The sequence below is a fragment of the Podarcis vaucheri genome (genome assembly GCF_965113315.1).
Source record: "Podarcis vaucheri genome assembly, chromosome: 1".
Taxonomy (NCBI): Eukaryota; Metazoa; Chordata; class Lepidosauria; order Squamata; family Lacertidae; genus Podarcis; species Podarcis vaucheri.
In genome coordinates this window covers 58,987,041-59,126,457 of record NC_138759.1, presented here as the reverse complement: position 1 = coordinate 59,126,457, position 139,417 = coordinate 58,987,041, and the positions used below count along the sequence as shown (strand labels likewise).

General features: G+C 41.5%; 2 protein-coding genes across 3 annotated transcripts; one reads left to right on the top strand and one right to left on the bottom strand.

The window, feature by feature from the left end:
• Nucleotides 1-41,279: 41,279 nt before the first annotated feature.
• On the bottom strand, nucleotides 41,280-71,376 carry APIP (APAF1 interacting protein). Of its 2 annotated transcripts, XR_014220823.1 has the most exons (8): nucleotides 71,234-71,376; nucleotides 63,004-63,104; nucleotides 54,444-54,492; nucleotides 49,682-49,799; nucleotides 46,473-46,608; nucleotides 43,004-43,171; nucleotides 41,463-42,500; nucleotides 41,280-41,366 (listed from the first exon to the last, which is right to left on the bottom strand). XR_014220823.1 is itself a non-coding variant. In XM_082226956.1 (7 exons), the coding sequence occupies exons 1-7, from the start codon at nucleotides 71,300-71,302 to the stop codon at nucleotides 42,401-42,403; spliced, it is 741 nt and encodes a 246-aa protein (XP_082083082.1). In that variant the 5' UTR covers nucleotides 71,303-71,376; the 3' UTR covers nucleotides 41,460-42,400. The 2 variants fall into 2 exon arrangements, 1 of the variants encoding a protein (XP_082083082.1); XM_082226956.1 differs by lacking the exon at nucleotides 41,280-41,366 and having other exon boundaries at nucleotides 41,460-42,500.
• A 1,258-nt stretch (nucleotides 71,377-72,634) lies between these two features.
• Nucleotides 72,635-117,933, top strand: PDHX (pyruvate dehydrogenase complex component X). Its single transcript, XM_082225607.1, has 11 exons — nucleotides 72,635-72,838; nucleotides 79,256-79,339; nucleotides 83,135-83,235; nucleotides 86,134-86,321; nucleotides 87,902-88,000; nucleotides 96,963-97,134; nucleotides 98,198-98,345; nucleotides 106,013-106,071; nucleotides 110,214-110,372; nucleotides 113,721-113,785; nucleotides 116,981-117,933. The coding sequence occupies exons 1-11, from the start codon at nucleotides 72,697-72,699 to the stop codon at nucleotides 117,243-117,245; spliced, it is 1,482 nt and encodes a 493-aa protein (XP_082081733.1). The 5' UTR covers nucleotides 72,635-72,696; the 3' UTR covers nucleotides 117,246-117,933.
• Nucleotides 117,934-139,417: the final 21,484 nt, after the last annotated feature.

The window sequence follows — 139,417 nt, the reverse complement described above, 5'->3', positions numbered from 1 at the left end:
TACAGCCATCCTTCAAAATTCACACATTTCTGAATTTTGCAAGGCAGTTTGCCAGTCAAGGAACTCAAGGTGATCTACATGGTTCTCTCTCCATATCATTTAAGCTCCACAACAATCCTGTGTGGTAGGTTAAACTGAAAGGCAGTGACTGGACCAAGGACAGCCAGCGATTTTCATGGCCAAGAAGGGATTTTAATCCTGGTCTCCCAGGTCCTAATCCAACACTAAACACCACACCACACCGGCCATTGTCAGATACTCTCTTTGTGATTCCAGTTTTCTCAGCTCCCCCATTTGATGTCCTCCTCCTTTCTTTCCTGATGTTTGTCTATGAATTAATACCTTGGAAAGATAACTAGCTTTATTAAAACAAAACAGAATGGCACCCCAGGAGATTTCAGTATAACCAATTCTCAGATGCCAATTTAAATGCTAAATGCAGAGTGTCTCAAGAAGATAGCCTTTTCTGCTGAAGAAGCATTTGTTTTCGAATTTTCAATTATGCTGTGGGAAGAGGGAAAGTAGTGTAGTTCAGCACTGCTCACAAGCACCAGAGCAAGGTGTTATGAAAGCTATTTTGCTACCACCAAAAGCCTCACCTTGTGTGTTTTCCCCTGCCCACACAGCTTCATGGGATGCTACTTGTAGGGGAGGACGAAACCACTGCATGGTGGCATCATGGCACACTGTACATTTTTGAGTAACAGTTGTAGGACATGCTTTTATACCATAAAATTTATTTTGCCAGCTTGATGCCTTCCAGATGTTTTTGAGTACAACTCCCATCTGCCCCAGCCAGTTTGGAGGCACATCTGGAGAGTACAAGGTTGGCAAAGGCTATCATAGAACATGGAATAAGTTGCCTCATAACATGCCAGACTATGTATGGTTCATTTAGCCCAGTACTTACACTGGCAGAGGATCTCCAGCAACTCAGGCAGAGCAGTCTTTCCCACTTGCTGTTTCCTGGCCCTTTTAACAGGAGACATGAGGGATTGGACTTGGGACCTTCTGCCTAGAAAGCATGAGCTCTACCACTGAACTATAGTCCGGGGGAAAGGATAGAGGGTGATCGGTGGCTCCCATAACACCTACTTTTGTCCTCAAATGTTTCTAGACATATTTGATTCAACAATCATTTCCCAAATGTCTCTCATTTGATAGAATCTTGCTTCCTTCAAAGTCAATCCCTGTTCAATGGCAGTAAGCAAAGTACAGGGGTGTGGGTGTGTATGCATTCTGTGATAAACTTCCCAACCCTTGGAAGTCTCAGAATTCAATGTGTTTGTCAGGGTCATCGTGGAAGGAGTTTTTCCACACACACAAGTCATGTTGATGAGAACAAAGCAGCAAAAATACAGTTTTATGAATCTGCCAATTGAAATAACCTAGAGGCCACACAATCAGAATTATATGAGTTAGACCCTCAAATCATGAGACTCATTTGAAGTGGTGAGCAGAATTAAATTGAATTAATGTCACAGATTCAATAAACAAACATCTGCATTGTGCATGTAATATTTATAATTTATTCTGGGGTTTCTTTTACTTGCTTTATGGTAGAGTACATACTGGTTCTTTTGTTTATCTCATAATATTATTTATATTTGATTTCTGCTCAGGTAAGGGTGATGCTGAACTTCACTGAAAGCAGAAACCATAAACAAAAGATTAGATGGTTCAAGGTTAATGAGCTCAGAAGCCATTTACCTCTAGGTCATTTGTTTTAGTCTGGAACAGCTTGATAATGATTTTTTTTTGTGTTGCAACTTATATGGCCTCAACTCTTAGTTGTTCATTGCAGTGAAGGGGGGGGAAGCATCAATCTTACCCATAGAAAACAAGTAGCCTATTGAGTTCTATCAAAGTTCTACCTAGATTTACTGCTGATTTGAAGGATCCTGATTAAATAAAAAGGCAAGTTCATAGTATTCTGCTAGGAATAGTAAACATTTTCAGAGGTCTCTCACAAACAGGTCAACAACAGGTCAGGTATAAAACATGTGATTTTTATTTTTATTATAACGTGAAATTACAATCACAAATTTATGTCATACTTTTTATCTTAATAACAGATTGTATAAGTTTTATTTTTTTATTTTTTCTTCCCATCTTAAGTTGTATCCTTTTTCAGTATTGTTTTGTGTATTATTTTTCTTGGTTATGTAACAAGCAGGAAAATAAAATTAAAAAAAAAAGAATTCAGCAGGACTTACTTCTAAATAGACATGATTAGAAATGTACTGTAAGCTAAAGAGATAAATAAATCAGCTTATTTCAGTTCCCAAATGTCATGTGGTTCTATTCCCTTCTTAGTTCATCATTCCTTGATTTATAGTTTCTGCATGCTAAAATGTGAATTGGGTATGCCATGCTGATATATATTTAATTTTTTAAAACTGAACTTAATAATCCTTCTGACAGTAAATTAGCAGTGCAATCCTATGTGTGTCTTCTCAAGTGCTTTTGGAATTGCTGCTGAAACTTCGAGAAAACTGTTGGGATAGAGTTCAAAGGTCTAGTTCACTGAGCAGATAATGATGGGATTATAGTCTTTTATCTGACGAGTTTCATTCTGCATTTGCAATGGTTGTATGTGAATCTACAAGCCACTTTATACACCAACTCCCACCAACCTCAGCCAGCATGGTCAATGGCTAGGGATGATGGGAGTTATAGTCCAACAGCTCCTCCAGAGCCACTGGTTCTTCGCCCCTTTGATACAGGCTAAACTCAAGGTGTTTAATTCATAATTTCCCCCCTCCCCCAAAAGAACACCCAACTGACACACAGTAAATTTCTCGGGCTATAACCTATGCAGAACAAACTTTGCAGTTGTTGTTTGTAAAAAATAAAAAGTCTTTAGAACAACCTTGTTGAAAGAATGAGAAAGAGTAAGGGGGAGGAGCAGGGAAACCCTTTCTTGAAACAGAGCTGAAGTTGCAGTTTATGTGCTAATAGGATTAGTTTTTGCTCTGCCAGAGATTTCAACTGAACTGTCAATTGGTGCAAAAATTCACTGGGAAAAAAGAAATTGGAACCACTCCTGCCCTACCCCCGCCTCAAGTTCTCTTTTTCATCTCACAGGAGTATTGTGCCTGAAATTGACAATGAAAGGCTCTCAATTATTCTTAGGTTTTATCGTAATCTTTTCAATGAACTACGAGGGTGGAGTTAATCACCTCAGCCATTGCAAAGCATTTCAAACTCTAGAGGGGGGGGAAAGAAGTTATGGGAAACAAAGGAGAACCCGGGGAGGGGAATAAACATCTCCTTTGATCATTATGGGATGGTTTACTTTGACATTTTGTTTTACAGTGTTAAATTACAGGTGTACTTACATTATGGGAGTATTGAAAGTACCAGAACCAAGAGTATGTTTCCCCCTAATTCCCCCCCCCCTTTTTTGTGGCACAGACTCTTTAAACCACAGGTCCCTGATCCCTGACATAATGTAAAATTAACTTTCCCCCATAGTGGTGATCAGCATTTCTGACTAGTGGACCAAGAATTTAGCTGAGAGGACAAGTACAATTGCTAAGTGTATTTATTGGGAAAGGAAGACATATTGTACCCTATATTTCTGTTCTGTATTGTCCTTATCAGGTTGAAATCTGAAGGGTCTGATATATTTGCAAGAGCCCTGTGTGCATTGTTATGCTGCTTGGTTTTGATAAAATGTAGTATTGTAGTTGGTGCTCTTTAGCTACGTCAAACCTTGCTTCACAGCTAATACATGGCATTGGTCCATACCACAAGTTGTGCAACTTTCTCCAGCAAAAATATTGCTGCTTTTTGAGGATTAAGATCATTATTTCAATATGAACTTTGTGAAAAAGAGAAGGGCAGAGGTAAAGGGAGTTTTTCTCTCTCACACTGGGGATTCAGAATCACCATGAGCACAATAATATAGAAGAAAAAATCCTCCGTACACCCAAAACATTTTCTTTCTCTTGCTTCTTTGTTTAACCTTTTCTCCTTCAGTCTTTCCTTCCCTTCTATACTGGATGCAAAAAGTAAAGAGAAGCAAAATTATTATCCAATGCAGCTACTTTCAGTCTACTTTAAAACAACGTCATTTCAACGTCATTTGAGGTTTCGGCACTTCAGGTGAACTTAAACCTCTACAATTAGAAATATTAAATGACTGAAAGCATAGGAATATTTTCCAGCTCTTGATAAAAATAATAATCAAGTTTCTTGGCATCCCTGTATAGAGTCAGTTTCACCAGATTTCTTGCCCTGGCAACAAGAATGTGTGAATCTGGCATACTGCACATCCCAAAACTGATTTGGTCATATCCAGCCTATTAGTAACTGCTGCGGCAGACAAAGTCCTAGAAACAACATGCCATCTGTATTGCAGAATCTGGAGCAGGATGTTGAGCCTGTGTGAAAGTCCTGCCAAGTAAAATAATAACTATCCATTTAGAACCTGTGTGGATGGAGCAGCATGAGAGATGAATGGGCCCACCAGCCAATGGCTTAGCATAGGGTTCCCACAACAACTGAACAAAGTACAGTGGTACCTCAGGTTAAGTACTTCATTCGTTCCGGAGGGCCGTACTTAACCTGAAACTGCTCTTAACCTGAAGCACCACTTTAGCTAATGGGGCCTTCTGCTGCGGCCGCGCCGCCGGAGCCCGATTTCTCTTCTCATCCTGAAGCAAAGTTCTTAACCTGATGCACTATTTCTGGGTTAGGGGAGTGTGTAACCTGAAACATATGTAACTTGAAGCGTATGTAACCCAAGGTACCACTGTATTGTGTTTGTGAACCAAATAAATGCACTTAGATCTAACCTGCCTACTGAGAGGGATATTCAGAGCTGCTCTTTTCTCATGTAAGCATATTGGTTAAGACTGCATGGCTTTAATATTCAGGTGACTGCAGTAGCTTCTGGGGGCCAGTATGGAGTTGTCTCTTGCCCTTGCTGCTGAAATTATCAATTAAATTTGCTATCCCACCCATGCCTACCTGGAAGCTAGGTCCATTGCAATCAGTGGGACTAACTGCTGAGTAAATATGCATAGGCACAGGCTGTAAATCTTGATTCATAAAAAAGATTTTAGTTTTGAACCATTGTTTATTCTGCAAAAGTTTGTTTGCTTCAGAATGAAACCAAACCCCAGGCATATTGACTTAATCTGAAAGTTGCAAAGTTTGCATTTGGTGTTTGGGTTTATACAATTCCTGACTCAACCGATCATTATTTGTACAAAGTGTGGCCAATTTTTATGTTACAGAAACTTTGTAAAATAAAATAGTTTTCCCCCTCAAAAAAGAAAAAAAAAGAAAAAGAAAATCCACATGAAAATTAGCAGCTACCAACTAATGGCAGTAAGAGGTGAAAGGTGTTTTTGGGGTGTGGGGCGTGAACTACAGAACTGAAGTACACCTTCATTCTTTCCCATATTGTGGGGAGTGAGTGAAAAATAAAGAGGTGACTGTCACTACCAATTACAAGCTCAAAAGCAGAATTTTCATCTCATCTCACCTCACACAGCACAGTACTTCTCAGGGGAGGCAGTTCACATCTTCAGATAAGACGAGTGATATGGATGCATGTGTGAACCAGTCTTTAGCAACTCTAGTTCTGAAAGGTAATTTGACATCCTAGCAGTCGTTCCTAGGGTATCCTCGGGCAGATTGGGTTTATTCCATTTTCCCATCATAAAACTCAATGGGACAAAAGGGGCTATTGTCAAAGTGCTGGTTTGGGAACATCTGACAAGCCTAACAAAGTGTTTATTTTAGCAGTATGAATAGGGTTGGCTGTCATAGCAAAAATAAAAGAAGTTATCACTCTGCCATGGGGGAAAAAATGACAGAGAAATTGTTCGCTTGGTAACAAACTAGTCCCTTCACAGGAGCTGAGGGCTTGAGTCTTCCCTGCCCCATATGGCAAAGCATCGGACACCCTTTCTGTACAGTTAAACTTGCAAATATGTATTTGCTTTCTGTCTCTGAACTCTGTTCTATGGGTTTTATGATGTTCATTGTAGCTCACACTGGTAATACACATGAATTATTTTGGCCTACTGTTACTCAACTTTCTGGTCAATTTCTTTCCTTGATGTTTCTATCCAGATATTATAAGTGTAAAAATGACAGAAGTTCAGGAAGATCACCCCCTTCCCCAAACACCTTTAATAATAAATAAATAAATAAATAAATAAATAAATAAATAATGCTTCATTCATTCAATATGTGAAGGTATCTAAACAAACAATAGATATCTTCACATATTGAATGAATGAAGCATTATTATTATTATTATTATTATTATTATTATTATTATTATTATTATTATTTCTTACCTAACTTCCATCATAACAATCCTCAGGAGTCAAAGATGTCCATCTTCAGTATATGATGAAAGTGCACCTCTGTGGGGAGAAAATTCCACAGCTTAGGGCCTGTCAAAGAGAAAGAGAGAGAGGGAGGGTGGGAGAGACAGACAGACAGACAGACAGAGACAGACAGACAGACTGAGTGTAGCACCACTGAGGCTGAGAGTTGCCAAGACCTTACTTGTACTAATTATCTGAGTTCACAGATGAGCAGGTATTTGTACCCACATCTGTGCAGGCACCACACTCTGTACATATTCCCTGTATTATGGAGCGAATAGGGAAGACAGTTTAATGTGATACATCACATTGTTTGGGCCCACAATAAGGAGCTCAAAAATTATGTATTCTAACTGCCCTTCCTCTATGAGTATCCCAGGGCTGTGTCCAAAAATATCGATTAAAAACAATTGAATAAAACCAGTTAAAATGTCCACCAGTACTTTAAGCAATAATCCAACCATCCAACCCTAATCTAACAAAAAATAACACCAATATGTATGATAGGATCAATGACTCTTGAACGCCTGAGCAAAGAAATGCATCTAAAACTTTTGCTGGAACCTCAAAAATGATCAGGTGTTGATCAGAGGTGCCTACAACCCCCTTTCTTGGCCCAGTCATGATTTTACATGCCTCCCACACAATGCCATATGTGACATCAGGTGTAGGGCTGGTGGACATGGTCATGGGCCAAACTAGAAGGCCTCGGGGTCTAATTAGGCCCATGAGCCAAAGGTTCCCTGCTGCTACTTTGTGTGCTTCACTGCTGTCCCTCTTTAAAACTTCTATTTGGACTTTAAGTTCTATTGTCTTCAGATTTCATTAGTTTCCCTTTCAATTTCTATACTGATATCTAATAAATATATATATAAATCTGATGATCCAGAGTTTAAAACATATCCTATCGACCCAAAGGTGGTACTACTCACTTATCTCGAGAGTTTCACAGCTTAATGAATAAAGATTTAATCATGCATCTGCTAATTGCTGCAAAGCTAGTAATCGACAGGCACTGGAGATTCCTCAACACAGATCTTTTTTGAAGCCTGGCTCTCAGAGATCTGGGACGTTATAGCCATGGGCAAATTAACTGCCTTAAGATGTGAACTTTGTACTGGAAAGAGGAGTACCACGAAACATGGTTTGATTTTATTCAATATGCGCAATCCCTTCAACACAGCTTTCGCCCACACATGGAACACAGTGGAATGACAATTTCAATTAATTACTTTATTGATGCTTGTGAAAACTTAGAACCGGAAAGAAGCTATGTCTTACTTAGAAGCAAATCCGGATATTTGTTGTTATTGTGTAATTCTGTTTATGATTTAAATCAATAAAATGTATTTTTAAAAACCCAAAACAAAACATATCCTTCATATTCCTTTGAAACAACCCAGCGGCTGCAGTTCAAGCTACAGTGCAACATTAGTTCAGACAAATTCATCCTACTCCAAGTTCTACAAGGCTCTGTGCCTGCACTTGTAATCACTCAGCCCATTCACTTCACTTGCTATTCAAAGTAATGTGAGTTCTGGCAGGGTCTACTTTGCTATGCTTTTCATCATGTACCTCGTGTGCACCAACACTGGGTGTTGTCTCCAAAACAAATAACAGTGCTTCTTTTCTTTTCCTGGCATATTTGAGAAGATCTTTGTTTCCCCTTTAATCCTTTGAGCTAGAATTAACTCATCCTGCATACTTGCAAAGTTTTCCCAGCAAAACGTAATTTGCTTGTCATTCTTGTTTGGTTGTTATTCTGCTTCTGCACAAGAGGTTCTTAAAATCGGTTTTTAGCACCAGGTGCAAACATCTGAGCAGGTCTTCTTTTTGTACCCAGAGAAGATGTCCTGCTCCTGTATTTTAAATATTTGGTGGGATTATTTGTTAAAATGCATGTCATTCAATTGTACTAATAGTGAAAGGTCAAGTCATAGAATCATAGAATTTTAGAGTTGGGATGGACCTTGAGGGTTATTTGTCCAGCTTCCTGCATTGCAGGAATCTCAACTAAAGCATCCATGACAGATGGCCATCCAACCTCTGCTTAAAGACCTCCAATGAATGAGAGTCCACCACCTCCCGAGAGACTCCGTTCCACTGCTGAACAGCTCTTACTGTCAGAAAGTTCTTCCTGATGTTTAGTTGGACTCTCCTTCTTGTAACTTGAATCCACAAGTTTGGGTCCTAGCCTCCAGATAAGGACAATTCATTTTTTTTTATATATAAAATTTTTTATTGGTTTTACAGAATTTTAAAGAACAAAACAAACACTTAAAAAGACATACAAACACGTATAGTTTCATAACATATTTTCATACACCTCTTTTGTGGGACTCCCCCATACCCCTCCCTTTCTGCATCCCAATGTCCATAATTTTTATAGCAACTCCCAATTATAGCTTTCCAACCTCTGTCATCTTAGTCATTTCTGTATTCTGACCTTATATCGCTGAATCCCTTTATTCCTAAAAACCACAACACTCTAACATTCTTCAAGTTTATAATAGTCCTTAAGATAACTTTTAAATTTTCTCCATTCTTCTTCCGCCGTCTCTTTTCTTTGGTCACGGATTCTGCCTGTCATCTCGGCCAGTGTCATATAGTCCATCACTTTCATCTGCCATTCTTCCAGAGTGGGTAGATCTTGTGTCTTCCAATACTTTGCGATGAGTATTCTTGCTGCTGTTGTAGCATACATAAAAAAAGTTCTATCCCTCTTTGGCACCAATTGGCCGACGATGCCCAAGAGGAAGGCCTCTGGTTTTTTAGGAAAAGTACATTTAAGTACCTTTTTCATTTCATTATAGATCATTTCCCAGAAGGCCTTAATCTTCGGGCATGTCCACCAAAGGTGATAGAAGGTACCTTCAGTCTCTTTACATTTCCAACATTTGTTATCGGGCAAATGATAAATTTTTGCCAGCTTGACTGGGGTCATGTACCACCTATAGACCATTTTCATAATGTTTTCCTTTAAGGCATTACATGCCGTAAATTTAATGCCGGTGTTCCATAACCATTCCCAGTCAGCTGACATAATGTTGTGTCCAACATCCTGTGCCCACTTAATCATAACCGATTTAACTGTTTCATCCTGTGTATGCCATTTCAGCAGCAAGTTATACATTCTTGATAAATTCTTAGTATTGGGTTCTAACAGTTCAGTCTCTAGTTTTGATTTTTCCACCTGAAAGCCAATTTTCCTATCCTGTTTGAAACACTCCGTTATTTGGTGATATTGAAGCCAATATTGTATTTTATGTTTCATTTTCTCGTAACTTTGTAATTTCCATTTATCTCCCTCCTGTTCCAAGATTTCCCAATACTTCGGCCATCCGACCTCCATATTGAGTTTCTTCACTGTCTTGGCCTCCACTGGTGACACCCATCTAGGGGTTTTGTTTTCCAATAGATCTTTATATCTTATCCAAACATTAAACAATGCTTTTCTGACAATATGGTTTTTAAAGGCACTATGCAGCTTAATTTTATCATACCATAGGTATGCGTGCCAACCAAATGCGTTATTGAAGCCTTCCAGATCCAAAATGTCTGTATTCTCGAGGAGCATCCATTCTTTCAGCCAGCAAAACGCTGCTGCCTCATAATACACCAGATAAGGACAATTCATTTTCTTTTCTTATTAATTAAAAATACAAAATAATGAAAATCGGTATGCCATAAACAGAAAAGTTATCCATCCCTTCCAATATAGAGTCTTCAACAATCACACTTGATCACAAACATTCTGTGTGGAAAATACTCCAGCGATTTGTACATCCATTTAAATTCCTATACATTAAAGGTAAAGGTAAAGGTACCCCTGCCCGAACGGGCCAGTCTTGCCAGACTCTGGGGTTTGTGCGCCCATCTCACATCTATTGGCCGGGGGCCAGCGCTGTCCGGAGACACTTCCGGGTCACGTGGCCAGCGTGACAACGCTGCTCTGGCGAGCCAGAGCCGCACACGGAACGCCGTTTACCTTCCCGCTGGTAAGCGGTACCAATTTATCTACTTGCCCCCGGGGGTGCTTTCGAACTGCTAGGTTGGCAGGCGCTGGGACCGAGCAGCGGGAGCGCACCCCGCCGCGGGGATTCGAACCGCCGACCTTTCGATCGGCAAGCCCTAGGCGCTGAGGCTTTAGCCCACAGCGCCACCCGCGTCCCCTCCTATACATTAGCCCCAGAAATAAAACTATTGTTATGCCTGCCAAAAGCCAATGGTCCCAATTTAGGTGGATACTAAACACATGACCAAGCATGTTTACATGTATGTATCCTAAAGGATGGGGCATCATAAGCCCCCCAAAAACTGCTGTGTGTGTACAATTTCCCAGATCAACCCAAATGTCAAAGCCCTTTTCAAAAAGCTGAAATCTCACCAATCAGCTGCTCAAGAAAGGGAGCTGCATGTGGGCTTCCCAGAGTCATCTGATTGGTTGGTCACTGTGGGATGCAGGACCAGAGAGGCCTTTTGTTCAACCCAGCAGGCACTTCTTAAACTCCATGTACCATTTGTGGGACTGGCTCCAATATAATTTAGCCTAACTTCCATGGATCAGCTTCAGCATTCTTAACTTTGTCTAAGTTTTACATTTTTCTGCCTGTACAAGTAGGAGCAATTTATTCTTCTGTTACTTTGCCATGACCATATTTTATATATATAAATAAAATGAAATGAAATGAAATGAAATGAAATGAAATAGAAGACCCTTGGTACCAAGGGGACGGAAATTAGTTTTACATGGAAAAACACTTTCCTATGGAACTGTGGGCTGCTCTGTATGTAACAATTTCCTCTAAAGGTATTGATGTTCATGTAGTAAAACATATGTGGATTGTAATGTATCAAGTGTGCTGTGAGCGATTTTCCTGCTACAATATTTGGGTTAAACCCATGCACCATACATATCAGTGCACACAGGCAGACATATCTCAATGTAAAAATAGTGGGGGGAAATGTAAAGTGCTTATTAAAAATACTATAATGAAGGAAGTGGTGGTTAGTGGTGATGGGTTAGAGTTACAGATGCTAGCATAATTACCTGCTAATAGACAAAAAATGAAAAAGGGATTGAAAAAGCAGACTTTGAATTTTCTGTTTGACAAAACACATCTTTCCTTGATGAACAGCTATGTCTGGAAATCCCTTTGTGGTTAGGAGCCACAAAATCAGATTACGTTTCAAGGTGCAACTCACTTTCCATCTGTATTTCAAGCTGATCTTGGAGAAGTCACTGTGTCAGGGAATGATTCTATGCTACCCAACCAAGAAGATAAAGCCACCAAGCTTTCATTGACAGAGTAATCAATGAATGCTTTACAGTGCATTCCTATACAATATTATTCAGAAGAAGACTCCATTAAGTTCAGTGCCCACTTCTCTGGGAGTAAGCCTTAGTGAAATTTTTAGAAGACAAACATTGTGCTGTTAGTTGGGTATTTGGTGGAAGCCAATTTTAATTAATAAAGAGAAGTTTTCATTGGTGGTGGATTTGATTGTCAAGAGCACACTTGAGATTGTTTAGTTTCTGGTGTGTAATTTTAATCCTTTTGTAGCAAATACAATTGCTGAATAAAATGTAAACTATCTCAGCTTTCCGTATTACTATTGAAATTTTTATAATATACTCATGAACTGAACAGCTGAATTGTTTAATCAATTTATAATACTTAAATTAACATGTTTATTACCAAAACCTCGATATAACTGCATTTTTTTTAATGGGAGGAAGTGTGAAATTAACTAGAAATTTCTTAGCTACCATTGATTGGCATAAGAAAAGGGCAAGTGGAGCCATTTTTACAAACTTGGAGAGCAACAATAGCTTCACTTTGCTTGGGCCCTGCTCTGTGGCCCATTTAGCACAATGGTTCATCCAGCTCTGATGGATGAGGAGACTTGGAGGACTTCAGATTCCTAGCGTGACTCATATTGATGCAACTGCTTGGGCAAAAGGTGCTCTTGCTTTTTCCTGGTCATTCCAACCTGTTTACTGTAATATGTCACTCACCAGTACTGCTGTCACTAGGAAGCAACGCCCCTCTGTTCTGTAACAACAAACAACAACATACCTCTGATAACTCAACATGCCTGTTTGCATGCCCAAATACTGACTTTCAAGCAAGATTTGGTGGTTTGTTGGCACATATCATTGGGGTGAGTTGGTGTGTGTTTGTTTGTGCCTTCAACAAAATGTTGCAATAGAGAGGTCCTGTTCAGAATTCTCCCACCCCCCTTGGTAATCACTTTTTTATTATTCTTTGTCCTCAGTCAGCATTTCATGACCAGTGAGCATGCTTAGCCCTCACCGTGCATTTCCCCTAAATATTAATTGTAGTTCAGATAAACTTAGGCAATGAGCGCATGGTGGTGGTTGCAGTTTGGATCAGGAAGGTGTAGGGTTGATTCTTTGGCCCATACCATTTTTCATATGAAAAACCACCACCACACGTATCTTAGAATGGAAAAATTGCATATAATGTAAGCAACCACAGCAATTATATGATAGGCACTGCAGCTCTTCTAAATATCAGTCCCCAAAGGATTCCGTTGTTTTTATTTGTTTGTACTCACACAGGGAAACTGCTAAAACTTTTAAAAAACTGTTTTAATTGTCACGCTTATTAATTGTTTGTTTTAGTCTTTGTAGTTTAGTTAAGGACGTTTTGGTGCCCCAGTAGAATTGTTATTGTGTATTCTAATTATGTATTGTAAACTGCTTAGAAGCCATTTTGGCTTGACAGCGACATATACATTGATATCATTAATAAATAGTTAGCAAAGAGAGCCAGTGAGAGGCAGTGAGAGATTTTACTTTCTTGGGCTCCATTATCACTGCAGATGGTGACAGCAACCACAAAATTAAAAGACGCCTGCTCCTTGGGAGAAAGGTGATGGCAAACCTAGACAGCATCTTAAAAAGCAGAGACATCACCTTGCCAACAAAGGTCCGTATAGTTAAAGCCATGGTTTCCCCAGTAGTGATGTATGAAAGTGAGAGCTGGACCATAAAGAAGGCTGATCGCCAAAGAATTGATGCTTTTGAATTATGGTGCTGGAGGAGACTCTTGAGAGTCCCATGGACTGCAAGAAGATCAAACACATCCATTCTTAAGGAAATCAGCCCTGAGTGCTCACTGGAAGGACAGATCATGAAGCTGAGGCTCCAATACTTTGGCCACCTCATGAGAAGAGAAGAGTCCCTGGAAAAGACCCTGATGTTGGGAAAGATGGAGGGCACAAGGAGAAGGGGACGACAGAGGACGAGATGGTTGGACAGTGTTCTCGAAGCTACAAACATGAGTCTGACCAAACTGCGGGAGGCAGTGGAAGACAGGAGTGCCTGGTGTGCTCTGGCCCATGGGGTCACGAAGAGTCGGACACGACTAAATGACTAAACAACAACAACAAAGAGAGCCTGTGTAATGTGGTGGTTAGGATGCTGGGCTAGGACCTGTGCGACCAGGGTCTAAATCGCCAGTCGGCCATGAAGCTTGCTGGGCGAACTTGGACAAGTCATAGTCTCTCAGCCTAACCTGTAATAAATGTATAATAAATGTGTAATAAATGCAACAAATAAATACTTGGGAGCCCCTCTAGTCCCTGTACTGTAGCCCTGAGCCAGGCAGATAAATGTTCTGACTCTGTACAAGGCTGTTTACTATTGGTATCTGAGATGAGCAACATGCTGGCGAGGCAATGGAGTATGCAAGACAGGTTCACAACTGAATGGAAGGAGGTTAGCAGGCACAGAGGACAAGTGGGAAGAGCTAGGTGAGAAAGCAAGCAAAAGAGATGTCTACTCAGGTACTCTTGATGCTGTGCGATCAAGATGAACACAGTGGTGAGGATGCAAAGGGTAACAACTGCCAAAAGATACAGCCCAAAAGAAGCACTGTGGGTGATGGGAGAAATAAATTAAAGTTTAGGGCTTTCAGCCATGTTATCATTTCTGTCTCCAACAAAAGGATCATACCAAATGGGTGGAGGATTTTCACATAATTGTCAATTAAGATCTGTCAGGCAATTATATCTCCCTTCCCAATCTTTTGTTTGTTTGTCAGCATGTCTGACCTATTTAATTCAAGGAGCAGCTATTGCAACAAAATGAGATAGATAGGAGAACAGCTTGACCGACAGACTGGTGAATATATATATATACAGTATAGCCACAGATTCAGTTATCAACAACAGAAAGACCATGCAGCCATGGTTGTTGTTATTACGGAATTAGAAATGAAGTTTAGAAACAGTCCTTATAAAACTGAAGTCCTTTAAAAATGCAGGTCCAGGAGACCTTCTAGAAACCAGAATTAATGGCTCCAAATGAGACAGATCAGAAGAAGGTGAAAATCAGAAGGAGTTTGATTTTAACTATTAAGAAGTGTCAAATTCTTAGAAGATTTGTTGGGAAAGTGTGCAAAAGAAATAACCTCCCTAGGTTTAAAATGCAATTTGTGATTACTCTGTTATAACACCTTCAGCTGTGTTCCATAATGTCAGAGGTGGGTGGGAAATAATGACTGCTTTTGAAGCATTTGACTTCCAAAATCACACAATTAACATTGCACTCTGTCCCCTGGCTCCACATCCCTTCTGTCCATGCAGTGGGGGGCAGTGGGGCCTGTTCCTGGTCACCTAGAGCCCCTACACACAAGCAGGTGCTAAAATGTTGCATTTTCTCTACAAACAACCATATGCAACATAAGGTTGTTGCAGGAAGAAGCCCCAACAGTGGGGGTGAGGCTAAAGCACAACCCTGCTCTACCGCCAACATGGAAATGTCCTACCTACAAGTAACACATGAATAGGGGTTATGAATTCACAACTTGTATGTGCATCACAACTGCCCAGTCAGACTTTGGGAAAATCAATTTTGGTGGTTCCCCCGTGGCTCGAATGCACAGCTCGTATCAACTGGATGCTATGAGTTCAGTATTGTGGGCCCAATTTTATGCAACTCCCAGTTTAGGCCAGATAAGCCCCCTTCCTACTGAATTTCTAGCACCTACTGGAGACCTCCGTCTGCAGCAGACACTATCAACTTATAAAACCATACAATAATATATTAAATGTATATGGCTGCCCATCAATAAATATTCCCAGAGCACCTCACAAATCAAAACAAAAATAAGAATACAGGACACAGTAATTAAAATTATATAATAATCTAGCTCATCATGAAGCTGCAGCTCTGTGTTCACAGAAGTCCACAGCCCAAATCATAGGTGCCAACTCCCTGAGTTCCTGGGTGCCCGAGCACCCACAAAATTCCCCATGAAGGGGCTGGGCACCCACAAATTTTGCTGCCAGGGCCAAGCACGCTGCATGTTCCTGGTTAGTCACAGGAGTGCCTGAGAGCACTTGTTCTGTCAACACAATGGGATTCCCCCATTTGCTGAGATACAAGGAACTGAAAAACTAGGTATTGATACATAATATTTCCAGTTGCTGGTTTATAATTACAAAAGAAGCAAACAGGAGAATGGTATGTAGACATTTTTAACCTTCAGCTGGTATCAAATGCAGCAGCTTGGATGCTGGTGGGGGCCAACTGATTGCACCATATGACATCTTTAGTGTACCAGTTGTACTGATAAACTAATCAATTCTTGGCTAAAGAAAGCTCAATAGCTTTTGTGTCTGGATTTTTGAAATATGGCAACCCTGTTTAAAAGCCTGCACATGGGAGTTTGGCCTCAGAGGCTGATATTGGGTCCACCATTGAGATCTGAGATCTATTAGATTATGAAAATCACATGTGGGTAGAGTGCTGTTGTACACAGCTCCTGCTTCTGGATTCCTGTGGGTATCTTGTTGGTCACTCTGAGAACAGGCATATGTTCTGGGCCATCATTTTGTTTCTTTTTGCCAGGATTGAACCATCCCAGATACTCTTTAAACAGGTGGCTGGCCTTGAGACTTCCATCAAGGGCTAGAGGTAAATGAGAGGCTCTCAGCATGTACTGTTTTAGACGGATACATACATAGCTGACTCAGGAAAAAGGATAGGAAAAGCAACAGAATAAGTACGGCTGACTACTAAGAGATTCAAGTAAACTGGGTACAGATGGAAGAAGTGAATCACATCACACTTACTCCTTGATACCCCAATGGTCTTCTGAGTATTTGCAGGTTCTAAAAGGCACAGGGCATCTTTATGTGTACACCTTGTGTCAAACTATCTCCCTCCAATTCAAGGATAGCAATGGAAACAGTGAGCTGGGGTTCAAGCAAGCAGCGCTTGTCTCCACAGTCCATCATATATGTTATACTAACCCTAACGTGTCATACCTGAATAAGACTTCTGTTGTCTTTCAGATATGAATTCCTTTTTCATTGTTTACCATTTTTTCTGGTTTTAAATTGCTTTTAGGTGTTGTATTTTACCTTGTCAAGTTGCTTTAAGCCTTTTTATTGTATCAAGTGAGTGACTAATAAATGTCGAAGTAAATGTTAATATTACTAATAATATCAACAGCTACAGTATTAACCATGATGACTGTGGAGAAACTTCAGCTTCAGAGGCAATGCTCTGAATATCAGCTGCATCAGTGATGCCTTCATGCCTTTCTTGTGACTTTGGAAGCATCTGGTTAAACATTGCAAGAATCAGGATGCTGAATGTTTGTTCTTATATAGGAAGCATGTTTATACCCATGCAGGGTTACTAACCAAAACCACCTACTTGAAGGCCAAATGTCCAAAACTTTCATAAACAAGGGCTCTACTAATCGGGCAAAAAGATTGTTGTTGTTTAGTTGTCCGACTCTTCGTGACCCCATAGACCAGAGCACGACAGAGGACGAGATGGTTGGACGGTGTTCTCGAGGGCAAAAAGATATTTCCCTTTAAATTGAAATATAAATGTTCCTACTGTTTTGTTGTTAGATCCTAAATAATTTGATAAATAAACACCTTACAGAGCTCAGGTAGTTTGGCAACATTCAATAGGAGTGTAAGATAACACATACAAGTTTAATGAGATATAAAACAGTGTTTTCTGGATTATACCAGCTATATCTGCTAATCCCTAGCCTAATACTAAATCCAAAATAATATACCATTCAGCACAATCAGATGCATCTTGACTTATTTAATTAGACGTTACTCAATCACTTAGACTTACGGTGTGTGAGATTGAAGTCTTATTGTATCATTTGAAGTGCTTAGCTTCAAAAATCAGATATTTTTGTACAATGGTTTTTATTTAAATAGAAAAGCAGCTTTTAATTCAATCTGAGTCTTAAATTATTATGATTCAGGATTCAGGTAGGTTGCCATGTTGGTCTAACATAGTCGAAATGAATAAAAAACTAAAAAAATTGTCCAGTAGCACCTTAGAGACCAACTAAGTTTGTTCTGGTGTAAGCTTTTGTGTGCATTCTGAAGAAGTGTGAATGTACATGAAAGCTTATAACCAGGACAAACTTAGTTGGTCTCTAAGGTTCTACTGGACAATTTTTAATTGTATTTATTTGTTATGATTCGGTTACAGTATGTGATTAAAAGTGGCATGTGATTAAATGTAAGCCTACATGTACTACCCTACAGGTAGTGTAGTAACAGTGTGAAATTGGGGAAAGAGACAGAATGTTGGTCTTTCTATCAACAGATGGGGAAGATTTCCATTCAGAGCCTCCCTGATTTGCACTTTCTAAAACAATACACAAACCAAAATGCTGCTATTCTTCAAAATTCACACTTTTCTGAATTTTCTTTACAATATAGTTCTTCAATCAAAAACTGTGCAGAAGCATTTAGATTAGGGGGAATTGTGCATAAAAATATTTTTTAAATTAAAATAGCATACAATATGAGGGGTGTTTTTTTTTTTGAAACAACTGATTGCAGAAATATATATACACTGTATTTTTCGCTCCATAAGACACACTTTTTTCCTCCTAAAAAGTAAGGAGAAGTGTCTGTGCGTCTTATGGAGCAAATGCGTGGTCCCTGGAGCCGAATTGCCCAGGGGCAAAAAGCAGGTCGTGCTTTATTTTAGAAAGAGGGAAAGGGGTGTTGAAACAAAGCTGCTGAGCAACTTCATCTCTCACCCCATCATTTTTTAATGTATTGAAGATCCAAATATATAATAGCCCCTGCAGATTAAAAAGTTGTGTGAGCTGGCCGGGACTGATAGGAACTAGAACATTCTTCACAAAAACCTTTGCCCACAGGAACGTCCAAGCAGGCTAATAATAATAATAATAATAATAATAATAATAATAATAATAATATACTATTTATACTCCACCCACTGGTTGGTTTTCCCCAGCCACTCTGGACGGCTTCCCACAAAATATTAAAAATACAATAAAACATCCGACATTAAAAACTTCCCCATACAGGGCTGCCTTCAGATGTCTTCTAAAGTCAGATAGTTATTTATTTCCTTGATATCTGATGGGAGGGTGTTCCACAGGGCAGGCGCCGCCACCACCACCGAGAAGGCCCTCTGCCTGGGGAGTTGCACTGGATGCGGAGGATTCCAGTGTGTTTACCTGTGTGCTCCCTAGCCTAGATCTTGCAATTCTTTCACCGGAACCAAAGTTTGTTGCTCCCTGCTGAATACTGGACTTACCACCAATTTGCTTGCATTGGGTGCAGAGCCTTGGAGGCACTGCAACTATTATGTATAATTGAAGGCAAGAAGCAGGGGTGCCAAATTTAGGTACTGCAGAGGGTGCCGTTGAAATTTGAGACCCCAAGGTCTGCCACTGCTCCCTGTGCAAGGATTTCTGGGAAATATTTTTTTGGTGTTTTAAAATACATTTTACAATTTATAAGGGACTGTCTTGCTATCATTTCATGTACTGTAGTGCAGTTTGGCTCTCAGCTGCTATATACTAGTATTCTAAGTAGTTCCTAATACTTGTTTGCCAGCCGCTTCCAGGATTGTGCATGCATGCATGATGAACCTCTTGGTTTAATGAGTCCTAACAATCAAGCAATTAGAAATTAATGAGCTCTGATACTAAGTTACGCTTTAGAAAGGTACTGTTTAGCCACAACTCAAAGGTCAGACTGACTTCCTGCTGTTTATGTAGCATTGTATGACTAGCCTTTTGCGCAGTAGCTAGTTAAAAGCAAGGCTGGTTTGATATTGCATTGGCAGCGTCTCCTTAATATATATGTGAGCACTTGTTCACTCGTGAACAAAAATTAAAGTATCCTGAAACTGTGCAGTGGTGTATTAATCAGAAGCCCCATTTAGCCCCATAGGATGTGGTCCCAAGTAACCACTTACTGTACAGGATTGCTTCCCTAATGAGATACTTTATGCACAGATTGTGTTTAACTCATAGAAAAAGCTAACATAGCTTCATTATATAGAGACTGTATAATGGGCTGTTCCATGTTGACAGGTAGATTAACTTGAAGGTAGACCAGGGTAAGTCAGAGGTGGCGCTAGCTGCTCCAGCACCTGGAGCGGCACACATGCCTGTGGGGTTAAGCATCCCAGGGGGGTGCCGCCTGCGACAAGCATCCCAGTGGGCAGGGGGGCGATGTTACCCCCTCAGGAATGACTCTCGGGGTGGACCACACCTACCGCGCCCCCCTTTCTCTGCCAGAGGGGTAAATCCACCCCACCCCGCAGGATTGAGCCCTGCCACAACACACATCAGCTGATGTCACCCAGTAATGCTGATTGACAGGTAGGCATGGTTTGCAGGGTAAATTGGGGCCACCTGGCGGATGAAAACTGGCCCCCATACCAGAGGTTCCCACATAACCTAGTTTCTAGGACTTCTTCAGTCCCGCCTGGCAATTCTGGGAAGGACTGTCTGGATTCACAGCATGTTCTCGTCTCCTCCTCCTCCTTTCTAATGGCCAAACCCTTTCATTAGGCTAGCATTCCATTTCAAATGAAACCAGTTCTTTTCTTTCTGTTAGAGGCCAAGCTGGAAAAGCTGTGGCAGCGGATATAACGCTGATCGGTTGCAGACAACACACGTCACCTGTCACAGACCTTAATCAAATCAAATCAAAATTGCAAACAAGCAATGCATTTTTAACAAAACTAAAATCAGTGGCCCATTCATATTTTAAAAAGTACCTCAAAGAACAACTGAGCCAATTAAATCAGATTGCAGAAAGATTTCCTCCTTTGCACATATTGATGGCTGTAATTATGTAAATTTATTCTCAACATTCAGTTATATTTCCTGGATCACAACCTCTGTGAGGCAAGAAGAATTTCAATACAGAAGATACTATTTCATCATATGTCCGCAGACAGGCGACTAAAAGTGTTATCCTGTCGTATGTGCAGATTAACCAGTCCTTTGGTATCGAGATCAGGGTTTTTTTTTAAATGTTTTGTAGCAATTTAAGCTGGTTCTCAATCCTGATTCCCAGGTATTGAAATTTCATCATTCATAAATGGAATATTTACACACAGGAAAAATAGGGAACATGTGTTGACCTCCCCCAGCTGTATAAAACTACATGATCATTGCTGAATTTCTCTAATCAATTCTATTCCTTCCCCCACCCCTCTAATTCAATTTTTCATTATGTCAAAGGTTAGGGGAAAAAACAACAAGTGGATCTACAGTGATTTGATTCCCCAATCCCTTTCAGCAGCACAACTGAATCCCTGGGTAGCTGAAGCTGAACATCATTCAGCTAGAGAAAAGGTTCATCTGTACAGATCGGCAATGAAATCTACCACTGGGAAATCTGTTGACTCACAGTAGAAACAACATGGAAATATAATTTCCTGGATTGCTGCAGGTTTCTAGCCAGTGGAGACTGGTACATGCAAGTCAGAGAGAAAAGTGCCAATTTATGACTGATAGGAGTTTTTGTGAGGGTTTTTTTTTTTTAACATGGGGGGCATTCAGTCATATAACATCTGACTCAATACTATTGAGTCTGCACTGGTTGATCCATGTCTTTCACTGACCATGTCAATCATGTCCTATAATGGAACGGTAATTCGAACAACGTGCCTCAACCATGTGGGATATAACACCAGTCTTCTTTCATTTATCCTTTTATTAAAGCCAATATGTGACATATTATGTCAACCTGCGGCATGGTCAGATATGAAAGTGTGATTCAGCTACCGCTTCTGCAGCTTCCCCTTTCCTCATCCTTACTGACCCCTTTGACAAAACCATAAAAGAAAACATTGTATGGGGTGATGAGAACAGTCTGTCTCTTAGGAGCTGTGTGCAGCTTGTCAACTGGTTGTACCAGTTTTGAGCCGAGTACATTCTGTTAGGAGTATAACAAGAGACAGGCAATGCTCCACCATCTCGTCATAATAAATGACACTTTGAGTTAATTATTACTTTGTAATTCTTTATTTAAACTTTGTACCAAAATTCATTTGCAATATAGCCTTTCATGCACAACATGAAAGGCATTATTGTGTGCGGTCTGGGTGTGGCAGGATCCCAGGTCAAGTACAGAATAATTTTGTTTACATGCTTGAGTGGTGCAGTGCATAGTGTACACGTTGCACAGATAGCCACTTGATTTATAAGACTAATTATTTACATTGGGTTGTTTGCACAAAGAAACTTTTAATATACCTGGATTCCCTAGGCCAACTCTGTTCTCAAGGGATTGTTCTGCCCTGTGCTTAAGTAATTGCAGTTAAGATACCAGATAGAGCCTTCTGGTCAGAAAGCTCTGATCAAAACATTTGCGCTGGTATCTCTAAATTGCTGGAGTAAACTTTCGGTACTGCACAAAAACTTTAAGTCAGTGCTAAGAAATACTCTCCACATTCATAAGGTTCCAGGTTGAGTCTTAAGCATCCAATTGCACCTCCAACAAAAGGGGTGGGTCTTAAGACAAATCAAGTCTAAAATTGCCTGAATGTACCACTGGTAGTCAGATGTCTCTAGGAAGCCTAGGCCCAACCATCATCTGTTATTTTTTCCTCAGCATCTGGTAGTCAGAATATGGAAGTTGGGTTTAGTTATCCTGGCTAATAGCTGTAGGCAGACACATATTTTCATGGATTTTTTCCATGACCTTCTAAAGCTTTCTAAACCAGTACATAAAGTGGCAGTGAATTCATAAGATTCTTTTCATTATGGTTTACATTTACATTATTGTTTACAACTGGAACAAAAATACCTCAAAGCTACCTATCAACTGTTGTAAAACAAGATACATACAAGAAAATAAAATGTTTCTTAAGGAGTCTAGAATAAAAGGGATGAATCCTACTCCATCCCATTAATTTATGAATTATACACTTCTGTGAGTAATGTATTTTCATTTGTCTATTCTAAATCTTCTGCCAATCAAAATAATTGAGAGCCCTCCCTCCTGTTTTTAGTATTATGAAGGTGCAATTCTGGCAGGGTTGTGAGCAAAGTGTCCTCTAGTGGGCCCCATCCTCTGTGGGCCCTGATGAACTCCAGGTGGTGCCAGATTGTTAGGTGTAGCTGTCATTGTAATTTGCCCTCAGTGCCTCAGATGTAGCACCATTCAAAAGCAGTGGTAGCCAACATGGTTTCCCCCGGATACTGTCAAACTCCAAGCCCCATCAACCCCAGCCAAAATGGCCACTGGCCAGGACTTGTAGTTGAACTTCAAAGTTCAACAATATCTGGCTGCTCCTGCTTTAGGGCATTGTGGGAAATTGAAATGGCAGATAGAATAGGACTGGTTTCCCCCCCATTTCGTTTCGTTTTGCATGCTTCCAAGGCAGTCCCAGCCAGGATAGTGGGCTCTGGCTGCAACCCAGTAATGTAAAGTACTGAAGCTGGTCCTGATTTATCTATCATCGATTGATCTATGGATCTATGGATTGTTCTATATCTCCATCTGTCTATCTATTTCTGTTCTAATGTGTATATTTGGAAATTTATATATCTATTCTCTATGCATTTGTTCACCACTTAAAATATCATAAACAGATTTTGCATATGGTTCCTGAAATCCAGGAGCAGATTTTCATCTATGTTTAGATAAAATTGGACACCACTGTGACTCAAGATGATGGACTGCACCTTTGAAAGCTGCACTGATTTCAATGAAATTTTGGGTGATAGGTTCTGAGATCAAGGAGAAGGTTTTCACTGTGTTTGGATACAATTGGACACTATTTCGAATCAAGATGGCAGACTGGACCTTTCAAAACCTCACTGATTTTGTTGGTTTCTTAGAATTTCCAAGCTACACTGAGTAGTAGGCTACTAGTAATTTTATAAATCTCTGTCAGTACTCTCTCCCTGCTCCCACTCCCAAAAAACATTAATGTCAGGCAGGTTTTTTAGACCCCTTCTGAAAATTACAAACATGTAATTTAATTACGTATGCATGTTTTTAAATTTTTGTTGCTTCTATCTGTAGATTTTATTAATTAAGCAGTCCATAGATTTTGTGAAACAAATAAAAAACAACTGCTTAAATATATGATTGCCAGCCTGTCAAAGGTACAGGGTTCATTAATTGGTTGCTTTCATGTTAATGTACAAACCATGAATGGTTGCCTGGAATGTTCATTGTTTTTAAAATGTATTATCTTCAAAGTAACTCATCCCTTATTTTGAAAATAGCAACAAACTCAGTGTCAGCAAAAAAGAGTCAGTGAGCAGGCTCTCCATCATAATTCTCTCATTCAGCTGCAGCCTGCTGAGTTGATCAGGATCAGTGGTGAAAAACAAGAACTGAGTAAGTACAGTGGTACCTCGGGTTACATACGATTCAGGTTACAGATTCTGCTAACCCAGAAATAGTGCTTCAGGTTAAGAACTTTGCTTCAGGATGAGAACAGAAATCGTGCTCCGGCGGCATGGCAGCAGCAGGAGGCCCCATTAGCTAAAGTGTTGCTTCAGGTTAAGAACAGTTTCAGGTTAAGTACGGACCTCCGGAACGAATTAAGTACTTAACCCGAGGTATCACTGTACCTTGTGGTCAACAAGAAGGTACAAATGTTTACTCTGACCCTGCATAGTGGTCCTCATACACTATTTTTTATCCTACTGATTGTACAGAAAATTACTTCTAAATGCCTCAGGGAGGCCTATTTAATATCTGTTCTAGCAGCTTGTAGATAAATGGTAAAGGTAAAGGTAAAGGTACCCCTGCCCTGCGGGCCAGTCTTGACAGACTCTGGGGTTTGTGCGCCCATCTCACATCTATTGGCCGGGGGCCAGCGCTGTCCGAGGACACTTCCGGGTCACGTGGCCGGCGTGACAACGCTGCTCTGGCGAGCCAGAGCCGCACACGGAACGCCGTTTACCTTCCCGCTGGTAAGCGGTACCTATTTATCTACTTGCCCCCGGGGGTGCTTTCGAACTGCTAGGTTGGCAGGCGCTGGGACCGAGCAGCGGGAGCGCACCCCGCCGCGGGGATTCGAACCGCCGACCTTTCGATCGGCAAGCCCTAGGCGTTGAGGCTTTAGCCCACAGCGCCACCCGCGTAGATAAATGGACACCAGCTCATTTGAACTGGTATCTTTGAAATGGAAAATACTACGGGAAGAATGGGGTAAAAAGAAGGTATTAGAGATATCCTTCCCAAAGAATTATTATAGAGGGAAATGTTTTGTGGTTTTGCCCATATCTCTCATAGCTTCCTTTAGAATCCATTTCTTATATAATCCTAATCATTTAAACACACTTCTATTTCCTTTATCAGACCAATGTAATAGGAAAAAAGGTGTGCATTGACAGGCACTGTGTGTTATCTCCCAGACCTAAAATGCTTGATCCATATGCTGTACATTTATGTAGGGAATTTTATATTTTCTGCTAAATTTGTCAAGAACACTGGAAAAAAGTATGTGGAACCTCTAAGCTATTCAGTGGCTCTTCTTTGCATGCAAATTACCACTAGCTGCTGCAGTCAGAAAGTCATGAAGAAATACTGTAAAAAGGGCTTTATAATCTTAAAGTGGAGTAGATGTATGCACTTCTGTAACCCAAGAAAACCTTATTAAAAACATTTTAAATAAAAAAAAAGAAGAAATACATGTGAAGATGGTCATAGTTTTCTCAGGAAATACATTTCCTTACTTCATTTTCATAATGGTACAGTGGTAACTCGGTTCTTGAACGTAATCCGTTCCGGAAGACAGTTCGACTTGGAAAACCAAGGTGCAAAGGGCTGGCTGCAAGTTCAACTGAGAAAACTGAAAAACATGCAGCGGAAGCTAGTTGACTTATGAGGTGCGTTTGAAAACTGAAACACACACTTCCAGGTTTTCGGCATTCAAAAACAGAAAGGTTTGGCTTCCGAGATGCTGGAAAACTGAGGTACTACTGAACCCAGCACAACAATGAATACAGTCAGAAGGTCAGGTCCCATTGAAAGTCCTTCTCTCTCCCTCCCTTATCAAAGCTGCCCACCTCTTTTGCCCAGCTTGTCCATAGGTTGTCTTGCAAGTCTAAGATTCTAAAGGACCCCATTCACACCAACACGTGACACTTATTTTCTCGGTATCTCATGTATTTGTGTATTTGACCAAACCCACACAACTCATGGACCACTAAGACAGACACAGTGCTTTAGACCTGTATTGTGGCCTAGCAGGTTTCTCGTTGCTTTTGTAATCTTAGCAAGCAACGAAAACAGGACAGTCACTGAACCCCTGATGAATCACCAAACACTGCTAATAGACTCCAATTCAGTGCAGACCTGCTTTAGGAAGCTACTTCATAGTAGACTTTGAACATTCTTGTTCCTTTCACTATATCAGACCCTCCAAGTGTCTGTATTTTCCAGGGACATCCCTAATTTAGAGAAGCCATCCTGGTTTCTGTGTTGGGTTTTCTTAATATTGATGTGGTCAATGGTGCTACCCAGAGGTGTGTGTTTGTAATTATAACCTGCATGGCAGCACTCTTGACAATTCAACACACCTGTAGTATCTTAACAATTTAACTAATTAGCAAGGAGGGGAGTTTACCTGCTGCACCAAATGCAGCGATGTGATGGGGTAATTGATTATTTTGAAAACTGTATTTAAGTTGACCAAATGCTTTGTATGGTACTGGATGATGTAGAGTTGCAGCTGTTTGATTATTATTTAAAAATAAAGATAAGCAAATATATTGCAAGCATATTTTTACTCCATCACCCCAGTCGCTGTGCAAACTCAGTTGGCAAAGAAAGTCCAACATTCTGATTTGATTCCAGAATGTCCCACATTTCATTAGGATGTCCCTATTTTCACTGGAGAAATGTTGGAGGGTATGGAGTTATCCAACCCCGGAGCCATCTGAAGACAATCCTGTATAGGGAAGTGTTTTTTTTTTAATATTTAATGTTTTATTGTGTTTTTTATATATGTTGGAAGCTGCCCATAGTGACTGGGGCAACCCAGGAAGACGTGCAGGGTATAAATAGTAAAATTATCATTATGGAATGGAACGTCCCTATTTTCATCAGAGAAATGTTGGAGGGTATGCTGTATTTTTTCCTCATTGAAGCATGGTCTGAAACTGCACATAATCAGTGCTGACTTTTTTATTTAGATAGGTTGCTTCTGTAATGTAACTTTCAAAGTGTTGGATAGGACACTTCTGTTTATTTGCTTAAATTGCTCTGATGTGTTTATCAGAATGTCTGTCTAAAATTCCCATGCAGCACAATGCTATGCTCCTTTCCTTAGAAGCAAGCCCCACTATATCCAATGAGACTGAGTCCTAAGCATGCATCCAGTTCCAGCCCTAAACTTCTCAGGTATTCTGCTTATTAGCTTGTTCTCCCTTTGCTGCTACTTGTGCATGTTTGTTTGCATCATATATCCTCGCCTAACACTTTCGATTTTTCACTGCACCTATAAATTGGGCAGCAATTTATGAGTCCATTCCATCAAATGCATTGTGAATGGTAAAAGCATTTGGGGCATGTCATAAGGAGTTCTGTATGACTGGAGCCTTGCTGGAGACTGTGATCAGCATCAGCTACATATTCAGGGTGTTATCCATTATTACTGTTACGTAGGATAGAACCAATGAAATACCAAAATCAGTTTAAAACAACAACATCACATTTACAGCTACTCTTGAATAGATTAAAATGAATACAATAAAACAACTGTCTGCTTTCCAGACATCTTCTTTTAAAGGTTGTTGGGTTGTTGTTTTTTTGCTAGCTTCTGGAAGGCTGTGCAAGAAGAGGTGTGTGTGCCTCCTTTAGAAGGGATTTTTGGCGCATTTGCATAGCAACAGAACAAACCTTTCTCCTGGTGACAAGCAAGCATATTTCAGAGGACAGAGAGGAGGAGCTTTGAAGATGATCTCAATCAGGGGTTGACTTTGGTAATCTTCCGTAATATGGCGCCCTGTGCGAGGCTAAAATTTGGCGCCCCCAATGGATCTTTTCATTTATTAATCTTCTCCGTTTTGTGCCCCTTTGTCTTTGTACCCTGGGTGGGGGAAGCGCCCACACTGCCCTAAATCTGGAACTGATCTCAGTACATGGGCAGGTTGGGGGGAAGAAGGCACTCCTCTAGATAACCGGGTCCAGAATGATTTGGGGGGTTGAAGATAATCACAACCAATTTGAATTGTGCCTAGAAGCAAATGGAAAGTTAGTGCAGCTGCTATAGTAAGGAATCCCCATGCGCCCTATATGCGGACTCTGTTAACATTCTGGCTGCTGCAGCTTTTGTATCAACGGTAGCTTCCGAGTATTCTTCAAAGGCAGTTCTATACAGAGTACGTGGCAATGATCCAGGTATGATGTAACTAAGGAATGCATCACCATGTCCAGATCTGCATTCGCTGGGAATGGGTGTAGTTGGAGAACCACTCTAAGCTGGGCAAAGAAACTGCTGGCCACAATGGCCATCTGGGCATCTAGGATCAAGGCCAGGTCCAGGAAACGATTAAGTCTCTCTTAGGTACAGGAGAGATGTGATGTTAATTGCATGAATGCAAACTAATGTGCACATTTTCAAAAAATGTAAACAGCAGCTGAAGGGGGGGGGAGTTAGTATTTGTCCGGGAGCACAGGAGATAAGGAGGGAGGAGTTTAACTCTTTACCCCTTACCATAGTCCCAAAGAAAACTGATCCTCTGAAGCTGCTATTTGCATCAGGACCACAGCAAGGGGAGAAGGGTTAAACTTTCCTTCCCCACCAGTTTAAGTTCTGGTGCTGCTTAGGGCCCCAGAGGCTATTTATATTACCATATTTCTTTCGTTAATTTCCTGTATTGCTTTACTTTTCTTTTGGGGTAGGGGGAGATCTCTAAGCAGTGTACAACCTATCTTAAAACAAATAAAGATTGAAAATGAAATACAGAAGACAATAAAGACCCACATTTTAAAAATGCATGTATTTTTTTTTACATTAAAAAGTGTGTTAATTGCATTCACTGAGGCTGAGTCTACACAATCCATTTAAAGCACACCCATTCCCCAAAAGGGGAAAAAATAATCCTGGGAACTAGAGTTTGTTAAGGGTGCTAGGAACTGTAACTCTGTGAGGGATAAATCACAGTTCCTAGTATTCTTGTAGTGGAGGGATATGCCTTATGTGTGCTTTAAACGGATGGCGTGTATGCAGACTCAGTTAAAGTTACATCTAGTTTAGCTCTCATGGTGGCTCTGTGTTAACTTAGAGGAATTGTTGATCATTTGCTCATTAGAAAAGCAGCAACTGAACTGCCTTGCTGTGCGATTCCTCTGCTAGTTAGCAGCTTCCTTGTGCTTTCCAGAAGAAAGGATGCATTTGCTAATGGACAGCTCCTACACACTTGACGTGCTCCAAAATCATGTGTAGATTCTTCGTTCCCCATTTGCCTTTTTTTGTACCAGTAATTTATTTTCTGTGCCAATTATTCTCTTTTGCTGAGACAGCTAAGCTGAGCGTCTCTCTGTCTGCACGAATGTTTGCAATCCTCCTGAGATATACCGTGTCAGATACAGCACTAGCATTATGCAACACAGTGAGGAGTGCAGCACACCCACGCTTTTAAAATACCACAAGGTGAATCTTAATTGCATATTTATTGAGAAATAATACAAAGTGTTGCTGTCTGGTCTTTGACCATAATAAAGATTGATTGACTGAATGAAAATTGTTTTTCAGCAGTCATATTCCATACATTCATGGGAAATTTGTGTAGCATTATTTTGTTGTGTCTCATAACCATTTGAAATATTGGATTGACACATGTGCTTTAAAAAAAAGAATGCACCTTGAAGATATTTATTTATTTAGAAGAAGAAGAAGAAGAAGAAGAGTTTGGATTTGATATCCCGCTTTATCACTACCCTAAGGAGTCTCAAAGCAGCTAACAATCTCCTTTCCCTTCCTCCCCCACAACAAACACTCTGTGAGGTGAGTGGGGCTGAGAGACTTCAGAGAAGTGTGACTGGCCCAAGGCCACCCAGCAGCTGCATGTGGAGGAGCGGGGAAGCGAACCCGGTTCCCCAGATTACGAGTCCACCACTCTTAACCACTACACCACACTGGCTTTCTTACCTGTCCTTTTCCGTAAAAAATTGGGGTTTGCATGCACACACATTCCAATGCTCTAACTCATTGGCATGTTCAGGTAAATGCCTGAACACATCTTTGATGTTACACTCATCAAGTGATGAATATGTGTTGCTTTTTTGTTATTTATTGTTTTCATGCATGAGGATAGCAATAACAGTAAACAGAAACAAAAATCTAAAAGTCTGGAAATGAAATATAAAACCAGTCTATAGACACAAAACCATTATGGGGGTGATTCAAATAATATGGTATCTCTCACACATACTGTACATCTTATCTAGATCTTACATTGTGGTTCATATTGTCCATATCTGAATAAATCACCCAACCACAACTTTTTCACCACTTCTGGTAGTGTCTTGTATTCTCCAGTGCCCATTGTATATTGAATAAAGTCCCACCAAACAGCACAAAAATGCTTGTGGCTGTGCTTTTAGTTGTATCAAATGTGTGGAGAAAGTATTTTTTCTGATATTGCTATATACCATATGTTTCCATACCAAGTCTTCAAAGACACATTATCCAGGTTTTTAGGTGATAAACATGTGTGTGTGTTTGAATTAGTGCTTAGGAGATACCTAATATGGACATAACCGGGACGCGGGTGGCGCTGTGGGTTAAACCACAAAGCCTAGGACTTGCTGATCAGAAGGTCAGCAGTTCGAATCCCCACGATGGGGTGAGCTCCTGTTGCTCGGTCCCAGCTCCTGCCCACATAGCAGTTTGAAAGCATGTCAAAGTGCAAGTAGATAAATAGGTACCGCTCTGGCAGGAAGGTAAAAAACGGTGTTTCCGTGCGCTGCTCTGGTTTGCCAGAAGCGGCTTAGTCATGCTGGCCACATGATCCGGAAGCTGTACGCTGGCTCCCTCGGCTAATAAAGCGAGATGAGCGCACAACCCCAGAGTCGGTCACGAATGGGCCAAATGGTCAGGGGTCCCTTTACCTTTAATATGGACATAACCTGGTTGGTGCAGCCCAAAACCCTCCTTACAGTCATAAAGGCATAGCTAATTTACAGTCAAATCCAGCTGAATAAAATAGAGCTCATGACAAAAGCAAAATGAGGTCTGGCTTTCGGTGTGAGGAAAGAGAAGAGCCCCCTACTAGAAACATTAATAAAATATGTGATGGCATGAATACACCCTTTGCCATAGTTAGTATTTTAGCACTGTGGCTTGCTGGTCATTGCCACGGCACCTACTATATCAATACTATGTAGTAGAAGAGCATCCTTATAGACATGTTTCTGCAGCAACTTTTGTTATTCCAGAAAGGGATTATAAATGCAAATTTTAGGGTGTGTGACTGGGATGAAAAAAATGAGGGATCTGCCAAAGTAAACGACTGAGGAATTCATCTATCAGCGTTCTCAGAAAAGGAGTCAGATGTAGACCACTTCTAAGTATAGCGAAAACGTGTAAATTTGGAAAGCTAAATATTTCTTAAGTTACTTTTCCATCTCCTTTCCAAGGATCCATTCACTGTTTTCACCAAACACACACTTGCAGAATACAGGCAGAAAATAGAATACAGGCAGAATACACTCAGAAAACAGAACTCACATGTTTTTTCCCCATCACACATAAAGCTTTGCCCTCTTAAGGTCCCAATCCTGCAGAATATGCTTCAGCTGTAGCTGGATTGCCACGAAAGCTTCCCATATATTTAGCATATGTTTTGCTGCAAGAGAGTCCATTTTTGTCATGGTGGCAAAAGCTTCACCAGCTGAATTTTCACATGTTGTGCAGTTATTGAAGAGACAGGAGCTATGAAGAGGTGCAGGGAGTGGACAATGCTTTCTCTATTAGCTGTGCACCTCTTACTCTAGGATAAATTGGGTAGGCTTGAATGGAGTTGGCCTTAGGGACAGTGTTAAAAAGGTGCTCTTTACTCCATAATTTCATCAGATCCAGGATTTCTGGGCCAGGAAGTTCTCATCATGGTTTTGGAGGAAATCAGTGTTGAACTGAGTCTGGGGGATCTGGGTTAAAATTTATGTCCTTCGATTTACAGATTGGGTGAGTTTGGGCCAGTCACTGTATTTCACAGTGCAGTTACCTCACAGGGCAGATAAAGAAGGGAGCCATGCAGATTATCCTGACCTCCACAGTAAGAATTGTCTTACTCGGCACCAACAGAACTTTTTTCAGCAACACACAAACATACACACAAAATTCCCTTAACTTTTTCAAATAACCCCCCCCCCCCGTGTTTGGTTCCCCCGCAATTCACATGTGTGAAGTAAGATCAGCAAGAATGCTCATTTAATTGAAAATTTCTCTTTTCTGCTTTGTGTTTCGCTTGACAACATATGAAAGACTCAAGATTAACCTCTGTGAAAATGCCCCATGCCTCCCTGCAATCACTAGCACTCTGTGTGCCAGTAGATAGCGTCTGCTTGCCATCCTGGGGCTCACACCGGACCCAGTGGAAACATCTTCCGCCATGATCAATGCTGAATAGCTGCTTCTTGGACCTTCCATGTCTTCAGACACCAGGAACATAGCAAGCTGCCTTATAACAGGTCAGACTGCTGGTTCATCTTGCCAAGTATTGACATCTTTGTTTGCAGTGGTTCTCCAGAATTCAGTCTTTCACTCACCTACTACCCCATCCTTTTAATTGAAGAAAAATAGTGTTTTTTCTCATGGGTAGATTATGAAGTGGAAGTCATCATGACAGCCCTCCATAGCCTTGCCTCCAAGGAGAGTACAAACATGCAGGCAGCTGTCTTAACTGATTATATCCATAAACTCAGTGGCCCTTACTTCTGACTTCCATAGGTTCAAGTTGCGAAACAAAATCAGCATTAACGAAAGATCTAGAAAGCTGAAGCGCAACCCCTTAGGCTTTAATTAGAAATGTAAACAATTTTGCAAAGATGTGTTATCATTTAAATTGCTCACATGAAATAGGAGTCTGCTTCATTATTGTCTTCATTCTCCAAATTTGTCGCAAATCAACTTGAAAGCCTCATTGCCCCCTCATTCACACGTCAGGGCAGGGAGAATCCATCAGTCGTTGTTCTTGTTCTTAAAAAAAAGTCCTGGAGCTGTGCTCCCCTCACCTATACCATGGGAGAAGCCAAGGATTTTTACCGTGACACCTTCCTCATGTAAAGCTTGTAGACCAGATGTGGAGAATTTCTGGACTGCCAGCTGTTGCTGAGTTATAGCCCTATCAGGCAAAGCATGAGCAACAACTAAGGATGATGGGACATGTAGTGTAGCAACAGCTGGAAGGCCAAATTTTCCACCATACCAGTTGTAGACAATCAAGAAGCTACATTTTTGTCCTCATCCTCTGATGTACACCAACAAAACCAAAACGCTCAGGCCCAAGGTGGCTCTGGGAAGGAACCATCCTCCATATCTGCTCTCGCAGCCAAAGTGTTTCTCCTACAGGCTGGTCTCAGCTTTCATGGATAATTCTTAGTCATAAACTCTTATTTTTGCAAGTGATGTTTCTTGGTTTGAGAAGTTATATTGATTCAAAATGGTCACCGCCACAGCCAGTGCTTCAGTTTTTTAAAAGCAAGGGTTCATGTGCATTTAAGTGAAGTCATTAATTACTAATGTATTTCTCCCCAACGTGCCCCCCCTTTGAGTCGCTCTTTATTATACTCCTACGTCGGCACTCCTCTATTTACAGACAAACTGAGTAAAACACACCTAGTCATGTTGTGAAATTTTATTGTTTCATTTTTTGGCTAGAACTTTTGTAGGTGTAGACAGGCATTTTTATTTTTGTAGCATGAGAGGCATATCCAAAGTCATTGTAACCTGACGGCTGATCCACATAATAGCGCTTTGACCCAAGAAAATATTACAGCACAAATTATGGCATTTGAGATAAGTAACACCCCAAAGGGATTGGAATTTTACTGAATGGCTTAAAATGAACCCATTGTGGAGGCAAATTTATAGTAATCCTTTGGTATTTCTTTGTGGATAGTGACTTATCTAGGAGGAGCGTGACCTGGTTGCTGCAGCATAGTCTTAAATTACTCAGGATTTTGAGATACTGACTAATAAAAAGCTTTCACTCATATAAATTACATTTGGGGCTTGGCAACCAAACAATCCTCCAGATTTTCCCTAGCTCTTCCCAGATCATGATTATGCAAATCTTTTACAGGAAACTAGTCATAGTTATGACAGTGTTCATGCAAACTACCAGATTTCTCCCTCATTATAAAATCTTAAAAAGTTCATTTCTCTGCCCAGCAACTAATTTTAATCAAGATAGAGGAAGAGGGTCTCCTGGTTGTGTCAGACCAGACCTCTGCCCCCATTTTCTCAGAGTAAGTTCTTAGCTACCACTCTGTAGATGCCTCCCTTTTGCCTTAGCTGAATTTGACCATCAGAGCTTTACATGTGGATCCCTAGGTTTCAGCTCTGTGTTCCATATTTCCATAATTCATGATTATGCAAATATTTTACAGATATCTATAGTCAGTCCTCCTGAATGTGTTCGTGCACAAAGTACATGGTGTGCCACCATTGCATAAGGCACTGAAGGTATGGAGCAACAATATACTTTCTAGCGCAATTTATTTTTCTCATCCTCTTCCGGCCAAAGTAACCGAGGTTGACATCCTATTTGCCAGTGGTTGGGAACTTTTTCAGCCTTTGGACCACATCCCTCACTGGGGAAGTTTTTGGGGGTAGTGGTAGGCATGCCCTGTGATGGGTATGGTCAGAGGCAAAGGTGGGCAGATCAACAGAGGCAACAAGTTGGGTCTAGCCCTGAGCCAAGGAGGTAAGTAACTAGGAGAGGTTTTTTTATGTTAAATGATTTATTATATTTTTATACGTGTATGATGGAAACTGCCCAGGGTGGCTGGGGCAACCCAGTCAGATGGGCAGGGTATAAATAATAAAATTGTTGTTGTTGTTGTTGAATAGGACATCCCTACTTTCATCGGAGAAATGCTGGAGGCTATGTAGGTTCCATGCCAGCCTCACAAAGGTTTCTCCTTACACACTCCAGCCCATCTCTGCATCACCCAGCCAGGCAATCAGGAAGCATTTCACAGTTCAACCATACAATCCAGACAGACAGAAGCATTTGAATTGGACACAGAGTAAGCCTGGTGAGGGGTGTGCCCTAGAGAAAGTGGGTGCACCTGGGAATGAGGCATGGCCCAGTGAGAGTGTCAAGGGCCAGAGGCCTGGAGGGCCATGTTCAGCCCTGGGCCTCAGGTTCCCCACCCCTGCTATATACAGTTACCTGAGATTGAGTCCCCTGAACATCTGTGCATTGCATTCAGTGTTGCATGCACAGAAGACAAATTTGGGTAAAGCATCTTTCCCTCCCACCCTCTGTTCATATATTTCAAAAGGGTTCGGGAGTGTCTTCCAGCTGTTGTCATCTGGAAGGTCAAGGTTCTTCTACTCAGTTTCAGGCAAATCTTCTACTGCAGTACTGGTCAACACAGCCAATGATTGGTAGTCCTCCATTACCATCTAGAAAAGTTTTTTTTGGGGGGGGGGTATATGGGCAGTTCGAAAGCACCCCCAGGTGCAAGTAGATAAATAGGTACCGCTTACCAGCGGGAAGGTAAACGGCGTTCCGTGTGCTGCGCTGGGTCGCCAGATGCAGCTTTGTCACGCTGGCCACGTGACCCGGAAGTGTCTCCGGACAGCGCTGGCCCCCGGCCTCTTGAGTGAGATGGGCGCACAAACCCCAGAGTCTGTCAAGACTGGCCCGTTCGGGCAGGGGTACCTTTACCTTTACCTATATGGGGATGAAAAGGCCAAGGGACAGATTAGTTGCGCAAGCTGCCTTCTATTTGTGCAATGTTGGATGCAGCCCAATGGCACTAACATCTGAGTACAGATATGCTGGATTGTCACTATGACTTGCACAATGGAATGCAAGGGTTTGCTAACATCTGCAACTGCAACGTAATGGTGCCTTCTTCCTTCTCCTTCCCTACTATCACAATATCACCCTCAGAGGATCCTGTGCTGGAAAACTACTCATGTAAATCTGAGCATCTCAAGGACTATACTGGCACAGTTGTGTGCATGCCATTCTTTGTTGATCTGCTACCTATAAGAAAGTTAATTGAAAATGTTGATACTATAGACTAGTGCTTAAATACCCCCAGTTTATGATTTGGCGTTATGACTTAATAAATTCAATGAACATAGTGTGCATTCTTGTTTCTGGTGGCCACTTATACAGGGCAAAACAAGTAAATGTTTTTGAAACTGCAAAATGTGTGTGTGTGTGTGTGTGTGTGTGTGTGTGTGAGAGAGAGAGAGAGAGAGAGAGAGAGAGAGAATTCATTAATTTGAAAGGTGTCATTCTGAAGAAGATAGGAAAGGAAGAGTTTGTTACATAAGAACTTGTATAAGACACTAACAGTGCACTTCTGTGTAAGTCTACTCAGAGGTAAGTCTCTTTAAATACAATGAGATTTACTCCCAGATGTGTACAGAAGGGCGACTAACCTGTGACCTATGGGCCTCCTCCTAAGGTTTATAGCAGCTCTCCCGTAGATCACCCCAAAGTATGTGCAGCATTTTAAATTAGTCACTGTGGTGACATGATGCCAAATGATATTTGTGTCTCCCCCCAAAGTGTCAAATGGCTATTTTTTTAAAAAAGGAAAAGATTCTACCTGAGTTTAAGAATGGATAATGAATGCTAAAAATGATTTAAAATATTAAAATGATTTAAAATATATGAAATATATAAAGCTGATGAGAAGACCTTTTGGAAAGTGATATTGAGAACTGCGCTTGTCACCATGCCTGCTTTTACACTTTGGCCAGTCCCACCTTGACATACAGCTCACGGAGTCTTGAGCATGAATCAATGCCCAAAAAAGGTTTGCCAATCCCGATGTACAGGATTGCAACTTAATTCTGCTGTTCTTCAAATACTTGAGACTGCGCGGGGATGCTTTCCCCAATACCACTGGGTGCATGGAGAATTAACTCTGTAAAACTGACGGAACTTGTGTTATTGTTATTCACATCATGTATTTCCCATGAACATTGAGGGGTGGGGACATTTGCCCAGAATCTTGACTATAGTTTGGAGAGTGCGGATCAATGATATCTTTGTGCTGGTTTGTGATAACTTGAGACAGTGAGCTAGTGAGGACTGCATCTTTGGGCAAAAGAGTAGCATCTTATTTCTTCTACGTGACCTCCTACACTTTTTCTTCTTCAGAGTAAGCGTTGCATAACTAAGGCCTTTATGCAGACATTCCTCTTCAAATTGGATGTTAACCTGAGACAGCTCATAAGCTATTATTGGAGGCCTGTCTGACGATGCAGGTTTTATTTGTTTGTTTAAAAACAGATTAACTGCCTTTCAGGTCACACTGCCCTCAGAAGGCAGCATACAAAATTATGCAGCAAAATTAACACTATATAAAAGCATCAAATTAAAATCATATTAAATCTTGAAAATGAATTGTAGCTCAATTAGGGCGTATTCATGTAATTTGAATGTGTCAAATTTTATTTTTCTAAAAATCATCGTTCCCAAGCTGAATTGTTGATTTCACAATCACACCGAAATTATACTAGTCTTGCATCTTGTTAACATCTGTGAAAATAACATTATATGAGGAGGAAATGCTTTGCAAAAAAAAAATATGTGCATATGAGTCACAATTGCAGAGAAACAGGATGCACTCATATGCTGGATTTTCATGAGATGCTTTTTTTTTTAATACAAACTGAAGTGGAAACTGAATTTAGGATTGGGAAAAAGAGGAACTGAAGTTAAAAGATTCAGCCATCCCTAGCTGGGAGACTCCTTTTAGTGATGCTCTGGCAGTTCTCAGCCAAAGGGAAACAGCTGGAGGACCACACACTACTAAGAGATGGCACTCTCTACTTCCCAGGAAGGAAACCACAGCTAGAAGAAAAACAGCATGGCCCTATCAGAAAAGGAATAGCTGCAGGAATCTTGGGATTGTAAGAATCTGCTTTAAAGTGAGCCAGGCCATTGATCAGTCTAGCTGAGTATTGCCTCTATCTCCAGAGTTTTAGACAAGGGGACATTCCCATTCTTACCTGGAGATGCTGGGGATTGAATTTAGGGACCTTCTATGTGCAAAGCAGATGCTCTCCCACTACAGTTGTCCCCTTCCCTGCCAGAAAGAACATTGGAATCTATATATCAGCTGGAACCGCAAAGCTGAAGCGAAGCACTCTCTGGCTTCTGCTCCTGGCCAGAGGGCAAGACTGTGTATGTATACTTAAAGGCAGTTAGTTCCATCTGTCCAGATCAGATAATGTCGTTGAGATTATGTCACTTCAAGAATTAGTATCTGTCTTTGATTCCTTTCCTTTCCTCTCCCCATTCCTTTTTCCTTTTATTATATGTTTATTAGACTGAGTTTTCCAGCATTTTAGAATTTAGAAATTCTTCTAAATTTCTGTACAGGGCTTAGAAAAAAAACTTAGGTGCTTAGTAATTAATAATGGTAATTTCTGCATATTTACATAAGGTGTAACTGCTGCTGTGAGATGGAGATCCAATCATATGGAAGTAGTTTCTCACGGGGAGCCAGGCCACGGTGATAATGTATGAATTGGGCATTAGCCACGCCTGGAGTGCTTATTTTGGCAGAATATGCAGGCATTCCAATGCGCTGGCTCAGCACCCTTCAGCAGTTCAGATGATACGTTTTCGAGGGCACTCTTAGAGCGACGTCCTAAATCAACGTGGGAATAAGATCCTTGAGTTATGTTTACTTTAATCATAAGCCTGCCTCTTCACTTTATAAAGAATATGGTAGATTTATAATTAACAATGTACCACCCTGAATTTTTAAAAGGCCACTAATTCAAGAGTTACACTACCCTTTGCGGTTACCGTTCTCGTTGAGCAGGTTTCTGAAGATTATAAGCTTTGCCATTGTGTTGCTCTAATGCCCGAGACATCTGCTTTTAAGGAGGCATCCGAGCTGCAGAACAACAATCCAATTGTGGTTGGCAAAGTCTCTCCGTTTTTGAAGATTGTTCATTAAAAAGTGATGGTGAATGACAGACAGGCAATCGGGGGGGGGGGTTTCTCATTATAGTCTTTCTGCAGAAGATTTGAGACTAGAACACATGAAAGATTTCATCCAGTTTCTTTTTTTAAAAAATATTTTTTAATCATTTTCCGTTTTACAGCAAATTCCAATACCCCATTTATCCAGTTTCTTGGTTTTGATTTGAAGAAACCCCAAACAGCAAAAAAAGGTTACACAATATATAGGATTGAAGATTAAGAATTTTATCAGCATTCACACATACACACACCCCTTACTATGCTTCACAAGTTAACTTTAACAGTTGAATGGGGTGGAGCTGCGTAGGATTCAAACTCCCATTGGCCCCAGGCCGCGTGCCCAGTTATCAAGAATGAGGGGAGTTACAGTCCAGCAAGAGCTGGAGGCTCACCGGTTCCCTATCTCTGTAATAAAATTACTACCTGTTGACCCTTTTCTTGTCAGTGGTACCTGAGTTTAAGAACAGTCCGGTTTAAGAACAATTCGGTTTACAAACTCTGCAAAACCGGAAATAGTGTCCCGGTTTGCGAACTTTACCTCGGTCTAAGAATGGAAGCCGAACGGTGGAAGGGCACCGGTGGCAGGAGGCCTCATTTGGGAAAGAGCGCCTCGGTTTAAGAACGGTTTCGGTTTAAGAACAGACTTCTGGAACAGTCATATATATTTAAGACAAGTCATTTTGTAATACTGTGATCAGTGAAGGTGTACCTAGGTGGGATGTTTGTTAGAAAATTAATTTTTATGACAAAATGCCCATTTCGTTTTTTAAGACGTGTGCTGGAAATGGGTAGAGCAGCTTTTAAATTCAACACCTGCAATTTATCATAAAACAAGGTATTAAGCTCTACCAAAGCATTCACTGTATGGGGAAAATAATATACCTGATGAGGGCAACAGATTATGCAGCCTGATCCACTCCTATTGTCAGAACTATTGATTAGTTTAACTTGGGACTTTAAAATTCATACTAGTTTGTGAGCGTGGTGGAATCCTGCCTTGTGAGATGTTATAAAGGTAGTCTTGGCCCAGTATACCTGAAGGAGCATCTCCACCCCCATTGTCTGGCCCAGACCCTGAGGTCCATCTCTGAGGGCCTTCTGGCGGTTCCCTCACTACGGGAAGTGAAGATACAGGGAACCAGGCAGAGGGCCTTCTCAGTGGCACCTGCCCTGTGGAACTCCCTCTCTTCAGATGTGAAGGAAATAAACAACTGACTTTTAGAAGACATCTGAAGGGAGCCCTGTTTAGGGAAGTTTTTTTAATGTTTGATGTTGTTTCACCAAACCTGGAAAATTTTCTAGAAGCGCTTCAAGATCTTACTGACTGGTTTTCTGGGACCGTGCTGAGGAGGAATGGTGGGAACTACCCCCTTCCCCTGATCCTGAGTCTTCCCAGGAAAAGGATGACAGTGTAGATTTGGAACAGTGGTTTGCAGAGAGGAATAGTTCAGAAGGCAGAAACTGGGAAATACTGGATGGGGAACAGTCTTTGGACAGCATTCCTCCACTGCCCTTCCCAAGGTTGAGAAGAGCTCAGAAAGTCTCAGAGCAGAAAGAGCAAAGGGTACAAGTTCAGATTTCAAGACGTAGGAGTGACATAGATTAATAGGGATGGATGGGGGGTGAGCCTTAATTGGGAGCACCGCCATTTCTAGGGAGACATTTTCTTTTGTCTCTCACTGTGATTACTAAAGAATCGAACTGGTAAGACGTTCCTTTTGTTTGATCTTCTTTACTGACACAGGGGAAGAAGCTGATTCCCCAAATCCTGACACAGGTAGACCTTTAGCTGGTGGAAATATTCTCTTACTTGTATCTCCATCCTGCATGAAATCTTCAGATGTTACCTGTTTCATGGAAGCTATTTGATAACAATATGTGCCTAATTAAAAAGGGGGTACTGCAGCCATAGGCAAACTCGGCCCTCCAGATGTTTTGGGACTACAACTCCCATAATCCCTGACCACTGGTCCTGTTAGCTAGGGATGATGGGAGTTGTACTCCCAAAACATCTGGAGGGCCGAGTTTGCCTATGCCTGGTGTAGTGCCTTATTTACCACCTCAAGCCCAGTGTTTGATTCAGATTTAAGGGCAGCTCTGTAGAGACGAGGAACCCCCTCGCCTTTTTAAGAAATCATACAGGAGCAGCATAGATTCTAGTCACACAGAAACTGCTCATATAAACCACCCACTTGTAGAATTCAAAGCTTTTGTAATCAAGTCTCTTTAGTAAAATTACACATGGTGTAAGCCATACTGAAAGAAACTTGGCACAAAGTCTACCTTACGAATATTACAGAATTTAATTTTCCTTGAAAACAGAGTTGTTTCTAAAGAGGATTAAATCATTTGGCAATATTATCCAACACAGTTATGTAACTGAAATGGTGAAGAAATTATATGTGCTGTTTTATCCACAACAATATCCTTACTGGAAGAAAAAGAAATAAAGACAATAAACTTTTTAGAAAGGAATGGAAATGTTTTATAGAGTATTTACAAACAAATTGTAAACAAATCAAGACATTGGTAGGATTATTGTAAGAGCCTGCGGCTTCAAAAATGTTTATGAGATAGATATGAGAATAGATGACTAAAATAATAAGTTAATTTGGAGTATGCAGGAAATGGAGTATGTAAGAACCTGCGGCTTCAAAAATGTTTATGAGATAGATATAAGAATAGATGACTAAAATAATAAGTTAATTTGGAGTATGCAGGAAATGATGAAAATAAATGCAAAGAACCACAGAAAGAGGGGGAAGAAGAGTCAAAGTTTGAAATGTTAGAACGATTGTTGAATAATTGTACATTTGTACATAAACGGAAATTATAAATTTAATTATATAAAAAAGAAAGTCACCATGTACTTTCACATATCTGATTCTCATTTCTACTTCAAATAGTATCATTTTTAATGCATACATTTTCTCCTTTGCTTAACTTACAAAGAAGGCATCCATTAAAATTAACCAAGAGAAAATCTATTGTAACCTAGGGGTTGCTGAGGAAAAAGGATAGTGTAAAATATAATTACTACTGCACTTTTCAAAGAGAAAAGGCTAATGTTTCATTTTGGCGTACTTTTATACGTGACACTCTTTCAACACTATCTAGCTTTTCCAGAGACAGACTCTTTGTTGATTTAGTTTAAAGCTGTTTTAAAGAACTTTTCCATTTGGTGCCATGCTAGGCTTTCAAAATGCAACTTGTCTTTTATTCAATAATTTGAAGTTGTAAGACATTTGCATTTTGATCTTGCTATATTATAGAATACGAGCCACAAGGAAAATCCTAAAGAAACATGCCAGTTGTGCTGTGAAAGTAAAGGGAAAGGGAAGTCCCAGATCCTTCAATATGCACAATTGGGAATCCAAATTGCCTTGGGAATCCAGATTGCCTTGGGAATCCTTCAGGATTTTAACAAACAGCATAAAATGGTTTGTATTTAGCAACAATATCTCACTAAAACCAATAAGCACATATTGTGCAAAATGTTAAAAGTTACTTGGGTGTGAACCCTAAAACCTATTGATATTTCCCTGAAATATCAGTGTCATTTTGGTAAGAGATGTCGAGGTATTAAATGATCCCATTTTCTTCCTTTGGAACTGCAGTAGGATCAAGTCCATGTTGCTTCATTTGTACCGCAATATCAAAAAGGTAGTCATAACATTCACACCTAAAAGACAAAACGAAAGAAGTTGGCATCTTGCTATGTGATTTAGCCCTAATTGTAGCAATATGAATTTTGTGTTTTTTCTTATACAACATTATGTTGGTAATGTCTTTCCTCACATTAGAAACATAATCATAAATAGCAACAAGACCTGAATGAGGTTTTTTTAAACCATGCTTAGCTTCCAAGTCTGTGCTACGATCTGCAAAACATGTGAAGGCTTTTGAAAATATTTGCAAAGGGGAATTGTACTCCCAGGGATCTTCCCTTTTGGGAATCTGAGTGTTTGAGGGCTGTTCTCAGTATCTACATATATTAAAGGAAAGACACAGGTGAAGCAGAAGTGGCGATAGCTTCATCTGAAAGCAACATGCATTCTCTAGTACACTCGGGAGTGTAAAATCCAGTGGTATTTGCTTGCAACAGCAGAGGGCTTCTTCATAGTTGTACTCACATAGTTGTACTGGGCTATGAGTGATTTCCAAAGAAGAAGAAGAAGAACTCACATTGTCTTGGCTTTTTCCCAAGTTTCTCCCCAAACATAGACTCCATGACGTCTGACCAGCACAGCACAGGAGTCTGGGTAGTCATCCATTGCCTGAGCCATTCTTTCCTTCAGGTCCTTCTCTTCAGGTGTGTTCTCGACAATAGGAACCACTAAGGTATCATCATACCTGAAAAGATGATGGAATTGGGACACGTGTTCCTTTTCAGGTTAGCATTGTGCTTCTGCTACCTGGAAAGGCTGGTCCAAAGCAATCTGGTTGGCATCCGTCTGTCCCACTTTTCTGCCACAAAGCCACCCAGGTGATTATCAATGAATTAAAATCAGCAATGGCATCCCGTATACCCAGGGAAGAGCAATCCTTTCTACCTGGCTCTCCTGGTTAAGCTGGCCTCCTGCTGGCCAACAGTGGTACATTACCCCTTCCATCAGTTCAAGGTGCATGAAGACAGGAGGACCACTGCAGGGATGCCTAGCAGAAGCATTCGCCAGTGGAAAGCCCCAATGCAGGATGTTTTGGAGATGGGGATTGACTGAGTTGGTCCCAGGTCTGCTGGATCCCAAGCCAGTGTCACTGTTGTCATGCAACAGCATTAAGCCTGAGCTGGGTCATATTACGATTCCCCCACCTTCTGCTCCACCAGCTGTGTGCAGCAGAGCTCTGGATGCTTGGTGGCCCTGTCACTCTGTAAAGACTCCCCAGTGTGTGTGTGTGTGTGTGTGTGTGCTGGATTGCAGCCTAAATCACGTAACACAATGACGACACCAGCACCATGTTACCATAGTATTAGGAAGAGTTTGATCTAAAGCATAGAAGTGAATTAAAGAGGAACTAAATCATCAAAGAGACAGTGAACATAACAGCTTGTTTGTACTAAGGACTTTTTGAAACAAACATTTATCTGAAAACATCTCCCTATCTATGTTTCCATTGGTTCATCATGGCATTGGCACTCAGGAATTGTAGCGTTTGGCTGCACAGCATCCATGGGCACGACCAACCAGGTAACTTAAGGCAACAACCGTGTACCACACGCCTACCTGGGAACAAGTCACACTGACACTTATTTCTGAGGAGAAATGCATAGGATTGCACTGCAAGTGTCAACAATTTCAAAGAAGTTGAAACTCTTCTTAACTTTGGCTAGACTCTATCAATTGTTCTGTATTTTGCATTTATTTGTCTTAAGCATTTACCAGCAACAACGGAACGTCACTCTGCTGTGACAAACAGCACAATATTAATCTCTTGTTATTAATCACCAGCATATGGTAGGTGATGCTACACTGTTGGAACGGGTTATTACTGCAACGGACATAATATCCATGAATTGTAAAAAAAAGTCTGCTTATGCCACTGGTCATCCTAAAACACTAGAGAAGTCAATTCCAGAAGTTAATTGTGCAAAGATCAGACCACTTATCAGTTTCGTTGGGTCCTGAGTTCTTTCATTTTGAAGGGAGTGAGGAGAGGAAAATATCACGTGAATTCCAAGAATTGATGTTTTGTTCCCTAGTGTAATTGTTTGCTTAGAAGTCTTAGCAGATCATTCGTATTGTTCTATCGAATTCTGAGAATCTCAACTGTGAGCAAGATGGAGCCTGTCCCGCCCTGGAATTTGCTCTATGAATACTAAAGTGGGATTAAGATAACCTGGCATTGTTTAAACCAAGTTAATTAAAACTGGCAGGGTACTAGCTATACACTGTTGGAACCATGACAGAAATAATAAATTAAACATGCCACAATTTATATGCTTGAACTTTGTTGTTCTAAAATAAGATATGACTCGTAAGTATATCTTGCTCTTATATGTAAAAATGATTGGGCACCTCTCACTCACACAAGTATCGTGATTCTTAGGATACTTTCACGTGATCTAGAAAGGTTAAATACAGGACATGTAAGTTCAATCCATCTTGATTGCCGGGGCGGAGGGGGGGGGACTCTGGAAAGGGAGTATTTGTTATGTGTCTTCCATAAAATGGGGGGGGGGGGCGTTAGAAGTGAAAACCAGAGCAGCATAGTAGGCCCCTCTGCACTGTACATTTAAAGCAGTATCAAACTACTTTAAACTGTTTGGGCTTCCCCCCAAAGAATCTTGGGAACTATAGTCTGCAACATGGGAGTTATGGTGCTGAGAGTTGTTAGGAGGCCTCTAGTCCCCTCACAGAACTCCAATTTCCAGAGACGTTTAACAATCAATCCCTTTTTTCCCAGGGAACTCTGGGAATTGTATCACTTTCAGGGGAACTGCAGTTCCCAAAATTACTTGGGTGAAGCCATGACTGTTAAAGTGGTTTAATACTGCTTTAAATGTATAGCGCCAATGGGGCCTTACAGTTCAACTGTAACCACGTCCTCTCAGAAGTAATTCCTATTGAATTCAATGGGGCTTACTCCCAGGCAAGTATGATTAAGACTGCAGGTGTACTTATTAATCAGAAAGTCCCAGTTTGAAACTTGCCTCTACCATGTATGCGCTAGATGGCCTTAAAGCAAGCCACCCTCATGCCACTCCCCCCCCATCTGCAATATGTTGTTGTAATGGGCACAACTAAATAATTATAAGAACTAAGATGTTTTCATAAACTAGCTACAAAGCTAGAATCTGGTATACAAAATGACACAAGAAACCCTAGTTACTAGGAAAACATAGGAGATAATTTTCGCTAATGTGCAAGAAATGTGCTAAGTAGTTGAAACTGCAACAACTATAGGAATTTGGATTTGAAACAATAATATCTACCACCCCACTTTATCCAATTCTTCCAAGGATATCTGTAACAGTAACCTGGGATCTCAGAGATTCTGTGGAATTATTAGATAGCTCTACATCAGGGGTCAGCGAAGTTTTTGTGGCTTGGGCCGGTTCACGGTCCCGCAGACGCCGCGGTGGGCCAGAGTGCGTGCACACATGCGCAAACGCTATTTCCGGCTCCTTCCAGTGCGGAGGAGGCGTGTGCAGTTTCCAATTGGCTGCAGGAAGCTCCTGCAGCCAATGGGAAGCTGGCCAGTGTCATGGAAGGCAGTCTCCGCTCTGCTCCGCACTGGTTTAGCATGGCGCACAGGAGCTGACCGAGTGGGCGGTGGGGGTCCATGGTCTGGTTAAACGACCCCCATGGGCCGCTTGTGGCCCATGGGCCTTAGGTTGCCGACCCCTGATCTACATCTACTAACATAGGTTTGTAAAGGCAGGAGAGGTAGTGTATCTTGTACAACAAAAGCCAATTTATGCCAGTTCCGCTCATATGTCCCACTGAGTTCAACAGAATTTGTGCTCAACATAACCATCTATAGGACTGCAGACATATTTTCTGGGAAATTACCAGCAGAAGTTCTTTTTTTAAAGTGAAGTTTTTGCACATTGCACATAAAAACAGATTATCTGAAATATGAACAAGAGAGATTGTTCTGAAATCAGGGTAAACTATGACACGAGCCTGAAAACTTATCAAGGAGAAATTACCTGAAATAGCCTCCTGCTGTGCATTTCTTGATTCCTTTTATCATCTCCTGATGAGTAATTTTAAACTCTCTTCCAGGATAGAGAAGTGTGGCCATTACAGCAGCTTTGGAGTGTGTATGGATTACTGCTCCAGCTCCTACGAAAGCGAAAACTTAATGAAAAATATGACTCATACATCACTCTTCAATCGCAGCTCCTTTTTTTTTTCTTGATATGTTCCTGGTATATAAACTTACGACCTACACTAAATATTTTTTGCTAATACAGACAAGGTAAATTAAAAGACAAAACAACTCACTTCTTTAAATCAACGGAAAGCATGGCAGACTGCACTCAGTAATCCTCAGAGAAAATGTATGGCTTGCTTCAGTTTCACTAGCTCAATGCAGCCAGCTTCTTACGCACCACAAAACAATGAAGGAGGCATTTGTACATTTCCCTATAAGCTTTGTAGTATTTTATCAGAGATCAGCAAAACTTGTTTTTTATTATTTTAATCCCCATTTGTAACCATGAGCGCAAGAGAATGCTCCATATATCCCAACACTGGCACTGAATATTAGGAAAAGGGAAGTGTGTGTGTCAAAATGTTAGCAGTGGCAAATATTCAACAGGGTCCACACCAGCAGAGTCAGTGTGGTGCTCCTGCCAATGTGACCACACTGCTCCAAGCTTGTCATCACCCAATTCTGCCCATCCCCTCCAGTTAAGTTGCAGTGACACTGGAATGGTGGGTTCATCCCACCACAGCCTTTCTTAATAAAACTGTGTCTACATCTATACCAGTTTCCAATTGTTGTTGTTTAGCCATGTCCGACTCTTCGTGACCCCATGGACCAAAGCACAACAGGCACTCCTGTCTTCCACTGCCTCTCGCAGTTTGGTCAAACTCCTGTTAGTAGCTTCGAGAACACTGTCCAACCATCTCGTCCTCTGTCGTCCCCTTCCCCTTGTGCCCTCCATCTTTCCCAATATCAGGGTCTTTTCCAGGGAGTCTTCTCTTCTCATGAGGTGGCCAAAGTATTGGACCCTCAGCTTCAGGATCTGTCCTTCCAGTGAACACTTAGGGCTGATTTCCTTAAGAATGGATAGGTTTGATCTTCTTGCAGCCCATGGGACTCTCAAGAGTCTCCTCCAGCACTCCATGGACAAAAACCAGTTTCCAATACTAATTACTAATACTAGCATGCAGCTACCAGCTAAGTAGCACAGGTGGGAAACAGAGGCAATATTCACAGTTTCTAGTAATTTGTATTCCTTGGGGAACAAACTTAAAAGGAAGCAAATAACAATCTAGAAAATTATCTCTCTCTACTTGGACTTCAGCCACACTCTCCACCTGAGGGTATATTAATTACATTCAACACACACATCCCCAGAAGGCATACATTCTCAGAATGAAAATTCAAACACCCTGTCAAGACTGAAATACCCCAAACTACTTCTCTTTTCTCTCTCTCTAAGATTTGATTTGATTTAATAAAGAACCAGTCCTTTGAGTTTAACCTTTGAACTGGTCCTCCACCCATTCCATTCCAAAGGTGCCAAGCAACAATTTGAACAGATTTTGATTTACTGGATCTCTTGTTAATCATGCTAGACATATTTTTCAGGATTATACAGTCATACCTTGGTTTTCGAACAGCTTAGTTCCCGAACGTTTTGGCTCCTGAATGTCGCAAACCCGGAAGTGACTGTTCTGGCTTGTGAACTATTTTTGGAAGCCGAACGTCCAACGGGTGTTCTGCGGCTTCTGATTGGCTGCAGGAGCTTCCTGCAGCCAATCAGAAGCCGTGATTTGGTTTTCAAATGTTTTGGAAGTCGAACGGACTTCCGGAACAGATTCCGTTCGACTTCCAAGGTATGACTGTAGTCTAGTGCTAAGGATAAGGACTAGAGTCCCATAGTCAAACATTTGTCTTATTTTGAACTGAGATACAAAATTCAGCCTTCATCTCCCTGCACTCATTCCTACCAAGAGCACACAGACCCCTGTCCACAGACACAGTATAAAACTTTTCTCCAAAACCTGCCTGCTTCCTTGTCTCCTGTTTCCCCAGCCTAAGTGGCAGACAGGTTCACTGATTTTGAACATTCTGCTACTCCTTTCCAAGTGCTCCTCCTCCTCGCTTTTAAAGTATTGCCACTGCTAATATGGCAGCAACACGCCTCATTCTGAAGAAGGGAAGGGGTATTTTCTCAGAGCAAGGCATTGCGGGACAGGTGGCCCGGGAGAATGCCTGAGCTGCCACTATTCTGGGGTGGCTGGGAATTATTTAAGAGAGGATGTCTACTAACCCCCCCAAAAAAACACTGGAAAAGCATTCTCTAAAGCCACCTTTCCCAGGATGCCTCTCCGTCTTCCTCAGAATGAGGCAGAGAGGAGGGGAGGATAAGCTGCCAGCGCATGAGCAGCAGCCAAACATTGAAAGTAAGGGGAATGGCCAGGAGGTACTCATTTATTGTCCCACTGCTAGCTGAGGCAACTGGGCACCTCTGATTCTGCCACTTATGATTTCCCCCTCAGAAGACTAGTAAGTCGGCCATACTCTGTGCACATACAGAGAGGCTGAATTATTATTATAATATAATAATAATAATAAATAATTTATACCCCACCCATCTGGCTGGGCTTCCCCAGCCACTCTGGGTGGTTCCCAACAGAATTAAAAGCACAACAAAACATCAGACATTAAAAACATCCCAAAACAGGGCTGCCTTCAGATATCTTCTAAAAGTCAGATAGTTGTTTATTTCCTTGACATCTGATGGGAGGGTATTCCACAGGGTGGGTGCCACCACCGAGAAGGCCCTCTGCCTGGTTCCCTGTAACCTCACTTCTCGCAGGGAGGGAACCGCCAGAAGGCCCATATTAAAAATGTAGTAATTGTTACCAAAAAATAGAGACTCCAGTGGGGTACATATTTGTATTTGCCAAATGAAGCTTCTGTGAATCATTCCTTTTCAAAAAGCCATCAAGAGAGCTTTTTGTTATAAGGAGGCATATATATACTGTAAATGAAATCAACCAATCGGTAAAAGAGAGATGCTTTAGCTGTTATAGCAATTACTGCAAGAATTGCATTGTACTGTTGTAAAGGCATGTTCCAATTCTGCTGCAGTTTCAATTAAGAAATCTCCATTTTATAAGCAGAATACACTCGTGTTTACGAAGTGCTGACTTTTCAATAACACTGCTTGCTGCCTACCTCTCATGGTGTAAGCATTCATGAAGAGAGGCGTGCATTGACTCTTCTTTAGCTTCTTGTGTGGTGGGGGACCACTGATGTCCCGTTCTTCAATATCACACACAAACATATCTTCAGGCTATAATGAAAGTATTTGGAGACACAGAGTTTGAGTATTTATGCACACCTACATTTCGACAAACTAAATTATAAAGGGTTCAAAGATCAGAGAAAGATCCGCTTAAAGCGCATTGTGAGTTGAAAAACCGCTGCAACTTATTTTTGGCTCTGCTTCGGAATTTAATAACTGTTTTCTGTTATGATTCTGTTTGATGCTTGGTTTTGCATTTTAATAAAACAAGAAAGAAAAAACCCACTGGAGAAACTAGTTCTTTATAAAATACATTCAATATAATTAGATTCTGAGGGGGTGCAGAAATGTGAGTGTGCAGTGGGTTGTTAAGGTATGGTGGAAGTGACCAGTTCCCTGTCCAGGATCAAACTCGGGGGGGGGGGGGAGAACCAGTTTATCCACCGCGAAGCAAAAGCTGGTTGATCCTTGTGTCCTTGGAATCCTCCCCCCCCCAATAACCCTGGAGCAGTTTCACAGATGTTTTTAAAGCATCGTCCATTGAAAAAAATAAAGTGAAAGTGCCCTTAATAAAGTTTTGTGCTGCCTAAAGACAACCCAGAGAAAAATGTTGGGGGCGAGGAGAGAGAAAGTAAGGCAGATGACTGAGATCAGCATTTGACTAGCTAATAAATACCGTATTGGCCTGAATACGTCACACTATTTTCCAAATTCCGACCATGAAAAGTTAAAGTGCGGCTTAAATTCGTGACCTTACAAAAATGGCCTTTTAGGATATCGCTGCTGAAACAGACATATGGTAAAACAGAACAAAAAAAAAGTTTTCTTGCTGATTTGCAAGCTTGAGACTGTTGTGCAATTAATTCTACTGTTGTCTACTGGGAGGCAGCGGGGCCAGGCAGTGGAGAAGATGCTTCTGTGAAGCTGCATGAGCAGAACCAAGGCACCATTTCCACCAGTGTGTCCGCACAGCACCTCTCTGTCTCTGCCACATCACCTCTCCCCTTCTTAGCAAACTGCAGTGGTGCTGGTGCCAGGTCAGGCGCATGAAGATGCCTTTCCTGAGAACATCATTTTTTAGTTGTTCCCTTTCTGGTGAACTAATTTATGATAATGTTAAGAAAACTGTATGACCAGTACTATATAGAAATGCACACCCTTATATATCACTGATTCTGTTTTATTTTCAACATTTTGTGTTGCTCGACTTTAAGACGTAAACTCCCCTAGGAAGTGCACTTTGTTCGTAATTACCACCATCTTAGCATGCTCGTTGGTTTTCAAAACTCTTTCTTTCAAAGGATTAGAGACAAACAAATGAAAGCTGAGACCGAGAGCCTCTGGAATCCATCTTTTGATTCTGGCACACGTACAAACAATCGCAGAAAAGACACAGAGCCCTGGTCAAATATTTACAGAGCAATCCTATATGCACATTTGTTCAGAAGTGAATTCCATTGCATTCAATGGGCTTGCACCCAGGTGAGTATAGGATTACAGCCTTCATCTGAAAATATACCTTCGTATTTATTTCTCTAATGTTGCAGCAGAAACAGCCTATGATTTAATCTGTAGTCCTACCTGGGAAGGAACTCCACTGAACTCACTGGGGCCACTGGAGTCGATAAGTATAGAATTGCACTTAAGTTTTATTTTACCGATACATTCTTGGGGCACCTACGAGAATTCAATCTAGTAACTTTTTTAAAAAAACCTGTATTGGTCATGCTTTCTGTTAATCACAACACAATATTCACAGATTGAATTTCTATGCCAATAGGACACAAAGATTTCCTTTAAAATCCAAATTATCAAGTTCTGACATCTGACTCATTTTGTCAGAAGTCTTTTTTTATTTAAGTATTAATTAGGAAGATTAAGTTTTTTATGCATGTAAATCTGCTTTTTCTTTCTTTTTTCTGTATTTTCTTCTTTTCTTTTTTCTTAATTGTTTTTTCTTTAATTTTCTTTTTGTAGTATGAGATTTTAAATTCTTTGTAAATTCTTTGTATATGTGTGTAATTTAAATTAATAAAGATTTTAAAAAAAAAAAATAATCCAAATTTTCATTATGGTATACAACAGGCACGTCCAACATCCAACAGGTTGCGATCCATCATCCAATATCAAAAACTGGCAGTGAGCTACCACACTCTCCCATTGTCATTCTTCAACTTAAACATATTATATTTAGCTGGGGAAACCCAACCAGACAGGTGGGGTATAAATAATAAATAATGACAATGATAATAATAATAAATTATTACCCCCATGCCGGCCCCCTCCCAGGGCCGCTGGTACACACGGGAAGCCAACACGCCCTGAAATGTCCAATTCCCCCCTTTACCGGATGGAAGAGCTCTGTAGGGAAGGGGGCAGTGGCTTACTTTCAAATAAATGCATCTAGGTTGGAGCTGGAAAGGTGGGGAAAGTTCAGCTTCCATGCAGAACTAGGAGCGAGAGGGTTTTCTTTCCACGGGAACCGGCGGGAGGGGGGGAGAGGGAGGAGAAACGTCATGGTCTCTCTCTCTCGCACGCTGCCCTTCCCTCGGCTCCCTTTCCTGACTTGCCAGCTGACTGGGCATCTCCACAGCTGCAGCCCATCCAGAGCCCTGTGTGCCCCATTTTCGCCTCCCTGCCCGGGGAGGAGACTTGCAGGAGGCGGAGGCAGGTGCCTTGTGCCTTTCCGGGCCGGCCAGCTGACTGAGGCGTCGGGCAAAGCCCAGCAGGGTGCTTGAGGCAGCTGTGATCGACCAAAATCCTTGCGTGGTCCCCAAGTCGATCGTGGTCGACGCGTTGGACATACATGGTATGCAATATACAGGCCCAATTGCACAGGGCTATTTTCATCACATTAAACACTGTTGCTACTTTCTTCCCAGCTTTGCAGACTGCTCCAGCATTCTGGGTGGGTAATAATAATAATAATAATAATAATAATAATAATTTTTCTTTATACCCCGCCCTCCCCAGCCAAGGCCGGGCTCAGGGCGGCTAACAAGCAATAATAAAAACAAGTTGAATGAATACAACTTAAAAACAAGATTAAAATACAGCAATTAAAATGTTGAAACATTAAAATATTAAAACGCAGCCTCATCACAGGAGGAGAAAGGAAAAAGCCTCTAAGATCAAGAGAAACAGTGCTGTACAGAGCCAATTTCTTGATTTCTTCTTAGTGGCTATTCCTGCCTGGCCACTGGATGAAAGCAGTGTTCCTAATCAGCCCTGCTATTGTGGGGGTTCTTCTAGCCCAATATGAAGCCAAAGGGTAAGGCAGCCAGCCCACTCTTGTTCCTGACAGTAGCCCGCAGCAGCAATGGCATTAATGGCAAGTAGAACCCTCCAATGCCATTTGTGAAATAAACTTGGCTGCACAAAAGAAAATAAACCATCTCCCTTTACCACTCCCGAGTGTCTGAGGGGTGAGGTGGCAGGAACAAAGGACCAATAAATGGAAAGGAAAAGGTGATAAATAAGTGGACATACATGAATGTAGGGTGGATTTGATTTAAATCAAATCAATTTAAATCACAATTTAAATCACTAGTCAGTAAGACTTGATTTAAATCTTCTTCTTTTTACAGAAAGGCTCGTTCTCACTGGTATAATCTTAATATTTACAACTAGAGAAAGGTTTCATTTTTGGAATAATAAATTTTCAGAGTACTTTTTACAGTTATATCAAAAATTACTGATTTGGTTACACTAGTAGAAATACATAAACAGATAATTATGAAATTATTGTGAGGTTTAATAAGCTAACTGTTTATATTTGGACAACATTTCTGCTGTATTTTTATTGGAAAGAGAAAAATAATCATTTTCTTAATAACAATCAAAACAATTTATTTAACTAAAACAATAACATTATAGCATATGTATCCATGTTTGTTAACTGATGTGGCTAAACGTGGGTTTTTTTTTAAAGAAACAACTTATAGATAAAGTTTTAGCACACATGAAAAACTTAAAACAAATACTTATTTGTTGATGAATAGCCTTTGAATCATAATTTCATAGAAAACTATCTTTAGAAAGATTTTTCCTCCAAAAGGATTTTATTTTAAAAATCCAATTTAAATTTTTAAAAATCTGATTTAAATAAAAAAAAATCTGATTTAAATAAAAAAAAATCTGATTTAAATAAGAAAACACTGGTTTAAATTTTAAAAACCCTGATTTTTTAATTATTATTTTAAAATCATTGCTTTTTATCCACCCTGCATGCATGTCTTAGTTATGTGGCTTCAATAAGTTTCTCTCCAATACTCATTTTGGCTGTCCAATAGGAATTACAACACTTCCATACAGGCAAAAGGGCTTCCCAGAGTGAGAAGATCCAAGCAAAGTATCGCCTCTCTCCTGCAGACGAGGAACACTGCAATCTATCTGGCCCATTCATCCAGGTTGCCTCCTTAGTTTTTTCTTTAGCCCAGGATACCTTAATGCCACCACTCAAGGCTGTTCCAAAATTAGCCTGTTTAGGCCAGAGCCAATTAGAAAATGAAGCTTTTGGACTTTCTTCCTACTAATAAATGTGTGTTTAAATATGTCTGCGGCTGCAATCCTATACATATTTACCAGGGTGTAACTCAGCCAGACTTCCTTCTGAGCAAGCATGGACGGGATAAATCTTCAGATTAGTTTTCAAGGAAGATTATCAGAGGTAGAAATGCTAGCTGTACCTACCTGAATTCTTTCTTTTTGGACACCAGAGGGAGCAATATATATCTCATTGCTAGAGGGGGAAATCAGAAACGTTTAGCTGTAGGCACAAAGTAGCATGAAGCATATGGCTTCATTTATCAACAACAGAACATACAGCAATTCCTCCCATCACAACATGATCTGCATCTGACAGCAGTGCTTAAGCTACTGCCACAGGCTTAGCTAGCCCTAGAACACCCGACATTATTATAGCTTAGAGGTGTTATTGCTTGCCGTTGCCCTTAAAGCTCTTCATAGCTGTGATTACGCAGTGCACGTGTCAGGGAACTGACATCGGAGGAAAGGGAAGTGGTAGGGCTCCCAGAGACTGGGAGAGAGTCAACAGCCAAAGCAGGGACCAGCAGGGGGAGCGCGGGGTCTCTGGAGGAGGATCTCAGTAATGCTGAGAGAGACGCAGCAGCCCAGGCAGGAAGCAGAAGGGGAGAGAAAGGGGTGAGAGACACTTCGAGCGAAAATAGCGGGGAGGTGTCAGAAGCAACTGCAGGGAGACCTATGCTTCGCCGGAAGCTGTCACGTCGTGAGTCCAGGAGACGCGTTTCCGTTAAGGAACTTCTTTGCTGGAAGCGCTTCCGCAGACAGCCACTGTCGGACTCTACAAGTGACTAGAGCAGACATGTCTGAGGAGCTCTGTCACACACAGAGGTTTGTGGGGTCGCACAAACTCTGAAGGGGCACTATTTTAAGCACAAGCAGCTAATCATCCCCTGACAGCAGTCCGACAGTCTCTGTACGCTGCCTGTGCAGGAGAAGGCATCATGAGCGACCCAGCAGGAGCCGGAGCCGCAGGGGGTGGAGCTGGTCCAAGCTTGGAAGACAGATACCGAGCATTGGAGGTCCAACTTGCGCTGCAGACGGCGAGGCTCGAGGAGAGGAGGGCTCAAGATGCAGACAAGAAGGGGAGAACCACTCAGTTCCCCAGAAAGGTACCAGGATTAGTGCAGAAGTTTGGGGGGGACCCCAAGGATTACCATGCCTTTAGGACTGAAATGCAATATGCCCTGAATGTGCAGTTTGATGAGTTCCCTGATGAGGAATCCCGAGTTGCTTTCGTAATTGGGCATCTTGAGAAGGGGGCGCGAGATTGGGTTCGACCCCTGATGGCAACGCACAACGATATCCTGAAGGACACTATGAAATTCTTTCGTGCAATGGATATCATGTTCTCCAGCGATATTGAGGAGGGGGTAGTGCGCAGACAGCTAATGGCTTGCAAGCAGGGAAGCAGATCTGTCCGTGAGTACTGGACTGAATTTACCATGCTGATTCACAGATTGGGGTGGGATTTATCGGCAGCACCCATTCAGATGCTATTTGAAGAAGGTCTTTCTTCAGCTGTGAAAGACGAGCTGGCCAGGAGCCCCAGGGCGGTGTCTATGGATCAGCTGACCAAATCTGCGCTGACCATTGGAGCGCGCCAGGAGGCAAGAGCCTTGGAGAGGCGGGAAGGGAGAGGGGAACGTTGGAAGGAGTTACGCATTCCAGACATTCCTGAGCCAGCTTTCCCGCCGGCAGAGCCGATGGAAATCGGAACAGCCCGCGCGCGCGCAGTTTCAAAGCCCAGTGAGGGGGCGAAGAAGGAGGGAAAGGGACCCCGGAAATGCTATCTCTGCCAACAGCCAGGCCACTTTGCCAGAGTCTGCCCCCAGAGGAAGGAATGGCAAGGGATGGTGGGAACTGTTGAGGGGGAAGAGCAGGGAGAAACGGAGCAGGTAAAAGCCAACGCCTGGTTGCCAGCAGGGCACTGCAGCCAGGCCAAAGAGCAGTGAAAGTGCCCCTTCCCCAAGTGCCAGTGCCAGAAGCTCCTCGACCTGCTCTAGTGATTGAAGTGTCGCTAGAGTTGCAAAATGGACACCCCCTAAAAATAAAGGCGCTGTTGGACTCAGGCAGCTCCTGCAATTTCATGAGCAAGGAGTTTGCTGCTGAACACCAGATACAGACTATCCCCTTAAGCAACCCCCTGCAGGTGACCACGATCGATGGCAGAGAACTGTTGGGAGGAGGCGTCAGCTTGCAGACCATCCCAATGATAATGAGGGTGGCAAGGCACACAGAACTGATAGCGTTTAATGTGGCCACCTTGGGAGGCGCTCCCATTATTTTGGGAATGAGCTGGCTAGCCCTACATGATCCGCTGGTGGGCTGGCATCAAAGAGTGGTTTCCTTCGGTTCCGCACATTGCTTAGAACACTGCAGGGGGGAAAAGGGGTCAGCAGGGGCCCAAGCCACCCTAGCAGGGACGGAAGTGATGGAGAAGGGGAAGGTGCCATCACAGTATGCTGATCTCAGCGACGTGTTCAGCGAGAAGGAGGCTGACCAACTACCCCCGCATAGGCCCTTTGATTGCCAGATCAATTTACTCCCTGGAGCACAGCTTCCTGTAGGCAGGTTGTATGCCATGTCAGACAGGGAGATGCAGGAGTTGCGAGCGTTCATTGACAAGAACCTGAAGAGAGGCTTCATCAGAGAGTCCAAGGCAGCGGGGGGTAGCCCAGTGTTTTTTGTGGATAAAAAGAACACGGACAAGCCGAGACTGGTATGTGACTTTCGGGCCCTAAATGCAGTGACAGAGCCGGTGGCTTTTCCTATGCCCAGGATTGATGATATTTTGACCAGGGTGCGAAAAGGAAAGATTTTTACAAAGCTGGACCTAAGGGGGGCGTACAACCTGATACGTATAAGGAAAGGGGATGAATGGAAGACCACCATGTTCACCCCTTTGGGGGCATTTGAATATCTCGTTATGCCTTTTGGATTACAAGCAGGCTCCGCGTGTTTTCAAGCCTTTATGAACCATGTACTGGGGCCTTTGCTCTACAAGAATTGCGTGGCCTTCTTAGATGACGTGTTGGTGTATTCGGAGAATGAGGAGCAACATGTGAGAGACGTCAGAGAAGTGTTGAGCAGGCTGCAAGCCAACAGACTGTGGGTGAAACTGGAGAAGTGTCAGTTTCATACCAAGGAGGTGGAATTCCTGGGGTACCGCTTGTCAGACAAGGGGTTGGCCATGGACCCCGGCAAGGTTCAAGCGGTGCTGGAATGGAAAACCCCCAAGACTAAGAAGGATGTGCAGAGGTTCCTAGGGTTTGGAAACTTTTATCGTAAGTTCATCCGAAACTTCGCTCACCTGACGGCGCCCATCACGGACTGTCTCAGCAGCAAAAAGAAGTTTGTTTGGACGGGGGAGGCGGAGCGAGCGTTTGAGGAACTGAAAAAGGCCTTCGCCTCTGACGAACAACTTCTACATGTGGATTTACAAAAAAAGCTGAGGGTCGAAACAGACGCTTCTGACAGAGCCATAGGGGCGGTGCTTCTTCTGCAGCCGGGGAAGGAGGGGTCCGAGTGGCGACCGTGTGCCTTCTTTTCGCGAAAGCTGAACAAATCTGAGAGAAACTACACGGTGTACGACCGGGAACTTCTTGCGATTTATGAGGCCTTCCGGAGATGGAGGCACCTACTAATTGGTGCACAACAGAAGGTGCAAGTGCGCACGGACCATAAGAATCTAGAGTATTGGAGAACTGCGCGAGTGCTCAACCAACGGCAGTTGAGATGGGCCCAGGAGTGCTCCAAATTTAACTTTGAGATTTGTTACGTACCAGGCCAGGAGAACGTTAGGGCGGACGCTCTCTCACGCAAACCTGAATATTTGGAGGGAGAGGGTGCACCCGAAGAGACCCATGTCATTCCCGAGGATCGCTGGGTGTGTGGGGCGGCATTGGTGGGGCTAAGGGAACTGATAGAGGGAACGGTGCAGGATGAATATGCCCAGGACAAACTCAGGGGTCTCAGGAGGGAGGGAGACAAACCCGGGGGTTTTGAGGAGAGAAACGGGGCGTTGTACTACAAGGGAGCGTTATACGTACCTGAAGGAGAATTGAGGGAAAAGGTACTCAAGCAACTGCACGATAGCCCCACAGCAGGGCATTTTGGGCAACACAAAACCATGTGGCTGGTTACCAGGGAATTCTGGTGGCCCAAGGTCAGGGAAGATGTGCGGGAGTATGTGAGAGGGTGTGACCGATGTCAACGAGCCAAGGGGGAGAGGCGGGCACCGGCAGGTTTATTAGAACCACTACCCACGCCGGAAAGACCATGGGAGGCAGTGGCAATAGATTTTATGACTGATCTGCCCAGGTCCAAAGGGAAGACAGCCATTATGGTTGTGGTAGACCTGTTAACCAAGATGGCCCACTTTATAGCCTGCTCACATGCGGTCACAGCAGAAGAAACCGCTAAATTGTTTGTGGAAAATGTGTTTAGATTGCATGGTGCCCCCTTGAGGGTGGTTTCGGACCGAGGGAAACAATTTACTTCCAGGTTCTGGAGGAAGCTCATGAGCTTATTGCATGTAGAGGTGAATTTTTCCACTGCCCGCCATCCAGAAACCAACGGGCAGGCGGAAAGAGCTAATGGTGTCCTCCAGCAATATTTGAGGTGTTATGTGAATGACAGAGAGAATGATTGGGTGGAGAAGCTGGCGTTGGCAGAATTTGCCTATAACAATGCGGAGAACGTGTCCACGGGAATGAGCCCTTTTTTGGCCAATCACGGGTGTCATCCCCGAGCCTTCCCAGGGGGGGAGGGGGAGAACTGGAGCGTTCCAGCCGCAGAACAGTTCGTTGAAGAAATGGAAGCGATCCATCGCCAGCTCCAACTTAATTTAAACAGGGCGAAGGAGGAATATAAGAGGCAGGCAGACAAAACCAGAAGGGAAGGAGAAAGCATTAGGGTGGGGGACCAGGTGTGGTTGTCCACCCAAGGGTTACCATTTAAAGGAGGTTGTAAGAAGTTAAGACCCAAAAGGCTGGGCCCATTTGAAGTCACGCAACAGGTCAACCCAGTGGCTTTCAGACTCCGGTTACCTAACCACATGAAGTTACACCCAGTGTTCCACAGATCATTGCTGTCACCGTATATAGGGGACAGAGAGGGGAGGGTCAATAGGGGACCAGCTATGGAGGAAAAAGAACACAGCTACCATGTAGCGGAGATTCTCGATTCCAGGTGGAGGGGAGAGCAAGTAGAGTATTTGGTAATGTGGGAAGGGGAGCCGGAGTCGGAAAACACCTGGGTCAGGGCAGAGGATGTAGATGACGAGGTTTTGATTGAAACTTTTCATCAGAGATTCCCTCGGAAACCCCAGCCAGTGGCGAGGTTCCGGAGGGAATACTTCGCCACCACCGACGAAGAAGAAGAGTTGGAGGGGTTCGCTGATTCCGAGGTGGAGGAGGATTCAGCGAGTCGGAACGAAGACCGATGGAGGGAAATGTTCGAGACGTCGGAAGATGAAGAGGATTCTTTTAGGGGTTTCAGCTCCTCACCGCCCAGAGGAGAGAGTAGGGGCGGGGGAGAGGGGGGCCCTGGAGGGGAGGTGGATGTCAGGGAACTGACATCGGAGGAAAGGGAAGTGGTAGGGCTCCCAGAGACTGGGAGAGAGTCAACAGCCAAAGCAGGGACCAGCAGGGGGAGCGCGGGGTCTCTGGAGGAGGATCTCAGTAATGCTGAGAGAGACGCAGCAGCCCAGGCAGGAAGCAGAAGGGGAGAGAAAGGGGTGAGAGACACTTCGAGCGAAAATAGCGGGGAGGTGTCAGAAGCAACTGCAGGGAGACCTATGCTTCGCCGGAAGCTGTCACGTCGTGAGTCCAGGAGACGCGTTTCCGTTAAGGAACTTCTTTGCTGGAAGCGCTTCCGCAGACAGCCACTGTCGGACTCTACAAGTGACTAGAGCAGACATGTCTGAGGAGCTCTGTCACACACAGAGGTTTGTGGGGTCGCACAAACTCTGAAGGGGCACTATTTTAAGCACAAGCAGCTAATCATCCCCTGACAGCACGTTATGAGACAAAGAAATCCCTTTTGATTTGCAGGGGAATAAACATCTATACTGCTGTAGGTTAACAGAAGCTGCAATTCTAAGGAAGCTGAAGTAGAAGAAAATCCTTCTGAAGCCAAGGGGACTTGATACACAAATAAAGGGGTTTAGGACTAAAGGGTGAAACATAAGCTGTATGCTTTGTTCTTTCTTACTAGTTGTTAATATTTTACTGTGTTTAGCGTATGCCACTATTTAGGGAGGAGGAGCGGGATTGAAAATGATTTCAAATAAATATATATGTTTTTAAAAACTATTGCACAAATCTGTTTGTGGGCAAAAGAGAAAGTGAGGCAACGTCTGCACGAAGAACCGTTGCTTTTAATAATATTGGAGTAATACGGAGCTCTGGAGCTCTTACTTGGAATTTTGCAGAACAGAGACATCTAGTGGTTAATTGGCCAGGTTATGCACAGCTGATATTTGAAGACATTATTCATTGAATGTTAAAGGGAGGTGGATGGGTGCACATTTATGAAGAAGATTCCATTTGGTCACTCAACTGGCAAGGATTTGCAGTCAAACTAAAAAGAACACTATATATCTGTTAGGAATACAGTGGTACCTCCGGTTGCGAACGGGATCCGTTCCGGAGGTCCAGCCAGATCCTGAGGTTTTCGCAACCTGAGGATCACAGTTATACACATGTGCGCAGCGGCAGACCACTTCTGCACATGCGCACATGGTGAAACACTCCCGGGTTTGCCACTTTCGCAACCTGAAGTTTACGTTTCCCAAGGGTAACGTAACTCGGGGTGCTATTGTACAGTGGTGCCTCGGGTTAAGAACTTAATTCGTTCTGGAGGTCCTGAAGCTGTTCTTAACCTGAGGTACTACTATAGCTAGTGGGGCCTCCCGCTGCCGCTGTGCCGCCACCGTGGGATTTCTCATCCTGAAGCAAAGTTCTTAACCCTAGGTACTATTTCTGGGTTAGTGAAGTCTGTAACCTGAAGTGTCTGTAACCCAAGGTACCACTGTACTAAGAATCAACATGGTATCTTGCATAGAATTGTCAGCAATGAAAACACAGTGCTTTTTGAAATATATACAGTGAGTATATAAGGCAGCAGCCTCAAGTCACAGACTAACTTTTGTGACACAGGAGCCATTTTCAGTTTAGATGAAAGATTAAGGATGCAATTGTTACCCCCTGATCAGAAGTGCTGGTGGGAGTTAGGATTAGGTGGCAGAGTCCCTCGCCTGTGCTCTACGTTGGGAATTTCAGTGTAGCCACAGTATGGTCCCAAAATGGGGTGTGGAGTTGAGCAGGAGAGCTGTGCATATGGCAAGCAAAAAAAAACCAAACACATACACACAAACAGCATTTCCTCTACCTTTTGCCACGGTGGACAGGAACCAGCAGGGTTTCAGGTGAGGTAAAGGATATGCCACTCTGCACCTCCCTGGAGCCTCTTAGGATTGCCCTGTATGCCAACCTCTTCCCCAAGGCTTTTAAACATTTGCAATAAATTGAAGCAAGGATAATTTTAAGATGTCAGCATTTGAAACTGATATTACACTCTGTTTATGGGAATGCTATCCTGGCCTTAAGAATAATTTAGCCTTTATTAAGTGGTGAAAATAAAAAAAATTCCTTCCAGTAGCACCTTAAAGACCAACTAAGTTAGTTCTTGGTATGAGCTTTCGTGTGCATGCACACTTCTTCAGATACATGTGCATGCACACTTCTTCAGATATCGTAAGTGTGCATGCACACTTCTTCAGATATCGTAAGTGTGCATGCACACTTCTTCAGATATCGTATCTGAAGAAGTGTGCATGCACACGAAAGCTCATACCAAGAACTAACTTAGTTGGTCTTTAAGGTGCTACTTGAAAGAATTTTTTTATTTTGACTATGGCAGACCAACACGGCTACCTATCTTTAAGTGGTGAAGTTATACTTTATTATTATGTAGAAAAAAATCAATGGGATTTATTTCTCTGTCATGTGCTTTTGTTTTGAGACCTGTTACTTTATGGTTTTCACTACAACAGGCCTTCTGCTTGTCCAATACTGGCTATACAGGGAGAGGGAAATGGCAATTATCATTGGAAAACTCTTTTTTTGGAACAGCTCAAGATCCACCTGCTTGAATCCACATGTGACCCCAAGGCTAGAAATTGGCAGCCCATGTGGCAAAACCCTTCACAGTGTAACTAATATGTCTTTATCCAGGCACACATATATCTTTATGCCAACAGATTGCAAGTTTTTCCTTTTCCCACCACTAAGTGGAGCTAGGTATCCACAAATGCAAATATCCAGAGCAACTCGGAAATAAGCCAAACATTTCATGTACATGTTTCTTTAGAAAATCTATTTAGAGCACTGCACCTGCACAAAATCATTCACTTTATGTTCTGCTGTCAGCTGGAAGAAATTATTTATATTCTGCTCAGAGAGTCTGAGGACTTACTTGCTTAAGATATACAAGAATGACAGCTTTCTTATCCGGGGCCCACAAAGTTCTTAAGCTGCTGTATTGCACGTAAGTAGCCTTCTTTGACAATGGTATAAGGCCACTCTAATGAAGTTCCAATTGGCTACTTCTTTTCAACATCTATCATGTTTTATCTTTCACTTTCACTCCACTTATCTGTGCCTAAGTGGGTATTAGTTTAAAACAACAACCACTAAACACTCACCCGTGCTTCATGCTGATTCCACCACCAGTCCCTGTAACCCATCCTAAGTGATAAAACTGGCGGCAGAGCTCTGGGATCAAATTCCTTGGATGCACATTCTCCTACGGAGGAAACAAAAAGAAAAGGCACATTTTAAAATGGTTTATTTGCTTTTTAAATGAAAGCTGCAATATTTATCTGATTCCTTGATTAAAATGTGATTCCATCTGATCAGCCTTTGAAGTTGTTTTAAATAGAAATACTTAGAAATATTGCTATTTTGAACAGATTTCTGCTCTTCTCTCTCAGTCAAGGGGGATTGCTTCTTCCTGCTGTAACACACAAATCTCTAAAAACAAAAAGTATGCTTTTTCTTCAGCATTATGGTTTGTGTATATGCAAATTTGATGAATCAAAACGCGCACAATAAATTCACTGAGATTTGTTTAAGTGGGTGGCAGCTGTTATATAAAGTCCATATAGCATGGGTGACTAAATTATCTATCTCACATTTAAGATTTTGCTAAGCTAGAACTCCCATCAGATCCAGTGAGCATCCCACGGATGATGGGGGTTGTAGTTCAGCAGCATCAAGAGGATAAAAGGTTCCCACACATGGGCTCTATCCTTTTGGTCAGTGGTAGACAACATGGCTACCTCCAGATGTTGAACTACAATTCCCATCAGCCCAAGGCAGCATGGTCAATAGTCAAGGAAGATAGCACTTGGGAGTTTAGCAATTTCTGGAGGACCACAGATGAGCCATCTCTGCAACCAAGTAAGCCTGCAACGTACGTGGGGGATTTTTTCCAGAACTTTGCCCCCTTTCCATTTTGTTTAACTGCCGTGCACATAGGTTACTGGCTTACTGTATATCATTTTACTTTCTGCAGAAGCGTAACCTACCCTTCCATACTATCCATATACAGTGGTGCCCCGCAAGACGAATGCCTCGCAAGACGAAAAACTCGCTAGACGAAAGGGTTTTGCGGTTTTTGAGCTGCTTCGCAAGACGAAAACGTCTTGTGTTTTTTGCAAGTTTGTTTCCTTTTTCTTAACACCCTTAATACAGTTGCGACTTGACTTCGAGGAGCAACTCATAGAACGCGGTGTGGTAGCCTTTTTTGAGGTTTTTGGCGATTTTTGAAGCTTTTCCAAAACTTTTCCGACACCGTGCTTTGCAAGACGAAAAATTCGCTAGACGAAAAAACTCGCGGAACGAATTCATTTCGTCTTGCGAGGCACCACTGTAAACTGTGCACTAGGACTATGAATGAATCAGGCCACACATAAGCCATAAGCATTGTGGCACAAGCATCCAGGAGTCCATTGTGATTTCTGTGCAGAATGGGGACCCGTTTGACCTGGGATAGTCCTGTCCCATGATTCTAGGAGGGACCTGACCCCAGTTGCTTTTTCTAAATAGAACAATTCTCACCGTTTGCAACTATGGAGGGTGGGGTACATGCTTTTAGACACTTGGCTGTGGTTGACCAACAGACTTTTCAGGTCCAGTCCAATGCAGAATCTGCCCAGCAGTGGAAAGGGCTGCACAAAAAGCATTTGCTCTTGTGCATATGGTGAAGAACAGTGTTCCTTCTGGTTCCCTTGCACAGCATTGCTTGACACCTTTAGATATTATGGGTACCCGTGGGTTCAATACCCATCTCTGCAGTGGTTTCAAGTAAAAACATGAAGGTTTCCTGTACCTGTGATATATTGTGCACAAGGCTATCACAGTAGTGTCCATTGACTTTTATGTACAGCTTTAAAACATCTGCTTCTAATGCAGCTTCCGAAGTTGCACAGTCGACTGTGCTTCTTTTTTTAATATTTCACTCAAACTGAGACTCTATATATTTTCCTAAAGGATGAGCAACTACAAGATTCCCTAAATATTTACATTTAAATTGAAGGGGAAAATAAATTAGATTTCTGCAACTCGTTCAGCTTGATAAACGGTCATCAGTAACAGACATTGAGAGATAACTTTCAAATGGAGTTTCATGAAATTACTATTAACAACTGCAATTTGTCATTCTTCATTTACCACATTTTAGCAGATGCCAAGCAAACACTCCAGGGCACCTTCACAGTTGATGTAAACTGGAGTATCTGTCCTGAATGCAATGCAGCCATGCAGGTTTACACCAGTTAATGCTGCAAATCATTACTAATCCCAAATCTGCTATGAAATCAAAGTCCTTTGAAACCTTTCATATTATTATTATATGCTAGTCTAGCTATTATACACACTATTTGCTGCAAAGAAAAATGATATACATTTGCATAAGCTGGGTGTAAGCTTCATCTCAGTAGAACACCTTCTAGTACGGGCTTCAACTTATGGTATGTATCACCGTAATGACAAACATTTGCAAAAGGATTCATCAAGGATTTACAGAATTACTGTTAAGCCAACATGACTGAAGTATATTGATGGCAGGGTGGGGGAGATTGCTACTTTTCTCTAACATTTCAAATGAAGTGAATCATTTATCCGACATTAACTTGAAATTGTTGTTTTTAAAATACAGATAAATCTGGCATGTACAGTGGTACCTCTGGATGCGAACGGGATCCGTTTCGGAGCCCTGTTCGCATCCTGAGCAGAACGCAACCTGTGTCTGCGTGTCTCGCTGCTTCTGTGCATGCGCGTGACATCATTTTGAGCATCTGCGCATGTGGCGAAACCCAGAAGTAACCCATTCCATTACTTCCAGGTTGCTGCAGAATGCAACCTGAAAACGCTCAGCCTGAAGTGTCTTTAACTCGAGGTATGAAGAATTGATCGCAGAAGAATTGATGCTTTCGAATTATGGTGCTGGAGGAGACTCTTGAGAGTCCCATGGACTGCAAGAAGATCATACCTATCCATTCTGAAGGAAATCAGCCCTAAGTGCTCACTGGAAGGACAGATCGTGAAGCTGTGGCTCCAATACTTTGGCCACCTCATGAGAAGAGAAGACTCCCTGGAAAAGCCCCTGATGCTGGGAAAGATGGAGGGCACAAGGAGAAGGGGACCACAGAGGATGAGATGGTTGGATAGTGTTCTCGAAGCTACCAGCATGAGTTTGACCAAACTGCGGGAGGCAGTGGAAGACAGGAGTGCCTGGCGTGCTCTGTTCCATGGGGTCACGAAGAGTCAGACACGACTAAACGACTAAACAACAACATGACTGTATTCCAAAATAAGCACTAGGTTGTTAGTGAAGGCAGGTCTACGCAGTCATGAGCCAGGCTCACTGTGTGAATAGCAGTTTTAGGCCCCCTCCCCGCTGTGCATCCACAACTGCCTTCATTCACACACCTGTGTGAAGGTATTCTCCATTTTACCATCTGTTGCCTCCAACTCAACCATTTCACCTTCCTGTTCTGGCAATCCTATATTTATATTGTTCTCCAAAATCACTGTGTGCTCTTTAATTCCACTTCCCATTTCCTCCTTCTCTGGTCCACTTTCAACAATCCTACCTCTGATCTCTTTTTAACTGCTCATCAAACAATTGCTAAAGGATGCCAACAGTCCATGGAATGTCCAACAGAGTATTTACCATACTGAATGTTCCTGTTAACAATTCAGTCTCAATCTTAAGATCTTCAATCTCCCGTCTTCACTTTAAGATCTTCACAGTGTTATCTCTTATCAGAACACATTCCTTTCCCACAAAGCAAATATGAAGTAACAAAATTACTTTTGATTTCAAGGCAACACTTTCACGGGGAAAATGGAGAATTAAAAATTCTTAGCACTCAGAACTCACTTTATCATAAAACTTTCTTGGTTCAAACAGTTAGAACATCCCCCCCCCCCGCTTGCTTTCAGCCCTTTAATAATCAACTCTTCTTAAAGCCATAAAGTAGCTCAAACACCAAATGTAAATTTCAACCAGCAGACAGAAACATCTTTCTCATTTGTAAATTTTAACAGTCTCAGAGATATTTAGAAAAAAGGCAGTCTTGCAGCCCCTATGGCCTCCAGGGCTCCTGAGTGGCTTTTGGGCAACATGTTGATTCCTCCATTCTAAGTTGCTCACCCCCACCCAGATTCCCAGGTACTGACAGCTTCTTGGTCTCCCGGTGTAGAAAAAGGCTTTTTCAGAGCATCAGAAGTTATTAACCTGTTCACTCTTATCTCCAGAGTGAATTTTGATAGCCAAGATTTATGTCCTGGCTATCATCAGTCACCATGTAATTATCTCGGTCGGCAACTTGCCAACAGAAGACGTTCAGTCTGCCAGGTTCCTCCCCTGGAAATCCTCCATTTCTCATAAAACTAGAACCCAGAGCCATCCAATTAAGTTGAATGGTGGAAGATTCAGGACAGACAAAAGGAATTCCTTATTACACATTTGCTACTACAAGAGGTATTGATGGCTACTAACTTGGGTGGTTTTAAAAAAAGAATAACATCAACAGTACAGTGGAACCTTGGGCTGCGAATGTGATCCGTGCAGGAGGCGGTGTGCAACCCGAAATCACGTAACCTGAAGCATCTGTACCCCGAGGTACCACTGTATGGCTATTATAGACTACTAGCAATGATGGCAATGTTCTGTCTTAACTTGGAGACAGTCTCTCAGCCCCACTCACCTCACAGAGTGTTTGTTGTGGGGGAGGAAGGGAAAGGAGAATGTTAGCCGCTTTGAGACTCCTTAAAGGAAGTGAAAGGCGGGATATCAAATCCAAACTCTTGGAGACAGTATGCCTCTGCATACCAGTTGCTGGAGGAAACCATTGGAAAGAGCCCTGTTGCACTCAGTTTCTGTTTACGGACTTTCCATAGGTATTTGGCCACTGTAAGAACAGGATGCTCGACTAGATGGGTCTTTGATTTCCAACTTAATAATAGGGAAGTGATCAATACTGACTGGCATAAACCAGCTGAATGCCACGTTTCTGAAAATATGCTCTCATATGGAAGGAGTGTAGCTCAGTGCTTTAAACATGAGAAAAATCACCTATGGAAGTGAACACTGCACGATCTGAAGCAGTCCTTGAACCAACAAATATTATGGAATGTGTTAGCTTAAAAGTTGGCAAGTAATTTTCTTTGTCCATCAGACACCCGCCCCATTTCATTTCTATCACGATTCCCAAACGAGCAAATTTCCATTTAATATAATGGTGTGAAGAACGGTCATATTCCTTTTCTAAAAATATCAACCATAAAACCTTTAATTAGTCAGTTTTGTACAAAATGTATCAAAATAATTCACATGATATATAATTTTGTTGTTTTATTTTTGGAAGGAGATGAATTACATCTTAATTATAGAGACGAACTTATAAACTAATGTAGTCAGAGCTTCTGCAATTTTCAAAATTCCAAAATAGAATTTGAGCTCTTCTCATTTCAGTTCCTTTATTACAAGAATTAGAAGCATTAATAAACTGAGGAAGCAACAATAGATGAGGCAGCTGTGCTGATAACCTTAGCAATTTAAGTGCACAAAATGATACATATGTAAGAAGCAGTGTCAGACAACTCTCCCCCACAACATGGTTTGAAATAATCCTTTAAAACTAGATTAATTAAACAGCTAGTTTTCCAGGGGAATTGACAGTGGCATTATCATGTTTGAAGGGCCCTGGTGATTCCTGGCACCCTGCAGTTATGATTCCCCTCTGCAGAAACCACAGTGTCTCCCCACTGCCACTGCTCCCCTGCTTGCCTGGATACTTCCTGGCTTGCTCTTTAGCCATCCATTCTCTTCTGAGGGTAGAATGTAGACAATAACAGCCTGGATAGCCCACTGCAGATTTGGAACTGGAGACCAAAGGAAGTGGAGCAGTAAGTAGGCTTCTCACTTCCTGTCAATACCATTTGCAAAATGGGCAGTAGGCAGCCTTAAACAGAAGAACGAATGAGCCTTTCTGGCCTTTGGGGTCTAAGAATAAAAGTTGGGGTGGGCACTAATGCTATCAGCTTGGGGACTACCCATAAGGTAGCAGGAATAAGAGAATAGGAATAAATGTTGAGCTATAGTGGAGTCTCCCAAGGATTGATATTGGGACCTGTGCTTCTTAACTTGTTCATAAACATTTTAGAATTAGGAGTGAGCAGTGAGATTGCCAGGTTTGCTGATGAGACTAAACTGTTCAGGACCATTAAAAGAGATTGTGAAGAGCTCCAAAAGGTCCATCTGCAGCCATTTGGGTGGGTACATTGGGGAGTTCTTTGGTGGTTGGGCTCCCAGGCAGAGCTGAACTGAAATGACAGATCTCACATTCTCTCTTGTTGATTTCACCAAACCAACAGGTCCTTTCACTGATTATGAAAGTGGTACAACTTTTATTTCTTTACACATTGAAATTACTCATTCTGTCAAAGTTCTGACTACCTTGGATCTTAAATATAAAGCTAGAAGATTACTGCAGCTCAGTTCTATGCTAACTTCAGCTCAACTCTCTCAAATAGTACTCAGAACGCTATTCAAATTAAAAAGGAACAAGAAAATTAGTAAGTATTAACAAATAAAAGCATTAAAGCTCATAAAGCTGTACACTTACAATTTGTAATACAGCTAGATAAAGGTAAAGGTAAAGGGACCCCTGACCATTAGGCCCAGTCATGGCCGACTCTGGGGTTGCGGTGCTCATCTTGCTTTATTGGCCGAGGGAGCCAGCGTACAGCTTCCGGGTCATGTGGCCAGCATAACTAAGCCACTTCTGGCGAACCAGAGCAGCGCATGGAAATGCCGTTTACCTTCCCTATTTATCTACTTGCACTTTGACGTGCTTTCGAACTGCTAGGTTGGCAGGAGCAGGGACCAAACAACGGGAGCTCACCCCATCGCGGGGATTCGAACCACTGACCTTCTGATCGGCAAGCACAAGGCTCACTGGTTTAACCCACAGCGCCACCCGTGTCCCATTAATACAGCTAGATACATATGTGTAAATATACTTATTAAGTTAACTGAATTTAAGCCTAGTTTCCAGTGGCTACAAAAATGTTGTAATCCAAAAGCCACTCCACCCCAGAATAAGAAGCAATGTAAATAGAAACTGTATGCTGATTGGTAGGCACTTCAAAAATTGATATTAATATAGGTATTGTATTCATCTTTGATGTGGGCACATTTGCCAAGTAAACTCCACCCAATTTTAAAATGCGTTATACAGGCACATATGGAAAACAAGATCTTAAAATAACTTCAGTAATTAAGCAGTGTTTTAAGAAGTACTCCCCAACAGAGCAAGATTAGTGACCTGCTACAGGCCACATAGTAAGCTTCATAGCCAAGAAGAAATTAGATCCTGGGTAAGAGTTGACTCCAGAAGGTGACAATGTCGCTTTTATTTACCCCATAGGGACTCAAGATTGGGAAGAAGTGCCCTGTCCTGCCTGTGCCAGCATTCTCATTTTGCACAGAATCCAGGATGCAGAACTAGGGAATTCTCATTTTCATGCTCTATTCCTCTGGGTCAGGCATAGGCAAACTTGACCCTCCAGATGTTTTGGGACTACAACTCCCATCATCCCTAGCCTACAGGACCAGTGGTCAGGGATGATAGGAGCTGTAGTCCCAAAACATCTGGAGGGCCGAGTTTGCCTATGTCTGCTCTGGGTTATTGGTCTTCATCTGGCGGCTGGGACCCACTATCGAGTCACAGCCTGATCAAAGGTGGGTGCAGGTCCAACAGCAGCATTACTACTATACAAATATATAGGGAATGTGAGAGGATGGGGGAGGTCTTCAAATACATGTTTGGATGAAAGCTGTGTCTAAGTCTGAAAAAGTAGGAGACTGCTGCTCTAGGTGAAAGGGGGTATTGGTGGTGCTTTATCAGTGCTGGCATACATTAAAAAAATCCAGTCTGATTCCCATCACTGGTAAAAACTGAAGGCACAGTTGGATCCTACAGTTCCTTGCATTTACTGGTTATCAGCTACTCCTGATTTCTGCCCCAGACTATGACAACAGCTATGACAGCCAGACGTGGTGAAGCCTCCCTCTCCATTTTCTCCTTTCCTTGCTTATATGGCTTGTGACGATATGCACAGTACTATTAATAATAACAGCAATCGTTGCATCATGCTTCCCAGCCTGTAAATGAAAACTTTTCATCTGCTGAATTTTAGGATTTCCCCTAAAACAGTGTCCTCTCGTTTTACAAACGGAAGTTCCCCTAGGAAAGTGAGCTTAGCCTTGCTCCGGCGGGCGATCTTCCCTGCTCCACCTGGGACCCTCGGCGACTGAACCTGGCCCTTCCCCTCCCACCACGGAGAGGGAAAGCTCTTTACCTCGACTTTCTCCAGGCCCTTCCTGCAAGGACAGCCACAGTCGCCTCGCTGCTGCTGCTTTTCAGCCATCTCGCTGCACGCGAGGAAGAGAAAAGGCCCCTCGCAGGGAGGAGCTTGGCTGAGCCGCCGGCAGAAGGGGCGGCTGCCCTCCAGGTCGGCGGCAGCGAGTCCTTATATCCTGCAACCTTATCACCTCAACCCCGACGAGCCACAACAACAAAAACGCGATGCATTCAGTGGAATGCGTACATTTACTCAAACGTGAAAGCGACCAAGTTCAACGGAGCTTACTCCCAAGAAAAGGGTCGCAGCCATAAGGCTCCAAATTTGGCTATTTAGCAGGCGGGGATGCATGTCTCCGTGCCTAATTTGCCGCTTAGTAGGGAGTGATAATGCCTTTTTATTTTTACGTTTTTGTTATGAATTCGCCCACAAGGCTAGATATGACTGGGGAGCAGCTGGTGACGGGGAACCTGGGAGCAGGTGGTGTTAGGTGTTGCAGGTGTTGTTAGACTCCAACTCCCAGCATCCCCAGCCAGCGCTGCCAATGGTCTTGCACGATGGGGGCTGGAGTCCATTTGCGCCCCAAGTCTCCCGCTTTGGCTATCCCTCCTTTTGCGGGCACAAGTACCAATCCATCACTACCCTCTAATAGCCACCCGTCCAGAGAAGAAATAATTCTGAATCTGCTTTGGGTTCAATTTATTTATTTAAACAAGATACACAATGCTGTACGGCGCCCACCATCTCCTATGCGTTTGCTGCATCCTTTCTCCTGCCTTAGTTCCCATCTCTAATATATGTTAAGATTGTTGGGTCAGAGTGACTGAACGGACAACTCGTGTCTCCGTTTCCTTTGTCTCCCCGGGTCTATTTTATTGCCTGAGCCTCGGGACTGATCAGGTCACCTGTTCTTTGTAAGATGGCACTATATAAGTAATAAATATCTGATGGGCACAGAGGTGAAGCCTCTTTGGGCGAGAGACTGAGCAGGAGTGAGTGGGCTGCCCCGGGTGTCAGATGGGGTTGAACCAGGGAGACCATTTGCTTATTTCCAATCAGCCGACTTCGAAAAGTGCTTTTGCATTTAGACTACGGCTGCTTGTCACATTTATTTCAATGCCTGGAAAAATGAAAAGAAAAATCGACCTAGCGCGGAAACGCGATCTCCAGAAAGCGTCGCTTTTTTATTCGCCCGCCTGCTTTCCGGCTGCTAAATGGGAACCTCTCCTAAGGGGCGGCAAACTTCCTTCACAGCGAGCAAGAGAGAAACCTCATGCATCCACCCGCTCGCGCTGCCCGGGGAGCCTCGACTCCGGAGGAGGAGGAGGAGGAATTCCTCTCGCGCGCATTTTTGTTCAGGCGCTTAAAGGGCACCGCGCCGTCGCGGGAGTATTTCTTTTCAGGCAGCGGCGAGGACAGCCCCGGTGGGCGAAGGGAGGGGGCGGTGAGAAGAGGGCAAGATGGCCGCCTCCTTGCGGCTGAGCTGCAGCGGCCGGGGAGCCGCGAAGCTGCTGCTCGGCAGGAATGTCGCGCTGGGGGCTCCCGCTTGCCGGCCTCCCGCGGCTGCCTGGAGGTTCCTGCGCCTCACCCGGGAGCGGCTGGGTGAGTGTTGGGTTTCATTACAGACAGAAGCCCCGCATTGGCCACCTGCCTCTAAAGGGTCGGGGTTATTTGGCTGCCTGTGGGATCAGGTCGCAGGGTCATTGGTTTTTGGGGCGCTGGTGGGAGAAAGAGGCTTGCTTGTTTGGGTGGTCGGAGGGAGGCAGGTGCCCTTGCTCTGGGATGGAGTTTAGGCTGCATCCCCGGCATGCCTAGCGGCCTTTCACGTAGGTCTGTCTTTTCGGTGTACCTGCAGCTGCTTCTGTTACGTCACAGTTCGTTTCTATGCTGCCTTTGGGGCGAAAAGCGTCCCCGATCCGGTTTTCAAATCCTAAATTCAAACGGTATGATTGAGTGGGGTTTCATGTGTCACTCGCTTAAAAAGAGATTTAAAAGTAAAAACAAAAACAAAAACCAAACAGACATCTTTTTTGTGCCTAAAAGCAAAAAGACCAGCCCTCCAAAAATGTGAAAAAGGAAGTAGGAGTAACTCCTATAAAGTGCAGGTAGCCAGTATATTGTTCACTATAAACTACCCACCAGTCCTACTCAGCATGGTCAGTAGCCAGACATGATGGGATTTGTAGTCTAAAATATTTTAAAGGAGTTAGGTTTTGGAGAAGAAGGAACAGCTGGAAAAAAATTCATCCTTGGTGTGTAACAGTCTCTTCAGCAATGTCTCTGAAGCTGTTCCTCTTAGTACCTTAGCTTTTAGGGATAAAAATCAGTAGTCTGAGAAGATGCCACAATATACACTTCTAGAATCGGGTTATTGGAAGGGACGCAGACGATCATCTAGTCCAGGGGTGTCAAACTCAAATTCATTGGGGGCTGCATCAGCAGTTTGGTCACCCTCAAAGGGCCGGTTGTATCTGTAGGACTATGTGTTCACTCTTTATTATCATAAATTATTGTCACTGCATTCAATTTTTACTGTTTTTTGTAATAATGTAAGTAATAACTAGCTCTGAAAGCAGAAACATAGTCAGAATAATGGCAAGTAGATATTCAAATGTACAATTATTGTACAATTTATTGAAAAATGATTTTTGGTAACAGACAGTAATTTTTTTTAAAAAAAACATACAAATATTGCCAAACACTGTTTATTACACATATGGGTTATTTGATTGTAGTTTATGGTCCCTATACCACTGTAAAGTGACACGGAAGTGGTCAGTATATCCAAAGTTTACCACTCAGACTTTTAAGCAGAATAATAAGCAGACCCCCCCTAATAAGCAGACCCCCCCTCCCCCCCATACATCATATGTACTTACAGTACAGGAGAGAAGGGTTCTGGCAGCCATTGGATCTGTCTGTTGTAATTGCAGAGTCCTGTGCACAGCGGAATGATGAGCAGTACGTGCCACATGCTTAACGTTGCTTTATTTTCAGTTCAATGTTGAGAAATTACAAACATGCATCTTGCCTCTGCGGGAGCAGAGAAGCAACCGTCCTTCTCCTCGGAACGAAGAACACCGAGAGAAAGTGAAAAACAGGAAACCAGTGTACGTCACATCCAGTCTCCCATTCCCGTGGGAAAACCCAACAGTACTCTGACTGTGGAATGTAAACATTGTCTTGTGACAAGCACTTCGCTGCACAGTGAAGAGAGCAGAAACCAACACTGTCACATCACAGGATGGCATGCGCTCAATATAAAAACAAGTGGAGGTTTCCTGAATGCATGTAAAGTGGAGGTTTCCTGTGTAGAACGGCCGGCGCCGCTAGAGGGCAGACGTTCTCTGGCTTGTAGGCTGCTGCGCATGCGCTGAAGAGGCGGCTTTCTTGTGTCAAAAAAAAAAAAGCGAGAATAAAAGGTGAAGGCTGGCGGCGGCTACACGGGCCACATGACGACGTCTGGCGGGCCAGATTCGGCCCACGGGCCTTGTGTTTGACACCTGTGATCTAGTCTAACCCCCTGCAATGCAGGAATCTCAACTAAAGATGACCATCTCAATGGCAGATGACCATCAAACCACTGCTTTAAAACCTCCACAATCTCCCAAGGGCATCTGTTCCACTGTCAGGCAGCTCTTACTTGGCATTCACTCGGGTGTTCTTGTAAAATGAAACATTCATGAATTATTTTTTAAAAGACAGAAAAGTCTTAGAAAAGTCTGTCAATTCCAGGCAATATGTTGAAAAGAAAGAAATGGTTCAGATACTGGTTCTAATTATAAATATGGCCGCATTCATGAACTCTGTCTGAATAAACTTCTGTCAAAGAGGACCCTTAAAATCCCGGTATTGTAGATTATTATCTAGGATATTCCTGTTCTTTATTTCAGAAGGACTCCGTTAGACAGAAGACAAGGGGTAGATGGTTTCTTAGAAGTACAGTGGTGCCCCACAAGACGAATGCCTCGCAAGACGGAAAACTCGCTAGACGAAAGAGTTTTCCGTTTTGGAGGTGCTTCGCAAAACGAATTTCCTATGGGCTTGCTTCGCAAGACGACAATGTCTTGCGAGTTCCTGCTGGTTCCCCCCCTTTTTTCTAAGCTGCTAAGCCGCTTATCAGCTGATCCGATCAGCAGATAAGCCGCTAAAAGCCGCTAATAGCGCTAATCCGCTAATCCATCAATGGGCTTGCTTCGCAAGACGGAAAAACCGCTAGACGAAGAGAATCACAGAACGGATTCTTTTTGTCTTGCGAGGCACCACTGTAAGTCCAACTATGGTAGCTGGTGCTTACTCCCAGGTAGGTTTGCGTAGGACTACAGTGGTATCTTGGGTTACATACGCTTCAGGTTACATACTCTTCAGGTTACAGACTCCACTAACCCAGAAATATTACCCCGGGTTAAGAACTTTGCTTCAGGATGAGAACAGAAATCGTGCTCCGGCGGCGCGGCATCAGCAGGAGGCCCCATTAGCTAAAGTGGTGCTTCAGGTTAAGAACAGTTTCAGGTTAAGAACGGACGTCCGGAACGAATTAAGTACATAACCAGAGGTACCACTGTATAGTCTTCAGCCCTCATCATGTGTTTCTTGCATGAAAAGGTTGTGGGACCACACATTTTAGCCCTGCCCAAAGCTTGTGCATTATGGGATTACTTCTAAAGCAGTGAGTTTCTTTCTGTTTGTTTATCTATTTGTTACCAGTCCTTCATAGTTACAAACAATTCCAGAACGAGATACATAGCAATTTTAAAACACAACACCTCAAATTACAAAATAAATATCTTTGTAGACTCCCTGCACAATTTAAAGTACTGGAAGGTCAGGATTCTCAATAACGGGAAACCTACAGTAATAGAAGAAGCAACACCACCATCAGGCCAGGGCTAAGTGTGCAACGCTGCAGTGCCTTTGATGTGTGCTATCCCTTTGTGTGAGTAATGCTTAAAGAGGGCTTTAATGAACTCACGGCTTATGTAAAAACTGAACTGAGGGCTTTACACTCTGAGCCAATATCTCACACGAGCTCTGAAGCTGGAGGAGGTTGTTAGGCAGCATCATATCTGACCCTGCATTACTTCTTCTGTGACTTTTCTGTACTGCCTAAAAGCTCTGCCTTATCTACTGATGGGGAATATTTGCAGCTTAGTAGCATTGACCCAGTTGAATGTTTGCAGCTTAGTAGCATTGACCCAGTCTGCTCCTATAGGTGGGCTTGCAGTGTCAATACTCTCTTATGACACTGGCCCAGAGAATGTCTGAAGGCATGGTGGTGGCGATGGTGGTGGTGGTAATGGAGTCTGCCCTTGAACTGTTCCTAGGTTGCAGAGCCATATGTAAGTTGTTGTGGAGTTTCTTAGAAGACGAGTGGGACATGACATGTGCAACACTAATGGTAGTAGCAGTTATTGCTTCCTGTTCTGAATATTGCTTTGATGGTGCAAGAAGCCACATAGTTGAGCTGGAAGACTCTTTGAAATCCGCTGTTAGCCAAATTGCTACACTCCTTCAAAAGGGCAGTTACTTTTACAATTGGGAGCAAAGCACACCACTCCAGAAGTGATAATCTAAACGTTAATGTTAACTCATCTTGCCTCTAACCTTTCTGTATTGTTGCCTGTGAAATATTTCTCACCAGCCACATTAATTTTAACCTGCAGGTGGCAGAAGTACATATTCTGGAGCATAACCATACAGTTATCCTAGATGAATATTTGCATAGAAAGGCTGCTTTCTAGCTGATAGATGCATAACTGAAGCAGGAAGAAGGGTAAGGGATGGATCCCTACAATGAAAAATGATTTGACATCTTGTCCTGCCATTGATACGTTGATGAATATTGTAGAAATAGATAAAGTGAGATGATTCATGTTCCTGAGCTCTCTAGAGAAATGGGGACCATAGAAATATGATTAATAAGTATATTGTATGTTGTACATAACTTTTAGTTTGCATTCAGTAGTTTGCATTTTAGTTTGTACAGTATTATGTGTTCAGAGATGCTGGAGCACTATATCCTGGGTTCTAGCAAAGTTAATTAATGTAGCTTTACCACAGGAGTAGGAACCTCCAGCCCACACACATAGTACAGCCCACCAGTTGGGAAGAGCCCCCTGTCACTCACAGCTTTTTCTTCACTCTCTGTCCTCTTCTCCAGCTGCTTTGCCATCCCTTGGTAGGGCTTGCCCTGAATGAATGAATGAATGAATCAATGAATGAATGAATAAATAAATAAATAAATAAATAAATAAATAGTAATGTTAACAACAAAGAAGGAGAGATTTGTTGAGTTGCTTGGTTAGCCGTATTCAAATTCTTTTCAATTGTATGCATTTTGCTTCACTATTATAGCTGATCGCTATACTGTTGTGTTTCATGGCTTATGTATTTTTTTTATTTGTGTACCACTTTTCCACAAAATTGAGTCCAAAGTGGCTCATATCATATCAACAGAGCAATAAGTATTAACAATTTCAAAATACATAAAGGGATAGTTAGAAATAATCATAATATCAATAAATAAATGTAAAACAATCCAAACAACAGTGTAGAAAAAAATACACATAACCAAACCTAATTTAACAATTTAAAACTAAAGAGCGAGAACAATGCCTAACAGAAATAAAAAAGTGAGCATTCACAATATTATCATATTTGTGGAGCTCTTTGGTGTTCTCTGGAAATTCACTACCATGCATGTACAAAATCCTATCTGTTACAATAATGGGAAAATATGTACTTTATCTGGTAGGTAAAACTGTCAGCAGCTGTCTTGGTAATCGAGGTCTGTGATCACACATTTGATACCCGATGTCTTTATTATTATTATTATTATTATTATTATTATTATTATTATTTAAAAATTAGACCACATTTCACACTATAGTCTGATTTTGCAACAGCTTATTTAGTCACCTTTCTTGCTTAATGAATAATGATCCCGTTTTAGAATTTCTCCAATAATGATGTTGTTGACACATTACTCAAAGGCAGGTCACTGTGGTTTCTTTCCTTTCACAGATGGGTATAATTTGAGTTTTTCCACGTGTTGCTCAAGTCCAGTCTGAGATCAATATGAACCTTACCCAATATTATACCAGTGCCTCAAAAAACCTTATGGAATGCATAGTTCTTTGTGATTACATACTGATGACTTTGACAGGCTAGGTTAAATTAGAAAGTCATATCTAAAACCTCTTGAAATTAAGTTAAGGTTGCTTGTAGTCAGGATTTGAGCAATACATGAAATAGTTCTTATAATAATCCAAAAAAGTATGTAATCACAAAATTCAGTTTCTTGGTAATATTGTTTGGCATTATTCTTTGTATATATGCCTTTCATTCCCATGACAGATCTACAGTAGAGTAGCTTGGGAAAGTTGATACTGTGCAAGCAAGCATAATTTAATACTATGCTTGGGCATCCTATGTGCAATGGTGAATCATGTGTTTTGATGGAAATTTTATTTGTAAAATTTAATAAAACATATTTATTAAAAAATACGATGCTTGGGCATGTATTTTTTACACTGCATCAAGTTTATCTCTTTGGTTGCCCCTGTAGGAGTTGTTAAGTTAAAGATATACTGAGATCCAATTATTTAGACTAAAACTGGTGTGGGTAAATTTGTATGTAGACTGAGCTGAGCTTATGACACAACCATGAGGACATCTTTCACCTTGATCCACTTTTACTTAAATTGCCACCACTCAACTCTCTGTTGCAGTGTTGTAGTGCAAATTACAAGTTGTGCTTGTGGCAAACTCTTTACGCATCAACTTCACCATGGGCATAAGTCAGCTCACATTCTGGCTACATGAATTACAGTGCAGCTGCCAGACCCCTCCTGTATGGCTGCTTTGTGGCAATTCTGATGGAGTTCAGTGGGATTTACAAAGGAGTAAGTGTGCATAGGGTTACATAGGATTTATTACTCCTCTTTACACTGATAAAATGAAATCATATCCTTATCGAGAGACTTGATATTCCTTTTTCTTTCTTTCTTTCTTTCCAAGGTACCCCTGCAGTTAAAATCCTCATGCCTGCGCTATCACCTACAATGGAGGAAGGAAACATAGTGAAATGGCTGAAAAAGGAAGGTGAATCTGAGATAATTAAATGCCGTTTTGGAGCACTGAGAACTGTGTCTTTTTTCCACTTCAGCCTAGTCACTTGCCACATCTTAATTCCATCAAAAAGAATTACCACAGTGTAATCACTGCAGTACATTATATTTACACATTGATATCCTGCTTGTCCTCTCAGAAACTTATGGTGGCATATGTGGTCATCTCATCCCAATGCCCCACAACTGTATCGTGGTGTGAGCTTTGTGGCCAAGTGAATATTTGAGCCTAGGTCTTCTCAGACGTAGTTCACAGTAACCACTACACTACAGTGACTCTGCATTACTTCTAAACCATTATTTATTTATTAATGTATTTGTATACCACTGAATCACAAAACATCAGAGTAGTTTGTATCATTTATTTATTTATTTAATTTGTTTACTGCCTTTCATCGATAGATCTCAGGGCAGTTCACTACATAAAAATACATATTTTTAAAAAAAATTGCAAGATTTATCAACTCTCTGGAATGTTTCCAGCAACCTGTCCAGTGACTGCTGTGGTTGCGATACGAATTAAGATGATTAAAAATTATGCAAAAGAGAGACTCATTTAATTCAGTTTTGGACTTCTAAGGCAAAAATGTATGCATCGGTTGATATAACTTTAAAACATGTTGATTTGTAGCTAAACGGAGCTTACTTCGCCTGCAAGCCATAAGCCGCAGAAAGCCTGAAGCCACCAAATTTGCTGCACATTTTGCACTTCTTTCCCTTCAGGCATTTTCTGGCCAAAGGCTCTGGACTTCAGCAGCGCCGTATTTGTTTCACTTGTTCAAAGGTATTTGCAATTTGGAAGGTGGACTGACTGAACCTTGGTCTCCAGCCCACATGCAGGTGACAGAAGCTTGAGATACCATCCTTCCTGCAAATCAAACACTTAACACAATAGGGGGAGAGGTTGTAGTCCAGCCAGCTTTGCTAGGTTGGGTTTGTTGTTGTTTTTCAAACGTGCAGGGCATTTTCTAGATAGAGAATAATTTAAAAATGTGTTTCACCCCCCCCCCCATGTATGTTCTGAGTTGGTTTAGTCCATTCCACCACAGGACTTTACAACTTTAGTTCTTCGTTGTGTGCTCCATATGTAGATCAGGTCTCCATTGGTAGGAAGAGGCACCTCTTAAATGAAGGAAACAATAAAATCTGACTTGGCTTTTGAGAGTTCTGTAGCATGAATTATTTGGGCTCCTACTAGTCTATAAAATATTTCAAGCATATGCTATTAATAAATCTGCCTATCTGTGGTGCTAATGAGTTTTTAAAACATTCTATCAGTTTGCAGGTGCCATCTCTAAATTAGGAAAAGCTTTTTTATTTTTAAGACTAACTTCTTAACAAAATGATATTTCGGGTCATTCATTACCACTGCTCTTCTAGATTCTTGTCACTTAAAATAGCTGCTCTTTATTAAGGCATTTGGAAGGTTTTAAATTAGTACAGTTTAATCACATATTTTAAAGAGGATTTGAGTGGTTGGGGGGGACCCAAATATAGTGTGAACTCTGGGCCTCTGAAAATTTCCATTAATATGTTTGTTTAAAAATAAAGGTAGCTAGCTACCTTTGTTGCTATCTTAAATAAAGCAGCACAGGAGTTTGAATCTCCCATAGCATCAAAAATGACTCATTTTTGGCCCCCGTTTCTGTTCTGAACATGGGATTTTCTTATTCTTCTGTCTAAAATTAAGCACTCCCTCATGCAGATGCTTGCTATCCATCTAAATAGTTCCACATCTATTCCATATGTCAAAAGGACAATCCAAATCAATAACCTTCATTCACGAGGCTAATGTATTGAAATACTGGCAAAATCTCAAGGCATCTTGAGAATTCTTACTAATTCTTCAGGATTTAATAGGTAAACCCATGGAAAGCAAATAATGGGAGAAAAGATCCAATAATTTCTATACAAGTGTTTTATTGGACAGATAATTAGACCATTATTCCTTTTCTTGAAGTGAAATGTTTGAAGAGACCAAATACAGTTTTGAAAGAAGTTTGCATTTGGCAGCTGCTTACTGTTACCAAAGGCACCTGAGTTATAAACATCACACTCTTTCAATATTCTCTCTTTTGTTTTCCATGAATGTAATGGAGGAAGGAAAAGACAAAGACGTGTGTGTCATTTCATTGACACAGCTATTACACATTGCCACCGTAATTGCTCAATGTTTTAAGTGTTTCATAAAGAAAGCAAAGACAAATCCAATTTAGGGCTTAGGCAAGTCACTCCATTTCCTTTAGGCAAGGCTGTTAAAAGCCTTTTTTTCATATTTTGATGAAAACTGTACTGCATGCAAAGTTGGTACATAAGCAAGCCTTTGTTACTTCAGTGCTCTAAAGAGAAGGTGTGTGTTGGATGGCTTTGACCCCAGAACCATTCAGAAGCCTCTCCCGCTTCCCACTGTAATCCAGCTTTAATGGCAGCCATCCAGCAGGTCTTTCAGTAGACAAAGGCATCTGGGTTCACAGGTCTGCTATCACAAGGCAGCAGATGGTGATCTTCTTGAATTGAGAAGAAAATACTGGCTTGAAACGATTCCATTTCATTTAAAAAATGAAAATGCATTTCTAAAAGGACTGTTTCATGTTGAAAGAAACTGAGCTTGCAGAGTTGCTTCCCAATTTTCTTCTCTTTTTGGTAGGGTGGAGAAGGCAGAGGAGCATTGCTTATCTGCAAATGATAGTATGAATTAAAATATCATTTGTTTGAAATCTCTGCTTAGAAGCTCAAAACAATTTATCTTTTAAAGAATATATTGCTTTTCAAGACTGGACTTATTTATCTACAATTTTTGTTGCTGATTCAGATGGTTCCATTGATATTTTTTTAAATAAAAAACCCCCTCTCTGGATTGTCCTAGCTTGGGAGCAGCCCTTGTGACTGATTCTGAATCAGCCATTGGTTCATATCCCTTACAGCTTTTTAATGTTTTTATTTAGATTTTCCAGTGCTGCCTTTCCCTCATTGCCACCCTGATCTCTCCCCCAATTGCCCCAGTTCACACTGCCTTTGCTTTAACAGTTGTTACTGTCCAGCTTGCTGCCATCCATTTCCCATATAGGTTTGCTGCCCCCAACTTGACACCCTTTTCCCTTGGAGGTAGCAAAATGATAGAGCTGGTAAAGACTAAAGCTGCAGTTAGCAGTGGCAAAGAGAGTACAGTCGTACCTTGATTCTCGAACGGAAACCGTTCCGGATGTTCGTTCGACTTCCGAAACATTCAAAAACCAAGGTGTGGCTTCCGATTGGCTGTAGGAGCTTCCTGCACTCAAGCGGAAGCCGTGTCGGACATTCAGCTTCCGAAAAATGTTCGAAACCCGGAACACTTACTTCCAGGTTTTCGGTGTTTGGGAGCAAAAATGTATGAGTACCAAGGCATTCGAGAACCAAGGTATGACTGTACTTGGCTTCTTGATATTTAGTGCACCCACATGACAGGCTATAACCTCCGCCCCCTCCCAATATGCCAAATTATATGATGATGGGATGTAGGGTGGTTTTGATTAAAAAGTGGTAATAAGGTTCTGCAAATGCCTTTATTCCTCACTTTATATTTCTGAGATTCCTTGAACTGTAGAATCATTTCGTAATGCTATTGTGAGTTGCTAAGTGTAGTCCCTCTCTTTTCCAGTATCAGTTTTCACTATTGTGTCTTGACTTTGTTTCTAAACATGCTACACTATATGGTTTTAAAATACTGTTCTTTCTCAGTGCTCTGAAATGAATTGATTTAAAACGTTGAATTATCTTTTGATTTTTACAGGAGAACCAGTGACTGTTGGAGATGCATTGTGTGAAATTGAAACAGATAAAGCAGTGGTTACCTTGGAGTCAAGTGATGATGGCATATTGGCTAAAATAATGGTAGGGAGAACTTTTTTATTCTGTATTACGACCTTTGGTGTATGAGCTCAGCAATCAGTAGACTCTTTGCTAAGACTTTCCTTTATTTTAGGGATGTGGAATTGGATGTTACTGGCAGACAAGATACTCCCTTCTCCCCACCACCCCACAGGCCAACTTTGATATGTGGGCGGAGCCACTCACTTGTCCATCACTTGATATTGTTACGTTGTCAAGCAACAGTGTGAAAGGGGCTCACCTTTAAGTCTGTTTGTAGGAGGTTTAGTTCATTTGCAGGTGGTTTGTAAAGACAATGTTTCTTAGGGTCCATCAGCTGACTGACTCTGAGAGTCAGTATAAGCAAGCATCAAATGATGCATGTTGGCACAGAAAAATCTCAGTTTCACATATGCCTTCATGGGGTTGAAACTGGCAGTGACTAACCGGAAACAAGACCTTGGATTGCAGTGGATAGCTTAATGAATATGTTGACCCAGAGTGCGGCAGCTGGGAAATGGACAAATTCCACACTAGCGATCGTTAGGAAAGGAATTGAAAATAAAACAGTCAGTATCGCAGTGCCATTATACAAATACAAATCTGAGGTGAACCACATTTGGAATATTGCGTACAATTCTGTTCGCTTTCCCTCTAAAAGGATATTGGAAAAGCTTCATAAAAGAGTCACTGAAATGATTAAGGGGACTCCTCTATGGTGAAAAGTTTTAGCTGTACACTTTTATGCAGCTCATAGTTGAACTGTGGATCTCGCTTCCACAGGTGGCATTGGTGGCCACCATCTTGGAAAGGATTGGACAAATTAATGGGGGATAAGGCTATCGGCGACTTCTAGCCATAATGGCTGTTGTCTGCCTCCGCTGTTGGAGGCAGTATGCTTCTGAATACCAGCTGCTGGGAACCACAGGAGGGGAAGAGTGCTCTTGTGCTTTGATCCTACTTGTTGGTTTCCCAAAAGCATCTGTGTGACCATTGCCAGAACAGTATGCTGAGTTAATGGGCTGTTTGCTTGATCCATCAGGCTCTTTTTATGCTCTTATTGTTGAAATGGGTTTACAAATCAATTGAGCCCACAATATGTGTTCAGTGGTATCTCGGGTTACAAACTTAATTTGTTCCGGAGGTCCGTACTTAACCCAAAACTGTTCTTAACCTGAGGCACACTTTTGCTAATGCAGACTCCCTCTGCCATCGTGCCGCTGGCATGTGATTTCTGTTTTTATCCTGGGGCAAAGTTCACAACCTGGAGCACCTACTTCCAAGTTAGCAGAGTTTGTAACCTGAAGGGTTTGTAACTCAAAGCGTGTGTAAACCGAGGCACCACTGTACTCATGCATGTACATGAAATACGCTTATAAGGATAACTTATTTGTATCCAAATGTGCTCATTAGGCCTGTTGGCATCAGAATGTGATTGATTTGCTAGTCCACCAAGCATCTGTTTTTTGAATGCTTTTGTAATGCTTTTTGATGGAAGAATTTTATTTTAACAGAAGCTGCTCTGTGTCTGGTAGTAATACTTTTTTCACACCACATCATTGCAGCTGGTAATGAGGAGGAGACCTTTTGTATTGTCAGTAGGATGGGTTGTTATAATACGGTACAGATTGAACGAGTTGAGAAATGTGTTCATTGAAATGAAGGGTATTTCTTGTTTTTCCATTCTTCTTTCCCGCTATTGGTAAATACATTGGGGGAGAAAAAGGGGTGTAGCAGAGTGGAGAACAGTCTTAACCAAGCAAAGTCATATGCAGAAGCCCTTCTGTCAGCATATCTTACACTGAGGCTGCATTTAAAACACTATTATAAAGTCTACTAATGTTGCACATTAAAATCCCATTAAGGCAGTGTTATGATGTGCAGTCCCTTGTGTAAATTCATATCACATCATTGGTCCTGATACTGAACTTGTGGTGAGCTGAAATAGTTTGCTTAAGCGTGTTTTGCAAATGAGGTTCAAAGATAGCCCAATGTGTGAAAAGGATATGAAATAGCAGCGAGGCTAGTTAAGGAAGAAACCAAGCAAGAAAATGCCTGCTTGAAGCATGACGTAAGATGTGCTCTTTTTAGTTGCTTCTTATGCAAACAGTACAGTGTTTGTTTGTGATAACCAAATATGTGGACTTCTGTTCACAAAAAAATTCCCTGCGCATCCCCTATCACCTGGTTAGAAAGCAAATCCTATTAAATGAGAAAGTATGGAACATCCTGGCATCTGTTCCCTCCCCTTTTCCATTTCCTCCTATTCTTTTTGTGGTTTAATTAATACAGCTTATAATTACAGTCATTCTGAACACTAAGAATTCTGAGCATTCACTCATGTGAATCTCCATCATCATTTTGAAATGGTATAGCCCAGACACAGGTTTGTCACCTTATCTGTTTCTGGGGACAATGTCAGTGAGCATATTTACTATTTACTGAGCATATTTACCTCAGTACAGCATGTTTCTGACCGTGCAATCCTATTGGGAACAAGTCTCACTGTAATCAGTAGGAGACTTGAGATAAGTTTGATTGGATACATATGCTTAGAATTGCAGTGTGAAATAGTTTGCTTTGTGTCTATGCTACAGCTTCTGCAACTAACTTCAGGAGCGTGGCATAGTTATACTAACTACAATATGAGACTCTGTTGCAGGGTCCAGGTTGGCTGTTAAAAAATACTCTGGTTCTTTCATGGGCTTGTATTTAACTTTCAGCATTAAACCTTCTGCTATATATCCTGCAGGACTAGGCAGTCCTAGCTCCTTAGAATAAGTGGTTGGGCTGGTAAAGCTGCTGAGTGGGTGCAGGGGAGCATATTTCTCTTTCCCAACTATAAAACATTTACATTAGGTACAGGTGTGTGTATGTAGACATCAACCTGATTTCTCTACCACCACCCCCATCCATTTTCAGAAGGAAGAAGGAAGCAGAAATGTGCGTTTGGGTCAACTAATTGCCTTGCTAGTGGACGAAGGACAAGACTGGAAGCAAGTTGAAATACCAACTGAAACGAGCATTGCTGTGCCAGCAGCAGCAGCCCCTCCTCCCACTCCTTCAGTAACATTGGCCCATAAAGTGGAACACCATCCTGGAAAACTACAGTGAGTTTCTGCACACGTTTTGAGCCAAGGCTTTCACTTTTTGATCATGCCCCACAGAAAGTTAGCGTTTGATGACAACCAAATTCAGTGCCCTTAATACTGCTGCAAAGCTATGGCAAAAAGAGGGATTATGCCTGTAGATTTGCATGCTGTACAAAAGAGAAAAATTGTACAGTGGTACCTCTGGTTGTGGACGGGATCCGTTCCAGAGGTCCAGTCGGATCCCGAGGTTTCCGCAACCTGAGGACCACTTCTGTGCATGCACACATGGCAAAACCTGGTAAAATACTTCTGGGTTTGCCGCTTTCACATCCCGAAGTTTACGTAACCAGAGGGTTACGTAACCGGAGGTAACACCGTAGTGCTTTTGGATGAAGATGCAGGAAACTTTAACCAACAAACCTTGGTTAAAGCATGGAGGTAAGAGACCAGTTTTAATACCCCTGTGAACTTTCAGTGATAGCAATGGTATTAGCAGCACTGGCTGTAGTAAAGTAATATAAAAAGCAAGGGGAACCATGTTGGTCCATAAGAATAAAAAAAACTCTGAAAGCCAGAGTTAGGTAATATCTTTATTAGGACCAAACAAAATGTCACAAAATAGTGACATGATTTCAGAACTCTTCATCAGGCAAGATATTACACAAAGCAGAAGAAATGAGGAAAACAGTAATGCGGTTCTAGACTTTCCAATACTTGTGTCATAACATTGGAAGACTTGACAGACATCCTTCACTTCAGAATGTAATGAGTAATGCTGAAATAAAGCATTGAAATAAGTGACCAATTATACTGTAGTTGAGCTTGTGACGTTCTGCATGATGGGGAACCCTTTAATGTCAAGGAGGTCCTTGAGGTAAAGGCCCCATGTCTTTCTGGATTTGCTTGGAGACGAAAGGATTTAACTTTTTTGTAGGGCTGTATATTGAGTCAGACCGTTGGTCCATTTAGCCGAGTATTGTCTGGTCTGATTGTCAGTGACACTCTAGGAAAGAGTGCTCCCCGTGATTATTTTTTCTTCCATTAAACAATTTTCAGAATCTCAGTTATATGGTTGTGATGGGAGATATACCTGCCAACTTATTTTTCATGTGTAGAGTGTTTCGGTCATTTTTTGTTGTTGTTGGTATAATCTTCAATTGTGCATATGGAAACAATCAACTTCTAAGCATTCAAAATTATGCATAGCTAGAGCTGTACAACTTGATAGTTTCCTGGCAATAAGAGAAAGAGCCATTAGTCTGGAAATAGGGTCCACAGATACATAGCTCATCCAGGTATTGGTGGATTTCTAAAGTTCATTTATATGTATGCAACAGGATGATCAAATGTGCTTCTTTTTAGATGCTACATTCTTAAATATATTGTTTAATATTCTGGCTGTCCTGTATTTTTTATTTTATTTTTTATTTTTTACTTTTACTAACTTCAGGGTTACCACAAGTCTGCTGATACTGTGTGTGGCCTGTTGTCATTTTGACTACAAAAGTGAGAGCATACAAAGGCTTGGTTCAGAATTAGAATATAAAATTGACAGGTTTTTAAATATGTGCCTTTTTAATGCAGTTTTTGCTTTGTAGGTTTCGGTTAAGTCCTGCTGCTCGCAACATTCTGGAGACACATGGACTTGATGCAAGCGGTTGCACACCTTCAGGTCCTCGAAGCATCTTCACTAAAGAGTATGGCATCTGTTCACTCCTTCCTTTATTTCTATATTTCTTCCTCAATTTATTTTTTTTTTTGTAGGAAGGATCAGTGCTAGGTAGATGTTGAGACTGATTTGATGTCCAATGAAACAGGTATTGGAAGCTATCTTAGGAAGATTTTCTAATTGTTATTAGATTGTGGCATATTTGAACTCTGAAATATATTGGTATATATGTGTGGTAGAAGAAAGGAAGGATGAAAGAGAAAAGCAAGACTGCAGCAAAACCTTTACCCTTTACCTTTTTAACACCTGATTGGCTCTCTAAACACTCGTGCACATTGGCTACATTCAAGTGAAGGAAAGCTACTGCATATCAACCTAAGCAAGTTGTGCTTCCTTTTTCTGGTTATTTGGCTATAACTTTTGATAGAGTACAGATAATTGAACAAACTTTATTGCCTTATGTCAGGGAACTGCCATCGGAGCCAAGAGTGGAGGTAAGGCTCCCCGACCATGCAGGAGAAGGGACCAGTAGAGGGAGAGAGAACACTCCCTTTGGGGAAGGTAATCAGCGTGACACCAGGGAGGAAGGGGATCAGGGAAGGACTTTGGAGAGAGGGCTCCAAGACTCTTCCACAGAGACCAGCGGGGAGAGTCCAGGACCTCCGCTGGCTACGCCTACTCTGCGCAGGAAACGTCTGTGCAGGGAGGCTAGGCGGAGACTGGGCGTCAAGGAATTTTTATGTTGGAAGAAGTTCAGGAAACGCCCACTGACGGATTCTGCCAGTGACTGACACAGCCATGGAGAAAGGGCTGTCCAGCCAGGGAAAGGTTTAGCCAGGCAACGTTGCCTAGAGCTTCAGCATCCTTTACCAGAGGTACCACTGTAGATATCTTTTGCTATAGAATCCCTGCTGGGCAGCCATCCAACCTCTGCTTGAAGGCTGCTTTCCCCTTTCCTTAGAAAAAATTGTCTGCCTATACTGTTATAGACCTATACCAAGTCAAGACCTAGATTTAAATGGTTTAGGAAATTATATATTAAAACAAACAACAATGAGAAGCAGCACAGCTTGTGCTTCGTTCACATTGTGACCTGATTTAGACAGAATAGTGAGCTGTGTGGATGTTATATCATTTGTAATAGCAGCTCATTATCAGGAAGCTTAGTCATTATGTAAGTGTAACTGTAAATTATGGTATGTAAGTAGTTCGTGGCAGGTGGGAACCCTCTAGGTCACATAGATATCTAATTAACTTTTTCTGGTAGCCATGGAGATGTACCACAGATTTTGCTAGAGGAGTAGAGGGGATGTTTGCAGCTAGAGAAATGCCTTTAAAACACACACATGCCAACACCTACCTTTATTATTTCTTTTAACAGAATAAATTGTCTTGGAATAGCCCATTTAAAAGAGGAGTTTGCTGCTTAAATCATCACTGTAAAATTACTAAATCGTGGTAAAAAAGAGGGACACATTCACTCATAGTTACTGTTGTTGTTTTTTAAAAAACCAACAGTTTATGGATATTTTTTTGTTTGGATAAACAGATTTGAATGAATGTTGGTTGGGAAAATATATGCTGTGCAGCTAAGGCTTGCATCCAGAGTAGTGTAGTGTAGTGTAGTGTAAAGTCTCATGTCCCATAAGTTTATGGATTTATGCTTGGGCAACAGAAATTCGCTGGGCATGTGCCCTGCACCCTTCCCAAATGCCAGCAGATATAGGGAGGACATGAAGGGAGGGGAGAGGGGAACGTTATATTGTGCAAGCATCAGTCGTGCTAACGAATCCTGTTTGAAACCGGAGATACCACTGTATCTCCATGGAAAGGAACCCTAGAGCATTTATCGGTAATACAGTTCTAAGGGCAATACCCAATGCCCTTGTTACATTAGTACAGACATAGGCAAACTTGGCCCTCCAGATGTTTTGGGACTACAATTCCCATCACCCCTGACCACTGGTCCTGTTAGCTAGGGATGATAGGACTTGCAGACAGGTGGGAAATGTCATTGGCTACTTCACCTCAGGCTACAAAATGTATTGGGCAAGCCCTGATACTTCTGGTGTGAAACTATCACAGATCAGGGGGCCTCAGACATTTTTGAATGAAATTATTACTGCTTTGTCTGGCTGGTCAGGCTTACTAGTTGAAGGCAGCAAGGCAAGTGTCTGTTTGCAGTATAACTTGTTTATTTATTATTCTGTTGATCTCTTGAAGGCAAGAAATTTAAAAGATTGAAATATATATCCGGTGCCATCCAGTTTCAGTATTAAGTGCAATTCATCACACATAATGTGGTGGGTTGTATCATTGTCCTGGAAAGTACTGCAATGCTTACAAATCTATATTCACATTGGCACTTACCATAAACCTTGATTAATCATTGCTGCCATCAAATATTGTTCTTGTTCCTCTTTCAGGTTTCCCTATTAGCATGTTGTTACCCAATTAACTTTTATGTTTACTGGACAGTCAAGTGTTTTATGTAGTATACAAAGCTGTGTAATTGCATAAGCTGTCTGCAATTATTTTCATAATGGTGGTTACTATCAGTATAGCATGTGGGCATTACTGACAAACAAAAGACCCAAATTCTGTAGATGATATGTTCAGCAATTATTTTTTGCCTTGGCTGCTCTTTTCAAGACTCAAAAGGAATGGCAGTACATATATCCTGTGTATTTGAGCCATTTCCTTGGGAGTGTGTGGGAATTAAGCATACAATTCTTCTATTGATACCCTGTTCAAAATTCCTGAGCAATCAAAGACTTGAACTTTTTCCATATATGCATTCATTTGTGACTTGGAATACCTTGAAGTGTTTTAGCTGGATTATTACTGTATTTTTCCGTGTATAAGACTAGTGGTTTTCCCCCTAAAAAATAAATGTCCAAAATTTGGGGGCGTCTTATACACGGGGGCCATCTCTCCCCCCCCCCATTTTCTTAAATTGGAGATGGAAAAATACGGTATGTCAATAGTTTCCTCTGTTGGATTAGGCAGCATTATTTTATTTAGTGATTTTGGCACTTTTCATTCTATTTGATTAGCTATCCAGTGTTTACATAATTTTTAAAAAACTAATTCCTATATTAAAGGAAAAAATATGGACTAGGATCTTAGAAAGCTACTATAGGTGCAGCCAAGGTTTTGAGTTTGGCTAGTTAGTTTGCTTTTTACACTTTCAATAGCCTCCCCATGCCAGCTGTATCACAAATTCAAAGTTTCCTAGGTTTGGAGCTACGGCACAGGGATCTGCGGCTTGAAAGACACAAGCCAAAAGTCCCTTGTGTGTGTGAAATTAGTTGCACAGTTCTTTGGAGTCTGGCCATAGTCTTAATATGAATGCAGGTGATATTTGTGGATATTTGAATATTTAAAATAGGGGCGGGTGTGTTTCTACATAATATGTATGTACCATGCTGTTTGGAAACCTGCCAAATTCAGAAGGGCTGTTCATTCTTCCAACTTTGCTCTCACATCTGCTTTGAGCTGTATTGCAAGGCACAGGTAAACATGGATCTCTTGTATGTGAAAGAGCGATAAAAAAACTTACTTGGATGGGTTAGGCAACCCTTATGCTTTTGGTAAACCCTTTTCAGTAGGAAAAATACATAAATCCTAAAATAAGTGAACTATGGGCAAAGTTGCCTACTTGGAAGTTAGTCCCTAAACATGCATGCATCAGCAGTTCTGTGCATAGAAGTAGCATTCAGTGTGCACATGACAATTGCCCGCTGCCTGAATGTTATTTACAGATTGCAGTTCATGGTTTTTATGCTGGTAGTTGGATTGCTGAATGTTATTGGCCGTAGCTGCCAAGGAGACTGAATGTTCCATGGCAGCTGTAGTTAGTCAGTAAAATGACCACTTGTGTGGAAGCCAGAGGGGAAACTAGTGAATTGTGTAAAGATGGACCTGCCATGTGGGGGATATCACCTCAGCAGTTTTCTGTCTTGAAGGTGACTTAACTACGGCTTGGGAAATCTATCTTTTATTTATTATTGAATTTGTATAATGTCCTTCCTCCCAAAGGGGCCCGGGGCGGCAGACATCAAAACGTTAAAAAAAGACAATGTCAACTAATTTTTATCTTTTTAAAAACCATATTTTAAAACAATTTAGAATATTTCAAAGCCATTGCATCCCCTTACAGTTAATAATTTCAGAATTGCCTTGGCCAGTATCTTATCAGCCATCAAATACCTAGGTAAACGATACCTTTAAATTTTCTCCTGAAAGTCAATAATGAGGGCGAGAGACACACCTCACCAGGCAGGGCACTCCATGAACGGAGAACTACCACCAGGAAGGCACTTCTATAGGTCATTGCCAACATCACGGCTGCTAGAGCACCACCAATGGGGTGTCCCCTACCGAATGTGGGGCCCAAGATGGTTGACATGGGGAGATGCTTTCTTAGCTGCTTGAGTCCCAAAACTGTTAACGCTTGGTACACTAGCTAACATTTTGAATTGGGCTCGGTAGTTCACCGAGTGCAGAAATTCACTCGGTAGTGCAGAAATTTCAGGACCAGTGCTAGCCTGGCATCCAAACTGAAACCTGCTTATGTAGCTTTGAGAAGAAATTCAGAGTCCAGTTGAAGCTGTGGGCCTACAAGCAGTGCTTTTCTTCTAGAAAATAAAGTGCCAGAACTGCTTGCCCCTTGAGTACCCCTAGAAAAAAGCACCAGCTACAAAGAACCCTCTTAGTTGTTCTGTTCACACTATTCTGCTAATCTGACAGTATTTGGCTCGATAATTCCCAGCCTGGTTCTTTTCAGAACTGCAGGTGGCAGCAAGACACAATTTTTATAGGCCGTGACATCTTAACCAGTTAAAGTAGCTAAATCCCTTGAATTCTATCTTGCAAATTAATTGTGGAAATGGATCTGTATTCCATATAAAGGATTCATTGGTCAATTACCACAAAATCTTTACTAGCATGAACCTGTATTTGGTTTTAATAATACTGGCTTTTACCTTTATTTGGAAATATATACATTGTCCGTTTGTTCTAACCTCTATACAGTTTAGTGGAAGCAGTTTCTGTCTGTTAAAACATACCTTTGCTCTTTTTGTATCACAAACCAAGAAATCCTGGAAACCAGCTTATATGCAAAATTGGAATATGAATTGTATTTTTTTTATACCCCAAGTGTTGGGCTATAACCACATTTCCTCCAGTGATGAGGATCTATCCACAACCTATTATAGCATTTTTTTAAAAAAATCAAATAACTATATACAGCATACTTTAAGAACATCTAATAAAAGGCAAAGTGACACTTGTTTGTGTAAATTAAACAATAGTGAAAAGGAAGCTCACACACCAGGTCAGATGTTTATGGCTGAAGTTCATACTTCATTAAAATCAGTGGCAAAACCCCTATTGATTTTAATGAGCCAGATCAGCTCCCATAATTATTAACTAAAGCGCTGCATGTCACAAATAAATTAATTCATAACTAGCAGCAATATATTATCTATGCAAGTCGCAGGGGAAGCAATTAAATTTTATGGGGGTACTGTGGCATCTAAAAGAAGATGTATGCATGATATATATGTAATTTTCAGTACATTTAAGCATCTTTCTGGCTGACAAATGGCCTGTCCTGTTGAACCTTGTAATTATTTATTACTGTTACTAAGATTTTCTATAGTGCTTTGAATATGTTAATTATTCCAAAGTCACTGAAGCTGGTAATGGTATGAAAGAGTTGATAATGGTATTTTATCGTATGAGAATGAGGGTGAAAACTTCTTTCAACCACAACTTTCAAATTTCTGTGAATTAGGAAAAATCTATTAATAATGCAGCTAGCAGTATAAATTTCCTAATAGCTATTTTAAGCTGTCCAGTCTTTCTGCACAAGCTAGTTATGGCTTTTTGAATTAAGAAATTGAAGACTGTAAAATTTTATGGCTTTATTATATCAGTCTTTAAAAATAGTCAATGTTCCATTATATGAACGCTGTAATATAATTCCCCAGGCTTCTTTTTGTTCTTTACCTACCAAAATGCATCTATGTAACTTGGAACAAGGTTATTTTTTCTCCACTGACAGGTTTCGCACATACAGTTGTACGCTGGCTTTGATTTCCAATGATGTCTTGTAGTGCAAAATAAGAAAATAGTACAGTCGCCTTAAGAACGAGAATGAATGACAGAAAATCCTAACTAGTCTATTACTATTTGCAGTCAGTAGCACCTCCGTTCTGTTGTTTGCTTCCAGTATCTGCTATTACCTCTGAACATTGAGGTTCCATTTAATCCCATTGCTGATAGCATCTGTTAGATACATTGACCCACTTCACATGTCACAGGAAACCATAGTTAATAGTTTGCCATCAATATGCCTTTGGGGGCTGGTGTGTGGAGGAAACAAACTTCAATTCTAGCTTTAATGTTACTCCCAAACCAGGCATCACGGCTTTTGTTTTACTCCCAACAAACCATGATATGTAGCCTAGACTTATTTTAGGCTTATTCCATGTAACCATTTGGTGCCTGTATATAATACTAAGCCTGGAATCATGGTTTGTTCTTCCATATGCTAGCACAGCAGTTGCAATCATGGCAAGCAATTTATGGTGGTTTACTGTGGCGTGCAAAAAAGCCAATCTTTAAAGAGTCATCTAAGCTAGTAGTCATCATCACAGCCTCAGGCAGTGAATTCCTTCTAGGTATTCTTTTTAAATCACCAATTAAAGAGAAAAGGAGGATAAAACAAAAAGGTAAATAATGATACTTTTGTTATAATCTTGCCAGTATGGATGTAAAGTTAACTTCCTCTAAATCAGGCATCCCCAAATTCGGCCCTCCAGATGGGACTACAATTCCCTTCATCCCTGACCACTGGTCCTGTTAGCTAGGGATGGTGGGAGTTGTAGTCCCAAAACATCTGGAGGGCCGAATTTGGGGGTGCCTGTTCTAAATCATGGTTAAGAATTCAGGAACCAGCCTCGGGAATGTGAGTTCATTCTCCCTCTCTCTGAAGCAAGTTCTTTCCCTTCTGCTGTAACCACATTTAAAGGAAATGTCAACATATAACATGGTTTTGGACCCGATTTAAATGGGAAGCTTTGTCAGCCACCATTAATGTAGACATTTCCTTAGCTATAGCGAGAATTCACCCCAAGGGTGTGGGGAAAGGGACTGCATATCCCTCAAGATGGCTCCCTATTTTTTGGTGAGGAAACCAGCACATACCGACCAAGTGTCCTGGAAACAAATGGGGTATCCTGTTTCTTCGGGTGAGATCGCAGTGGCCATTTTGGATCCTGCGCTTTTGCTCTATGCTCTCGCCCCAGAAAAAGTGCTTCTTCCACATTGAGAGTGCAGCATGGGTCACATGACTCGTACAGAAGCAGACCAACGTTCAACTTATTCTGGATCCAATCCATATTTTTAGAAGCCTTAAATACGCCAGTAACTTATTGTCTTGTGTCTTGTAAAGTACAGTGGATATTTGAGCTGCATATTACTCAGTCTGAGAAATGGCTGAGAGGAAAAATAATGTTTAGTTGGTACTGTTCCATTTAATGTACTAGGCTGACAGTAATAACTGTAGCTGTATGTGCAGCCATAATTGTAAAGTGGGGGGGGGGACTGTATGGACTGACTAGATGAGAAATCTCTCATGATACATGAGAACTACAGCAGTAATGAGCGTAAGGTAGATCAACTTTTACTTATTCATCTCTGAATAATTTGCAATAGATTTGTGGGAAATGATTTTTTTGTGTTAAAGGATTCAAAATTAAATTTGTTACAGTAAACCATTTGTTGGTCTGAGCCATGTAAAAAGAACCCTATTCCTCAATTCTGCCTTCCTGAGCCACTGTTTTGAACCAGGAACCAATTGAACCTTTGTGTTTCAGTAAATAAAAAGAGGAGATCTCACCAGTCTACAGTCTGCACACCTCATGGATGCTTATGGAAATGGCACCATTTGAAAGATCTGTTTGGTACACTGGATTAATAAAATCTGTTATAAATCAAATTACTCATATTTGAATATTTTAACTTCTTGGGATACTTGTTTAAATTCTTCATATCTGAAGACTTTTTAAATAACTGGAGTAAGATTTTTAAAAATCAAAAAGTGATTCTGCTTCTGTAACCATGAAAATGACAATAGTACATTGGCTGGAAGCATATACACCCCTGGAGAATTTGTTGTTTGCTGATGGAACTTCACCTGTACCTTGTACTGAGCATTTCATGTACCAAACTTGTGGGAAGATTACGTTCTGTATATATTGCATCATAATCCCTGGACAGAATAATAGAAGTGTCTAGAAAAGGTGTTGGCAGGGCAGGGAGACTTTGCGTGCGCAGGAAATCAAAATGAAAAATGTGTTTGCTTCCTATTTCATAAATTCTAATCTTGGATTAAACACTTTCCACACAGTCTTCTCACCCAGGGTTTTTAATTTTAGTTTTAGTCTTGTGATATAAAAAGCAGATCAGCTGCCAGCTACAATTTTAAGGTGTTGTTACAGTACTAACTCACAGCCTTGTGACGTTTTCAGCTTTTGTGTTGCCAACCCCTCACTCCCAACCCAAGTTACACATTTGATTTCAAAGGTGAGGAAGTTGTCGTGGATTAAATTCCCATCCCACTATGGGATGCGGTTTGTCCGAAATATATATCTCAAGGGCAACAAGAAAATTGAAAGGTAGCCTTAGCGGAAGAAAGATGATAAAAGCTCTCCCCCCCCCCACTCCCCATACCACAACTTGGCATATTAGTGAACCACTGTTCCCATAATTGTTGAGGATTACTTGGAGCAGGAAGTGGCTCTGGTTTGAAGAAGAAGAAGAAAATAACTTTGCAAATATTTCAAACAGTTGTTGGGGTTCACAGCAATCCTCATTAGCATTAGAGATTTAGTTTTTAATTCGGGGGTGTGGGTTGTTTTGCGTTTCTGCTTTTACTGTATTCTAAAGTGTGTTTGCATTTGTCGTTTAAACAACAGGGATGCCCTCAAGCTTTTAGAGCAGAAGCAGAAAGGGAAGCCTGTAGCAGCAAAGCTAGTGGTTTCTTCACTCCCTGCACAACAACCTGGAGTGCCTTCAGCAACAACACCTCTTCCTTCTTCTCGTCCTCTGGCTCCACCTGTTTCTGTGCCAGGTCGACCTGCTTCTGTGGTAATAACTATGGCAGAATTAATTGCCTTTCCCCCATGAATTTTCAGACAGGTCAAAACAAAACACGGTCATGTGGGTTAAAATAAAAGGAAGCTTTGTAGTAACAAAGACGGATCTTCATATTCAGATCACAGTATCTCGTTCAAATAGCTGGTCAGGGGAATAGATAGATACAGGGCTATCTCTGTCATAGTCACATGCAGATTGGACTTGAGAGATGCCAAGGAAGAAGAAGGGAGCGAATTCTAGAATCTGTCACATCCCAGTTGAAAGAAGACAGAACATTTTGCATATGTCCACCACAGGGACATGGATAAGCATGTGCAAGTGTCACATAGCACTGTCGAAATTACATTAGTTAAGCTTATAAGGTGGGCAAGGTCCCCACCCCACTCTCATTTTAAAAAGAGTTGCATTTCTTAGGATCTACTTAGATTGAGTTTTCTCCATTGCGTTGGGTTGGACTAGGTGACCCTTGGGGTCCCTTCCAACTCTACAATTCTGTGGTCCTGCTGCATTTTTTCCCTTCCTTCCCCTCATTTTCTTGGGTTGGTGGGAATTTAAAAAGCGCCTCATGGCCCTTAGCCGCACCTAGTCCTTTTCTTTTTCTGCAGTTAAAAAAGGCATCCCCGGCTCTCCATCGCTTCCCTATCATGGAAACTCCAGAAAATATACAGTGCTATCTGAGAAGACACAGGTGCTCTTTTTTAATTGCACAAAAAAAAAAAGACTTGTGGGAGATACACAAACTTGTTGAGGCTTTTCCCTCTTTTTTGTAGGGGACAAATGAACTGGCCAGGAGCACACCTTCAAGTAAAATACATCTATCACTTGTTTCAATAGTATAAAAATAAAAAAGTGTGTACTGAGTTCAAAAAGATGAGAGGTCATTTGAAAAGTTTCCTTATGGCAGAGATGGTTCTGGGTGGATCGCATCATTCCAACTTTCACCATCAATATTGTTTTGAAATTCAAACTTTGTTATTTATTGCTATTAGCATATTTCATTGAACTTGTCTTCCTTTAATGTAGTATGTGCAATGTGTGGGTTTTTTTATTACAGGGCACATTCACTGAAGTCCCTGCTAGCAATATTAGAAGAGTTATTGCTCAGAGGCTAACAGAATCAAAAACCACCATACCTCATGCATATGCAACTGCTGATTGTGACCTTGGTGCTGTTATGAAACTAAGGCAAGAGCTGGCAAAAGGTGAACTATTACTATTTATAAATTTTTGTTTCATATAATATGCTCCATTTGCTGATCTATCCTGATCTACTATTTGGTCAGCAATTCTGCATACTTTGTCATGGATGGTTAGTATTTATATATTCAGCAACCCAGCTAAGCATTGCTGGTAATAAATTAAACTATCCTGCACGTGAAGGAATGAAACTGTTCACTCCTTCATGTTTTTTTTTCCTCTTGTAAAATTATTACTTTTTGCTGGGGTTCTCCTGCACAGGAAATTTAATTAGGGTTGTTACTGTGATGTGATGTGTTATGTGTTGTTGCTTTCCATTTTACCGTTCTTTGGGATTATACAGTAATTAAAAGTGGGTAAGAAGTGTTTTAAGTAAACAAACAAACAAACCTAGCAATGAAGGGGAAACACACTCTTTCTAATTAGCTTTGGAGTCAAGCGAGAAAATAAGGTACCGTATTTTTTGCTCTATAAGACTCACTTTTTCCCTCCTAAAAAGTAAGGGGAAATGTGTGTGCGTCTTATAGAGCGAATGCAGGCTGCGCAGCTATCCCAGAAGCCAGAACAGCAAGAGGGATCGCTGCTTTTGCTGCGCAGCAATCCCTCTTGCTGTTCTGGCTTCTGGGATTCAGAATATTTTTTTCTTGTTTTCCTCCTCCAAAAACTAGGTGCATCTTATGGTCTGATGCGTCTTATAGAGCGAAAAATACGGTAGTTGACTTGTTGCGTCAGAGCCATGACAATTGAAGAGAGGGAGAAGAAAGGGCTGTGGAAAAAGCACAGTTGGGCGTTGCATCAGAGAGGTCAGAAAGGGACCTAGAAGCTGAACTGAGAGGTGGAAATGTTGACTTATTGACTTGGTTCGGGAAATGGTCTAACTAGGTACATATTTCTCTATTGATTTGCTCTTATGAGTAACTACTCACTCTGTAAACCTAGGGTTTCCCCCCTAAAATAAACAAAAACTGTTAACTTGTTGTCTCACTAAAACCTTAAGTAAAACCATGACATGTTTTGGGGAAAAAATGTTCTGAGGCCTTGTTTATTCACCTCACACCTAAATGCCACACCACTCTCCTCAGGCCAGGGAGTAGGTTGGGCGGGTTAAAAGTCCAAGAGATTAAAGGGCTGTTGAGTGGAGGCAGCCAGAAGAAAAAAAGATATATCCACTTGGGGGCAGTGATGAAGCTAACAAAAACGAATGGTTGGCTTGGCAGGTTTGTTTGCCTCCCCTTTTTCTCACGGTCCAGGCTTTAGCCCGTGCCATCACACTGCAAATCACCAAATTGATTTAAGCAATTTTGCTTTCCCCATATTTCCATTTAAGCTGCCTTGATTTCTTAATTCTGTTTCGGCTGTAACGATTTTCCGTTGAAATTGAGAGTGCTGCCTCTCTATTACTTAATGCTTTAAACACAGAGAATGAAATTGCTTCCCTGATTGGGGGTATAATTTAAAATGCCCTGTTTTAAAAGGTATTGGCGCTTCAAAATTGCTGGTTCACTTTTTATACATAAATTAAAACATTTACAAAATGAGTACATGCTGTGAAACAGGGATGGGGAAATTGCTGCTCTGTGGACTGGATGGGGTTCACAGTGCTCTGGCCCACAGGCTCGCTCACCCATAAACCCACGCACCTCTCCAATGCAAGGCTTTTTTGAAGCCTAATTCCTGTGCTGGAGGGCAGAGGCTAGAATGAGAGACTGAGAGCGTGAGCTGTCAGTGTTTGGAGCAGCCCATGTACTCTCAGCTCTAGCCATGCCCACTTTGACCATGCCTACTTTTGATTTTGCCCTGCCCAGCACTGGCCATGAGAGAATGTGTTTCTTATAAAAGGTGAAAAGCCAGAATTATCTGGACGACAGTAGTAGGGGTTGTTGTTGGGGTTTTTTTTGGGGGGGGGTTGTATTTTAAAATTTTCTCTAAGGATTCAGATAGACTAAAACACCTTGTTAGACAAATAGGCGCACGTAAACAGCTGTCTGAAGCTGAATGGGTCTCATTCGATAAAGTGTAACAAACGATGAGTACAACTGCTGCAGATGGTGTGTGTGTGAGAGAGGGGGGGGGGTCAAGACAAAAATATATCGTTGAACTAAGCAGTCTTTGTGCCCACTTAATAGGAGTCCAGATTGGGAAGAATATGTAAAATTTGTAAAATCTGAGGGAGATAAAGGATTAGTTTCTTGAGGAAGATCTGCAAATCTTTCACAAGGTTAGTTCCCATGAAGATGCTGTGTCTTAGGGGGCATGACTTCATGAATTTCACCAGTCCTCATCATCAGGTGGAGGAGCCAGGCTCTGGTGAGTGAGATGCACCTGAGATTTCCTCCAGATCTGGAGCTACAGTGCAGATAGTGCTATTTTTCTAGAAAAAGAGGTGCTGGAACTCACCATGAACGCCTCCCCTTGTTTTTTCATAATGGCAATGGCGCCCACCTGAGAGGTTCAAGAATTGAGTTCCAGCTGGGGGAAAAAAGCCCTGGAGAAACCCACTCTTGCTCCATACACAAAGCTTGGCAGGAGCCTGCACAAGCATAGCAAGGTTCTGCCTCTCAGTTCAGAACAGAAGGCAAGACATGGGGGTTCCCTCAGCTTGGAGCAGCTGGCAGGTTTAGAAACAGAGCCAGCTCTTCCTCTCCCTTCAGCTGAACAGTTGTGAGTTGGGGTTTGCCCCCCCCAAAAAAAAACTCCTTCCCAGCTTCAAAAATTAGAGTGAATTTGATCTGTTAAATTTTGGGGGGCCATTTTTTAAAACAATTTTACATGGAGACTTCAATATGTTCAGCGATTAATATGTTAAATGATGATATTGATGTAAATAAGACAGCAGGACATTTTCCCTTGACCTCTGCATTTCAGAGACCTAGCCTGAAACTTGAGAGGAAAGAGGCTCTCCCCAATTCCTTCATCCCTCTGCCAGCAGAGTCCCTCTGTGGATGGTTTTCATTGAGCTGACTCTTGGGGCTGACTGATGACTTCCCTAAAGCTTCTCTTAGATCTCCCCAGGCTCAACTGGTTGTGCTCAGAGACCCAGCAAGTACCTCTGAGCCTGGGAGGGGGAACATCCTAAAAAGTGAGTTTCTCTGCCTGCCATTTCCAAGGAGAAGTCTAGCACAGAAACAATGAATTTTGTGTAGGTGGAGAGAGAGGCAACTGCCCTCTGTTGGTCCTTCCCTGGGGGTACATGCCCCCTTCAGGCAGGAAACAGGTGAGGGAAAGCAGACAAGAGGAACCCTGGTGGCTGAGGAGGAGGGTTGAGACCAGGAAAACCCAAAAAAGATTTTATTCTCCAGAGTCTACAGATATTGCATTAGGCTGCAGAAAGGCAGCAGATTTTTCCTAGGCATTCAGTCTCCCTTAAAAAAGGAAACTGATAATTTAGATCAGTGCTGCTGACACTATTGTACAAAAGACTTTAAACCAGAAATGCTAAATAGTACACATGATAGCACATGATAGCAAAGGCTATATTTGTGTCTAGTAATTAGCTCAGTTTCATAAATGTAGACAGCTTGGGTGGTGGGAGAGAAGACAGCCTAGTAGAAAGTGTAGCAAAAGGAAACTTCCAAAGTGAGCCTAGCATAAAGGAGATAAAAGGTATTCAGAAGCAGTCTGATGTCTTTCATATAACGAATGTCTCTTCAGCAGTGACAATACTTGAGGGGGGGGGGCGGAATTCCTTGACTCTCCTAATTCAAAATTACGGTATGTGTTCAAGATATGCAGTCCCTCTGGTGACAGTCCATTTGTGCTCCAAAACCTGGTGCATTTGTCTTTGCACCACTTTACAGTCTTCTGAACCTTAGCTGTAGTTTGGTAATCGGCTTCTCTTTCTCGTGTGTGTGTGTGTGTGTGTGTGTGTGTGTTGCAATCTAGCATTTAGCACTGATCATTCGTAAATTGGTTTTGATGACCAACAGGGTCACCTGGATGTCATGCCACAGGCAAAGGATTTTGATTTAATGGAAGCTTTGCTTCTGCAAAGAGTTAAACTGCTTTGATACGGCCATATTCCCAACTGCAACAAGAATCCACAAGTTCCACTGTAAGCTTCCTCACATGAATGGCTTTGCCTTTTGGCTGAAGCATTTCAAGGTTACCTTTTTAATTAGCAGCCTTGGACGATGTGAAGGCCAAAAGTCTTCCATTAGAATTCTAAACAGGTACGGTTTATTCATATGGTGATTCTGGTTTTCCAATATAAAACTAACTCTATTGAAGTTTGTGTTTTGTTTTTGAGCTCCCATAATTAGACGCTTGACAGCATTACAATTGGGGGAAGGGGAAAAAGAGATTTCCAGCTTTCAGGTCTCCAACAAGAGATTTCTGTGGCTTAAATAACATTGCATGGTATTTATATTATTTTTTCTTACTGCTAGTGTACTTTGTTAGGACAAATAGGGAAAATGATTATGCAGCTTGAGACAGGCATGGGGTCAGTGGAAAAACTAAGGTCAATATGAATTGGTGGTAACATTCTTCTATGGTTCTGCAAATTCTCTCCCTCCACCCCCAAATATATAGGGGGTTAAGTTCATAGTAATTTTGTCTGGTTTGAACCTTCCTCAACTATATTTTTGTAGGAAAACTGTGTGTCCCTTTTCTGTTGTTTGTTTAAAGGCTACCTTCCTACTTATTTTCTACACTACTCTCAGAAAAATACATTTTTTGCTCCATATTATTGATTTAAACAAACTGCTCCTCTCAAAACAAAGAAGGCCAGATACATTTTGAAACACGTTTTAACAATCTAACCCTGTGCACGTCTGCTCAGGAGTAGCTTGTTTTGAGTTCAATAGGACTTAACTCCAGCAAGGTTAGTGTGTATATAGGATTTCAACCTAAGACATAATAAAGTTCACTGTAACCTAATGAAGGATTTTTCCACCACAGTTCTGTTGGCTGCTTATATTATATATACTGACATAGTGTTGTGGTTCTAACTGCAAGCTGCATTCCTATATATATATATATATATATATATGGAATTTTGAATATTAATTCTGATTTTGTGCAGATCTAATAGGCTTCAGGTACCCATTTTTATTAAACTTTCTCAACATACCTAAATAGAACCTGAACCAATGAAGGAACTGCCCTGTGGTATCCAAACCAGAAAGGACAAGGGCGGGTTATCGGGGACGATTTGTTTGTTTTTACCTTTTTCAAATGTGTTAGAATTTTCAACTATGCAACAGAGTTCCTACCTGCTTTACTTCTATTTTTAAAGCAATTTTCATGATTTGCCAGTGCCTTCATCTCAGTAATCTGAACAGGACAAGTCCCCAAGGGACATCACACAATGACATGTTTTGCTTTTACAGTTGAACAGATATGCAAGATAATTATTTTGATTATTCCATTTCATGCATCATAGAATATCAGACTGAACAATGAGATTTCTATTTTCTGTGTTTTTCTCATTTGGTTGTATTTTTAGACATACAGTAGATCTTTGCATCACAGTAAACCAGTGTGTAATACAGTGGTACCTCGGGTTACATACGCTTCAGGTTACATACGCTTCAGGTTACAGACTCCGCTAACCCAGAAATAGTACCTCGGGTTAAGAACTTTGCTTCAGGATGAGAACAGAAATCGTGTTCCGGGGGCGCGGCGGCAGCAGGAGGCCCCATTAGCTAAAGTGGTGCTTCAGGTTAAGAGCAGTTTTAGGTTAAGAACGGACCTCCGGAACGAATTAAGTACTTAACCCAAGGTACCACTGTACTTACACATTGCTGTCATTCACTGGTCTGTATGTATGTGTGATAAAATTATGGATAATATTTTGTGCTGGTGTTGTTACCACAAATGTTTGACTTCAGGTTAGCAAATCTGCGCATGACATTATTCCTGTGTATGACATTATTCCTTCAATTAAATATAATTATTAACCTGTTTCGTTCTTTTATGCCTTTCCAAAAAATAGTTGCACGTCAACTGTGTTTTGGTTGGTAGGTAGGTATATGAAATCATTTATGTGCTATGAGCTGTATTCAGCTAAATTGTTGCACTAGCAAATGCCAGCAAAAGGATTCCTGCTAGTACATCTTACTAGAACCCTTACCACTTTCATCCAGAATGCTGTTATACCTTAAGAGCTATATTTTTTGACTAAAACTTATAATGAATATATCACTTTGGGTTCTCTCCAATGCTGTGCCATCCCATTTGCACAACAGACTTCCACTTGGGCAACTGAACTTCCTCCTACTCCTTTCTTCTCCCTTGTAGCCCTTCACCCTCCCTCAACATCTGCTCTAGAGACATATTTGGGGGGCACATAAGGAAATGAAGGGTAGTCCCATCATGTAAGTAGAGCTGCACATACACAGTGTTGGGTACAACCCTTAAGATTTAAAAATGCTTTCTAAAACTACCTTAATTGATGAAGTAACCTTTAAGCCTTTAGCTTACTGGTTTAATATCATGTTTATTTTTAACTTGATTACAGTAAATGATTACAGAAAGCTTGATATAACAGCAGTATTTATTCTGAATGACTGGCATCTTTCCCCCATTTTTGAGTTCAGCAGTACTCTTGTATTCCAAGTTACGTGGTCAATGAACATTTCATTTCAGTGAGTCAGTTGGAAACCTTGGCTGCTCAACTTGGATGTACAGCTCTAGTTACCATCTTTTTGATTGTATAATCCAGTGCACTAATAAGGGCTCCTTCACATATACCCAGCTACGTGGAAACACCTTTCCCCATGCTATTGCTTGCTGCCGCTGGAGACCATGTGTGAATACCAAAACAACATGGGCAGGACCAAACCTCTGGGTCTTTTGCCCCTAATGCTGCCCCGGTGGAATACTGATTGAGTGCAAAATGCCCCTTCAATTGAGCCAACTTATGTGGCCGCAGTATTCTTGCAAGCTTCCCTGTGTGAAAAGAAGAGCTGTACTTCTTGTGTGAAAAGATAATAATATAGCCTATCTTGACACCGACTTTGGCATTGTAAGCAGTTAGGTTTAAATGATAACACTGTTAATCGATATGCTCCCAGTAAAGATGCTGCATAGCTCAGGGATGAGGATGAAGAGATGATAGTAGAGTGGAGATGAGGAAATTCCAGCTGTACTTCTGCAAAGGCATCTTGGCCATCATTGCAAATCTCTACATATTTTGTCTTGAATAAGCCTTCCCCCCTTTCTCCTTCATAGGTGGAGGTGTTTTGGTGACTAGTGGTTTTCCATCTCCTGTCTTGTTCTCCATTTTCCCCTTGTATTTACATCTCCTCTTAAAAAGGCACCCAAGTTTCTGGGCTGGTCTTGTTTGTTCCTTGCTGTTACCTGCAAAATAATGGGGGGAAATAAAACATTATTATTGTGGAATGCATTAAAAAAAACCAAAAAAGACTTTCCATTCTGGTAGACTCTAGAGGATGCAAGTATTCTGCTTTATATGCTCTCAGTTAATAGCATATCATTTCTAAATCGTTGTTTTCCTATAGCAACAGCAGAAATATGTTTTGAGTTTATGGTACTATAAAAACACCCCTACTATGAAGATAAGTAATTAGAACTGGTTTTGACTACATGATTTTCTAAGAGGTCATTCTGTTCTTCTGCTAATGACTCGTATATTAATTGTACAAATTGGGGCAGGTGGACTGTTTATCTTGAAACTATGTATCTTAATTTCTTGCTCTCTTTTATACAGATGATATTAAAGTGTCAGTGAATGACTTTATTATCAAAGCAACAGCAGTTACCCTGAAAGTAAGTAACCATTCTTTAATGATAGTTGTAGATTTTCTGTGTTCAATAATGGTAAGTGCTGTGTTGAGTTAGGCTTAACTGAAGGTTTGGTGCCTTGGAAGTCAGCTCAAAATCAGTTTCCCCTTTCTCTGTTCTTCTGGAATATTTGCTAGCCTCAGAAGTAGTTTCTTAGTCACCATTCGGATAGACATTCTCTTAATGGTGAGATTACAGCTTCTGTGTTGTTGCCATACCAGAGACCATCTAGAGCATCCCTCAAACTGGTACCTTTCATATGTTTTAGACTACAGCTCCTGTCCGTCCCAGCCAATTTGGCCAGCGGCCTTGCTTCCAGGTGGGGAAAGGCTGATCTAAATTCTTCTACACACATGGACTACTGTTGTTTCAAGGTTATCTAGTCTTCGGATTAAAATCATCTTTAAACCTTTGTTACCAATTAGACAGCACTACTGGGAGCAAGCTGGTGGAATTTAAGCACATCTTGCCTTGAATATGGTTTGGTATGGCAGCTAGTACAGGTGCCTGCACTACCATTAATATCAAAATGGGACAGATTCCCACTCCCCATTCAGATCTTCTTCTGACCAACAGCACCTCTGTCTGATCTGGATTAACCCTCACTATCTTAGCTCACGTCCAATTCATCATTGTATCTGGTTGTGAATGAATAAATGCACCCCCACCACCTGCAACTGCCAAAAAAGTACCATATGTTTGAACATGGGTTTATGTTTACATAGCAGCATAAAATGCAAAATTTTCTGTCTGCCCTGTTTTTCAGTTCTAGCACTATGCAAAGCAAATCCTGTGTGGGCTGCTATCTTGGATAGGATTTGAGTGTCATCTTCAATTAAAATTATGTTTCTCATATGTGGGCATCTTCTTACTTAAGAGGAAGCTAAAATATTTCCCCATTATTCTGGGATTTCCAGTTCACTTGATCTGTATCAGCTCACTGAATTTGTAAGAAAAATGTGCTAGTTTTATTTGGCCTTCATGCAGAAAGCATTGTCAGTGAAGGCGCCTTTCTGTTGAATATTTGTGAGCATCTTTTCCAACTCACAAGCTGTCCAGCACACTCCTCTGTGTGCTCCACTCTGCGCAGCGTTGTTAAGCCTTTTGAGGAGACAATCACTGATTCAATAAACTCACTTCACACCCACGATTCAGGAAGAAAGTTGTAGTGCTGGTTTACAGCTTAATGGCTCAGTACATCAGTAGGGGAGCAGGTGGTGCTGTGGTCTAAACAACTGAGCCTCTTGGGCTTGCCGATTGGAAGTTTGGCAGTTCAAATCCCCATGACGGGGTGAGCTCCCATTGCTCTGTCCCAGCTTCTGCCAACCTAGCAGTTCGAAAGATAAATAGGTACCGCTGTGGCGGGAAGGTAAACAATGTTTCCGTGCTCTCTGGCTTCCGTCACAGTGTTCCATTGCTCCAGAAACGGTTTTGTCATGCTGGCCACATGACCTGGAAAGCTGTCTGTGGACAAACGCCGGCTCCCTCGGCCTGAAGCGAGATGAGCGCCGCACCCCATAGTCCCCTTTGACAGGACTTAACCGTCCAGGAGTCCTTTACCTTTTTAACATCATTAGCCCATAAATCAGACACTAGCATGATGCTAGTATGGTTCGCATCTGGAGATGATTTTCTTCCTCCCTGCAGGGAGAAGAACAGAGCTCTTTCTCTCTGTCTCTTCTCTAGGCCCAAAGGCACATTGCTCATGCTTCTGACCTTGAAGCCACCTTCTTCTAGATTGTTTACATTACACCGTGCAGATAAGGAATGACTACTGGTTTCAGTTTCACATGTGCCAACATTTTCTTCCTAGGTTTAATATGGAAAGAAAACTGAACATTGAGCTTATCTTCTTTTGCTTTTTTGTCTTTTAGTTGAAAAGAAACCCTTGCCTGATATTCCTTTTTGGCCCAGCACTAATACTGTTTCGTTGGTTTATTTGGTATTATTTTTTCTAGCTTGAGTACTGCTAGTATAGGTAAAGAGGCTTATGGTATTTTATACTTCAGTAAACTTTTCTATCCTTAAAAGATCACATACTTATTAGCTATGACCAATTAGCATCTGTCAAAAAGCAGGTCTCCCATGCTGTACTAGTTGCAGCCTTTTAAACTCTCCAACAGCAGCCCTACAGAGGATTTCCTGCAGTAATCCAAATGAGACTTTGCTGAGGGCTGCAGTGTGCTAGCCAAGTCCAGATCCTCTGAGACAGAGAGCGGCTAATGGTAGAAAGCATTACTGGCTTCCTTTTTTATCCAGGTTCTAAACTAGATCAAAAATATTCCTCAACCGGAAACTTTATCCGTTGGCACTGTCTAGAACAGCCAAACACCTGTCTTCCAGTTGAACCAATTATCAACATCCTTGCCTAGATGTCCCTCAGACCTGGCAGCAGGCAAGACATCTACCAATAGCCTGCTTTATTGAATTTAGTTTCAGTTTCTTAGTCCATGACATTGAGGGATCTTTTTGTCATTAACTGAGTCTTCCTTTCATCCAGGGAAGTAGAAAATAAGCTAATGTGTTGATGATGGTGCTGACCTTTAAAGCCCTAAACGGCCTTGGTCCTGTATACCTGAAGGAGCGTCTCCACCCCCATCGTTCAGCTCGGACACTGAGGTCCAGCACCAAGGGCCTTTTGACAGTTCCCTCCCTGCAAGAAGTGAGGTTACAGGGAACCAGGCAGAGGGCCTTCTAGGTAGTGGCACCCACCCTGTGGAACGCCCTCCCATCAGATGTCAAGGAAATAAACAACTATATAACATTTAGAAGACATTGGAAGGCAGCCCTGTTCAGGAAAGTTTTTAATGACTGATGTTTTAATGTATTTTTAACCTTCAGTTGGAAGCCACCCAGAGTGGCTAGAGGAACCTAGCCAGATGGGCAGAGTAGAAATAATAATAATAATAATAATAATAATAATAATAATAATAATAATAATAATAAATGTTCCAACTTCAATCCTAGGAAACTTTTCAAAGGGTCGTGTTCCACTTCTTTCAAACGAGTTTCTATATGTGTGGTGACTTGCGTCTGAAAAGGGAAACTTGCAAATGGCAGCTACTGGGGATACATATAAACATTACATGAGCCAGGAATGAACAGGCTTTAGGCTTGGGGAATCTACCTTGTGTTTTACTAGAAGCCCCAGATCCTTCAACCAGAGCCTAGAATTGAATTATTCTGAGTTCAGGCATTTAAATATCAGAATTGAATGGAGCTCATAGTCCTTCCACATACATAATATCCACTGCTGGTGGGAAAAATATTTTTGATTTGCTATTGTTAAACAATTAGGAAGTAGAAATCCTTTCTAATTTACTGCTTTAGGCACACATATGCCACTGCTTTAGGCACACATATGTCTTGCTCAGTCCATTTGTGTGATCAGCAATGGGAAAATTTTACAAGTAGAATTCATCATGTACAGGTTTTAAATAAATTAGTTACATTAGCTTGATGGAAGCCATGAATATGGGAACATGAGTAGGGGAAAAATGAGAACATTCTCATACAAAATATCCATTTGTATGCAAAAAAAACCTCAATCTAATTTTAAAATGTGATTTTAATTCTGACATTAACAAGTTTCAAATTAGTCAAATTTTGTTTTACATTTAGAGCAGATACTGCTAACAAGGATATGTCGACGTGAGTTTTTCTTCTTTTTAACATTGAACTTGTATTTTCTCCTATGAATCAAGTGGCAACAGAAAATCCATATGTACTTCCTTATGATTAGGGCAGCAGCCACAATTCTTGTTTCCAAGGCATCTGCAAGTTGAGGGTTGATATCCGATGGGATTGGAGTCTGTTAATAATTCACTAGCAGTTCAGAAACCGTGTATTTCTTGGCTGCCTGCAGCTGTGCAATTTCCAGTATACTGTACATTCATGCCTTGTGACAAAGTAGGTATACATGGATGCTAGCTAATAAGATAGGTCTATTTTTAGACTCACATGGCAGATCTTTTGTTATTATTAACCTTGTCTTGCTTAAGGCAAACCTTTCCACATATGTGAATTCCTCCATCACCACACATTCTAAAGGATTTTCCTTTTCCTTGGTAATTGGTTATGCTATTATTCTTTTAACAGCTGCGCCTCCCTCTGTTTCCTTCTTCCAGCAAATGCCAGATGTGAATGTGACCTGGGATGGAGAGGGCCCCCGGCAGCAGCAATCTATAGACATCTCTATCGCTGTGGCAACAGACCGAGGTCTCATTACACCAATCATAAAAGATGCTGCAGCCAAGGGAGTTCAGGAAATTGCAGCTTCTGCAAAGGTAGGTATTCCACATACATGGTAGCAATCTTTCGGAGCATAATGGCATTTAGATGTGCAACCCAAGACATGGTGTACCTCGGAAAAAACACACTGCTTTAAAGCTGCTTCTCTGTTGGATATGAGACATCTGTGATGATGTCCCATTCCACAGGAATTACTGTGTTTTGCTTTTGGCAGGCATTCAGGGATTTTAAGTGAAATTAAAATCAACAAATACATTTTGTTTCTGGCCCACATTTATTTAAAGTTCCCCAGAGGGAGGCTAATTTTGAGTTCTTTTGTGGAAGTTGGGGACTGCACATACTGTTCCTTTCTTCTTGCCGTAGGTCGTCATTATTAATCCCGTTCTACATACAGGAGCCTGATGCTCTGAGATCTAGTCTCGCCTAGGCCATCCTAGTGAGTTCATCAGAATAGTGAAATTTGTATCAGACTCTTTATGATTTGCCTTTTAGCCACTGTGCTGCACCAGCTTCACAAAAACTGGCAGTATGGAAAATGGAGGATTTCTTAAGATTAGTTAGAATCGCCATGGAGGCCATTAAAACCCTAGCTAGTGCACTAGAGTCCACCTCAGTATGGATGTTGAAATCACCCAGAACTATTGTTCTGGGCTCCTCCAACACCATTCCGCAAATAAGTTTTCATTACCCTTTGAGAGAGAGGTTTAGATGTTTGTGTATTTTAGAAAAAAAAACAAAGGGCAAAATATCCTTGATCCTTGCCCACATTTAGGCCTGTCCTCAACTCTTTGCTTATTATAAACCACAACAATGGAATGATTTGGAAGATTTCATTTTGCCAGTAATCACCATGGGGTTGTAAGTAATAATTCAAAAATCAGTTAGAAATAAGAGTGTGCTTTTATTTATCTTCCTGCTTGCCAATTGTAGTAACTGTTACAGTAATTCTGAAAGGATGATCAATGAAGGCAATTTCATCAGAGATGCATTTAAATTTCAATGGAAACATATATTTTTATCTCCAGCAATAAGCAACTAGGCAATGCAATATAGGCCAATGTCAGGGAACTGCCATCGGAGGAACAGGTGGGGAAAGGGCTCACGGAGGCTGGAAGGGACGCAGCAGCTGAAGCAGGAACCAGCAGGGGGAGAGGTGGGTCTCTGGTGGAAAGTCTCACGGAGGCTGGGAGAGACCCAGCAGCTGAAGCAGGAACCAGCAGGGGGAGAGGTGGGTCTCTGAGGGAAAGCGAGCAAGAGGGAGGGCTCAGGGACACGTCCAGCGAGAACAGTGGGGAGGTGTCTGAAGCTCCCATAGGGAGACCCACTCCTCGCCGGAAACTGTCACGCCGCGAGTCCAGAAGACGTGTTTCCGTTAAGGAGCTTTTATGCTGGAAACGATTCCGAAAACAACCACTGTCGGAATCTGCAAGTGACTAGAGCAGCCATGTCTGAGGGGCTCCGTCACAGACAGAGGTTTGTGGATTTGCACAAACTCTGAGGGACTACGATTTTACGCACAAGCAACTCATCATCCCATCACAGCCAAGTATAGTCATCCATATCTCAGCTCAGTAACCAAGACTGCAATCCTAACCCCACTGGAAGTCCAGTAGAATTTAAGAAGTGGAAGAACAGACCCAGAGAAATCTATGCATATCTGTGGTGTTCCTTTTGTTTTTGTGTTTTTGCTGAAAGGAATGTAGACCATTTCATTTTGTTGATCTTTACTCCTTAGCTTCCTGCCACAGGGTTGTGCGATTTTACTTTGTTTTTTCTTTGATAAATGTTTGATAGTGTTGTACTCATCTGTAAAACTGTATGCATGTCATCTTAATTCACAAAGAATATTCTAGTTCTACAAAGAGCCACTGGAGCATAATCTTAAATGAAACTATTGCAGATTTCTTCTCCTGTGTTTATGTAAAACCTAACAACTTGTCTATCATAACTCTAATGTGCAGCAGGAAGTAGGCATCCATAGTAAGAGGTATTATCTACAAGTATCTACTAGGCCAATATATTTCCATAAAGATAATGGATGGATTTCGGAAATCTGAGACTTCCATCTATAACAATAAGCTTTGCTGTTAATATCTTTAGCAGAATTCCAATCCCATCTTAAGACTACTGGGGCATTCTTTACTGCCAGATATTTCAAATAAAAGTTGCATTACCAGCACTGTAGTTATAAACGCTTGTCTAGATTAATATTTTTGCTTTGAACATAAGCATGTATTATCCCTCTCAGTATTGTCATGACCTGAATATATTGAAGGGCTAGGTCTGGTCAATAGAAGTGTCCCCTAATGCACTGGGATTCTTATAACAGATGTAACATTGCTTTGGCATAGCTGAGCACAGTATTGGACTGTAAGGACTTTACATATATCACTGTGAATTGAGTTTACAGTGTTATCTTTATCACAGCTGAGCTGAATATTCCTCAATTTTAATTTTCTATAATTTCTTCCTGTCTCTCTGGCAACCTCTTGGATACCTTTTATTTCATTCTGCTTTAGTAAACTGAGATAGATTATGTAAGTGGTCTAAGTGATCTTTGAATCTTTGCATGCATTGATGTTTTATATTGAAATTGCCGTGGTCATGGTGGCAAGACAGTAAAAACAAATATTTCCCATAATTGTGGGCAATTTTCAGTGACACATGTCTCTCAAATGCATTTGTTGCACCATTACTTTTTAACTGCTGTAAATCTGAAAAACTGAAATTTCCGTTCCAATTGTATATTGTCCGTATCTTGTTTCTGAAAAATGCACTTTCAGACAGTGATGTCATGTACAGATATCTCATGCATCCAAATATGTCATATGAAATCATAGGAAATGGTAATTTTTCATGAGTCTTGCTGCCTCCTAGAAGGAATGATTTGACACTTTGTTAGCTCCACCCATCAGCTGTGAATCATATAACAGGATTTACATTTTCCTCTCATTTTTGGTTGGAAAACAGTTGGGTGAAATTTCCTGTCAGCGTTAGAATTAATGGCTACTTACAATGAGATCAGACTATTTCATCTATAGGTTGTAGGCAAGGCAATGCTGACAGTTGAATAACTAACACAAGCTACGCATAACAGAAAATGTTGTCTGATTCTATTCTAAAGCTACTTGAAGGATCACCACAGAAATTTCTCTGCTACCCCCTGTATATTCCTACTTTGGAGGCCTATTCCCAGAAGATACAAATTTAAGAGTTTTGCTAACACAAATTACAGCATCTGCTTGAATTTATTGATATTAATTAAACTGAACTATTTATACAAGCAAAATACGCTTAAGAGCATATTTATTTTACAAATAAAATTAACTTTGCAAAAAGATATTCTTAAATTACTAACATATGTTTGGATTTGATTTCCATAGGCTCTAGCAAAGAAAGCAAGAGATGGAAAATTGCTACCAGAAGAATACCAAGGAGGATCTTTTAGGTATTTCAAATGTATTTTAATTGCTAAAAATTTAGTAGTGTGGAATGAAGTTGTACTCTTGAATACTTATGCTGCAGAATATTGTTAGTCTGTAAGTGAAGCACTAAACTTGGTTTATCTAGCTTTTTGTGATCTTGGACTGTGTTCAGATGTACCTACAAATGGCACATCTGACGTACTGCATGAGCTTAGCTTCCATCCAGTTTAACTCCTCTCATATCATTCATATTTGTTAAGAATGCAATGCTGATTTTCATTTCACCCTCACTCCATGCTGCGGGAAGCGCGACTGGCAACAGCTCTTCCAAGTTTCACACGGGGGACACTCCCAGGCCTGCCTGGAGATGCTGAGGTTCAAAACTGGGATTTCCTGAATTCAGAGCAAATATTCTGCCACTGAGCTGCATCCCTTCCCCTTAGCAGCATAGCGTATACAGAGAGAGCAGTGCAATTCCACTGACTCAAAAATATTAAGTACAATCCAGTCTCTGGTCATGTGGCTGGTCATGGACAGTATTGCACTAAAAATCTTGTTTTTCCTAGACACTGGATAATGGTTCCTATGGATGTCTTTAAAATTATACATAACATGCTAGAGGAGTAATCTCTATCGAATTGTTTCTTGAATGCAAACTTCTAGCTTTATTATGAACAACTGGTGACTCCCAATAATGTTTAGGATGCACTAGTAATAAAGGTACCAGCTAATACACCTTGTTTAATTGGAATATGGTTCTGTAAAACACAGCACCTTTTCTTTTCTTATGAGGGGTTTTCAGATTAGAAAATTCTTCCTTGAACGAAATCAGGTATTTCAGTAAAACTGTTTAAAGGCTAACGGGGACATAGCAGAGCAAGAATATAGACCCTTGTTGGCAGGAAAAGCTTCAATGTTGAGAGATGTTTCACATAAATTTAAGAATTTCATCATATCTAAATGAGTGTCCTAGAGTTGGCCAGGAGGAATGTCCATTGTTAGCTTATTCCCATGTTGAATAGTGCAGTAGAGTGAGTTTAATATTTAATTTAAAAAAAAAATGTGGGGTAGGGGTTGGTGTAGCATGCTGTGTAAAGGGTTTCAGAACGCCAGGAAATTACAGCTGTTGAGGCCACAGCCTTAACTGATGCATTATTGAGGCAATATTGATACATCATGGTATCCTATTCTGTGATTAATTTCACCTTGGATGCTTGACCCCAGTTTCCAATCTCTTGGCCTATCTGCACTTTGAATTCTGCAAAGCTGAGACCTATTCTGTTAACAGTCTTGCCTAGCAACAGCAGACTTCTGTGCTTCCAGAGGCTAAGATTGGCCAGAATGAAGTTGTGTATATGATGCTGAGCAAAGATGATAACCTAAAAAGAGCCTTCTGTTTAGATGGGCCTTCAGGGGTAAATGCTGATTTCCTGTTGGCTTCCAATTCCCTTTCTTGTTTTCTGTTCTGAAGATCTTTGTGAGAAATCCTAGACGGTAGGAATATTGGGTGCATGGAAACCCCATTACAGCTGCTTGGTACAAAGGATACATTTTATTATAATTTCCAGGACCATCCCATGTTCTATAAAATTGTGAAAGGAAATGGCAGTGACAGTGTTTCCCACCCCTGCCCCCCACTAGAATTGTCATGTTCAATTTATGGTAGGGAAGAGTCTTCTTATTTAGCAGAGAGAAGTTGTTGTTAAATCAGAGTTACTGAATACCTGCATAGGCAGCCAAGAAACCTTTTTCTCACTTTACCAGATGTTCCTAGCATTACTTCCACTGCTGTGTAGCAGCCAAGGTTGCTTTCTCTACTCTTGGATTCATTCTGACATTACCTCAGCTGAAGAGACAGGATAAATCACACTGTAGCCAATGTGTTTTTAAGAATCTATTGCTATGTTTCTCATAATGCTAGTAAGCCAATGAAGATAGTTACATCCTAGAGTCTTAAATATTATGAATTTGCAGTAGTTAATAGTGATGAACGGGTTCAAAGTCTGGTTGGAAATTGGTTGGTTGTATTATTTTCTGCATCCATGCCTATTCCAGAATTTATTTAAGAGACTCCATGCCGTAGGACAAAGCTTTACTCCAAAAGTCCACTATCACGACTCCATGGCCTATTTTCAGCTAACAGTGCAACCCTACACCTTTCTGCTCCAAAGTACACCCCACTGATTTAGCTGAATTTAAACCAGCCCCAGCACACTGCTACCGTCTCAGCCAGTGGTGACAAATGAGAGAGAGAGAGGGGCCTGGTGGCAAATGATGAGATGAGAAAAAACTTGAGGGGGTATGACTCTCTGTATATAGTTTTTCAGACTGAAGTCAACAACAAAAAAACACGAAAAACTGTCATTTAAATTCGACTCAGTGTTGATCCAGAGTAGATTCCAATGTATAGTTAGCAAAGTAACAACTTAAACATGTTGCAGGATTCCCAAAAAATAGACCAAAGGCAATTGTATTTCACCCGGCAGCGCTTTGCTGCTACTAAAGGCAAATAAGCATAATGGGCACAAATCCAATACATTCAGGATTGGTAATGTCCATAAGAAACCCAGCTGCAGCAGATTTAAACTTACAATAACTTCTAATTAGTCTAAAACTTTAACACTAAGCATACTATGTACAGAACACTACACCAGAAGGAAAAGAGAAAGAGAAAGTGAAACTCAGGCTCCTTCTGGCCTTACTTTTATAGTCAGCATGACCTTGACTGAAGAGATAAGACAACCAACTCTACTCAGCTTCTCTGAAGGTATAACCCAAACATCATGAACCTTCTTTCACACAGAGAAGCTTCCAGAACCCTCTTGAATTAAGTAGAGTGGGAAAGATCTCTACACATAAGATCAATACTTTCCGCACTAAGAAATGCAGACTGACAAAAACAACCCCAACTAGTCTCCTTTTGGTTCGTCACATACTCACAAAATCAAACTGATACTGATACTAAAGTTATATGAATATCGGGAAATGGTGTGTTTCTTTGTGTGTGGTTTTTATTCATCCTTATTCTTTCTTCTAAACCTTTGGTTTTAATTCATTAAGTTGAATTTCTAACTCCATATGTTTATGGCAGTACATATACTTTTTTCTGTGTCTAAATGAATCCTTAATAATTTCCTAAATATGTTTTCAAAGTGCCTTGTTCATACTTATCCTTCCCCCCAATATTTGTTTGTCTTCTTTTTCCCTTCCACCAATAGCATTTCAAATCTAGGCATGTTTGGCATCAGTAGCTTCATTGCTGTCATAAACCCTCCACAAGCCTGTATCTTAGCTGTGGGACGAACTCGGACTGAACTCGCAGTTGCAGTGGATGACGAAGGGAATGAGAAGCTTCAGCAGCAGCAGTTGATGACAGTAACGCTATCAAGTGATGGCCGAGTAGTAGATGATGAACTAGCTTCACAATTTCTGGAGAGACTTAAACGCAATTTGGAGAATCCAGGTCGCCTTGCCTTGAGCTAAAATGGTCAAGATTTGGTTCTCTGCTTGGCAATATAGGGGATTGAACTGCAAAAGGAGATGAAAGAAAACCAGGTACAAAAGATAGGAAGATAAATGCTTAGTGAGACATGGACAGTTAAACAGCTTATTTATTTGAACTGACTTGAAACACTTTCAAAGATTTCCAGATCTTGGTTTTTATATGCTAAATACTGTTATTGAACATGTTGAATATATCAAACTGTTTAAGCAATTGCACAACAGGGTGGCTATATCAGATGTGGATATCTTCAATATGCCTGAATGCATAGATCTGGGTGAGAAGTAGTAAAAGAGAACAAAACCATCCTTTCTTTCATTTTTTTTTCAGACTGAAAAAAGTTGAAAGCATTTTCAAATACCATTTTCAGTCTAGCAGATTGTCTGTGTCAGTTATGCAGCTGCTTAATAGAGAAAGAGAGTGTTCCCATTAAAACTAGGATTCATCCATGTGAACCTGGACTTTTTGGTGGGAATTCTTTGCATTGGTTCTCTGCCTACTGTATATGTAATGGTATGATAGTTTTGAGAAGTTAAGAGTAATAGTGAGTCAAGTCTAAAGTGTAAAACAGATGTAAATGGGGGAAATGTGTATAAATATTTATAACAATGTAATGCCCAGTACTGACTTCAGAAGAACAAATTGCATTAAAAACACAACAGATATTAAGCACTCCTTTTCCTGTTGAGTTCTCTGTGTTGTCTACCTGTAGTTTCTTGATCATCTTTATAATTCCAGTCACTGACTAAAATCCTGCCCACCAGTATATTTTTTTCTAGAAAAAAAGGTGTTGGAATAAGTCAAGCTGCAAGCCCACCAGGAGCCCCTCCCAGTCTGAGAACCATTGTTTCGGATCATAGGCCACATCATTCCCCTTCTCACTAGCAATCTGTTTATGGAAAATTAGCAAACTTAAGAGTCTTCTGACATAACCATGAAGACTCTATGCCTATATATGGAGAGATACTGCTTTCTGTCAGCCTTTATCTTCATATTATGGATACCAGCCTTTATCTTCATATTAAATAGTATGTAACAGTGTGAATTACAGCTTCTCGCTGACCTTTAGCTCAAAATTAACTTAAACAGGATGGGCTTGTCCATATGATTGAGGCACCATTACCATTCCTCTGAGGACTGTTCCTGAATTACAGCCCTATTGCACATGTGGCCCCCGCATCAGTATAGGATATTAGGCCATTCAAGCACAACATTAGATATGTTGAAGTTCAAAATAATAAGTCCTCGCATCCTAAACTATTAATTGAAAACTACATTCACTTGGAATCAAGAGGGCATCTTCTAAATGCAAGTGCTCAGTCCTACATTGCAAATTAGGGACTTGGAACAAACACACACAGCTTAAAATAGCCACTTTTTCAAAACAAAGATATACATAATATGCTGACCAGCATTCTTGGACTGAATATCTACTTACTTGATGTTCTTGGTGATTTGAGCTATGTGCTATTTTCCCATCAGATATACGTTATGTGTAATTAAATTGGCCACTGCACCATCAAGTTTAACGGATCTTATAAATGGCATGATATTGTAGGTGCAACTTGGTATAAGTTTCATTGTTACCCATGGCATTGAACAAATGGGAATTCCAATCCAGCTTTTCTTTGGCCCACAAACTTTTGCAGGGCTACCTTTTCCATGCCACCAAGCAGGAATTAATGGACTCCAGGAAGAATCTACTGGCTCCATTTGGTTTCCTCACTTAAAATATTAAGGTATGAAACACTGCATATATCTTTTTTATGAGTAAAGTTGCATCCAACTTCATATCTTAAATAAAATGAGTTCTAAACCAATGTCTGCTTCATTAGTTCTTTGCAAAAAAAATTCCAGTGGCACTACTATTGACAGAAGCCACAACAAAAACTGGTGGAGGAGAAAAGCAGAGTTTGGGTTTTTTTGCATGGAACACTGGAACATATTTCAACAAAGTGTTTGATAATAGGAGAATACTTTCAAGGAAGAATAACATGCTTACTAGGTAAAGCTCCCCAGTTTGGCTTCTGTTACCTTTTTTTCCCAGCACACCATCTAAAATTAATTTCTAACCCTGTTAATATGACTACCCAGTTTTCCTTTGTTCCTGTTCTCCGCCTACCAAGGAACCTGTGTGTTTTGCCTAAGGATGGAGAAAAACTGAGTAACAGCTGATGGTTTTACTCCTAGAAGTGAAGAATCTGCCATTACATGTTCCTTTTTCCCAGAAACCTTCCTGATACCTGCATAGCACAGCCACATTAGAAGGTCTGCTACCTCTTCCCACAGTCTACCTTAAGACTTACCAGAGGCAAACACAGCTGGCTTGAACACCAGACAAGATGTGTGCGGTTTTTCCTCCCCACCCTTGCTTTTTCTTTACCACCTTACCTGATGAACATTTCCGGAGAAATCAAAAGCTTGCACACTATTGCAAGACATTTTGGTTGACCTAATAAAAACAATATCTGAAAGTGGATTTCAGGGTGCTTGTTTTTTATGTGGGAACTCTAAACAAATGCTTTCATGTTTGAAATTTATATTGTGCTTGGCATTGTTTTAAGAAACATAATGCACCCTTCCTAACCTAATTAGTCCCTAATTGTGTTTCCATCTTCTGTCCTTTTTATTTACACACACACATAAATTTGTTGGATATGGAATCAACTCAAGTGCATGTTTCAAGAGCAACACAGGGCTAGGAAATGGATGCTCTTTTTTCATTATCGCATAACAGGCTTGATTCTTGCATCTCTCACTCTTCAGAAGCACAATGGAGAAGGGACAGTTGGCTGTTGGGATTAATGGATAAATGGTGTTAGTAAGTGGGCTCCTAGAGAAGGCATAGGCAAACTCAGCCCTCCAGATGTTTTGAGACTACAATTCCCATCATCCCTGACCACTGGTCCTGTTAGCTAGGGATGGTGGGAGTTGTAGTCCCAAAACATCGGGAGGGCCGAGTTTGCCTATGCCTGTCCTAGTTTCTAGTTTCCATCTTCATATCTGCTGAAGATTTGAGTCTGATGAAAAATTGTGGAGAAGTCAAAAGTTTGCTCGTGACTTTGTGACAAGTTGGTTGGTCCCATCAAAGAAAATACTTTTTTGTTGTTTTGTGGAATCCCTCCAACACATAAAATGCACAAACAGAGCTAGTAGCTATTTTTGTCTAATTTTCTGTGAAAGTGTACCTTGATCTGTCCCTCCTTTCGTGTTGTTTCATTAAAGGCAAGACATATTTTTAAACAAACAAAAAAAGACTTTTTAAGAAGTTTTCACTCACAATGTCATTAGAAGCTTGTATCATTGTGCTTCAGTTAGTTGTGCATGAGGGAAGGAAGGTGGAGAATAGTGTGCCCAGGAAATTAGGATAGCACACAGTACCCAGAGTGCAGCTGGACGTCATATCAAGTGAGGACTCTCATGTTTGCGCACAGTATCTGGCTTTGAATACATCTCTGGCTCTGATCTTACGAACATGCCTTACCTGAAATTAATCCATCTAAATTGTCACATTTTGAAATGTTTTAAGGTGCAAAATAAAAATGCTCTGCATTCAGTAAATTATCACAGTGGGGTGTGGATTGAGATAGAACCTTTCTTCCTGCTGTGTTAACATTATTCCTCTCACAAGTAAACACAGAAAATTTATCTCGCAAGTGAAGTCTGAAGCAGTGCAGTCCATTCTCCCACCTCATTCTGTTGATTGTGTAGACCAGCCCTAAGTTGCAATCAAATATATGCATTACTGCGTTAATCAGAGGATGTGCCGCCACAATGACTACAGTTCTTGAAGAAAGCTGATTAAGCGATGAATCTCACCAGGTAGCTTTGGACAAGTTGCTGTAATGAGGTCATTGTAAGATGAATGTGAGCTGTGTAGATAAATGCAAATGTTCAGCACATAAAGATAAGTTCCAGAAATGATGTTATCCATGATTCATGGGTGGGGAGGGAGCTGCTGGGAGAAAAATAAACAAAAAAATGTATTTTTGTGGTTGTTGCTTAAGTCTTTTTCTGAATTTCTGAATAGATTTCCACATTTTTGCTAATTAATACAAATTCCAGGATTGGGCATTCATCAACAAAAAGTTTGCTAATTTCATTTCCCATCATCCTGGTTGATGTTCAAAGAAGGCACCGGTTCCAGCTAACAGGTCAGTGAATTGCTACATCCTCTGTAAAGAGCAGATCACTAGTATTGAAGACAAATTCTATTTGAAATGTTCCATGTTGTTGATTGGCTTTTAACCAGCTAAATATGTATGCTACAGAACCACACTGCAGTTGCTACTTTGAAAGAATGTACAGTTGTACCTTGGTTTTCAAACAGAATGCGTTCCGGAAATCCATCCAACTTCTGAAACGTTTGGAAACCAAGGTGTGGCTTCCGATTGGCTCCTGATTGCGCAGGCGTGCCGGAAAGAATAGCGGAAGCCACATCGAACGAACAGCTTCCAAAAGAATGTTCAAAAACCGGAACACTCGCTTCCGGGTTTCGATCGTTCAGGAGCCAAAATGTATGAGTACCAAGGCATTTGACAACTAAGATATGACTGTAAAAGGACAGGATCTTTGGTGTAAGAAGATGTCGGTTATCACTCAGCTGTCACTCACTATTAGAAGGACATCTAAAGGTGAAGATAAAGGGACCCCTGACAGTTAAGTCCAGTTGCAAACAACTCTGGGGTTGCAGTGCTCTACTTTTGCCTTTATTGAGTTTTGCAAGAAAATGCCCTATTGGAACACACTCATAACTTTATAAAAATAAATAAATTCAAGGTTCATTTGGCATTGTGGAAAATAACAAGACAAAAACTTGAGGCGCTGGCTTAACTGAGCACACCTGTTCCAGTAACTTGTGGTTCCTACTGTCAGAAGAAATAGAGAAGAAAGTACACTCTCAACCTTGAATCAAAGTGAGGGGCAGGGAAAGAACCAAGAGATCTCTTGTCACCTGCAGGGCACTAAGCTCTTTAGGAGTCCTGAGTTCTAAAAGCCTGTACTGCTTTAGTCACAGTCCAGATCAGGGGTTGTGCCTGCTATGAAACTAATGAATCTTAAGCTTCAGGGCCCCTCATCCCAGAGGGATCCCAGAAATGACTTTAGTTCACATTGATTAAAATTTTGGGATCTGTCTTGGACACAGGTGGGTTCTATGTAAACCACTTAGAAGTCTACATCCAATAAAGCAGTTTGAAAGTTTTGTTAAATAAAATAAAGAATAAATGTAGGTTGTCTATAGAACCAAGTGACTAGGAGGGATCAGGTGTCCTGAACAAGCACCATCCCCCTTTCCTAAAACTTTGAGCAGACCTGAGCTGATTTAGGTCTGAGTTCAACTGGGAAAAAAACTTTTGTCTGACAATTCTGAGTCATCTTTCCCGAGTTCTTCATTTCAAGTCTATAAAATTGACCGTGACTAATCAGATTATTTTAATTGCGACAGAAAAGGAGGGCAGTCTCATTGCTGGTGAGCTAAATATATTAGTAACCACACCTGGGTGGGTGGGGCTAGGGTAAAAAGCTCTCATGAAAGGAGACTGCAGAGATATAACTACCTATTGTGTGTTAGGCTTGAAGCGTCTTGCGGGTGGAGCTGAACAAATTTGCCCCTCCAGTCACACTCTTCAATGTAATGAAGGCTCTCGTTAAAGAGTGCCAGAAGAACAGAGACACCATCAAGAGTCAAGAGACCGCAGCAGGTTTTTGGAATGAAAAGTCAGTTGAAATACCAAGTCACCGCATGTATTTGATCCTCGGCATGCTCTTTCAATAAACTTTTATTGAAAGACCGTTACGTCCATTTTGCTTTTCCTTGTCCCTCTTACTTGGCTTATGGCTCTCAAACACATAGTACTTTTATCATTTAATCTTTGATGGTTCTGCTTTATCACCCGCTTTTTCCTTTCCCAACTACTTTCCTTCTGGCAATATTGGTAATATTTTTCAAGTTGCAGTACAATGTTTTGCCAATCTGCATAAATAGGGTGAAGGTTTCTAAAGGCCTCGCAGTTGTGTATATATTTGGTTGAATGATCTAGCATTCCTTTACCCAAAGACTCAAGGATACTAACAATGCATTAATGGAAGGAGATAGAATAATAGAAGGAAATTCGTTCTTGTAAACCACTTAGAGGTTTTACAACAATCAAGCAGCATAGAACTAAAAATGAGCATGGTCTTGTGACACACTTGTGCATATCTGTACTTTTGCTTTTTCCCAGGAAGCCATTCAAACAACCTTCTAGTCCCAATACCTACTGTAGGCATAATTGTAATAATTGTGTATCTTTCCCATCTTCAGCCTAGCTTCCATAGCCCTCCCCTTCCTTTATTGTTTCTCCATGTCCACTTTTAGATTGCAAGTCCAATGGTACAGGGACCTATTGAACCCCTGGAAAATGTCGTGTGCATTTGGTGCTATAGAAATGAACAACTATAATAGTACATATGATACATAATTACTGAACTCGTCACATTTTTTACAGCTGTGTTTTTGAATCATCCCATCCTTCCTTGTATGAAAAAAGCACAGTCAAGCCATATTGTATGATTTTGCATGTGTTTCCCATTTGTTCTCCACTATCATGCTGTTTATTTTCATCTGCAGCTGCTCAGCCTTTGTTATCTTGCACGTAAATCATCTTTAATTAAATTGTAGCATGTAACTTAACAATATAAATAGAATTATCACTGGCACCTTCTTGTCTAAAGGCTAGGTTCCTGTCTGGTGGAGAAGGGGGGGATTATTTTAGCTGTACAGTATCATTTACTGAGTGTCACTAGGCTGGTTTCGCTTCATCCTTCAGTGTGTGTCTAATTTGTATTAAATTAATTCTTCAGTCCTAAAGCAAAATGAGTAGCTTATTTTTGTTGCGCTCCCGTGGCATATCTTTGTAATTCATTAGCAAATGCAGGAACACAGAATGGTTGCTCCTCTCTGTAACCAAATATATTACTAGGGCACACAGGTGTAAACACTTTTTAAAGGCTATGAATCCTTTGAGCACTTACTTGAGAATAAGCTCAACTGAACTCAGTGGTACTTCTGAATCAACATAGGGTTGTGCTGTGGGTTCAGTCGCAAGGGGAACTTGGAAAGCAGCCTTATATCAAATTAGACCATTAGTCTACCTAGTTCACTACTGTCTATCTAGTTCACAGCCATACCTGAAGACACCATGAATTGAACCTGAAACCTTTGCCTACAAAGCAATTCTCTTTACCCCTGAGCTATTGGGGGAAATCTAAACATGTGCTTAACTCTCCCAGTAAGATCTATGTTATGAATGAGTGGACCAAGCCTTTACTTTTCTAAGTTTCCAGAATTAATCCGTTAATCATGTTTAACATGTTAATCTGTTGCAGCAAAAAACAACGAAACGTCTTATGGCACCTTAAAGATCAACAAATTTATTTTTTCTTTTATATAAATTTGCATGCCATTTCCCCATATAAATATGCTCAAAGCATCTCACAATGGAACTAAATTGCAGATCAATACAGCATTACAAATACCAAATCAAAACGCAACAGTGCAACAAATAATTCGACATGATTAAATGAACACGATAACATTTTAAAGCCGTCGTAAAAAACCACTTGTTACAACATAGCAATTAAAGACCTATGATAAACATTCCAGTGCAATTGCATGTTGTCACCAATAATATCACCAACAGCCAGTGCATGGCAGTACTGTATGAAATGGTGCAAAAACTAACATGTAAGTGTACTAAGTATATTATGGCATAAGCTTTCTTGAACTTCAGCCTACTTCATGCTTCTGATGCCATGGACTTGAGTCCATGAAAGCTTATGCCATAATAATTTTGTTAGTCCATAAGGTGCTGTGATGTTTGTTTGTTTGTTTACTTTCGTGTTGTTTTTAAGGAAAAGATGAGTTTGCTTCTTTGCCATTTTCTCTGCTTGGTCTTTTTCTAGTACATTTTCACCACACTGTTTTTGGGTATTTGGTTACTCTTCCCTGCTCAGTTTGTGAGTCAGCCTAAACAGTCTGACATGTGTTCAGATTTTCCACTCCACCATGCTTCCTGTTTCAGCAACACATTTAGCCCAATAGCAGACATAACAGGGGAAGATAAAGAGGAGGGTGGCATCCATTCTGTGTATCTTACACACACGGACACACCGTTGGAAGTCTGAAGCGTTGCCCACAAGGAAGCATTACAGAAATAAATGCTTCAGGCAAGTGTGAATGTTCGCTGCAGTTGACATACAAAGGCAATAGTCGTGGAGGTGACTACACTCTGCACATCTCCCAACTGCAAAATTCAAACCGGTTAAGGCTCATGACACAAGCAGAAAAACACAAGACAGCTTTGCAAACCGGGAGCGGAACACCAGAAGTAAGCAATAAGCGTAGCTAAATTGCATTGCGCTTGTGGCAATGAAGCTTCTGACAGGGGTTATTAGCTTGAGCAGGTGACAACATTCCAGCTGTCCAGGCACTTAAAGCTGTTGGAATATTCAGAGGAGGAACAGGCTTTAAAGAAACCTCAAAGTGCTTCAGGCCAGGACGGCCTGTACACTCTTGATGTGCGTGGGAAGACAGAAGTTCTAGGGAATCTGGCCAAGAGGCAAGTTGGCAGAAGTGGGTCACATGAAATGGTCTGAACGTTCAGAGAGCTGAGGAAACCATGGTGAGAGTAGAGGGAAAGCGTTACCCAGGGTCCTAGGAACAGGGGGGGTTCTTTGTTGTTGGCAAGAGGAAGTCAGCAAGGAAAGGGGTGCTCTTTTCAACCATTTTAGTGTTTTGCTGTGTTTGTGTCAGATTTTATGTTTGATGCACCCTGCCCTGGGGGTCACTTGCGTGATGAAAGGAAGGCTGGAAGGCTGCAGAATGCAGACCAGGGAGCCAAACAAAGCAGGTTATCAGGTCTTATGGTCTAGACCAGGGATGTCCAACAGGTCGATCGGGATCGACTGGTCGATCCCGAGGAGGTTGCTGTCGGTCGTGGGCTCATTTTCCTTTGCTTTTGCCTAAGAGCACCCAGCCCTGCCCCCTCTCCCCTCTCCTGATCTCTGTAACGGAAGACGGAGTTTTTGCTGTGAGGCAAAATGCTTCCACAATGCTGTTTTGGTGAGCGACTAATCCGTTAAAAGTTGCCCTCCCTCCCAAAACAAGTTTTCTCCCAGAACTCCAACAAAATAGGCATAAAATGGGGTAGTACCCACCTCTAAAAAAAGTAAAAAAAAGTTCTACCTGAGGTCCGTAAAAATCGGGGCATTTCCCCTCCCTAAAAAAGCTCAACATCTTTGACCTGAACCCCCAAAAAGGGGGTAGATCACTGCCAGATTTTAATTTTGAAAGTAGATCATAGTCTCTCGGGAGTTGGCCACACCAGGTCTAGACCAACCATACTCAATCTGGTGCCCTACTACTATCTCAACTATAGCTCCCCTTATCCCTGAACATTCTACATGCTGGCTAAGGCAGATGGGAGGTGTAGTCAAAACATAATAATAATAATAATAATAATAATAATAATAATAATAATAATAATAATAATAAATTTTATTTATTTCCCGCCCTCCCTGAAGCCGGGCTCAGGGCGGCTAACAACAATAAAACAGTACAAAAGTACAACATAAACAACATTCTAAAATCATTCATTATAAAAATTAATTAATTCAAGCCTCTAGCAACCATTGGGCCAGAGCTCTGCGAAGATTGCCGAGGGAGGGAGTCAGGCTGTGCCCTGGCCAAAGGCCTGGTGGAACAGCTCTGTCTTGCAGGCCCTGCGGAAGGATGTCAAGTCCCGCAGGGCCCTGGTCTCTTGTGACAGAGTGTTCCACCAGATCGGAGCCACAGCCGAAAAAGCCCTGGCTCTAGTTGAGGCCAGCCTAACTTCTCTGTGGCCTGGGACCTTCAAGATGTTTTTATTTGAAGACCGTAGGTTTCTCTGTGGGGCATACTAGGAGAGGCGGTCCCGTAGGTACGAGGGTCCTAGGCCATATAGGGCTTTAAAGGTTAAAACCAGCACCTTAAACCTGATCCTGTACTCCACCGGGAGCCAGTGCAGCTGGTATAGCACCGGGTGAATGTGATCTCGCAGCGAAGACCTCGTAAGGAGTCTCGCTGCAGCATTCTGCACCCGCTGGAGTTTCTGGGTCAGTCTCAAGGGCAGCCCCACGTAGAGCGAGTTACAATAATCCAGTCTGGAGGTGACCGTCGTGTGGATCACAGTGGCTAGGTCAGGGCGAGAGAGGTAAGGAGCCAACTGCTTAGCTTGGCGGAGATGGAAAAATGCCGCCTTTGTTATAGCTGCAATCTGCGCCTCCATGGAAAGGGAGGTGTCGAAGATTACACCCAAACTCTTAACGGACGGTGCTGGCACTAATTGCGCCCCCGCAAGAGATGGGAGTTGCCCCCCCAATCCCATATCGCCCCGTCCCAGCCACAGGACCTCTGTCTTCGAAGGATTTAGCTTCAACCGGCTCCCACGTAACCATCCAGCCACAGCTTCCAAACATCTGGTCAGTGTGTCTGGGGCCGAGTCAGGATGGCCATCCATCAACAGATAGAGTTGGGTGTCATCGGCATACTGATGACAACCCAGCCCAAAACTCCGAACAAGCTGGGCGAGGGGGCGCATAAAGATGTTGAAAAGCATCGGGGAGAGTATCGCACCCTGAGATACTCCACACACCAAGGAGTGGCGCGATGACAATTCCCCCCCAAGCGCCACCCTCTGTCCCCGACCAGAGAGAAACGAGCGCAGCCATTGAAGGACTGTGCCCTGGATCCCCATGTCGGCAAGGCGGTGGTCCAGAAGTTCGTGATCGACCATGTCGAAAGCTGCTGATAGATCTAGAAGAATCAGCAGCCCCGACCCGCCTCGGTCCAGCTGTCTACGAAGGTCATCTGTTAGGGCGACCAGAGCCGTCTCGGTCCCATGACCAGCGCGGAAGCCGGACTGGAATGGATCCAGAGCCGATGTTTCATCCAGAAACCCACCAAACTGTTCAGCAACCGCTCTCTCAATCACCTTACCCAGGAACGGAAGATTCGAAACTGGGCGGTAATTGGATAGATCTAAAGGATCTAATGATGTTTTCTTTAAGAGCGGGCGCACCACTGCCTCCTTCAGTTCCCCTGGGAATGTCCCCGTGCCAAGGGACAAATTGATGATATCCCCCAGGAGGGCCCGCACCTCGTCTGGACACGCTCTAATCAGCCAAGACGGGCATGGGTCGAGAGGACAGGTGGTGGGCTTTCCAGCTCGGAGGAGTCTGTCCACATCGGTGGTGGGCTTTCCAGCTCGGAGGAGTCTGTCCAACATCACCAGATTGGAAAAGGCTGGTATAGATCCTAAAAAATCTATTTCTTTGAGAGCTATAAGACAAATTCTATTGTTGCTGTCCTGTTGTGCCTAAACCTGTGACAAGGGCCCCAAAGCAGAAGTACAGAGGAGTAGAAACTGAATTCCACAAGCTTTATTTCAGCTGATTGAAAAAGCCCTTGATTTCAGGCTTCTTAAATTTGCAGAAGGTTGTTGTTGTTTAGTCGTTTAGTCATGTCCGACTCTTCATGACCCCATGGACCAGAGCACGCCAGGCACTCCTGTCCTGCAGAAGGTAGAAGGCTAAGGGAGCTGGGCATGTTTAGCCTGGAGAAGAGGAGGTTAAGGGGTGATATGATAGCCATGTTCAAATATATAAAAGGATGTCACATAGAGGAGGGAGAAAGGTTGTTTTCTGCTGCTCCGGAGAAGTGGACACGGAGCAATGGATCCAAACTACAAGAAAGAAGATTCCACCTAAACATTAGGAAGAACTTCCTGACAGTAAGAGCTGTTCGACAGTGGAATTTGCTGCCAAGGAGTGTGGTGGAGTCTCCTACTTTGGAGGTCTTTAAGCAGAGGCTTGACAACCATATGTCAGGAGTGCTCTGATGGTGTTTCCTGCTTGGCAGGGGGTTGGACTCGATGGCCCTTGTGGTCTCTTCCAACTCTATGATTCTATGATTCTAAGGCCACAAAAGTTCAATGTACAATAATAGTATGGAATTACTATAGTGTATATTTCAATAACATTTATCTTTTAGATTGTATTTTTATTCCAGGTATGGTTTTCCCCCATTTTATCCTTGCAACAACCCTGTGGAGTAGTTTACAATTACAAATACTGACTTGTTCATCCGACAGGTATTAACTTGGTTTTGATCTGACAGTCCTCTTCAGTGGAAAGCTCTTGCAGGAATGATGAGTAGCATGACACAACACGAGAGGAGGGAATGCTACATATGTGAGTGAGAGAAGGAAGGGGAATGTGGGAGATCAGAGGATAATGTGTCCTGTAATGGATACACACACCCAAACCAAAATCCTTTTCAGTATTTTTTTTAAAAAAAGGTTTATGTGTTATTTGCACTACTTAATAGTGTCAAGAGAAATGAAGGTCCAGCTGGTCCACAGAATTGTAAGAGAGACTTGCAAAAACTCTTCAGACCCAAACAACTATGTAAAGAAATGTTGCGTTACCATTTTGTAGGGGAGGAGATGATAGCAAGTTTTGCAAGCCGTGAAGCAGATTTGTATTGTGTAATTCTGTTGGGACGACTGAGAATTTGACACTGGGAAGTTCAGGATTTTATATATACTGTTGTACCTTGCTCCTCAAATGCCTTGGTACTCAAACAACTTGGAACTCAAACACTGCAAACCTGGAAGTAAAGTGTTCTGGTTTACGAACTTTTTTCAGAAGCCGAACATGCTCCATTTTGGGTGTTATGCTTCTGATTTGAGTACCACACTTCCTTTTTGATTGTTACACTGAGGTCTGTCTGTTTTTGCTATTTATTTTGTGTTCTTGTGGCTTTTTGTTTTTGTGACTGTGTGGAACCCAGTTCAGCTACTGATTGATTGTGTGACCACAGTACATTGTTTATTGCTTTCATTTTATGGATCAATGGTCTCCTTAGATAGTATAATTCATGTTAAATTGCTGTTTTAGGGGTTGTTTTTAAAAGTCTGGAACGGATTAATCCATTTTGCATTACTTTCTATGGGAAAGCGTGCCTTGGTTTTGGAACGCTTTGGTTTGGAACGGACTTCCGGAACGGATTAAGTTTGAGAACCAAGGTACCACTGTACCACACACAATTGATCAGCTTTGGTGGGGAGGTGAGAGTTGAAGAGGAATGCCACTCCCCTTCTTCATCATAACTTCTTGTTGCATCACTCCTGGCATTGCCCCTGGTAGGACTACCAGCAGAGCACAGTGCGTGACTAGGTCCTGCTTCTGCAGTCCACGTTGTATTTGTTTTGGCTTCCATCTCTTAAAACCAATTTCCTGCGTGCAGGTAGTGAAGCAGGTCTCCTCCCACCCCCACTAATAATCCTCTCACACAACAGGCAGAGAACTTCCTAAACTGGAATATATATATATAGATAGATAGCCATAATGCTTGCTAAAGCTAGGCATGATCTAGCCAAAGTTAAGCACGTCTAAGCCCCTTTTGTTTTCTCGGTCAGTACTTTGGTTAGCCTGATTTAAGCCATCCATATGTATTGTATGACAGCTCTTGTATGCAAGAGTGTTTTAGGATTTCTGTCACCTAGCTGTGAAAGAGATTTCTTGCCTATTTTTTATTTCTGTAATTAAAGCTCAAAGACAGATAAACAGCATGGAATTACATTTGAAAATATCCAGAAGGCACACTGACTGCATTCAACAGTAACGTCCTGTAGGAAAATAGAGGCATTACCTTTTTAATGTGAAACATGCCTCTTGTATGTGCCTTGGTTAATCCATTCAAATTGTTTTGCTCCCGCTAATGAAAACCCTTGAACCCAGTATGAGAAAGCAAAGGCTGTGGGCTTTGATTAGGTTTAAAATGGGTTTGAGGCAGCAAACCTGGTTTTCACAAAGGAGAAACACCAGGGAAGCAAGCTTCTTTTAATCTGCACTTTGCATTAAATTTGATTCCATCCCTGGTATTAGTCACTATGGTTCCAAAGGTTTTAAAAATGAGATTCGGAGATGGAGAAAATGCTGACTAGTAATTCTATACATAAGAGCTACAAGGATTCTCCCAGGTAGTTGCAGAAAAATATTATCAACTGCAATTTTAAGCCGGGAACTTCCAGTTGCTGGTACAACCCCTAGCAGAAATGCCAGGTTACTGTAAGAGTGAGTCATCCAGGCAGATGGTTACAATAAGCACATGCTTGTCTTAACTAGAAAAAAAATGTGATTGTTAGAGTAAGTGGACATGATACACTAAATTAGACTCAATGATGCACTAAAAAAAAATTATTGGTTTCAGAATAAATACATAAAGCCAAATAGGCTATTAGGTCATCCTCATGCTATTTTTATATTCATTTTAATATAAATCTCCTGTACAAGATGGCAATCTTGATGGACAATCTTGTGTGGTAGAACAGAAGAACTGTTTTAGTACTGTATAAAGGTAAAGGTACCCCTGACCATTAGGTCCAGTCGTGGCCAACTCTGGGGTTGCGGCGCTCATCTTGCTTTATTGGCCAAGGGAGCCGGCGTACAGCTTCCGGGTCATGTGGCCAGCATGACTAAGCCGCTTCTGGTGAACCAGAGCAGCGCACGGAAACACTGTTTACCTTCCTGCCAGAGCAGTACCTATTTATTTACTTGCACTTACTTGTCTCTAAATCTTCTGTGGCTTGCTGCAAAAGCTGCCATTGTCCAATGTGCTCACCTCGTAAATTTCAGGAAGTAAACATGGGAAAGAGAGGGCCTAGAGCAGGGGTAGACAATGCGTCCCCTCCAGATGCTGTGGACTGCAGCTCCCATCAGCCCTGAAATTAGCCATGCTCACTGGGGCTGATGGGAATTGTAGTCCAAAACGTCTGTATGGCCATGGGTTGGAGAAAGCTGATGTGCATGACTGAACAAGCAAATACAAAACAGTTCCCGGTTTAATTCCAAAGCTGGTCATTCCAAGATGAGCCCAGCGCAAGTGATTCCTGCTCCCTGCAAAGCAGGTGCCAAACCATCGCTGAATGTCCGATGATTCCACTTCTAGATACAGACTGCCATGGTTCTCCTGTCCATTTTATCCACCCCCAATAGATCCATCAGTGCAGTGGCAGCAAAGGAAGGTGTCTCAGCAACTGCCTCTGCCACAGCATAGTAGCGTGATTGCTGCAATGTGAGTTGAGAAAACTGCCTACCCGCTAGTCATCTGCTGTGCCAGCTTATATTATTCTTAGCTCTACCATAAATCAGAAGGACCTGCAGTGACAGATCTCATTAATAAAACAGAAAAATGTTAATAATAAACATGTTGTTTGTTGCATTATTTCTAATAAACATCATCCTTTCCTCTGCACATTCCGAAAAAAGTGTTCAGCCTATCACACTGTTACTAATAAAAGCAGGCAGCATACCAGAGTTCCATACTGGAATCATTAGCTGTTCAAGTCTTTCCACAAAAGACCTATGAGGATTATAAACCTACCAAACTGCTGTAGGTCTAATCCTCACCCAGAAAGAAACAAATGTTTAGCAAGAATAGCAAAACTGATCTCCATAACAAATAGCCCCACCCCAGATAGAAATGATTAAGAAAAATAAGATATGCTTGTACATGTTAAACGCTTTTCTTTCCTTTTTGCAAGAGAACAGTACTGTACAGTGATGCCTTCAACTCTGCGGCATAGGAAAAAAATATCCAGGATGACAAGGCAAATTTCTGGGCTGGTGTTTTTTGTTTTTTAATCAGCTGGTTAATGGGTAGAAGTATATTTTTGTTTTGTTGTTAGGATACTGCCAATGTTTTCTATTGCTTATTATGGGGGGGGGGCTGGTGTTTTGTTTAATGTTAATGTTTAATATGATTCTCCCCACCCCCTTTTTCTATGGTATAATGTATTAGTGTAAGTTTTTCTGTGTATGTAACTTGGAGTCCTTCTAGGTGACAAGTGACTAATAAGTTTAATAAATAATATAAATCAAAGAAACAAATTCAGTTTTCATTAAAGGCTCTCCACATTTAACAGCTGCATGACAGCCAGAAATCTGAATGCCTGTGAAATCATGACCAAAGCTGAATTGAAATTGATTGGTTTTTTTGGCTTACCCTACAATTGCTAAAGTATAGGCCCTTTGTCAGGGGGTGGGGTGGGGGAATTTAACATTCCCAGTTTTCACACAGTGCTCCAATTTATTTTATGGCTGACTTCCTCAGATGCTATTTCCAGATACCTCTCTTGTTCTTGGGATACACAGATGACATCTGCACCATCTGGACTCATGGAAAAGTGACCCTTTTCTTCACAGTAGAGTTTCCACCGGGGTTTGAATGATTTCTACTCCACCACTAACCTAACCCTGCACCGTTCTGTTCAGCAAGTGAAGTTTCTGGACCCTCCCTCTCAATGCAAGTACACAAGGGACATTAAAATGCCACTGGAAAACAACTGCTATGCTTATCTGCATCCTTCCAGGAATCACCTCGAAGAGCACACCACACAACTGTGAACTTAACTAATTTGACACGGGTCCATGATGGTAGAGTTAGCTGCATGTCATCATTTGAAAGGTTGGCCTTGATCTCTGTTGCTTCTCAGTGTAAGCAAGCTTTGAGATCAAGGACCTCTGGAAGCCTGTGTCATTTCTCTAAAGGTTAGAGTTCTCACAGTAACCTTAATTCTCCAACTCCAGTTGGTTTGCAACACAATGAGGGCTTTGGATCTCTTAGATGGGCTCTATTGACTGCATCCTTGCTCAGCAGGGGTGGAGATAAATGATTCTTGTGCCAGGGCTGGCATCATTCATGTATCCAACCCAGAAAAACTTGTGTCTGGGATGTCAGCCAGGAGTTATTCAGCCTGACTTGATGGAAAACAACGAAGCCTTTAATACTAAACATTTAATAAAAAGAAGACCCTTTCAGCACTAAAGAAAACTGCAATTTCCTCTTGCGCTCTTCCTTTTGCTGTGTGTCATCCTCATCTAACTGTCATACGCCATTACACTACAGACTACCAAGGAGGCACTTTGATGTGGTCTACTCAGAAGGAAGTCACAAGGCAGCACAACTTCTATTTGCAATCTAGGCTTCAAGCTTTGTTCACGAGGTTATTAAATAAAGCTTGTTGCCTTGGTGTGAGGTGTACAAACACACATTTGCAAATATATGTTGAAATAGCAACAGCTATCGGGGAAATGTTTTTGCAAAAATGTGTGTATTAGGCAAAAATGCATAGAAAAATGTATATTTTAGGAGAGGTTAGCACTAAAAGGCTGATGACTTTTCATGAGGACTCCCCCCCCCCCATTTTTATTCTTCCAAACTACTGTGGAAATATAGAGACCTAAAGGCTGGAAGAATTAGGAATTGAGAAAAACCAAAACTGGCATATCTCTATATCTGAGCATCATGTAACAGAGCTGGTTTCAGAAGCATCTCCAGCTGCAAACCTGAGGGAACCATTCTCATAATGTTATACAACAGCAGAGCCACAGCTCAGTTTGGGCTCTGCTCTATTTTGCATAATGATTAATCCAGCTGTGATGAAAATATCACAGGAACCTTCCTGCAGATTCCCAATGTGACTAATATTGATGCAACCTCTGTGGTAAAAGCTGCTGCTCTTCCTTTTGTAAATTATTCCAACGTCTTCACTGCCCTGAAAAAAGGGGCATTCTCAAACACTTTAGCCACCTGAAGAGTAAGGTAATCTCAACAACAACAAAAACTCTTCACCCCAGCTATGAGAATTTATCTGAAACTTTCTCTCTCTTTTGATAATTATTGAATGCATTTCTTTTTTCTAGGTACATAGTCAGAACATGGCCAAAGGCACATCTAGTCAAACATCCAGTGGTCTGGGGATCAGAAATCTAATTTGATACATAATTTGATTCCTTAAGTGGTAAATTTGAACCATATAAAAATAGTTTCACAACTGAGGATATTTCCATATATTCCTAATTGTGGGTATGCAGTATTACATTCAGATCCCAAGCAGATATATGACAAGTGTGGAAACCTCTCTATTTTGAGCACTTTTCCTTTGCTTTGCAAGTTGAACAGGGCAAAATTTCTCCCATATCTTGATCAAAATGCACTAGAGCTACTAGGAGTAAACATTGGATTTGGGTGCTAGCCTATAGAATTCCAGCTAGCCATCCCTGTTAGGATATATAGCAGCCTTCCCCTGGTGCCCTTCAGATGTTTTGGACTACAACTCTCATCAGCCTCAGAAAGCATGGCCAATGGCCAGGGGTGACAGGCATTTTAGACTAAAACATTTAAAAGGCAACAGGATGGGGAAGACTGGTATACAATATGCAAGTCCAATAATTTTAATAAACAGAAATTGTGAAAGAAGCTGTGTCATCATTGAGGTAGGTAATGAGTGGGCCTGGCAGCCGAAGGGTCCCAACTCCCTGAGCTTTAAGAAAATTGTTAACTTGCTACGGCACATTTATGCAGTTAATGCCATTGCTTATAATTAATCTGGCAGACTTTTAAGCAGAGTCACTCCCCTGGCATTCAGATGGATTACGCTGCTGCTTTTGGCTTCACTCAAATATATGCAGTTGAATTTACTGTACACAAAGCTCAGGTTTCTAAGAGGTGCATAATTTAAAGTGGAGCCTGTTAAAGAAATGGTTTGCCCTTAAGGCAAGAACAAAGAAGAGAATCAAACTCCCCTTTTCCCCCAGATTCTAGAGCAATCCTTCAGGGTCTTAAAATAAAAAAAAATAAAATCAGCACTGCAACTTTATCAAGATTTGTGTTATGCTGGGACTGAGAAGCAACACACAGTCAAACCTCAGTTCCCAAACGCCTCCGTTTTGGAACGTTTCAGCTCCTGAATGCCAAAAACCCGGAAGTAAGTGTTCCTGTTTTCGAACATTTTTCAGAAGCCAAACATCCGACGCAGCTTCTGCTTGAGTGCAGGAAGCTCCTGCAGCCAATCAGAAGCCACGCCTCAGTTGTTGAACATTTTGGAAGCTGAACGGGCTTCCGGAACAGATTACATTTGACAACCAAAGTGTGACTGTATACTAAATGGTGCCTCCAGTTTTATAGAAGTCATTTCTTAGCTGCCGATAGTTCTATTTTTTCTAGAAAAAGAGGTGCTCACCATGAACCCCTCCCTTGTTCTCTTAGAATGGCAATGGCTCCCACCTGAGAGATGCCGGAACTGAGTTCTGGTGAGTTCTGGCTGGAAAAAAAGCCCTGCCTGCCGCTAACGAATAGAAATGTATTTATTTTGCCAAATTCATTGGAAATTTTGTGTGACCAGATACAAAGGATAGGATTCCTGTTCCTTCAATAATTACAGAGCAGCTCTTTCCACTGAGATAAACTGGGTGGATGGGGAGTAAAATTGTAAATGTAATTTTAGTGCAAGCAAGTGTAAAGTGATGCACACTGAGGTAAAAAAAAAAAGAAGTCTTAATTTCACTTATACATTCAATGGTGTGGCTGAGATCTTGTGGTTGTTGTGGATGGCTCAGCTGTAAAGAATGTGAATTTGAATGTTAAGGATCATTATGAAAGGGATGGGAAATAAAACAGCCAATGTTATAAAGCTGTTATAAAGCAACAGTGTGATTGTCTAGTTCTGGTTACCTCACCTCAGAAAGGAGATTGTAGAGAAGGTTCAGAAAAGGACAACCAAAATGTTCAAGGGGGTGGGGCAACTGCCCCATGAGGAAAAGCTAAACAGGCTAAGCTTTTTAGCTTAGAAAACAGGATGTTGGATTAGATGGGCCTTTAGGAAGATCCAGGAGGGCTCTTATGTGCTTAAAGGAGAGAAACTGAATCGACCATATCTGGTTCTTAGATTCATCAGCATTGGATCCATTAGCTTCCTTCTTCCTTCTATAACAATGCTTTATTCATTCATTCATTTCATGAAATTTATATACACCTTGACTATAACCCCCCTATAATGTATGGAAGACAGATATAGTCAGAGAGATGCATGTGATTTAATCCATGAGAATTAAACAAATGAGGAAATGTTTCCACAATTCAGGTGCCTGGGTAATTTATTAGTGGGCGGTCTAACAGCTGTGCTTTCTGCAAGATTGCTCTGTCTGGTAGTGGAGAGAAAGAGGTGGAAGCCCTCTGACTGTCTAACCCAGAGAATATGTTTCTTAAGAAAAACTCTAGGCTTTGAAAGTGGCCCACGCTTTCTTTATTTGAAAACAACGGGAAATACTTTGCAGAAATAAAAGGCGCTGCTGGTACAAGAATACAATGCTATTTCTGCTCCAAACGTCTGAGGAACAGAGTCTGCTCTGAGCATGTGATTTCTGCTTTAACAGCATGTGGGTCTGTGCACTGCATCTCTGCATGTTAACTTTTAACAAGAGCCATATTTTAAATTGTGCCAAGGTCGAAGGGTCAGCTAGAGCACCTGAGATTTCATGTGAAACCAGGCCCGTTCAAAGGGCTCCTTTTTCCTGATACGAGAAAAGCTTTTGCACAGACCTCTCTTATTCTGCACTTGAGCCAATCACTTGTACAAAATGGGTTCTCTACTCTCCTCTCCCCCAGCATAATCAGCAGCACTTGAATTGGCCCGTAGACATCGTAGCAATGGGCTCCCATTTTGTATATCCCATTTTGTATATCTTGGTTTGTGATGGGAGTCTACATACAGTGGGAAGGGAGAAGCAGGCAGGCAGAAAACAGCCATGTACTCTATCCTGAATGCCTTAGAGGAACAGCGGTCTAAAAGTACCACAAGTAAATAAGGGGAGAGGTTTTATTATTATTATTATTATTAATATTCGGTATTATCACTGTACATTACATAATTCTTCCAAAGCTCTGTTCCTATTCACACTAGGGGAAAATGAAGCTAAAATGAGTCCTTTGCCTGTGTCTCTGCCCAATAAAGGCGGATTTGGGATTGGTTAAATTAGAGGCAAGAGAGAAAGGCGCTGGACCGGGCTGAAATAAGCCCCCATGCCAGGAGTTGCTTGTTCCTGTTTTATGAGAAACAACACATGCGAAATTAGTGTACTGGCAGGCTTTTTTGGGCCATCAGAGACCAAAGAGTTAATCCTATTTACAATAACAACTGCTGTGGGACTTGGATAGCCTGCCTGGAGTTGGTCCAGCCAGCTAATTAAAGCCCAGGCTGGAGGAAAGATGGAGAACCTTAATTATTGCTCATAAAACCAGAAGGAAGGAAATCAGGGGAAGAAAATACATTACTGAGGAGGTGGGCATTGCCTTGTCAAAGTGCACCGTTTAATCTGCTCTGGTTTTCCTTTTCTTTCTCTTGCTCTCCTCTGTCTTTGCCATGTACATTTCTCTTTGAGGTTCTTGTTTATTTCTCTCCCCCCTCCCCTTTTCTCCTTATCGTTTCTTTCATTCTTGGGCATTCATTTTTCTTCCTCTTTTATTTTAGGTATTTCTTACATTATTGCTTTCATTTTCTCTTTTCCCTTGAGTAAAACATTCTTTTGTTTCATTTATGGGTAACCAGTATGAGAGCTTCAGTTAAAGCTAGCAAGCTTTCACCGCTTGACGCCTCTAATTATGGCTTTCGTGGAGTTTTTTTTTGTTCATTTGATAATGGCATTTTCCTTCCTGGGCCTCCATGAGTGATTGGGCCAGTCAACATGGATGTTTTTCTTATGTGCTATCCAAGAGAAACATCTGAACTAAATTTTCTTTCCAGGTTTGCAGAGTCCAAGCAGTAGCCAGAGGACTTCCCAAGCCTCCACAATATACAACAAAAATTGGCAACACATCCTGTCCCAGGTTCCAGCCAGAAAAACAGCAAGCACAATGAGTGCACTAGCGGAATGGGAAGGGAAATATACACTGAGCCCAGTGGTGGGAGAAATAACTCCCACAATAATGACCCAATTATTCTTATGCCTGATCTATAAAGTGGTTTAAGTCCCACCTTTTTTTTGTAACTCAGGTTGCATACACAGTATACATTTAAAGCACATGTAAAGTATGTTCCCCAAAGAATCCTGGGAACTGTAGTTTATTAAGGGTGCTGGGAATGGTTGCTTTGTGGTGGGTGAACAACAGTTCCCAAGATTCTTTCGGGGGGAAATGATGTGCTTTAAATGTATGGTGTGTACGCAGCTTCAGAAGAGCCCAGCAGAAGGTTAACACAGTTTGGGATTAATACAGTTTTGCACGTTGTATATA

What these genes read in the sequence shown, in the direction of transcription:
- APIP (XM_082226956.1), bottom strand. Translation starts at nt 71,302, where the DNA reads ATGGCTGAAAAGCAGCAGCAGCGAGGCGACTGTGGCTGTCCTTGCAGG. An exon ending in GAATGCTTACACCATGAGAG is followed by an intron (nt 46,609 to 49,681) that starts GTAGGCAGCAAG and finishes TCGCTTTCGTAG; the next exon opens with GAGCTGGAGCAGTAATCCAT. An exon ending in TGGGAAAAAGCCAAGACAAT is followed by an intron (nt 42,501 to 43,003) that starts GTGAGTTCTTCT and finishes TTTGTCTTTTAG; the next exon opens with GTGTGAATGTTATGACTACC.
- PDHX (XM_082225607.1), top strand. Translation starts at nt 72,697, where the DNA reads ATGGCCGCCTCCTTGCGGCTGAGCTGCAGCGGCCGGGGAGCCGCGAAG. An exon ending in CCTCACCCGGGAGCGGCTGG is followed by an intron (nt 72,839 to 79,255) that starts GTGAGTGTTGGG and finishes TTTCTTTCCAAG; the next exon opens with GTACCCCTGCAGTTAAAATC. An exon ending in AAATTGCAGCTTCTGCAAAG is followed by an intron (nt 110,373 to 113,720) that starts GTAGGTATTCCA and finishes TGATTTCCATAG; the next exon opens with GCTCTAGCAAAGAAAGCAAG.